General features: G+C 37.4%; 5 protein-coding genes, 1 long non-coding RNA gene and 5 pseudogenes across 10 annotated transcripts; 3 read left to right on the forward strand and 8 right to left on the reverse strand.

Moving 5' to 3' along the window:
- Positions 1–31,713: 31,713 nt before the first annotated feature.
- LOC110046530 (melatonin receptor type 1B-B-like) lies at positions 31,714–34,897 on the reverse strand (annotated as a pseudogene).
- Positions 34,898–41,933: 7,036 nt separating this feature from the next.
- Positions 41,934–46,294, forward strand: LOC149116469 (uncharacterized). 2 transcript variants are annotated; one of them, XM_089283662.1, is made up of 11 exons: positions 41,934–42,713; positions 42,805–42,908; positions 43,146–43,255; positions 43,375–43,448; positions 43,536–43,645; positions 44,002–44,097; positions 44,232–44,324; positions 44,511–44,611; positions 44,884–45,036; positions 45,262–45,384; positions 46,058–46,294. In XM_089283662.1, the coding sequence occupies exons 1-11, from the start codon at positions 42,049–42,051 to the stop codon at positions 46,202–46,204; spliced, it is 1,776 nt and encodes a 591-aa protein (XP_089139788.1). In that variant the 5' UTR covers positions 41,934–42,048; the 3' UTR covers positions 46,205–46,294. The 2 variants fall into 2 exon arrangements, with proteins under 2 accessions (XP_089139788.1, XP_089139789.1); XM_089283663.1 differs by lacking the exon at positions 44,232–44,324 and having other exon boundaries at positions 41,935–42,713.
- Positions 46,295–46,359: 65 nt separating this feature from the next.
- LOC149116470 (uncharacterized) lies at positions 46,360–47,786 on the reverse strand. The gene is made up of 3 exons (XM_089279814.1): positions 47,742–47,786; positions 47,529–47,640; positions 46,360–46,902 (listed from the first exon to the last, which is right to left on the reverse strand). Exons 1-3 carry the CDS (start codon positions 47,784–47,786, stop codon positions 46,460–46,462), a joined length of 600 nt encoding a protein of 199 aa, XP_089135940.1. The 3' UTR covers positions 46,360–46,459.
- A 7,928-nt stretch (positions 47,787–55,714) lies between these two features.
- Positions 55,715–57,818, reverse strand: LOC110046506 (brevican core protein-like). The gene is made up of 4 exons (XM_089279818.1): positions 57,800–57,818; positions 57,425–57,687; positions 56,323–56,410; positions 55,715–56,139 (listed from the first exon to the last, which is right to left on the reverse strand). The coding sequence occupies exons 1-4, from the start codon at positions 57,816–57,818 to the stop codon at positions 55,715–55,717; spliced, it is 795 nt and encodes a 264-aa protein (XP_089135944.1).
- A 4,633-nt stretch (positions 57,819–62,451) lies between these two features.
- LOC149116471 (uncharacterized) lies at positions 62,452–65,546 on the reverse strand (annotated as a pseudogene). The gene is made up of 2 exons (XR_016205732.1): positions 65,489–65,546; positions 62,452–63,779 (listed from the first exon to the last, which is right to left on the reverse strand). The product of XR_016205732.1 is annotated as an uncharacterized LOC149116471 (transcript).
- A 211-nt stretch (positions 65,547–65,757) lies between these two features.
- LOC149116472 (uncharacterized) lies at positions 65,758–66,544 on the reverse strand. The gene has a single exon (XM_089283726.1). It carries the CDS (start codon positions 66,469–66,471, stop codon positions 65,812–65,814), a length of 660 nt encoding a protein of 219 aa, XP_089139852.1. The 5' UTR covers positions 66,472–66,544; the 3' UTR covers positions 65,758–65,811.
- Positions 66,545–68,436: 1,892 nt separating this feature from the next.
- Positions 68,437–83,382, reverse strand: LOC149116473 (uncharacterized; annotated as a pseudogene).
- LOC149116474 (uncharacterized) lies at positions 73,328–75,594 on the reverse strand. 2 transcript variants are annotated; one of them, XR_016205762.1, is made up of 3 exons: positions 75,162–75,594; positions 74,518–74,721; positions 73,328–74,193 (listed from the first exon to the last, which is right to left on the reverse strand). It is a non-coding gene; the product is annotated as an uncharacterized LOC149116474 (long non-coding RNA). The 2 variants fall into 2 exon arrangements; XR_016205761.1 differs by having other exon boundaries at positions 74,518–75,594.
- A 2,001-nt stretch (positions 83,383–85,383) lies between the features above and the next one.
- Positions 85,384–92,873, forward strand: LOC110046536 (uncharacterized; annotated as a pseudogene). The gene is made up of 6 exons (XR_016204241.1): positions 85,384–85,438; positions 87,452–87,720; positions 89,428–89,542; positions 89,786–89,893; positions 90,323–90,501; positions 90,969–92,873. The product of XR_016204241.1 is annotated as an uncharacterized LOC110046536 (transcript).
- A 985-nt stretch (positions 92,874–93,858) lies between these two features.
- Positions 93,859–98,150, reverse strand: LOC110046504 (uncharacterized). Its single transcript, XM_089279828.1, has 7 exons — positions 98,135–98,150; positions 97,594–97,844; positions 97,360–97,474; positions 96,946–97,053; positions 96,275–96,453; positions 95,117–95,441; positions 93,859–94,165 (listed from the first exon to the last, which is right to left on the reverse strand). Exons 1-7 carry the CDS (start codon positions 98,148–98,150, stop codon positions 94,122–94,124), a joined length of 1,038 nt encoding a protein of 345 aa, XP_089135954.1. The 3' UTR covers positions 93,859–94,121.
- Positions 98,151–105,014: 6,864 nt separating this feature from the next.
- LOC149116475 (uncharacterized) lies at positions 105,015–107,563 on the forward strand (annotated as a pseudogene).
- The last annotated feature ends 7,312 nt before the right edge of the window (positions 107,564–114,875 follow it).

Raw genomic sequence — 114,875 nt, forward strand, 5'->3', positions numbered from 1 at the left:
AATGAAAAAGAAATCAGCTCTGGCAAAGTAGTTGTCATATTTCAGGGTGAAACGCAATGATTATTTGCAAGGGGTTGTTCTTTGAATCAGAGAGTCGGCAGCTGCGGTGTATTTATTCTCAATTGAACCGACATACTCCCTTTAAAAATGCTAAACCAAGTAGATAGAAAAGATGAGTGAATCTTCAATTTTTCCTTGCGGAACATCCTTAGTTATTTCCCAAAATGCCTTTTCCGGGAAGATACAGTAAAAAACCCGCAAAAAAAAAAAAAAAAAAAAAAAAAACACGTGTTTTAGGGGTTGAGGCTGAATTTGTTCTTATATATCGGGTGTTTTCTGCAAAATCAGCCTGAAGATGTTCTTACGGTGTTCTTAAAATTGTTTCTGAACCTTAAAAACTGCATAGACTACCAACAGGTGAAATCAATGTGCAAGCACAACATTTTAATTAATTAATGAATTTCATGTCAGCATGTTATGTCTGCAGCAAATAAAGAATGTGATTGACAGAAGGTAACAGTCATTTAGTTACATAAATTAGCCAAGTCTAAAAGCAATTGCTAGAAATTCCCATACCTGCTGTGAAACTCTATGTGTGTAATGGTCTAGCACAGATATTGATCTACTTAGCACTGTACCCTAGTAGGTTATTCTAATCTAACTGGAAACAAATTCTTTATATAAGGACAATTCTCATCTCTCAGGCTGAATGTGTTCTTATGTATATGGTACTTTTTGACCAAATTTCAGCCTGAGTGTCCTTAATCCGCTTGCTCTTTTATGAGGGTTTTTACTGTATCGCGGTTAACAATGGTGATCTGAATATCACCTTCCACGGTTTTGCACTTCTTCTTTTTCCCTTCTTCTGGAAGTTGAAATACCAAGGATAACCCACTCACTCTTATTTATATTTACATTTGAGTCAAGCTGGCTCGTTTATGGAATTCGTTAGACCTGAAGAGGTCTAAGATGTTATTGAGAGTTTATCTGGCAGTTTATGTGGTAAAACCACGCCAAAGAAGCCTTTAACACGGTGCGTAGACATGATACACATAAGATTTTAACCTGTGAGGCCTGCTCACATAATTACATGTCGTTAAAGCTGATATCGATCTTTAAACTGTCTGTCTAACATATATGACAAAAACCTTTGAACAATTAGCAAAGGGAAGATGGCTTCACATGTCGAGAAAAGAGTATTTGCAAACATACTTTCTGTTTACATCGCACGATCTGTCGCGGAAGCCATGGTTCTGTACGTATTCTGCACAATTGCGCTCTGTACCGCCAGTCGGAAAATTACCGTGCCACAGGGGATCCAGTGTAACAGTACTGCCATCCATCCAAACCCATTGACCCTCTTCTGCGATGTCAGTCATACCCACGAACACTTTTTCATCAGCTGCAAGAATGGTATCAAGAAAATCTAGTTCGTCGAAGTCTTCAATAAAAATTAATACAGCTCCCTCGTTGATACAGCTCGAGTTGGCCTGGTTAAAGCTCGTAAGTTCATCGGAAATCTTATAGCAAAAACTGTTGTATGTGTACCAGCCAGGCTTGCAGCTACGGGCTGAAAATAGTACGAGACAAAATTAGTCAAGAAATGTTAAACATACCGACACATTTACACTTCTTTGAATTCCAGAACACGTGAAAAATGAATCCAGAAGCTCATACAACCGTTGTGGACAAGCCGACAAAAGGAAAGAAATAAATTTGCATCCATGGGCCCAAAAGTTACGTCCGAGATGATTGGTGGATCAGTTTGGTCTGTAACCAGAGAAATCGCAATTTTGCCCTGTAATATAATGTCTAATCAAAGACCTCTGGACACTCGAATTTAATGGCTGAAAATGTATACGGTATCTTAGCTAATCAGATTGCAGCAGTTACATTTGTATCAGCGTAGAATTCTACTAATTAATGACAGTTTCTCAAAGTCACATTAATCAATTTTTACGAATGTCTAATGAAACTCCTTGTATACGTTCCAGTAGAATACAAAAAAAAAACGCAAAATAAAGAAGAACAGAAAGACACAGACAGCAAAGCAAAGGAATTAAGCCAGTGTAAAACGTAGTAATTCAGTTCCTTACGCAGCTGTTATGCATACCTTAGGATGACGCTGGATAATTCACAGAAATAAACGTAACTATGGAAAAAGCACAATCAAAAACAAAATTTACCAGAAGCCGAAGAGGAACTTGCAAAATAGTTTGAGCTTGATGTCACTGAAACTGCAAGATAGTCAAAAAAAGAATAAAGGAAGGAACAAACGAAAATAAAAAGGAAAGGAAAGGAAGAAAAGAAGAACGAAAGAGAGAGAGAGAAAAAACAAAATCAATTCATCAAGCAATCGTCAGGTAAATAAGAAACTAGAAAGGGGCAACGTTTAAAGTTTAGCTTTCTGCGTAGTTGCCTTAGGCTGCTTGGTGATTAAATGAATTGCTCGACGGCATTGGCCGTACACTAACCTGTAGGCAAAAAATAGAAAAAAAAAAAAAAAACTTAAGCCTGCATTATATGATGAAAGAAAGTCAAATTTACCAGAAGCTGTTGAATAACTTGCAGAGGAGCTTGAGCTTGAAATTGCTGACACTAGAAATGACAAACACAGGGGAAAAAGAACAGAAACAAAGAAAAGAGAATAGGAAAAATTATAAAATTAGCAACAGCACACTAGAAATACGAACCACAGGAAACGAACAAAAACCAAATAACAAAGAATAGGAAAAATTAACGAACGCATGCATGAAAAAAAAAAAGAAACCAAGCTGAAAAACGAGCAATAAAGAAAGCTAGAGATAAAAACAAAAGCAAGACCATAAACAACAAAAACAGCAACATCAAGAACGCTATTATTTAATCAACTTACAAAAGCTAAGCATTTATTTCAATAAATATCTCACGTAAAATAGACATAATTTGGCGTTATCATATATTGTATGACGAAAAAAAAAGCTTACCCGAATCTGTTGCGAAACCTGCAGAGGAACTTGTGCTCGATATTGCTGACAATGCATGTAGCAAACACAGGAAACAAACAAAATTAAACAACAAAGATTAGGAAAAATTACTGAACGATTGAATGGAAAAAGAGAATAAAAAAACGAGTAATAGAGAAAGGTAGAAATAACATCAATGGCATAAGACATAATCATGGACAAAATAATTTTTTAAACCTCGGACGTATAAGCTAACTCATACCCCAACCGTGGTACATGGGATGGGGAGGGGTGGATGAAAGGCCCCTCGGGTTTTCGTTCTGTAAATGCAGAACGAAATAACTTTACATCGATTAGAAAACGATACCATTTTGGATTCGCCATGTTGAATTTTGATATTTTCTTAAAAGGTCAAAAAATAACGGACATTAACAAAAAAAATCGACCCAGAACGCTTATGAAATGTACACATTTGTGAATTTCAAAAATTTAAAGAAGAAAGTTGAAATAAAAAATACTTATTTGTCTAAAAAAATGTCGATTTTTGGCCAGACCTACATGAAATTTGATGGTTGCCATGGCAACGTCAAAAATGATGGACACACAATTGACAGATCAACTTTTGCAGAGAATAAATGAACCGCTACTGAAAGTTTCAGCCCCGTAGAGTAAATCTTCTTTTGAGACATTGAAAACAAACGCCTACGAAAATGGCGTACTTTTTGTTTGTTTTGGCCTTTTTCTGGGCAGAAAAGTTCCTTGTTTAAAATCTAAGAAGATAGTTATGGTCTGCTCCAAGTTTTGTTATTGTTTTCGTTGTTGTTGTTGTTGTTTTAATGTAAGTGAAAATAGCAAGAAATTGTCTCAGGCAGAACGCATTTGTCATTAGAATTTCCTCGACTCCGTAGATATTCTTTCACGCCTCAAAAAATTTCTTCAGTGTAATATTTCTTCGCGGTTCCTCAGACTACCTCATACCTTCATAGACACGAGCCTACACCGTACATACTAGTACACCAAAAACAAAAGTGATCTTTTATACCATAAGGCGTAGCAGCAGACCCAGTGGTTTCAACTAAGCTCAATGTCGGCGTCGGTGACACTAAAAAACATAACAGAAAAGAAATAACGACACATTAAATTGAAGATAAACAAATTAACAAGTACATTTTCAGCAAAATCGTAGAGAAGCAACGTTGCCTTCATGTGAAGGAGACCTCTTAGGTCTGTTTGAAATCGAAGTCGAAAAGTATGGGAAAAAACAAACAAACAAACAAAAAAAACACCAGGTTGAATTAAGTTAGTCCAGATAAATGTGTGAACTACTAGCAATATGACCCACTGTATTTTCGTTTAGGAGGGGATGGGCGGGAAAGGGATCGTGTGGATTTTGTAATTACTTGTATTCTACGATACCGTATACATACCGTATACATGCTAAAGCGTTATACGAAACCAGAGCTGCAAAAGTCTCACTAGGAAAAATATTTTCAGATAGTTATAGACACGTTTATTCACTCTTCCAGTAATATCTACATTTAAAGGACTTTTGCTCTTCTCGGACAACGCTTTTTCAACAGGGTGTATATCGCCTAATTAGACCTGTCAGATTGCTTCATTAATTGTTTTCGTTTTGTTGTCGCCGTCGGCGTTGTTGTTTTTTAATCCAACGAGTTAACAGTGGGAAAAAACAGAACATGTAAAATTATCTCCAATTATGCACAGTTGAGTGTAATTGCGTTAGTGGAAAGAACTTTTAAGTTAACTTTTAGACTTAAGTGCCAAAAAGTATTTATTATTAAAAAAACAATTTGTAAAGTCATAAGGCATAACATAATATCGATGAAATTTCAAAGGAGAATATATATACTTTTTTGTTTGTCTAGAGGTAGTTTTGGGCGATGTAATATGCATGGAAAGAGAAGAGATAGCTAGCAAAAAAGAATAAGAAGTTTATCATCAGCCGTGGCAGCACTTCCAAGATAATTTAAACTTGTTTTTGGTGACACTGAAAGAATACCGAAATACGTGTAGTGATTTCCAAGAAGTAAGTTCCAATTTGGTGGATACCCGACACCATCAGATGTCAAATCTGATGTCATAACCACCAAAACTTTCAACGGTTATCTATCCATGCAACTTTGACACCGCTGTATCTCCAATTCAAACGAGTCGAAGACCCCCCTTCCCCCCTTCCCCAATTCTAACGTCAATAGTTGAGCTCGCTGAGAAAAATTAAAATCGTACACAAGACAGAACATAATTCTAAACTTGATTAAACATTTGATACAAAAGAAATAAAAATAATGGCTGGTCGTAGCAGAATTTTTAAGGAAACCAACTACAACCTTTCCCGTGCTTTCCCAATTTCCCATAGGTGATTTTTTTTTTTTTTTTGGCACCTTAAGGCTAACTGGCACAAATTTTATTTGGACTTGAACGTATTGCTGTTGACTTGTAAAAATAAGAGAAAAATATCGCTACTGGTGTGCACAGTCTTTTTAAAAGCTAAAGGAAAAAAAGGAAAAAGGTGTACAGCATCGTAACGTACTTTTTGGCGGAGTGGATCTCTTTGATTCGCTTGAAATTATACTTATAGGTTTAAAAATTGCTCATGTTTTCAATGGAGAAGCACTATGGCATCTATTGAAAGGATAAAGTGAAATTAAAGACCAAAGTATTGGAAAAATTCTAAACTCAGTGAGGGGCTGGCAAAGCATCATCATCATCATCATGTTATATGATGTTAGCTTGGTATATAAGTATAATTATAGTGGAATTTACCATTGGCCCTGGAAAAAGGTGGAAGATAACTTAAGTAGTGTGGCGATTATGCAACAGCAAAAGAAAAACAACAACAACAACAACAACAAAAAACAAACAAACAAAAAACAATTACAACAAAAAACAAACAAAAAAACAAAACAAAACAAAACAAAAACAAAAACAAAAGAGAACAAGAAAATGTTAAAGACAAATTGCCCTCACACAGTAACGCTACTGTTAATGCCGAAACTAAACATATAAAACATGAATTTTATACCGAGGAATTAATTCAAAGTTTCCATTTGATGCGACGGAGAAGTAGGCAAATGTAAATTAAAGTTATAAATAGTTTCAGAAAAATACTAATAGTACTGTTATATAAAAAAAAATAATAATAATTTCGTTCACTTCTTAGCTATATAAGATATTCTACAAATACCAAAACAGGAAATCTGCAAAAACAGAAATGTGCTAATCGTGGGGAAGCCGAATCTCTCCGTCTATAACTTGATAAACGGACAGCTCAAGAGCGCCTGTCTGTAAACATCGTCATTCCAGTTACTAAACCGCTACGATTCCCTCCCGTTTCCCTCCCCAACTCGTTAGACGTACAAAAGCATGTAATTCTTGATAATTTGAGCAAAAGTGACACTTCGTACCATAAGGTGTGGTAGAAGTTGCATTTGAACTTGAACGTGATGTTTTTGGGTCTGGAAGAAAAATAAACAGTACAGGTATTACGTAGAGAGTGTATGAAACGCCTTAACCTAACTTTAATGACATTGCAACAAGATGTCTTAATAACATTACCACTTCGTGTAGTGGCTCTCTCTGGTTGGCCTGAGGTTTTTGGTTTACTTGAAATTAAACCTGTGGCTGTCTCTGGCTGGCTTGAGGTTTTCGGTTCACTTGAAATTAAACCTGAAAATCCTAAAGATAAAGAGGTTCAATAATGCACTTTCATGCTTTCAATTAAAAAAATCGTTGACAATCGCGTTATGGTTCGCCTAAGGATACAACGAGATATAAGAGCAAAGTATTGATCAAAATTGTACACTCAGTGAGGAGCACGCAATATTTTTTAAGGTGAGAGCGTAGCTGTGATGTAGCATCATCACTGTCATCGTCATTATCGTTATCGTTATAGTCATTGTCATTCTCAACACGATATCGCTATCGTCATTTTCATCGTACATAAGTGAAAGAAACATTTTTTGGGGGTTCAGATTGCATTTGAACTTGAACGTGATGTTTTTGAATCTTGAAAAAAAAAAATGTACATGTACTTGTATTAGGTAACACCAAATTAAACCGGCCTCAACTTCAAGGAACCTGCAGAAATATGTCATAGTAATTTTACCACTTGGTGTAGTGGCCCTCTCTGACTTGCCTGAGGTTGCTGGCTCACTTGAAATTGAACTTGGAAAGTCTGGAAGTGAAAAAGTTCAAGAATAAACTTTCATGCTTTGAATTATATTACAAAAAAATCGGTAGAAATTACATAATGACATTTATTTACCCACCCAATATTCTGCACTGAGTGAGGGGAACGCAATGCATTTAAGGCGTAACTGTAATGTATGAGCACACGTAATGTACATCGTAATCGTCATTATTGTCATCCTCATCATCGTCATCATCACCATGATTAACCATAGCAATATAAATAGATTTTGCAATCGAGAATAAAAGAAAAAAAAATGTTGTGACCGTTAAATTATGTCAACCCGGTATGTAACTGGATTAGTTTAGAAGAGAAATCGTGAGTGGCTTGGAAAGGGGATGGCGATGATACCCGGGGAACAAAAATTAAATAAATAAATAAATAAATAGGTCAACGAAGTGTGTCGTTCTTGCATAAAAGTATACCGACGCTGGAATATTTAGACCATATTTTTAAAAAAATGCCCTAGGGAACTAGTTTTGAACTTCACCAGTAGTGTACTTCTTTGTTTGGCCTGCAGTTCAACTTGGGTCTTCTGTCGCGGCAGCTCAGATGAGTAAAAAAAAAGTCAATTGTTTACTTGTCAATTGTTTGTTCGCGAACGTATAAATGAACACAAGAACTCGGCGATTGGTAAACACTTCATGGAAGTGCAGGGCGAAAAAAGTCTTGTCAAAGAAAACCAGTTGCGCTGGCAAACTCTTGATTGCTTCGTATTTGAGATGTTTTTCAGAAAAAAAAAAACATGCATAACTTTAAATACACATGCTGACTCCATTCATGCTAAACTCTTTGTCTGAAAGAACATTTTTACCACTTTAATCTTTCTGTGAATAACTCTTGTTTTATTTAGTATTTTTAAAACTGTCTCTTTGACTTGATAATGACGTTCGTTAAACGTTGGGACGTCTTTTTTAACATAAGTTTCTTAATATTTTTTCAAAAAAATCTTTAAGGTCAGTTTTGATAATTAATTGTTTAGTTAAAAGGAATTATCTCATTCCTTTTACTGTTTATTTTTGTTGTACTAGATATTGAGAAGTGTGAAGCAAAGACAAATGATTTAGACCGAAACATAAAGAAAGGTGCAACATGTCTGCAAAAGAAAAGGCAGTATTACCTTGGTTGCTATTAATTTTATATTCATATTTCATGCATTTATTGAAGCTCCTCCATAGGGCTTTGTGGCCAAAATGTAAAAAAAAAAGTCTACTTTGCGCAACATATTGCCTCAACTTGCAACACTGTATTTTGCTGCGAGACAAGTTGGTCACAAACGCGGTAATACGCGCAACAATGTGTTTCAACTTGCAATGCAACAATGTTGCGAGACAAGTTGAAGAAAAATGTTGCCCGCAAAACCGGACCTTAAAAATAGAACAAAATATTGTCGTTTGTATTCTTTCGGATCTTTATTAACAGACAAAATCAAAATTGAAGAATGAATTGGAACAACTTCTATCATTAGCAGATTCGGCCAGTACTTCATATTACCTTGAGATTTTTGAGTCTTGCTTACGCACCGGTATCCTTTCTCGGTGAATCCATTCTGACAGATTAAATTTGGAGAACAGGGATTTTTCACACAGGCGTTCTAAAAGAATAATAATATAAAAAGGAAATGAGACGGCAATTACTTAAACAAATAAGATACGCCTCTCGATATCATACGGGGAATATCGTCTGGCCTCCTTCTTGTATATACGGAAACTGAAGCTTTCCCTCGGTAAACGAGTGATTCCACAGTTTTTATGACGATATCCGGTAGGATACAAATAGTACAAATACAAAAATACAAATAGTTGCCTGAGAACTCGAGAATAAAGATTCTAAGTTTATTTTGTGTTACGATTCGACCTCCGTAGTAAGGTCTTGAGAGACAACAGAGAACTTCACCTCCCTAGAACTAAAACTGCTATGGGCCAGTCCACATTCATGTACGCTGCTGCCAAGGAATGGATGACCTCCCAAACGACCATCGAAACTGCAGTAGTCTGAAAATTTTTAAAACTAAACTTTTTCTTTTTTTTTAGTGATTTAAACAAGACTGATCATAAATGTAGTGTTAAGATTATCATTTTATTTTTTTAGTATTGTTTGATTGATTATTGTTTTTTTACGATGTAATATATAGATACTGATCATTGGTTTATACCAGCGTCTTCCTCCCAGACTTCGCTGATCGGTCTTTCAGTTTTAAATAAAGCTTATCATTATTACTATTATTATTATTATTATTATTATTATTATTACTATTATTATTATTATTGTTAAGTTTAGAGAAATTGTGCAAACACGGGTAAAATTTTATCCCAAGTTTCATTTCACCAGTACTATCAAGTGTTTCACAAGTGTTTCACAAAAATTGTTTTCGACGTTTGGTGTAGTTAGAAATGATTTCTTTTGAGGAGACAATATTACAGAAGTTTGCTAACGATGTAAATAATCTCGGAACAAAGTTTTTGCCCGTTTGTTACTCCAACGTCTGGTGGTTGCTTCTTAAATTCTTAAGCTGTGAAGTGTTTTTACATCTGAGGAAGAAAAAGCACTTATTTGTTGTGATTCTATACAGGATGTATTTTTTTGTTTTTTTTTGTCTGGTCGATTAAATATAAAACTCTCGCCAGTTTTGTTCAAGTGGCGTAGATCTTTCAAAATTCCTGCCTTTTATACGTGTATTTTAATAAAAACTACCTCAGTCGCTCGATAAGTAAATCCATTTCGACGTGCTAGTGCTTCTGGGTGCATTTTATGATCAGAATGACTCAATTCACAAATGTAGATGCCGTCCTCGTGTGAAGGTCCAACATTATAAGACACGCAGCCATGTTCCACAAAGCACCTTATTTCACACGTGCTTTCAGTCTCTACCATAAAAGTCTTTAACACGTGACCTTGTAGAAAATATCCCTCCATAGCAGGCTTGAATCTCAAAACCCGGCAGCCATCTGTGAAAGAACGAAAGTTATGTTTGCTGTCATTCTGTATATGCTGTGCTATTATCTAATACTATGTTTTTGTTGTGAAGGTGAATTAATCAACATGACACGAGCGTGGGACAAAGAAACGTGTTGAGTCCCCGACAGGAATCGAACCCATGACCTCCCGAACACCGGGCGGGTGCTCTATCCACTGAGCTAGAGAACTCATGGAGAGCAAGGTCATTTAACTGAGTTCATATATGACAGGTGTCCTGCATACTGCTAGGATCACTACTCACGATGAATTCGATAGCGTTGATCCTAGCAGTATGCAGGACACCTGTCATATATGAACTCAGTTAAATGACCTTGCTCTCCATGAGTTCTCGTAGCTCATTGGATAGAGCGCCCGCCCGGTGTTCGGTGTCGGGGACTCAAAATGTTTCTTTGTCCCACGCTCGTGTCATGTTGATAAATTCACCTTCACATTTCATTACCGAACTTAAAATTCACCATCTTTATTAACTTATGTTTTTGTTCTTTGTCAAAATCAATTGTTCTATACTTGATATTAAAAAAACCCTGCGTTTTTTTTTCCACATTTGATTGTGGCATTTAACAACAAAAAGGAAAAGATAGGGGAATATTGGCCCGAAGTCATGGCCGCACAAAAACTATCAAGGGCCAATATTCCCTATTACGGCCCGAGCAAGCTAGGTTAGGAGCTAATTTATTGTGTGGAATTAGCAACATACAAAAACAAAATACATCATTAATGACCGAGTTGTTTGGCAAAATCCCTTCCAAGAAAGAATCAACCATAACGCTCAGATCTACCTTAAGCCTACCTTACAATATAATAAAATAAGATAAAAAACGCTTTTTTTCTCGGTGCGCCTTTTTTTTTAACAGACAGTGGTATCCGGGTGCATTCCGTTGTGAAAGCACGAAGCCTTTAATATTCTACAAGAACAGGTTTCTCATCGAAAAATCCAATTAACACGCATGCTTAGAAAAACATGCGGCAATATACCACACTATACAAATAGAAGCCTCGTTTACGAAGAAATTAAAGAACGTGTGTTTAATTAAGAAGGCCTCACGATGCTTGGAGATATTGTAATTAAGGTTGAGACAGCTGTCCATGAGGGTTTGTTTTTATGCCTAGTTATTTTCCCCGAAAGTTATAATTAAAAAAAAAAAAAATTATACAGATCCACTGCCTTTTCATATGCTGCAAAGAAATCGAAGACAAATTTAAACGTACTTCAAAGTTTTTATTGATTTTTCTTTTTCGAATAGTGCACTGCAAGATGAAAGCTTCAATAGTCTAAATAACTGTACCGTTACATATTTTTTTTCTATCGATTCTCAGAGATTCCTTCTGTGTCAAAATTATCAGAAAACAACAAATATCTTTCGTAACAGGTTATTTCGCGCATCAATAAATAGGGCGCGATCAAACAAAAATTCGTTGAAACAGAGTAAATTTTCGGAAACTGAAGTTGTACTTTTTGCGTTAGCTTTCTAGCATATGTCATCCTTTAAACACGATGCCATCGGATGCCCCTTCAATATTTAAGGTTAGATTATGGCACGTAAAGTTGCACAGAAAGTTATCAACATTTTTTTTTTTTTTTTAACTATTAAGCTGAATTGAGGAACAGCTAGGAGGTATAGGACGCGGTTTTAAATGTTAGACTTGATGACAATGCTATCTCACGATGCAACTATTTTAATTTTTGCCTTGCATTATATTTTCCTTACACAAAACCTCGAAACTAACTCTTAACTTTTCAATAATTTCTTTTGAAATAACGCTCACTTTACTTCCAGGTGAAGTAACTAAAACTATATTTAAAAACTTATGATGCTTACCTTCTTGAGCCATTGCAAATCCTTTGGCTGAGAAAGTCCAGGGAAAAAGCAACTTTAAAATCAATAATAAGCCAGTCATACTTAGTCAACTGATAAACCGACGAGACATAGATATGAAAGACAAAGATAACTTTTGTCATCACTCAAAGGCTTTCTTGAAGCCACCCTCTTTGAAATTACTTTTTAATGTTTAATCGTGTTTCCTTTGTTATCAATAACTGCTGCTACCCAACGGAATCAACAAAATAAACTCCTAAATTGGAAAATGTTTTTTTTTTTTAATTTTAAAATACTGATATAAGATGTCTGCCTGAGGTTTTAAACATTGCTTTTAAAATTCGAAATGTTTGAAAACTTCGGAGCATAATTTTTTATTCGTATGTTTATCTGCGGTGAAAGGCGGTTTTTGCATGAAAGTAACGATTTATTATTCATATCAACAACTTATCCTTAAGGCATCGTAAGGCCTGTTGAGACTTTTTAATTTACAATCCCTATAAATGAGAGAACGGATTTCTGTTACTAGTAATAATTCACTAGTATATGGGGCTTTTGATGTTTAAGCAAATGCTGTTTCAGTATTTTTCTTTGAGTTATCCTGATTTATCATTGCTTGCCTATTCTGTTCTGAATTACGCTTTGAAACAGGGAAGACATCTGCCAGAGTTTTACTTTTTAGTCCGGCTTTCATTCTTCTTTGATTATTTTTGCCTTTCAGTTTGTATATCACTTGGCTGCACTGTTCAGTATAGAAACAAAAGGCACCCCTATAGGCACTCCCTGCATACGGAGTGTAGCTGTAGATTAATTGTACTGCACTAGGCACCTATGGGGATGTTTTGTTTTTTGTGTGTGTGCAAAACGGCTTTTCGCTAATCTTAACACTTTTAAATACACAGATAAAGTGACTTTAATTTTTATTATGGGCAATTTCAATGAAAATTGCTACCTCTTCTTCCCTTTTTTTTTTTTTTTTTTTTTTTTTTTCTTTTTAGATATGTCGTACTGCTTACCAGCTTACCAGCTTTATAAAGTTGGTTAAATATTGCTTTGAACGTATATGTACAGTGGTTGGAGAAACCACTTATCTTTAAGACTGGGCATAGGAATATTGTTGTGTTGCTCTCTCTCTCTATTTATTTTGACAACGGGTTTTCCCGCTATGAACTCTAAAAAGGGGAAACGGGCGTTGAGGGGCCTAACTGGCTGGAAACCTGTGCGCTTCACTATATGAAATTCGGGAATTAGCTCGAAGCAACTCGCTTGCTTTGAGAGAGGAACTTGACCCGGGTTCAAAGTGCTGTCGGGTCTGCTACAACTGGAAATAAGGACACGCGTGGATCGTAGATGTAAATCGTCCAGATATAAATCGAATTACAATGATAGCAGCACTCTATTTACACTAACGAAAACCATGATTGCATCATCTTAGGTACAATTGCCAAAAGGCTGAATAAACTCGGCTTGAAACCTAAAAGTAGCGTGAATACTCAGTTGCATAATGAGTAAAGTTAGCTTGAGGTCTAGATCAATTCAGCTGAGGAATGGCGATCTCAACAAAGCTAGTTTCTCATATACACCTGCCATTTGTAGTCTCAGCCTATAAAGCCGTGTTGGGGCAGCTTAAATTTGTATATTAGCCTTGAAAGCTGTGTACAGTTAGCTGCGTTTTCTTTTGCTGTATCAGCGACAACAAACTAATTCTATTTAACCCACCTACAAATTGTTTTTTACTAAAGTCTACTGAGAGTACATTACTTAGTACACTATTTGTACAAGTTTCCAGGAAAAAGGTAACTTCTAAAAAAAACAAAACAAAAATGCTACTTTTGTATTATTGCAATCCATGTGAGCATTGACCTTATTGACCCTATAAATTTCTAATAACATCATCTCTACTTCGTTTATATAATAAGGTAAATGTCTCTTTTCAAAAGTTAGGCCCTTTATATGATCTGTCCTTAAATACATTTACACCTGTACAGTTTTAATGCAGTTAAAAATGTTCGGTGTGTAGCCAGGCATGTTAAAAATTGGTAAAAAAGGAAAGGAATTAAATGGTTGTCACTGGCTAAAAATATGGTTATCGGACGTTTCGGCCACTACTGTTGCCTTCTTCAGCAAAAGGTGGAAAATGCAAATGTTAAACGGCGTCCTGCTAGAATATGTAATAGATGTGTGATAAAACTAAATGAGCAATAGTCTCTAGAGTATTCTTAATGAGTGTAAAAATTCTTAATGCCATTGTCCACGTTCGGTAGCGCTATGTGTTCGTTTATAGCGTTCCTGTCTCGCACGGAATGCCAAGCTTCAAGAATTAGTCTTTGTTTCCATACTGATGATCTGTCGATAATTTCAACGTTCTCCAAATCTATTTGGTGACCGTTGAGCATATGGTGTTTGGCCAATAAAGAGTTTTTGTCCAATGTTGCTATAGCCTTTGCGTGTTCTTTCATACGTGTTTTTAACGCGCGTGATGACTGACCAACATAAACACAGTCACAATCTTTACATTTGATCTTGTAAACAATGCCTCTGGAAGCCTCTTTCGCCGAATTTTTTTTTTTAATGCTATTTAACATGTATGTGCCATACCGAAAGAAAGGAAGCTTTAGTATAACTAGCAAAATGATTTCCATATACACTGTAAATAGAGTATCATACTATTCCGTTTAAATGGATATTGCTAAACCTAAAACGTTCTCTCTTAGAAAAAAACAAATAACAAAACAAAAAATTAAAAGCAATAACAATAACTGAATTGCATTTGTGAACCGAGGTCACTGTTTTATTTTCTATATATGTCTATATCTAGACCTCCTTCAGTGCTTAGCTCTGAATCACCTACTGAAATGCAAGGGCCAGTAGGAAGGGTGTACTGAAAAAAAAAAAAGAAAAAAAATTACAACGATAAACTACACGACGACGCTTTGCGTTTCTTACAACAAAAATAAAAGCATTAATTTTTTGCTGTTGACCTATTTCATACAAATAAACTTAAGAACACTGTCGCATGCCACATCATTCCATTCGCCATCATATTGGTAAAGAAGTAAATATCCCACTAGCATAGCGGTACAATGTTGATTGAAGCCGAAGTTATTTGGTTGGTCTGCTCCCCAATTTTGGTAACCAGTTAAAAGACTCCGTCGGACCGCCTCCAGGTTCCGAAATTAACTTGGTCAGACAGTCCTATCCAAACGTCGTCATAGTTACCAGATGTGTCAAGGAATGTTGTTTTGATGAAGCCGTTGACCACTGATGACTCAATTTTTACCAACTGGGCTCCCAGTTTCACGCATGTTGCCTGAGCGTTGAACCAGTTCTGTGAATCGCCGATGAGTTGGTAACGGCTGCCGTATGGGCCTGTGGTCCAGGCTGAAAAAATAAATAAATATATATATATATAGGCAATTGTGGAAAACGAGGACGGACAACTTCGAGCGAAAAAAAATATATATATACAGTAAAAAATCTAAGAAATCTAAAAAAAGTTTAAAAATTTAATAAAAATAAACGTTTCGGTCAAAGACCTTCATCAGTTGCAGTGCAAGTGAATAATAAATTACAATAACCTTAAATAAGTTTACAGTATAAAAAATGACATAATATTACAAAGATGATTACATAACAGGGCGTGGTAACACATGAAAACGAAAAAATTAACCAATGATAAACAATCGGTGATTACTAAGCGAGATACTATGACAATGCGGTACAAAACTCAAAAGGCACAAACCAAATAAGAATAAATAATCGAATATAATACAAATAAGATTAATTAATTAATCTTATTTGTATTATATTCGATTATTTATTCTTATTTGGTTTGTGCCTTTTGAGTTTTGTACCGCATTGTCATAGTATCTCGCTTAATTAATTAATTAATCTTATTTGTATTATATTCGATTATTTATTCTTATTTGGTTTGTGCCTTTTGAGTTTTGTACCGCATTGTCATAGTATCTCGCTTAGTAATCACCGATTGTTTATCATTGGTTAATTTTTTCGTTTTCATGTGTTACCACGCCCTGTTATGTAATCATCTTTGTAATATTATGTCATTTTTTATACTGTAAACTTATTTAAGGTTATTGTAATTTATTATTCACTTGCACTGCAACTGATGAAGGTCTTTGACCGAAACGTTTATTTTTATTAAATTTTTAAACTTTTTTTTAGATTTCTTAGATTTTTTACTGTATATATATTTTTTTTTTCGCTCGAAGTTGTCCGTCCTCGTTTTCCACAATTGCCTACAAATTTCATTACTCGAGGTTTGGACTACGAATCCTTTTGGATCCTTCTGGCGCGTGGCATCCCTGTTGGCTCGAAGCATCTTAACTTTATATATATATATATATATATATATATATATATATATATATATATATATATATATATATATATATATGGGCGTTATAAATTGGAGTAGTCCAGGTAAGACTCCTTATATAGCAACTGGCTGTTTAAATTTACCTATTTTGTTATACTGAAAAGTGTGATTAACTGCGAATTTCATCATGAGCTAAATGTTGCGTTCTTTTTTTATAACATTTAGTTCTAACAAATAGGAGGTACTTTGTTCTTATTTTATGTATTACCCCTCTAGGTGTGCAGAAGAATGAATGAGTTGCCAGTAATCGGATACCCGTGTTATGAGCAAAGAACTCTGAGTTCGTCGGGGGGCGGGGGGGAGGGCGAGGGGGGCAAACATATTGCAAGTCGCAAGAAGGAAATGTATGGCAAAAAAGTTATTTCGACGTACGAAAAACGATTTTGGAAAGAGATCAACGCTTTTCCCCCGTTGTTTTATTAGAAATAGATTTGGGCAATGTCGATACGTGGAAAATGTAAGTTTTGTTTAAATAACCGTGAAATATGGGATGAAATCTATCGATAAACTCCTTGCTTGCGTGAGGTTGATTGTAAAGTTTACATTGAAGAGAATATCAACAATTTCAAAACACCCCTTATCTCAAGAGGCCACCCGGAGCAAATTGTAGAAAAGACCCTCTGAGAAGTTAAATATAAAGACAGAAGAGAAGCTCTAAAACAGAAAACGAGAACGCACAAGAAACTTCTACCCTTTGTCACGCAGTTTGAACCGTCATTACCAAAATTTGAAAAGCACAATCACGGACAAATGACATATTTAAATACAAATACTCAGAGAGTATTCACGGAGCGACCCTTGATCAGTTATAGAAAAGGAAAATTGCTTAAAGACGTGCTTTTAAAGCAAAACAGAAGGCTTTGAACAACACAATGACCACACTGCAGTCGCGCGATTAGTCTACACTTATTTTAATCTACCCCACACAGCGCAGTGATCGCCACCGGGCATATTTCCAATATTATTTGTGTAACTGATCTTCAAAGTAGCCAAAAGCAGCCTGTCCATATCTTAAAAGGCTTTACTGGGTTATTTCTGCTCGATTTATACCTACTGCTGTACTATTTTAAGACCATTTCGCGATGCAAATTTCCTATAATAAACCTGATGAAGCAAGCATTTGAGTTTATCGGTAAATGTTATCATACAAATCACGGTTATTCAAACAAAACCTTAATTACATTTTCCACGTACCAACATTGCCCAAAACCATTTGCGATAAAACAACGGCCAAAAAGCGTTGATCTCTCTCCAAAATCGTTTTTTTGTGTGTGTGTGCATCGAAAAATCATTTCCTTCAGGCGACTCGCAATGTCTGCCCCCTGAATATCCCGGAGTTCTTTGCGTAAACATGGATATCCGATTACTGGCAGCTCATTCAGTCAGTCATTTAACAGTGGAGTTCATCCATGACTTACACAGTCATTCAAATAATTCCGTGTAGACAGGGCACGTGGACCTCGACTATTAGTAAGTGTCATTTTTCTGTGGAATTTACATGAAAAAAATGGCGCCGAAAAGCTAAAGGATTTGGAACTCGAAATAAGCTGCCTTGTGTAAGGTTTTGTTATAATTAGCTAAATGGGGCAGGAATCTACCCCATCCCCCGCCTCCCCCTCAGTCCTAGACCGATAGCGTATTTGCAAGCATTGTATTTCTCGCTAGTGAAATCATATGTACAGACAATTTTGACGTTCGTTGTGTTGAGTTTCACGTTTCAGTTACAATTAAGACTACTACAACAATTGTGGATCTCACAGCTTTAGCTAGATGCCACTGATGAGGACAAAGATGCTGCTGATGTTGTTGGTGATGTTATTGATGATGTTAATGTACTTGTTGAATCTACTGTTAATGGTGACTGTTTTGGAGACGTTGACGCAGCTGGGTCGAAATTGATGATAGTAAAAGTTAGTTTTTTTGTTACATACATAATTCCAGTTACACACATTAACCCTAACTTGGAAATGGGGTGGGGGATTAAAGTATATTTTCTTTGATCTCAAGCGTTTTTAGCTCGAGCAGCGTTACTTATTCTCAGTTTTTGCATATACATATTTTTTGATGTTTTCTTTCTCGAATAAATTTCAAGCTGTGCTCGTGTTTCTCTGCTCGTATTTCTGATCCATTTTTCTGTGGAATTTGCATGAAACGGTTACCTATTCTTTCAAACTGGCGCGGAAATGCTAAAGGGTTTGGAACTGGAAAGAAGCTGTCTCGTATAAGGTTTTGTTATAATTAGCTATATGGGGCAGGACTTTCCAACCCTCCCCCCCCCCCCTTTCCCCAACCCCCTCTTCCCCTTCAGTCCTGCACCGATAGCGTAATTGTAAGCATCGTATTTTACGCCAGTGAAATCATATGGACAGACAGTTTAGACGTTCGTTGTGCTGAGTTTCACGTTTTAGTATACAATTGAGACTAGTACAACAATTGCGGTACTCACAGCTTTGGCTGGATGCCACTGATGAGGACGAAGATGCTGCTGATGTTGTTGGTGATACTATTGATAATGTTGATGTAGTTGTTGAATCTACTGTTAATGATGACTGTTTTGGAGACGTTGACGCAGCTGGGTCGAAATTGATGATAGTAGAAGTTAGTTTTTTGTTACATACATTATTCTAGTTACACACATTAACCCTAACTTGGAGAGGGGGTGAAGGATTAAAGTATATTTTCTTTGATGTCAAGCGTATTTAGCTCGAGCAGCATTACTTTATCTGAGCTTTTGCATATACATAATTTTTTGATGTTATCTTTTTCAAATAAATTTAAAGCTGTGCTAGTATTTCTGATTTATTATTATTATTATTATTATTATTATTATTATTATTATTATTATTATTATTATCGTCCTCGCGTAATGCTTGCTTAGAGTCCTTAGGGCCGAGACCATACCATGGTCCTGGTGCACTAAGGGATAGCCAGTTTTTAGCTTTTATTATTATTATTATTATTATTATTATTATTATTATTATTGTTGTTGTTGTTGTTGTTGTTATTATTATTATTTTTACAGGAATGGTGGATCCAAGATAAAATATTGTGATAATGCTATATGAGATGATGACCGACCACGGACTATCGTTGGAGAAAGCAAATTTCGATATCTTGCACGCGATAATAAGCAACACGAATATTGTGCAGGCATTACACTGAGGCTAAATATTTTAATGTGAATTTCGATAAAATTCCCGGGGTGGAGGGGGGGGGGGAGCAGGTTATTTGGCGTCATGATTTTGATGGAGAATGGCTTTGTGGTTTGCTTGGAGTTGAATTTGAGCCACGTTACATATGATAGAAAAGGAAGATAACTACGACATCGAAATGTGGAGTTTACTATCAGCCATCAGCGAGCTCAAATTGTGGCTACCTACGAGCCCGTTTGTCTAGGGTTTACTTGCGAACAGTGGAACAATTCCCTAGTGCTTTCAAACCTTCCCATAAGTGAAGTGATATTACTATAAGAGCTGGTAAAAATTGCATTTGGACTACAACGTGATGCTGTTGACCCCTAAAAAGATACTACCTGGTGAAGTGAATCTCTTAAGCCCACTTGAAGTTGAACTTGAAAATTCTGGACATGTAAAATTAATATTGAAAAAATACATTTTTGTGATTTTAATTAAGCCATGAAAGAATCGTGAAGCACTATGGCGTATATGCATTTATCCAAGAAGGTATCAACATATCTGAACAGAGTGTTAGACATTATTGTTAACTCGGTGAGGGGAGCGGCCAATGCATTTGGGTTCATCCCGGGATTTAGTGAATAAGTACGCACAAGTTACATAATCATCATGATCATAAGCAACAGCAATAATAAAAACAACAACAAAAAATAAAAATAGTGTTTGTAACGGAATAAAAGAAAGGAATGAAGTTGCTGACAGAGCTTTTACTTCCGCTGCACCATCACTCTGGAATAAACTGCCGAGGGCAACAAGGGACACCGATAATTTTGCACACTTTAAGTCCAAATTGAAGACATTTTTGTTTAGAGTTGCTTACGATGAAGAGCTATTGATATTTTTTCAAATTTTTTTTTTTTGTATTTTTTAGACTTGAATTGTAAATAATTGTTTTGAATTAATCATGTTATTTACATAATCTGTAAGACGCATTTGATCATATTCATATGCTAAATTTGCGCCATAGAAATATTAATTATTATTATCATTATCATTATTATTATTACTGATTGATTGCAGATTGCAGCCTCAGATACCCTAATCCAGTAGAATTTCAAGATTGCCCTACGTATAATCGCTTTGAAATATGACTGCAGGTAAGCGGTATGTAACTATAATTATAATGGTATATACCAGTGCCTGTTGAGGAGGTTGGAAGAGAACTTGAGAAGGATGGCATTGATACTAAAAGCCAAAAAAGGAGAAAAATATGAGGAGAAAAAGTATTCAAAACCTACGACACTTTTATTAATACTGAAGCTAAACATTTAACCATAAATTTAAAAAAAAAAATTCTAGAGTGGAATTATTAAAGTTACATATTTGTGTAGACAATACCGTGTACATGTACTAAAGCGTTAAAAGTGATTTGAGTTGTAGACCATGAAGTGGGACTTAATGAATATCGGCTTAATAACACGTGCAAACCTGACACATTACTGCATTGATCGTAAACAACAACTGCAGCAACAGGTAATACATCTTGCTTATTTGCCAGAGAAGAGCGTTTAACCACATTGGTATACAGAACGTAACTATAAAATTATTTTAATATTTGACACAAAAGAAAACAATCTAACGACTGGCCCTCGCAGAAGTTTTAACTTAAGCTGCATGGTGTTACTTAAATAGATCATTAAGCAATATAGCCATAATGTAGACAATACACTGTGGCTAAATGATTTAGTATAGAGGACCCTTTGGTGGGTTATTTTGTAGGGAATTTTGGGGATGTGACACACAAAAAAATACAACATAACTAAAAAATAAGAGTTCAAAATTTACCACCAGCCTTGGCTACACTTCCAGAGTATTTCAAGGTTGTTGTTACCAAAACTGAAAGAAACCAAAATTCATGTATTGATTTCCAAGCCGGCACTTAGCATATTGTAGATAGAAGACGCCATCAGACGTCAAATGGGATGTCCTGACCACCCACATATCGAAAGAAATGAAAAAACAACTTCAATACAACTGTATAACCTATTACAACGAATCGAAGACCTAGGGCACGGTTTTCACTAGTCCCTCCCCCTCTATTTTTAGCGTGAAAAGTTGAGCTCGCTGAAACTTTAAACAATATTCTGAAAGTAGTTCACCAAGAGAGTACTTTCGACGAATTTCGAATTTTTGGTCCTGTAGGTGTTATTTCTTTTTTTTGTTCGTTTTACTTTATTTTATTTAGTTATTATTTTTATTTTTATCTTATTTTATTTTATGTATTTATTTAATTTAATTATGTTAAAGGGGGGTTATCAAGTTACGGATGCAGTTGACAATTTGAGATACCTTTTAGACAACTCCTATAGCTCTTCCGCGCTTTTCTAACTCCTTATAAGTAAAGTCATCTTATTTATTTATTTATTTATTTATTTATATATTTATTTATTTGTTATCATTATTGTTCTTACCATATGGCCTTGTAGAGATCGTTTTGGAACTAGAATGTGATGCTGTAGGCTCTGAAAATATAACAAAAAGGAAAATAGCCATTGTGTAAACATTCTTTTTAAACTAGAGAAAAATATGCAGAGGGGCGTCATGTACCTTTTGGTGGAGTGGATCTCTTTGGTTGGGTTGAAGTTAAACTTGAAAATTCTGAAAGTGGAAAGGTTTAAAAATATTTTTTTCATATTTTCAATCGTGCAACACTATGGCACATACATCAAGATATTTGCACAATGTATTAGACAAAATTCTAAATTCGGTGAGATGAGAGAGTAATGCGTCATCATTATCATCATCGTTATCGTCGACAATCATCATCATCATCATCATCATCATCATCATCATATTATATTATGTTAACTAGTTATCTAACTATAATTGTAGTGGAAATTACCATTGCCCGTGGAGGAAGATGGAAGATAGCTTGAGTAGAATGACGATGATACTAAAGCAAAACAGAAAATAAAATTATTGAAGACAGATTGGCCAACAACAGTAACACTACTGAAGAAAACTAGTTAAAATCGGGTATCGTACAAAGAAATTAATTTAACGTCACCATTCGGTAGGATAGGGCACTTTGGTTGGCCTGAATTTGAAAAGAAGTAGGTACGGGTGAAAGTGATCAATAGTTACAGTAAAAGTGCTAACCGTGGTGCTATTAACGAACTAAAAAGAAATTACTTCGTTCACTGCTTTGTATACAAGATATTGTGCAAGTGCTAAAACCGGAAATCTACAAAGTGATAAAGTACTGATCGAATGATAGCCGAATCTCTCATTGGCATCCATTACTCGATAGACACACAGCTCAAGAACGCCTGCCTTTCTAAATATCGAGAATCCCGCTTCAAAAGTCCTACCATTCCCTCCGCTTTAACTCCCTCGCACATCGATACCTCGTTAGGTCGACGTAAGCTAAGCATATGAACTGATTCTTAGTAATATAATTGAAAGTGACACTTCGTACCATGAGGTATGGTAGACATTGCATTTGAACTTGATGCTGCGGACTCTGAAAAAATATAAGAAAATAAAAAATAAAATAAAATAAAAAAAAAACTGTACAGGTATTAAGTAAACATTGTATTAAATCTAAACTTCAATAAAATTGTAGAAAGATGTCATAGTAATTTTACTACTTGGTGAGGTGGTTCTCTCTGGTTCGCTTGAGGTTGTTGGTTCACTTGAAATTAAACCTGATAATTTGATGAAGGAGTTCAACAATGTACTTTCACTATTTCAAATATCTTATGAAAGAATGTTGGAAATGACATAATTACATTTATTGATTCACCTATGTATACAACAAGTAAAGTGTTGGCCAGTGGGAGGCATGTAATGATGATAAGGTGAAAGGTTAGCTGTACTGTATAAGCAAAGGTAACATCATTATTATTATTATTATTATTATTATTATTATTGTCGTCGTCAACGACTTCATCATCATCGCCGCCGTCGTTGTCATCATCATCATCATTGTCACCATCGTCATCATCAACATCATTATATATCATTATCATCATCATCAACAACAACAACAATAACGAGCATAGTAACGTAATTAATTTTTGTAATCGAGAGTAAAAAACACAAAAATAGACTAACAAACTCTAGAAATTTAAACAACGATTTAAAACAAACAAACAAACAAAAAACAAGGGAGCTAACTTGACCTTTACCGTTTGGTGGTGTAGTGGACGTCCTTGGTTGGTACGTAGTTGGTGTTGGTTGGTGTTCTGGCACGGAATCTCATGTGTAAAAAAAAAATCCAATTAGTTTCTTGTCAGTTGTTTCTTCACTAGCGTATTATTGAATACAAGAACTCGGTTATTGGTAAACATTTCTTGGAAATCCGTTGGAGATATAAGTCTTCAAAAAAAGGCAAGAAAGTAAGAGATCATGCTTTTTATAAAAGAACGTGATCCAGGCTCAAACACACGGGCAGCCTCCATTCTTGCTAAACTCTTTATCTGAAAAGACACTTCTCTCTGTGATTAGCTATTGTTTTATTTAGTATTTAGAGAACTATCTTTTTGAGTTAATAATGACGTTAGCTAAACGTGGAAACGTCGTCGTTTCTTGTTTGCTGCATGGAAATACAAGTCTTCAAAAGCAACGGAAGTATCGCCACTGGTTCTCACTAATTTATAGTCGGTTACGTTGTTACGGATCTCTAACAATATACAAAACCAAACTAGAAGATTGAATGGGGCAATTTCTGTAATAAGCAAATTAGCCAGTGCTTCTGATTATCTTGAGGTTTTTGAATCGTGTTTATACACCGGTATCCTTTCTCGGTGAATCCATTCTGACACAATAGATTTGGCGAACAGGGATTCGTTACACAGGCGTTCTAAAAGAAAAATAATATCAAAAAATAAAGAAAGAAAGAAAGAATAATGATAATAATAATAATAATAATAATAATAATAATAATAATAATAGTCATGATGATGATGATGATGATGATGATGATGATGATAACATGATAATTTATGAAACCAGAAAACATATAGGACTCCTGAGCTAGCGCTTGTCCGATATTATCGAGAAAAATATCATTAGGATATCGTTTGAGCGTCCTTCTCTAAATTACCTCCAGCTACCAAAATTGTTTCAACATCTCGGGAAGGAAAAGGATTTGTTTGTTGTGATTCTCTAATCAGAATGTAAATTTCCTTTGTTTGGGCGATTATTTATAAAAACTTTCTTCTGCCTTTTTGTCCACTGGTTACTCGAACTTCTGGTGGACTCCTCCTTACTTTCTTAAGCTGCCAAGTGTTTCGACAACCGAGGAAAAAAAACACTCATTTTTATTTCTCGTGATTCTCATCAGAATGCAATGTTGCTTTTCGTCTGGTCGATTAATTATTAACACTCGCCCGTTCTGTGCGACTGATGTAAAGCTTTCAAAATTACTGCGTTCAATACCTGTAATTCAATAAAAAATTACCTCAGTCGCTCGATGGGTGAATCCGTTTCGACGTGCAAGTACCTCAGGGTGTATTTTATGATCAGAGTCACTCAATTCACAGACATAACTGCTGTCCTCGTGCGAAGGTCCAATATTATAAGACACGCATCCATGTTCCGCAAAGCACCTAATTTCACAAGTGCTTTTTCTCTGCACCGTAAAAGTCTTAAACACGTGACCCTGGTGAAAATATCCCTCAATAGCGGGATGGAATCTCAAAATCTGACAGTCATCTGTGAAAGAACAAAATTTATGTTTTCTGTTAATCTATATGCGCTATGAAATGTTTTCACCATCTCACAGACGTATTTGACGCTGTCGTTCCGCCTAATGTAACGCTATCTTTTAGCGTTAAAAACAATTACTTGATATATAAAAGACCGGTTTTTAAAGTTGCGTTTTGTCACATTTGAGTGTGACATAACAAAATAATAGTAACTGATAGTAGCTTCCAATTGAATTGAACAGGATGTCAAAATAATAACCTCTTACCAACCGAGCGCTTACTATTCTACAGCGAGGCTTGAGCAAGCTAGGTTAGTAAGTAGTTTAGTATACGACACACGAAAACAAAAACAAAATACGGTCCCTGTGGCAAAGTTCCGACCAAGAAAGAACCTATCAGAACGATTGTATTTTTAAAACAAAATAAACACTGTTTTCTCTCGCTGTGTGCATCTTTTAACAGTCAGTGGCGACCGGGTGCAGTCTGTTGTGAAAACACAAATCCTTTGATACTCTACAAAAACAGGTTACTTAACGAAACATCCAATTATCAGACATACTTTAAGAAAAACTTGCGACAATATATAACACTTTGTGAGTAAATTAAACAATACAAGGTTAATCAAGAAAACCTCACGCTGCTTGGATTTATTGTAATTTAGGTTAAGACAGCGGTCCGTCAGATTTTTTCGTAGTTGCTTTGTCTGGAGGCTATACTGAAAAAATATACATATATATATGACATGCTAATGGATAAATAGTGAATGAATTGTTTCTCTTATCCTAAGAGTTCTCTATACAAAAATATGCAGAGCGAAATAGAAAATATAAAGATACAAGATTTCTGTCTTTATAGAGCTTTATGTCTTCTTATATGCATGTATATATTTCCTTTTCATATGCTACAATGGAATTGAAGACAAATTTGAAAGTAGTTAGATATTTGTAAATTTCCTTTTCGAATACTACACTGCAGTTGATAAAAACCTCTATGGTCTTAATAACTCTACAATTGCACTTTTTCCAATCGATTCCCAAATATTCCTTTGGTTTCAAAAGTATCGGAAAACAACAAATATCTTTCATAACAAGTTATTTCACGTATCAATAAGGCGCGACAGTACAAAAATTCGTCGAAACAGAGTTTTGCCCCTACGTTTCAGAAGCTGAACTGTTTTTTTTCTTAGCGATAGTTTTCTAGCTGCAGAAGCCATCCTTTAAACACCATATCATCGAATGTCCCTTCAATATTTAAGGTTAGCTTACGGCGCGTGAATTTGCATAAAAAGTTATTATATTATTTTTATGACGCTGAATTGAGTAACAGGTAGGAAGTATAGCTTCAAATCAAATGTGAGACCTGATAACAATTTTATTTCATGATGTAACTAGTTCAATTAAATCCCCGTATAAGTATTGCTTTCCTCGCCTAAAACCTTGACTAACTTTTAACTTCTCATTAATTTCTTTTGAAATCTCGCTCATATTACTAGCGGATGTAATAACCAAAACAATTTTAGAAACGTATTAACCTTACCATCTTGAGCCTTTGCAAATCCTTTGACTGAGAAAGTCCAGGGAAAAAGCAACCTTAAAATCAATGATAAGCTAACCATATTTAGTGAACTGATGAAACTAACCGACGAAACATAGATATACGAGATGAAGTAAATTTTTGCCATCACACAAAGTCTCTCATGAAGCTTGCTACTTTAAACTGACTTTTTAATGTTTAATCGTGTTTCTTTTTGAAAAAAATAATTGCTGCTATTGCAAACTCACAAATTGAAAAATGATTTTGAATAAACATGCGTGGTTATTTTGATTTAAAAATATTAAATAAGATGTCTTTCCCAGGGTTTTGTTAAATACATGAACCTTTGTTATGCCATGCCATATTAAAGACTAAGTCAATTAAGGAGACATCAGTTAAATTCGAATTTTGAAGCCATGTTTGAAAACCTCGGAGGATGATCTTTTGACATGTAACGCGTAATCTTGATTCTTGATGTTTTTTTGTGGGTTAAAGGCGACATTTATAAAGGTACAATTTATTCTTTATATCAACAATTAATTTTTCCCAAGAGGGCATGGTAACCGATCCTGCAGTCTGATTCGTTCTTAGCGAGGTCAGGATTTTCTTATCTCTGACAGGGTCACGGTATCGGTGGGAAACAGCGCGGATGAAATTGTCCTGTTGGTCAATTTTCGTGAGTGAACTAGCAGTAATGGCCAGCCTTTGCCCTTTTTTACACTTCAATCGACGATTAATCAACCCAAGTTTATCACAATTCACTTTTCAATGGCAACGAAAGTCACTGTAAGTAAAATTGATTTAGTATTTTGAAGTTGTGAGAGTTTGTTTGGTTGTTTGTAGCTCGCCGCTTTAGTTGCGCGTAATCCTAGGTTTCTCTCGCCGCACAATTTTACCTCTCTGATCGTTACTGTATTTAAGAGAATTTTTTGTGGAATAGATGGATTTCCTCGCATTTTGCTACTCAATTTACGGTAGAAAAGTCTGATTTCGAGTGATTCGCAGTGACTGGTAGTAATTGTTTTCGTAGTACAACTTCAAACTTTGCACGAAATTGAACATCGGAAAAACAGTTTTGGAGATTGAACTTAACTGATGAAATAGATGCAACTAACATATAGAAGTTCGAAATAAGTCTGTTCTTTAATACATCTTTTTAGAATCTGAGTTACTCGCTCGTTCGCTCATTAGATTTTTTACGATGGTTTGTAGAGGGCACGTAAGCCAATTCAATAACAAAACTGCGTAAACAAACCCACTTGTATAAAACCAATTAACCGCTGGAAAAAAATGCTTGAAAATGCATTTTCGAGACCTCGGTCACAGTTTTTCACTCCGGCCTCGGGTAGCATTTTCAAGACTTCGGTGCTAGTGTTTCACTGTACAGACCTCCCACCCGGCAAATAACATATCTTTAATTTATTTCTGTTTTGTTTTGTTTTATTTTTTTCATTACTTTTTTGCGTTTAAGTTTACATCACTTGGCTGCAAGCTATTACGGATACAGTGAATAGGTCTTTGCTATATGTATACGGAGTGCAGTTGTTTATTAACTGCACTCTCTTGAACATCCACAATGAAGTCAATTTTATGGGTATTATATAAATGATGTCATTTTAAACATCTCACGCTACAGACATGTACTAAAACAAACAAACAAACAAAAAAAAAAACGGCCATTAAGGTGCCAGACAGTCAGCTTGTCAGCAAATGGGGGAAAACGCGTTTGACGGCTGCGATTCACTTTGGGTGTGGAAATCAAACACTACTACTGAAATGTAAAAGATAAGATAAGATAAGATAAGATAAGAACTTTATTAACGACTCGAAGTCGCTAGCATACAATGTATACTAATTGGGGACACCTAACTACGCTTACTTATCTAATAATAAAATATGAAATACATGTACGTATGTAAGTGTTTTAAAATATAAATATAAAACAAACAATGAGTCATGCAGTAAGACCAAGTGTTAGTTGTTACATAAAGAACAGTCTCTACAAGTACCGTCCAGCAGGCTTGTGAAATCAACCAATTTGATGCACTTTTTAAAAGTGTGCAATGATTCAGAAGATCGAATAGATTTGTTGAGTTTGGACCAAATGACAGGGCCTAAATAAGTCAGGCTATGTTTGCCATGAGCAACAGTCCGAAATCTGGGAATGGTGAAATCAGAATTCTAAGGTGATACTGAGAATTGGTAACAACAAATAATTCCGCAATGTAAGGAGGTGCCAGACCATTTTTGACTTTATACATTATGGTTGCAATGGCTTGTAATCGTCGCGTATGAAGTGTTGGTAGTTTCGCTCTTTGCAAGAGTTAATTCATCATACGTCGATTTATTGTCACAATAAACAATTTGTAGTGCTCGTTCCTGAATTCGTTCTAGTTTTCTGGCATCAGAAGAACGACAAAAATGTCAGACAGTCTGACAGTATGTGAGATGAGGTAGTATAACAAATTTGACAATGTGTAATTTAGCTGATGTCGGAATGAGGTTACGTAATCTCAGGAGAACACCAGTTTGACAGGAGGCTTTTCTTCAAACATTCCTTGCATGACTCGAAAATGATAGTTGATCGTCTAAGGTAACCCCTAAGAGCGTTATCTCTGGTTTCTGATCAATTACAGTGTCATTAATAACAATGTGTAAATCCTTATGACAGTTCCTCGGGTCCAGACGCATTATCTTTGAAAAATTTCCTTCTAAAAAGTTCTTGTTGTACCACTCAGAGATGTTGTTTCCTTCCTCAGTTAAAATGCTTTCCGCTTCGTTAGTTGTCTTCGCCACTGAAAACAGCTGGTGGGCATCCGCATACATAAATAACCTGTTTTCATCAGTGGAGAGGTGTAGATCGTTTTGGAAAACATTCCAAAGAAGAGGCCCGAAGGCCGATCACCGGGGACATCCTCTCGCGGTAGCGTACCAATCACTTGTTGTTTCTTGACTGATCCTAACCCTGTTTTTCCTATTTGTAAAATATGATCGCATCAGGGCTAGTGAGTTGTTAGAGAAACCGTATGCTCTAGTTTGTTGATCAATAGGGGAGCGTGTAGCGAATCAAATGCCTTTGACATATCGGTGGACAAGACTCGACTTGCGACGTCATTCGACGTCAAATGACGTCGTTTAACCCACCATCTTGGATCCGCCATCTTGGTTTTCACAATTTTCTTAAAAATTCAGGAAATAACGGAAATTAATGCAAAATCAAGCGAAGATGGTGTTCGCTCGATCAAATTGCGCTCGCTCGCCAAAATAGGCCTGCATTGCAGGATAGAGGAAAAGTGTAACAATTCTACAATCCTCCCAGTGTTTCTTTCATCACACTGAACCGCACCAGATGTAAACAGGGAAAGTTCAGTTAATTCTTGGCAGCAGTAAAAACCTCGCATGAAGAATAACAAAAACTTTGGCTCTTATATTCGTGCAATTCAACTCGTGTGGTATTTTTGAGAATATAACGTCATTTACTCCAACTCTCAGCCAAGACTTGGAACAAGAAAAATTAATGGCGGTCGTAAATTCTCGGAAATGATAAAGGTCCAAAGGAAAAACGTTGGGAACGTTTCTAGAGAAATTTTGAGGGAAAGCAACTAAGCAACACGAGCCACCTGTAATTGGTTTGGAATGTGCTTATGTCCACAACATATACACGGCGGAACCCTTGCCTTGAGCTCACCTCGTTAATATGGTTATCTCGTAAATTACGGCGACTTAATTTTGTCCAAGTGAAACGCCCATAAATTTTCTAGTAAGAAAAACCCTTTAATCCAACCACCCCGTTAATACGGCCAACGACCACAATCTGTATAATTCTTTTTCTATAAATTACAGAATGATGTAACAAGTTTGTTCAACTTAATAACAAATCTTCTCTTGGAACAAAAAAAAGGAAGTCAACGTAGCGTTCGCCGAAAACCTGGAAACGGAGCGTTCTCCACATGAAACTGTGTCTTTCTGAATTTCTCCGTTTTCACTGCAAAAAAGAAGATGTGGTCCGAAATCAAAACAATCCGTGACCCGAAATCAAAATTATCTGTGAAATACTCATTGAACCTCATTAGCTCAAAGAAACCGAGAACGAAAGATATGATGATCAGGAAATTCGCACCCTTTAACAGAAGAACCAAGATCTACAGAACTAAAGACCAGCACAGAGAGCAAAACAACGTGCTTAAAAAAAATCTCCGAAGAGAGAGACTCTTAAAGAACCGCTCTTCAAATCATGACGAAAGGAAGAAATGCTAATAAGGTCCTCTCTCTTTGCTGAGCCTGACGCAGAACAAGGCGATTGCTCAATTCAACAAAATACACGGCTTAACAGAGGAAGCTCGAAGAACACCAACCAGTCTACAAAGTCGTCATCAAAGACAGAAGATTCACATGCTGGTGCTAATACCAACAACAACGAGCAAGTAAGAAAATCAGTAACCGTTACTGCAGGTGACTGGATCTTCCAAAATATTCGTGGTTGGAGCATTTCTAAAAGCAACAAGGTAGTCGTCAACTCTTTTCCAGGTGTAAGCACTGAGGATATGGAAGACTTCGTTAAAATTATTCTTCTCAACTCGCTTAGCTGCGATAACTTATCAGTTAGAAGGGCGAAGCTTAGCTAAAGGCAAATGGCAAATGTACAAATGCGTTAATAAGCTCGCCCCAGTTTATCTTTGTAACATGTTCAATCCCAAAACTTAGTCCTCTGATCTTCGCGAGGCCACACAAAAAATGTTTCTACCAAAACCAAGAACTGACTAGCTGAAGCGTAGCTTCAGTTTCAGGCGAGTTTCTCCACGGAATGATCTCACCAAGGAGCGTCGTTCTACAGAATCTTTAGACCTCTTCAAGAGAAGCCTTAATAAAAGGTTCTCTGCATCGGACTTCCACACGGCAAATATTTAAACCAGTAAATAGAAGGAAAGGAGGATGTAAGGAGTGTCAATGCAGAGCAGGGTTGTTCCCATACAGATTTCCTGATCGTCGGTAACAATAACAAACTGGTTTATTTAACTTCTCGGATTACAGCACCCAGCAGCACTAAGATTCATTGCATTTTTCATTGCTCTCTTATGGACAAAACTCACGCTTTCATACAAGAACACCCGAATTTTTTTAGAAACTTCTCTCTAGAATTAAATAGCATTGTTGCAGCTGAATCCAACAGTTTTTTTGGTTACGATGTACAGCTAAAAAAAATTATAATTTATTTCACCTTAGGATATGTGATATCAAGCCTATTTTTACCGAGGCTTGATTTTGGCAATCGATAAGTGGCTTTGTTTTTTAGAACTATGTGGAGCTGCTACCAGCAAGGCAGCTAAACATCATACAGTCTGCAATAGTAGCTAACGGTAAACGCCAGATTGGTGTTGATTCTGGATTATTTTTCTGACTCATTTTATAACAAGAACCACCAGAATGAAATTATAACATCGTCACGCGATACTATGGCCTTATTCTGTAGCCAGCAATGATCGCAGTTTTCTTCGGCTTTGATTTCCCACGAAACCACTTCAAAATGATATCGATTTCAAAACCCATTTAAAGAGGAAGACATTACTGAAGGTAAAGAGTGTTACCTAATTGAAAACAACCAAACACATTAAAAACTCTATAAATTTTACAAGACGCCGTGAAATCTGTAGACTTTGGGAAATTTCCACTCCTTGTTCATTCTGACCGTGTGAACAAGAGTCACTGATTCGTCAGTTTTATTTGAAACTACTCGTGCGTGAAAAAACAAAAGTGCCAAGTTACCATTTGAAACTAACAATTAAAAATATCTCGTTGCATTTACTTGCGACAAAAACAAATTTCAAAACTCCAGCAGTGTTCTCATTCATAACCAGCCATCATTCATAACTAGCTGTCGATAATTCCTTTGGTTTTGACAGAGAAAACCACTTCAAATGAGTATCTCAGTATTCATTCCAAGAAACGTTTTAACGAGAAGACAGTATTACTCCGTAAACAGCGCCACTTAATTGAGACTTGCATTGACAAACTGAAAAATTCTATGCAAACATAAATGGTTTCAACTTAATTCCCTTTTCGTGAACTACACGTAATGCAAATGATGTCGATGGGAACTGACCTGGCGAATACCACCACGGCCGAAAGCTTCCTCACCATCGCAAACGTGTAAAAAAAAAATGTTCCTGTCCTAGAAATCCCCAAGTTGTAGAACGGCTTAGACTCATTTCATTCGAAATTTCAAGTAATGCGAAAAGCAAAGCCTTGATGACATGTAAGTGTATACCAAAGACTATGATTCCTCGGCCGATAATCGAATTTTAAAATCTGCGGAAGCCCCTCTACAAAGTCCTGGGCTTAACCACGGTAAACGCAGCATCGAAAATGTCGGAATAAGGCCAATACAAGAGTTCCTGTTTCTGTTTACAGAGAAACAAAGACGGCCGTTCTGAAATCGAGATAAAATCTTCACAAATATGATTCACCTTCACAAGCGGTTATTTGATTGGTTGTTTATGGTAGCCCCAATCTGATTGGTGTGGCATACATACATCTCTCATGCACTCACTCTCTCTCTCTCACTCATCCATTGACCCGCTTATAACAAACCCCAGACCCGTTGACTAAAAGGTATTTTTTTACACACACACACACACATACAAAAAAAAAAAAAACCTCAAAAATGCTCCTACACCAAAGTCTGTTTTGGTTTTGTTTATACAAACAAACCAATTTTGTCCAGAAACTACTTATACAATTAAAATTTACAGATCTAATTTTCCAATGTAGGGAAATACTTTCTCAGTTAGACATGAGTTCAGCTGTTCTTCTTTACAGCTTAAAATAAATCTTGTCACCAACGTGTAGATTGGCTGTCTTCTTAGCTGTAATGGGATTACTCAGTATCCACATCCTTATAGCCTGTTTTCAGACCTTTGTTCAGTTTTTCGTCAGTTCTCGTCGTCGTTCATTCGACGACACTCAAAATCGCCTGACTTAACGGGCTGCTGGTTGATTACCACATTGTCTGATCTTAGCGAAAGCGTATTTGATCTTTGTTTTGCATCTGTAGTGGATGCTTGTTGTGTGTCCTCAACTTTCTCTCCTGGATTGCCACAGATGATTCGCCGAAATTCTCTTCTGAACATGGGATTCATTCCTGCGTAGATGAAGGGATTAATGGTGCTGGACAAATTCAGGAGGAAAGCGCACAGGAGTTGAACATTTCGTGGCATCGTTTCAATAATGTTGAAACGCGTCAGGATGATGATGATCCACAAGGGTACCCAGCACAACATGAAGGCAAAAACCACAGCAAACAAAGATCTGCTTAAACGAATCTCGTGCCTGGAGAATGTCGTCTCTCCGTCTTGGCGTTGAAGAGCACGCACCGACACCGCGTTGTGTTGCTGAATCTTTTTGAAGACTTTCCTGTAGCTGAATATCGTTATCGCAAGTGGAAGAGCAAAGAAGAGTCCAACCACGACAAAGTAATGGATAATCTTCGCAGAGTCGTTTAAATGCTCGTTTAAACAGGCTGCATATCCAGGGTTAAAGTAAAATCCCTGTAAACCTGCAAGACGCGTGATCCAAATGTAGCTGGTTACAAAAGCCCACGCAGAAGCAAGCGCTATGCGTGATCTCCATTTCGAGAAGAATCTTTTATACTGTTGCTCTGACTTGCAAATTCTCACATATCTGTTCGCGGCTGTAAAACCCATGGTTACTGGCGAAATGTACACAACAAACAGGCTGAAGAAAGCGTGCATTTGGCAAAGGGCTTCGCCAAAGGGCCATCTGCCTGAGATGAGCACTCCGGCGGCCAGGGGCATCACAAAGATGGCGCACAGCAAATCACTGATTGCCAATGCCACAATGTAAACGTTTGTCGTCGTACGGAGCCCGGTGTTTCTGTAAACAGAGAGGCAGACTAACGTGTTTCCCAGTAGAGAAACAAAATTTAACACAATCATGAAGCTCACTTCTAAGACTGTCACAAACAGGCTCCTTGAACTAAGCTCGTCCTCCATCAGCTCTTCTCAAGCCGTTAAAACAAATTTCAAGAGAATGAATACGATATTTTCACTTCTTCTCAGTAGGTGCTTCAATGATTTCGGAAACTTGAAACAAGCGATTCAGGGTGAGGAATGCATTTCCATCAAAATATAGGAGAGATTGGCTGGAAACTAAAAAAAATAGGCGTTAGAAACAGTAATTATTGGTTTTCATGTGACGCAGTCATATTCCAAAATTAAACATTACCTTTCCTTCTGAGGTTTGGTTTCATCAGGCAAAAGACCCTATAGGAACTGGACGTTTGACAACGTTTTGGCTCGACAGGGGTTCTTCTTCTTGTAATAGAGCACGTTTGAATTTCCAAGCTTTTGCGTTGCGTGACATGAAAATGGCGATCCGAAAAGGCTGTCGCGTAGGTGAAAAGATGAGTTATCGCTTTAGTTTTTTGCTAACTAAACGGTGCTTTCACTACAAGAAGCATTTATTTCAATGCTTCGGAGCTCTAGAGTAAACATTTTTCGTTTCAATAGCAAAGCTCAATTACAAATGTTTCTGTTACTTTAGGGTAGCCATGTTTGTGCCCCTCCGAAGGGCACAGACATTGCGTCTCCACATAAAGTTCTATAAATTTGGGTGACACACCTCTGCGAATAACGTGCGAATGAAAAACAGCAGAAAACTGATTCTTGGCGAAGTTGTTTATATAGCAATCATCTATCATATCCCAGATTCTTGAATTTATTTATTGAATGGTTACGATTTTTAGTTTTGATCACATAACTGGTGAAAACCAAGAATTGGACAGTAATCGCGATCCTCTGACGTCGATGTTTACAAATTTGTGACAGTGACAATTAATTTGAGGAAAAATACAAATGAAACGTAATAAGACAACAAATCGTCCATTACTCGTGTAGGGCAACAGCTACTACATAACTCGGACCGAAAGCATACAAATCAAAGACAAAATTATATGCCTAACAAGGTGTATTCAATCAACAAGAGCGTAAAAGCCTCTATTGCCACTCGTCCACAGTCAATTAGATAAGACCACCCGCGCCGCCTTTTTTTTTTTTTTTTTTTGTATTTTCCTGTAAAAGCTGAAGGCTGTTTGTAAATTCAGCCAAAGCTTATGCCTTAAAAATCTCTGCGCTTCTTCAGAAATAGATTAGCTTTCTTTCAAGATCTTTAATTTGTTTAAATTTATAATTAAAAACACATGCCAATTGACATTGCCAAGCAACTGCATTTTTTTGGCATGCTAAAGTTTTATCCGCAATTTCTTCTTTTCGAATGCTCGGGTTTTTTTTTTTTTTTTTTTACAATTCTCTATACCATCAGCATTGAATAATGATACCTATTTACATTTCATACAAACCATCCACGGAGTATATTGGGTTTCTATTTTAATCCCATTCTCATCTCAATTGAGTTCTGGCTCTGTGCCGATGCATCAACAATATAATGACCAAACTGAGGTGTTTTTCAAACATTAACTGCCACTTTCTTCAAAGAACTAACATCAGAAACGTTAATATCGCAGTTACGTCTCCAAATTTAAAACAATTTCTTTTTCGAAATTCAGGATTGTCCACAGTATTTTGTTCAAGAATCACCGAGTTTTACATAAGCGCTTGTCGAGCGGCTGCAGTTTCAATGTCAACGAACGTTTGCTAAGGCAGTGTTTGGAAATTTGGAAACCATGATGTCCTTAGGCAATGACTTTCTTCTGCGCGGTTTCCTCGGTTGCGGGCACAAGGTTGTACACAAGCGGGGAGGGGGGCACTCCCAGAAAAATTGGGTGGGGGTGTGCGGCCTGCTTCCCAAAACCCTTACCCTATTTATGACCAAAATCTACGATATTCCCTACCCTATTTATGACCTGACCAAAAATTCGAAACCCCATTTATGACCTGACCCTTAAATCAAAACCCTGTTTCAGACCTGCGTTATAATTAGTTTCCTCGTTCAGACCAATGTCAAGTTACCGTAAACATAATTTGTGAAAGGCTTTTGTTGATTTTCTTTCGATAATAATAAAAAAGTGGCTTCTTTTTAAAAAAAAAAAAAAAAACATGTCAAGGCTAGAGTACAAAAACCATACCTTATTTATGACCAAAACGGCTGAAAAACCATACCGTTTGGGGCCGCACATACCTATATAGCTCATATAAGGGAGTACCCCCCCCCCGGCTCAAATGGAACTATGGTTTCAAATTCCGAGTCGGCTGTTTCATTGGTCTTAGGATATATTTATACTGTTAGGGTTATTCACCTCAGTTTCAATGATAAAAAGTGGATACATACCTCTATGCTACGCGGCTTGGTGAATATGCACCACTATTTACCTCCAGAGCAGTGGTGAACAGAACAGTTTATTACAATTTGAAAGAAAAAAAAAAAACTTTACAAACTAAAACTGTCCGAATTCAAGCTCACTATGACAAGCATCCATGCTATTTTACAATTATTATGTATTTTTTATGTACCAATTAAAGTAAACATAAACATATTTAAAATAGTTTTTTTTTTTTTTTTTCATTTTTTGATTGATTGAGTCTCTTTCCTACATTTATGTAACGCCAGTATAAAGAAACACTCGCTCTGCAGCTCGTGTTTCGAAATTTCTCCCGCGGTCTCATATTCCTGTTGTGTTTTAAAGTGCCACTAACGCCCTTTTTTTTTTTTTTTTTTTTTTTTTTTTCGCTAGTATAGATTTCCTTTTTCTCATGATCACCACTGCGAAATATTATCGTTGTAGCTATTTTCGTTAATTTCCTGTGAATTTTTAAAGTTTGTAAATTTGCGCTTTTCCATGTTCGCGACTGAGGAATAGCGGAGAATGGGACGAGTTCGCTTTTGACGTCACTTCGGGAATAAAAGTATTTTGTTTCTGAGAAGAATGTATGCGAACATGCGATGGTGTGTGTCAAAATCGTTGCAGAATGCAAGGGAGACATGTTGTTGGAGGCTGTACCAATACAGGATGCGTAGAATAGAGTATTCCTCTTCATTCAATACCTCTATCTCGATGAAACTCTACCAGAAACGAGAAAAAGACCAAAGAAGTGGGCTGATCTGTGCGAAGCTAAAGCCGGGGAGCCATTGATCTGAGGATTTCTTCGATCTCGGGTTCACCGCTACAGTAAAAGCCTAGAAATTTTCATGGCCTGTATATTCTTCCCTATCTCATAGTGGAAAGCTTGAAATTGTCAGGGTACTGTATAAGACACGAACTTGGGATAAGCTGGAAGCCATCTGACTATTTCGAGCGCAAACGATCCTCCGAGTCCCAGACGAAACTATAGGTGACGAAATTACACGGTAAATCAAACGCATCGCGTTTTGAAATAGAGACTTGTCTAAACGAATAGTAAACTAAACCTACGTTCTACAACGACGCGAAGAAGATTGTTGAGGCATCGAACTGGTGAACTAGCTATGTATTTGTGGATTTTAATAAAAACACACGCACGCCGGAGGTCGCCTGTAATCTGGCCGTGTTTCTCAATGGCCATTCCGAATACAGAATTGTTTTGCTCTTTGAGCTTCGTGTTTGAGGAACAAAATACGTCTAAATTACAAACTTAGAATGGATCAAGCAGTTATAAATATATGAGGAAAGTGAAACAAACGATTGAGATTCGACCCAATGGCCACCGACGGAGATTGATGTGCTGAAAGAGGAATGCGGTCAGTCAACCGAAACGCAAACTAATAAGTCGAGGACCTCCAGGTTATTAGCGTGCGTAAAATGGACATTTCGATATCAGTACTAACGCAACTGATTCAGTAAAGAAAAGAAAACTAGGAAGTAAATTGATTAAGGCCCCATCCACACTATGCCGGAGACTTTTAGGCCTAACGTTCACATTAATCCGTCAAGAAAACGGAGCTTCTCGAAAACGCTCTTCAAACCGAAGAAATTTGAAAACGCTGGCTTTTTGTTTTCCTGTGGACGGAAAAAATTTGAAAACGAAGATTTTCGAGAACGTTCCCTGTCCGAGTTTTCTCAAAACACAAATCCAAAATAGCCGGTGATTGTTGCGTTTTTAAATTTCTCCGGCATAGTGTGGATGGGGCCTTAATCAATTTACTTCTTAGATTTCTTTTCTTTACTGAATCAGTTGTGTTAGTACTGATATCTTTCCTCAACCAGACGTCAAGGCCTCTATCACTTTTATTTTATCATTTTTCCTTTTTTTATCGCTCAACGATAAATGCGATGAATTGTAACAGGGTCTAAGTGCATGTGAAGACAATTTATTTATATTCTTGTATTATGTTATATCGACATAATGATTTTTTCCTCACTTTTGCCTCAAAGCTGAGAACATCACTAGAGTACCTGACCTGAGAAGAACATACGACATCTTGCAAATTAATCTACAGAGCACAACACAGGTGATAGTATAGCTAGATAAGAAAGAAACCAAGTCCTACCTTAATTTAGCTTATCATAGTTTAATTCCTAATTACTTTTCGACATGCGATCAATTCTTTCTTGATGGTCAGCTTTGTTGTAACTTCAATATGGCGGCTGCAGCAAATCTCGAAAATAAACCAACTTCAAATAAGGGTTACCGCAAAACTAAACGATATCCCACAAATTGCAAGTATATCTGTGAACGTCTATCCTTAAAGTTTATCTGCAATATAGTTATTGGGTTTTTCGTCGCGTGCCGACGAGCGTTTTTGGCAATTGTTTTAGGGCACCACAGATCTATTAAAATAACATCCGCAAGGTGTCTTCGAGAAAAAATTCATAAATATTTATAATTTGAGAATATCTGCTTTTCATGTCGTCAATGATTTGGTCTAGGCCCTAACTATGTTCTCGCAAAGGAAAATCCACAGATAATTTTCGACTTACGCTGAGAAGCCATGGACATGAAAGAATTTCGATAGTTCGAATATCGAAATTTAGCTGGATTCGGACTTAACGGTGTTTATTTAATTACTGCCCAAAAAATGAATATTAGAACAAACTAACCTTGTTTTGTTTGCTTTGGTATCAGGGTCTATCAATATAGAAAGTATGAGCGAAATCGATTTTTTTGGCCGTGTCCGCGATTTTGATGATCATATCTGATTTTTACTGACACTGACTCTTAAAATACTTTTGAAACTGGACTTAGGACTATTGTTGTTATGCTCTCTCTAGTTTGTAAGGTGATTATTAGTTTGTTTGTTTGTTTGTTTGTTTGTTTTTTCAAAAGGTCAACGTACAATGTACATGAACTGTTCTTATATTCATCTCTTGCGGACCTCTCATCGATACGCTTATCATGTTGTTTTAGTGCATTACTGTAGGAAGGAATGCTTGAGTAGTGGGAGAGAATTACAACTATTATAGTATTCCGTTTGAATGAAGTACATCCTGTATTGCTAAATCGAAAACTTTGTCTTTTTTTTGAACAAATTACGCTAGAAATAGACATGAAAAGAGCAACGGTAACCGCATTTCTCAAGGTCACTGTTTCCATTTAGAATCTCCAAAAAAGAAGAATGTTTCGCCACAAAACGCGAAAACTCGTCTATTTTACAACAGCTCCAAATTACATCTTAATACTAAGCTATAATACGTATACTATATAACTTGTTTAACAGAAATAATTCTTGCAAATATCATTTGTTTAAAAACAGACACTATACAGTGCGATAGCCCATTTTACGGTTAGTTTTTCTCCCTTGTATCACAATGTAATGCAAAGTGAATGCGAGGAAATTTTGCGGTCAGAAACTAGAAAATTTCCCGAAATTACATCGTATACATGCTGGATTAAGTTTTATTATATGGCTAGCTCCGTGAGCGGGCAAGATGAAGTAAATCATGAGCTGCAGTTGGCTACCCGAGCGGGCAATAGAGCGCTACTTGGCCGCTCGGGATTACTCGCTGTGTCCTGAAAGAAACTTGGCATGAAACTTGGCCAACGTCTAGTCATATTGACTTCTCGCTTGGTCAATAACCTATAGGTACATGTAATGCAGTAAATATAGGTAGTTCAAATGCATCTGAGGCTGCGTGGCGCAGTGTAAATAGTAATAAATAGTAATTATAACAGTGCTAAAAAATCAAGTATTTATTAAGCTCTTCGGCCCTCAGTGCCGAGTTTTGTATCCTATGTTGTACTGCAACGAGAAACAGGTGCACAGAAAAATAAAGATAAAACAATGACGATACACTACACTTAAATGCTTCGCGCTAATTACAATTTGAATAAAAGGAATAGCTCTGTCTGTTGACCTATTTCATGCAAATAAACTTTAGAGCATTGTGGCATTCCCTATCATTCCACTGGCCATCATATTGGAAGTTATAAAAAAATCCCATCAGCATAGCGGCACAATGCTGATTGCCAAACATGTTATTTGGGTTGTCTCCTCCCCAATTTTGGTAACCAGTTGAAAGACTTCCATCTGTCCACTTCCAGGTTCCAAAATTCATTTGGTCAGAGAGTCCTATCCAAGCATCGGCATAGCTACCTGATGTATCAAGGAATGTTGTTTTGATGAAACCGTTGACCGTTACTGACTCAATTTTCACCAACTGGGCTCCAAGATTCGTGCATCTTGCCTTAGCATTGAACCAGGTGTCTAGGTCGTTGATGAGTTGGTAACTGACACCAGATGGGCCTGTGGTCCAATTAAGCTGAGGCAATAGAAAAAACAGCGCGGTGAAATGGAATGGTTCATATTAGATTTCTTGTATATCAGCTGGCTATTTAAATTTATAGTTAAATTGACATTTTTTTTAAACAAGGACCCGCGCTATAAAAGGCATAGCTCCTCCCCCTCTTTGTCACGCAATCTTTGTTCGTAGTCCTAATCAAAGATGGCGGACTCAGTGAGGAAGATGCGGTAAACCCACTCTGCAATGGAACAAATAAAAACCTACACATTAAGAACTTAATGCGAGTGTAGAACCACCCAAATTGTGAATTTAAGTCAGAAATGTACTAAAATCCTGATCCTTCTAACGCTAATTGAAGAATTTAGCGAAGGAAATTTGAATTTCCCGCCTGTAACCGTCCCTGTCAATTCCTGAACATACGCACCCGCTCACAGACTCCTCGCAGACGATTCGTTGCTTTGTTGAGCCTTCAATATGCCTATGTCATCTTCTATGCAATATTTGGCATGCTCAAAAAAAGGGCATGATGTAATATATGCGTTTTTGGGAATGACGGTTCGGTTCATGGCGGAAGCTGTCGTGCTGTGGTGCTACAACTTCCACTTTGAATCGAGCTAGTTTGCACGCATTGTCTTTGCTTCTTAGGCGCTATTTTATCTTATCAACTATTTTTCGGTGCTTTGGATTTTTCATGGCGGAATCTTTCTCCAAGAAGCCCAAACTAATGCCTCCTCGTGCACAACGGATTAGGTACAGCATACAGTTTGAAGTTGAAGCGGGTATGGAGGAGCGTTTGGAGGGATTGAAAGCTAAAATTCAACGTGTTAAAAGTGCCTTACGTATAACCAGTCGTACACCAATGGGTAACCTTTTGATGATGGAACGATTGCTGAGCTCATTCGAAGAGTTCGAACGAAGTCAGATGGTAATCACAGCCAGTCAATCTTTGTTTTTGTCTACGATACAACAGCCTTCGGCACAACCTTCGCCACAACCTTCGCCACAACCTTTTCTTTCGTGTTCGAAAAAAATAGATGCACAAACGCAAACGGATATCTCTGATCCGTATATTTTGGGTTACGGTGAAAATACAACCGGAAAGTTCGATATCCACACCCAAAGTACGGAGAACGAAGACTATTTTCTTTCATCCAACGATGCGGTGCGAAACCTCATATCTACAATGGCACAATATGGCGGAAGGTGTCCCTTATGTGGCTATCCTGTAGAGTTGCCATCGTTCGATGCGATAAAGCATGGACATGTGGCGCTCGTCAGCGTGGGCTGCGTGGCCGGTCATTCCCTTCGATGGAATTCCAGCAGTATCATCGGCGGAAAGTACACAGCCAATTTGAGGTAAAAGTATAAGTAATTTTTTATATTTGAATTTCCGAAAATTTTGAACTTGACATTTGTGTAAGCTAACACTGCTGTCATTTTTGTTTAGGGTTTTACATGGATTTATCAGTTCTGGCCTTACCGAGACCCAGTATGTCAGTGCTTGTAAGGCAGCTCACATCGGAAATGTGGACGAGAGATACATTACTACCGGTATTACAATTTCTCTGAAATACAATAATCCTCTCTGACAATAGCAGTATTGTTATACTTTAGTTGGTGTACTACACAAAAATTCCCTATACTCATCAGTGATCATGCAATTTCTAGAAAAAGTGTCATAGAGTTTATTTCTTTTCATTGCCTTCTTCCTTGCCATGAGGGAACCAGTTATGCAGCTTATTTTTCTCTTGTGAACATACTTCAGTTGTTCTTTTTCCCTCTTTCCAGTATACACTTCTTTAGGATACAAGAATGCTGTGAAAGCCTGGTATGAGATAAAATTACAGGAAGCTAGGTCGGAAGCACAGCAGGATGCTCAATATCTTCTCCAAGGAGATGTATGTTTCCAAGGCATGATGCAGCCTTTCCGGGAATTTCTGCACTTTTTTTGTTTTGTTTGTGAACTATTGATTCAATTAAATTTCATGGAATTTTGTTTCCTTCTTCATAAATTTAGATCATCATAACAGATGCTAGACATGATTCCAGCCGAGCTGCGCAGCACACCACAGTTTCTGCTTTATCTTATCGGTGGGGACTTTGAACTATAACCATCTCTGCTTGAATACAACCTAACATGTGGCATTGTTGATAATTCTCTTAATTTTTTTTTTTCAGAAACAAGAAAGTTATTTATTGCCTAAATTGGGATAAAGAAGATATGCCGTCTGCAGCATCTCGAGAAGTACCCATGACTAAAGCAGTGATAGATTCTCTAACAGCTCTTGGTAAGTTGTAATGTTGATTTGATAGTGCACTCTTCTCATAAATGATAACCACTTCATAATTAGATGCAGGATATGTCTGGCTTTTCGTAAATGATCACAGTACCTATATTTCTTGCCAGGATTTATCCCAAAAATATTGTGTGACTCCAAGATGTTGGAAGACTATGTTTATTTTGAACAGGTGTTTGTCACACATAGAAAGGAGGGTTTCTCGCACTGGTTTCTTACGAATAATGTTTCATGAATATTATGCAAATACTACTTGTTTCACACATGTATAATCTGTGTGTTTTATGAAGTCTAAAAGCCTATGTTTCTTTGCTAAACTCTTGTATTGACCCTTGCAACACCTGTAGGTCATCGTGTTGGTGAAGTTGCACATGACTATGTGCCGGCATTGAGGCAGTGGCTTGCAACGAAAGGGATTAGGAACTCATATGACAGTTGGCATGGTAGGTCACCAACCAAATTACTAGGTTTCGCTAGTAAGGATTAGCTTGTAATCAGCATCAAGCTAGTAGCTATGGTCTGTTTTAGTCTCTGTGATAAGGAATGGTAGTTCTTGTTTTCCTTTTCCTTAATAAAGGTGGGAAGGGTGTCAAGAAGGCCATCAAAAAGGTTGCCAGTGGGCTTGTTAGGGACTCGGAGAGATCATGGTTTGCAGAGTTGTCTGACAAAGGTAATTCTCCATTGTAGGATACAAACTGAAACTAACATAAGCTCTGCAAAGGCCCTCTTTGCATTCGAAGTGGCTTGTTTGTATGTCATATTCATCTTTGCTTAAATTGTGTGGTGCAAATCCTATGAATTACAGTACCGTTACTTGAAGTTAAAAAACCTTCTAAAAATGCCATTGTTTTGACAGTGAAGTGCACGAAGACGCATATCTATTATGCAATGAAGAATTGCAATGGTGATGCTGATGAGCTGAGGCGATACATAGTAAACATTGTAGACCATTACCAGGTAAAAGGGTTCACTAGGAACTTGTACATTTGAATTGCTATCTTAATTTTCTGACAACGAGAGATTATTTCCAAGGACACAAGTAGATATGAGTGGTTAGTGGCTGTTGTGACAATGTAAGTTTCTATTACCCTCACCCCACAGGTGAGCCCTTTACACCTTGTTATTAGCAAGGTTGTACAAGTTACTGATTCAGAATCCATGACTCTACATACTAAAAATTGTATAGATGATTGAATGGTTCTTCTATTCATTTTATCTGTGTGGTATAGGGGGATCATTCAAATTGCCATCAGGAGTCTCGGTGTCATCAAGAAGGCTATGTATGCAGCAAAAAACCTCTTGTTACTGAGCAGGCTATTGCAGCATACCGGAAGGCTATAGTGGGTACCAACATCTACAAATTTGCTGAAGATTATGCCTTGGTAATAATAATTCATACATCAATATCTATGGTATGGAATTGTATTTTTACTTCACAGATCTACAAATAACCACTACATTTCATACTGAATGTGGAAAGTCCACGAGTAGGCAGCAACATTACTCCCACCTAAGAAAGAGAGATTGGCTCTATACATGTTTTATTTACAATACAAAAGCTTTCTTCAATGGCATAACTTTGAACTTATTACCTCTATTTACTGTAGTGCCGAGATACTTTCTGGATAGAATCACTGCATATGGTGATGCTTATTTATGCACAGAAGCGCATCCATTTCAGTCGTAAAGACACCTATGAAATGAGAATGCAGCTTGCAGTTCTTGACTGGGTATGTACCACAACACTTTTATTTGTATTCATGTATCTTCACAAAAAGTGGAAAAACATAGACAGAGGATAACGAACGTCCACACAAGGACACTTATTCTTTTCACTGTTATAGAAATTGCACTATAGACCAGTTATTGTTAATTATAACTATTATTCAAATTATTATCATTATCTTTACCATCAACTTTCTGGTGTGGGGGGGGGGGGGGGGGGGGGATTCCCACATGAAAAGGTCAGGAGTGCTAGCCGAAAATTTTGCATGAAAAGAAACCCTAACAGTTACCAAGACCCTATGTCGTGGGCGTGGCTTGCAATTCTTTTCACCCTCAAGATGTACCAATTGTACGAAACACATTGTGTCCTGTCAAATTTTTTTTGGCTCATTAACCTAAAAGGTAGTGCAAAAGTTCCCGATGTGGACCTTTTGAGGCTGAACACCCTAAGATGAACCGAAACTACTATTTTAACCCCAAAAAGGTATGATGAGCACCCCCATCCTTTTTACATGGGAGTTCCCCCCCCCCCCCCACCCCAGGTTAGCTCCCTTTATTGAAAAATAGAAATTAAAGTTAACTGAAGAAAGCAGCAATGGACAGTTGCATATGAAGTACATGACCTGTCCTTGGTTGCTGTGGTATGTATTATTTTCCTGTTCTATTTCAATTTTTTAGAATGAGAATGTGCTGCGTGAAGCCACATCTGAACAGTACTATCAGACCAGTCGCCAACCGGACAGAATTGCCCCACACAGGGTACTGTCAGATAAAACCTACGAGTTCAAGGATGGCATATGGACAACTTTTTATAATTCATTGTAACTCAGTCCGTTGCTTGAAGGCTGACGAGTGTAAAATTAGAATGCTGTAGTTTTAGATGCCGTGCAAAACTGTGTATCAAGAAAAAAAGAAGTACTCTTCCAGAAGTTGTTGACACTGTACTGAAAAACAAAAAAGGTTCACCATGTCAACTAACTGTTAAACTGCGTTGATTTATTGGGCTGGAAGCGAAAAGTGAGGTCTATCCATGATGAAACTGACGCTCACAAGAAAGAGCTTGCTTGCTAATGTCGCTTCTCACGAGCGACGATGCCCTTGATAGGGGACGTTAGGGGGGTTAGGCCACCTATCACGAACGTCCTTTATCACGCAATGTGGCATAACCTCTCTAACGTCGTCAATAAGGCAACCCAGTTGTTGTTTTTTTTCCAGATACGTTGGGTTGTCCCAAAGCCCATTGTCCTTGAGGGTCTTCCAATACCACTTATAGTCTTTTCGCCTTTTTGTGTGGTTGGTTATGCGTGCATCACATCTTCCGTTTGGTTTGAATTCAGAAGATGTGATGCACGGAGCTCGGAGACAGAAGTCACAGGTTGACTCTGGAACTTGGGGCGGCGCAGCTACGCTGGACTCATTGTTGGCGAAAATAGCAACGGCCTCGTCGTTTTTTCGAGGAAAGAGACGAACAGGTGATGGCCGTAGTGGTTCTTCATCGATTGGTACGGCAAAGCGCTTCCTCGCTGTAGAAAAAAAAAAAGTTTAGAATAAAAATTCGGATGGAAGTGAACAGGGGCAACTCAAGGGTAAGTACAATGAGTCATACACACAACCTCTTATGATAATCCCAAATTGTTACAGGGAAATCAACTTACATGAAGGGAATTGTTCAAGATTGCATATCAGTCCTGGAAATATCCACTTGATCATATGTAGTTTATGTGATACATATCAATGGTACAACTCTATGACAACTGGAGACCATGTCATAATCTTCGGGAAACTAAACCAAAAATTTGGAAGCTGTTCCCTTGCTATAAACAATTCCGCCCGAGCAGAGATTCCCACTACTCTAATAAAAATACATGAACGGATACAAATCCACATTGAATGTTTTAGGTGTCGCCGGAAGCAGGATGATGTAACCTTCGACACCGAGGAATCAAGTTCCATTTGTTATCACTGAGAAAAGGCGCGCAATTCGAAAACTGTTGCTCCATCAAAACGGTCAAATTATTATCAAACAGTTTTTCTGCTTTTTGTCGCTGGCTGAAGTCTTTCCTGCAATCTTCGAGAAGCCGAGTTTGTGAAGGTTGTAAATAATAAGTTATAAGTTGTAAATGGTGCGTTAGAACTGTAGTCTACTAACCGTTTCCACTTTGGATGCTTCGTACGGACACAACTTCGCAGGCCACCTCTGGAATTTCTTGAAGGAGACGAAAAAACTGGTCCTTTTTACTTTCATCAATCTCAAGAGTTACCTACGTATGAAGGTAACAAAGACATTCGTGAAATACAGCTCTAGAGGCTAACAAACGATACAGAGAGAATCGATGTAACAGAAAAAAAAATATTTACTTACCTGCACCCGTTTTCCATTGGCATTATTTTCAGCTGCACGCAACATTGTACAGACTCGTTCCACGCGTCAGATATTTCGATTTAAAAAAAAAAGTTACGGAATGACAGCCTTTATTAGTCTTGTAAGCACTGTGCGCAGTACTAGTAGCAGATATGAGACCTCCGTGCGTATCGCGCGACCCGGAGATGTTGACAGCTCCGTGTCTAGAGTGAAATGACTGACTGCTCGCCCAGTCCAAGGCTCCTTATATAGCGCGGGTCCTTGTTTAACCCTTGTTACTCTAAATGTTTAAGGGTGATCACTTGTGAATTTAAGAGAAACTGAAAAGTTAATTCCTTGATAAAATTGCAAATATTGTTATTACCCCGGAAGGTGTGAGTGTATAGTTTGAAGGTAAATAAATAAATAAAAATAAATTAATAAAAATAAATAAATAAATAACTGAATAATAGTAACAGAAGCAATAATAATAATAATAATAATAATAATAATAAAACTTTCATTCCATTTAGTTATTTCAAATTCCTATTAGAATATCTCTAAGAAAAAAACAAAGCAAAACAAGACAAAACAAAACGAAACGCTGACTCATCTATCAATTTTATGAGTTACTCAATCCAAGGAATTTTAAGGGGCATGTAGTGCCTCCCTTATCAGTATGTGGTGGGAGTTATATTTTCTGTGAAAGGTGAATGAAAGAGTCAAATATTATTTCAAAAAGGCTTTGAAAAGGGTTCGAAACTAAGAAGAAGCTATCCCGTATAAGTTTCCGGACTCTTTCTCTACCCCCCATCCCTCCCCCCAGCCTCATTCGTAAGCATCATATTTCTTGTCAGTGAAATATCGACAAGCCATTTGGGCGTTATTTGCACTACGTGTCACCTGATGATTTACAAGTTAGAGTAATATTACATTTGCAAAACTCACTGCTTTGGCTAGGCGCCGCTGTTGAGAATGATGATGAGGATGTTGGTGGCAGTAGTGCTGGTGACTGTATTGCACAAGTGGACTCCGCTACGATATTAAAAAAATGTTGGTTACCCACATTGCACTTTAAGAGGGGGGAGCGGGTGGGGGGAGTTAAAGTGCATTGATCTTACACTATTCTTATTCTAACATCATTGGAACTAATTCACTTGTGGCTTATCGTAAAGATTTCTCGTTTCATTAGTTTATTTAAAGCTATGTTAAAATGAGATTTTAGTCGTTTCAGTTCTTGCATCGTGATATTTCTTTCTTTCTTTTCTTTTTTTTTTTTTTTTGTTTCTTTCTTTTTCTTTCTTCGAATTAATTTTGGAGCTGTTCTGATTTTTTTTTTTTTTAAATCAGGAATTGGATTCAAGAAGATACGAAGTAAACAAAATCGATGACTTTCACGACGTATTAATTTGGACTGCCAAGGAATATTAGTACTACTAGTAAAATAGACAAGCATAAGAATGTGCACATACCTGATTCACACTGGGCTCCATCATATCCTTCTGGGCAAATACACCGGTAGCCTATAGTAGTAAACCCAACTTGACAGGTGGAGCCACTTTGGCAAGGACTGCTTTGACAAGGATTCTGGTCAAAAGAGAACGCGAATTCATGTATATAATTAGGTAATGCTTTTCCAAACAAAAACCAGAAAAGGGCAAATAATACGGCCAACATAAAGCAAATGAAGTGAGCAAACGCTGAACTATAATCGCAGGGATATCCGACGATAAAGAGCAAACAGCACACTACAAGGTCTGTTCTATGTCAAAAGCGCTGAATTATATTGAAATCTGTTTCAATCTGAAATTATGATCAGTCAAACTAAGAATTAAAACTAAACCTGGACTTGATTTCTGTGGATTGCACTCAAGTAAAGTTTCAAAAGGGAAATTGAGCAGTCGTATATAGCAGTATTTAACCCTAAAGAATTGCGAAGAACAATCAACTTATTTCTCTTTGTTTGATCCTTTGAATCAGGATTTAAGTTATGGAATAATGTAGGCACAAAATGATACATGTAGATGATATAATTACAAAATTTAATCATAAATACGAATTTCTGCTCCTCACCAAAATGCCTCGGTGTATGTAATGATCTTTCACTACAAAATCATTAACAGAGGCTTGCAAATGAGTACCATTGTTTAAATCACATGATGGCGTATCACTGTTTGTTGGACCGTAGTTCTAGGACACGCAGCTGGGTTCTTGGAAGCACTGTGATTCGCGCATTGATTTTCTCTCAACGTTCATACTTCTGATCATGTGATTTTTAAGAACCCTGTTCTCAATTTCCGGTTGAAACTGAATGATTCAGCATTCATCTGAAATATCTAGGAAATGGACCTGGCATTTGGTTAGTTCATAACTAGTTTTGTTCACCAAGGATATTGACAATCCCACTATGAGAAGTATCAACAACTAAATCAAAAGAGTGACAATTAACCAACAAAAACTCACCTGAATACACCTGCACCTCACCCCACCCCCCACCCACATCTCACCCCGCATACCCAGGCACACTTTCACCCCACTTCGCCAGTTAACAAAGTCATTGCACAGCACCAGAGGCTGTACTAAAACACAGTGCTCGACGGTCACAGAAATAAAACTGCAGTGATCCAAAACACTAATTTACCAAACTCGCGCTAAAACAAAGTAAACTATTTCTACAAAATACGTGTCTGGTACATGGTTAGTGACTACATAAAATAATTAACATAATATAGTTCTTTGTAATTTCAGTCAATTCGTGAAAAGCGTGTAAAATAATGAATTGTACAAGACGTCAATATAACGGCGGAATGAACTTAGTGGGCAAGCTATTTTTTTTCAGTTTGTTTATATTTCTGCGTTTTGTAGAACACTATATACACCAAGTTAAAGAGAAAGATCTGGAAGAAAACTCCGTGTTGGTTATAGTTATTTATAATTTTTTTTTCAAAATGTCCTGCTTGTGACCTACGTAAATTTATTAAGCCTCCAAAACATCCTTAGTTGTTTTTCTTTTTCTTTTTTTTTTTTTTAAGGTAACATTTCATGACTAGTGACAAAAAAGCTTATCATTCTACGCTTCTACACTTAGGTTGTCTGCTTGTTAGCGGAGATTACAAAATCCCTGCTTGTAAGTGTAGATAGCAAAACAGAAAAAAAAAAGGTTCCAGAAAGATATTGGCACAGTATCTCCTACCTGCATCCACTACAGAGATCAAAAGAAAACAGATGTACGTTTTTAGCTTTGGCAGTTTTCCTAAAGTCTCCATAGCTATTTCTGGACCTGTTCTAAGAGCGAATTAAGTTATATACGAATGACTGAAAAAAAAAAATACAATTGATTTTGTCTCTGGTAATTGATAGCTTGATAACTTTTCCGGCCCCTTGATGCTATCACCTGTGAGATGTTTTTAAGAGAAAATTAGGATTCTTTACACAATTAAGACAACCGAACTAATTTCACAGGTTGGCTAAGACCCAAACTGGAGACCTGCTTAATCCGTCACTTATTTTAATCAATTAAAAAAAAAAAAAAAAAAACATTCAATGTGTCATAGAACTAATATTCTGCGTAGCCAGTACCTCCCGAAACAAGAAACTGAACAAAAAGAAAGAAGCAGAAATGATATTATTTTGTTACGACCGTTATGAAAGAAGAAATAACTTTCAAAACAAAACTAAAAAAGTTCAAATCCTGCTGTTTAACCAAATATTTAAAACTAATGAACAGAATAAAACTGTTTCTCTTTCTTTGTTTAGAGAACGATGGCATTAATTAACTCTAAGACAACATACAAATGGCTGGGGTTGCTTCGCCAAAATCAAATTATAATACCTGAGTTAGGAAAAAAAAAAAAACTTTGACTTAGTTTGCATGTCAAAATGCTGTTGCTTAGTAAAGTGCCTTGGAAAGACAGCTGGCATTCCCCAATCCCTCGTGTACGCCTGAGGATTTAAAATTCGCATTATGATTATAGCGTTCAATTTTCCAAACTTAATAACCAGCCTCGACTTATAGCGAAATGAGTTCAACATATGAAAATAAAGTGAAAAATAAAAAAAAGATGAAAATGAAACGAAATAAAAGTTATATTGCATTTTCACAATACAAGTATTAGAAACAAACATTTTCTGCTTAATTAAAGTCTTCTGTTAAAGTTTGTTGGATTGGGATATAATTAATTTTGAGTACTGCAGTGAGCAATGAACTCATTTTGATATTTAAATTCTCTATATTTTTTTGCTTATTTCTGCACTGTGTCATTTTTCGTTGCAATTTATGTCGATCTATATACTTGAGAACTTAAAAAGAAAGAAAAACGTATAGCTGTCTTACTTTGTCTTTCACTGCTTAACTTGGTTGACCTCCCTGATCCTCCAGCAATACAAGATCGAGTTTAGAGATGAGTTCAAGTAGACTAACGTTGATGCAGATATCCAAGCCACGCTATTTTCTATCTCATTTACAGATGACACAGCCAGAATGCCCCACGGAACTTAGCAAGCAACTAATGCCAGCTTCACCCAGAAACTGCTGGAAACCGTCTGTTTGTATCTTGCTATGCTGAGTGGAATCGTCCCCCCGTTTGCTTGTCCTTGGGAGACTTGGTTTTGTATGTGAGCTTGCTGATGTCTCAGTTTGAGGTAGATCCTTGTGTAGGAGACAATGGGAATTACCAGAGAAAGAGCCAAGAGAAAAGCGACGACGTTGATGGCGATATCGCTTTTCCAAATCCGGATTGATCCAACCGAAATATCAATAATCCAAAACCAAATTAATACTACAGGAACGTGTCTTAGTGTTACGACATGTCTGTATCACAGTCCCAACAAGAGGGCGAGAAGTCTGTCAACACTTATTGCGGTCGATGTCATAACAAAAATTACACAAAAATTCAACCTTAAAACCAAGCACGCAAGTAAAACATAATTAAAATGATGCAAATCCATATATATTAGAGAAGACGCCAGTAATCACGGTTGCATAGAGTGGCTGTGCTAAGAAGGCCCGCAACAAAATCACTGACCGCCAAACATCGTAGGAAAAGTTCCGTTGGAGGATAAATAGACGAGACTTTAGAAGAGCAACGAAGACCAGAGCATTCCCCAAAAACGCGGTGATGGATAGGAACATGTTAAAAGCTGAAAAAAATTCAAGTATGCCCGCTGTTGGTGTACCGAGTACTTGGTTCAGTTTGGCTGTGAAGTTTCTATCCCCAATGATGTTCGCCATTGTTCTCCGTTGTCAGAACAATGCAAATTGCTGTTAAGAGTGCTTTTCGTCGATAAACGAAACCTCGGTTGGCTTGCAGATAATATCGGGCGGAGAATTTGGTATGTCGCTGTTAACACATTCGTTTCGCAATTAATTTTTAAAGACCCCAGCGTTTATTAATTGAGACTTGTAAAGTTTATCCGTTTGTCTAGTTAGTTATAACGTAATGAGTCTGAAGCTAGATAGAAATGACAGTTGCTGGAGATTATAAATCAATGTTGTCTAGTTTATATATTAAATTAAAGCTAAAAAGAGCTGTCAGATTATGAATGTAGTGAAGTTTAAAATGCAAGTAAATGGAAAAACCGAATTGCATCGGTAACACAAAGATAAGGGAAAATAGCGGGCGCATTTTAAAAGTTCTGTTTTGCGTAATAATATTTACATTTTAAATCTTCATTATTTTTGAAACGTTTTAGAGTAAGTATTTTTAATGAATATATTTTGTACCATTTCATTTTATAGAGGACCTCCGAAAAAAACCACACGGAGGGTAAAGTTTAGTGAACAATTATTCCAGAACTGCAAAAATGTCTAGCTATAAGAGGGAAATGAACGTAGTTTCACAGTTTACAAAGGAAAACACACAGACAATTTGCCCAACTAAAGAAACGGTCAAGCTAGGGAAATCGGCTAACTACAAAAAACCAAAATGATTTTAGCAATCGCTTAGCATTTGTAAATAAACATAAAATATTATCAATGGGTTTGAATAACTCTCTCTATCGAGAATCTTTAAAAAAAATTAGACTGCCAGTCATTTAGTTTAGTCAATTTCAGACTGTTTTCGACTGCCAGGCTTGTAATCAATTTGAATTAAAGAAGTGTATTTTCCTAATATCCTCCATATAGATACTTATATAACTTAATTATTTCAAAAAATCTAAATTCTTGAGTATAATGAATTTTTATCGTCATTTATTTACTTCTTTTATTTCCATTTATTTATTTATTTTTTTATTACTACTTTTTTTTCCAAATTCAATTACGGGTATTTAGAAATGCTGGTTTTGCAAGAAGGAGTAAAACAAGAGAGCCTGGAGAAAAACCCTCGGAGCAAGGCGAGAACCAACAACAACCTCACCCGGCCGTAATCAAATTCGGGCTCTATTGGTGGTAGGCGAGCACTTTCACCACTGCGCCAACCCCGCTCTCCACTATAACTCAATGGTAACTCAGTTAGTAGAGCACTGATTCCTAATGCCACTCAAACAGAAATGTTCTTCTGACAAGAAGACACTTTTCATTTGCGTATATAATGGTATTTCATGTATTGAAGTATACTTTTTAAAGTTTCCACCATTTCTCCCTAAGGGTGTTATTAGATACAGGCGGTTAAATGCAGCTGGGGACAGCCAATCCGGGGGGAGTACAAAAACTGCTGGTTGTTTAATGTTACGGAAAATGGCGATGAGCGCCAGCTCGATGGGTCACTATAGTGTTTTCTCGCAATTGTAGCCAAGAGAGCAGCTAGCATAATCCCATATCGCTAATGAATCTTCTCCCTTTCTAAACTGTACAGAAACGTACCATGAGACACACACCTTGAACTGAAAGTCCTTTGAAAATGTAGATGTGTCACTTTCTTGGAAAATTATGCCTTGAGCTGTGGGCTTGTTCAGGTTGTGCATCTATTACTACGGCAAACTGTAAATAAAATTCTTAATCACTTTTTTTCTTTTTTAACTCCGGGATTTATTAAACAACACCATAAGACAAAAACACCTTCAGGGTGCTTACCATTTAGCAAAAAAATCCGGAAATTTCGGTTGAAAGTCAAATGGAACTGTAATTTTCCGGAAAATCCGTTCGGAAATTGTAGACTACCTCCAGAGGTAGTCCTCTTTCTCCGTTCGGAATGGAACGGCGGAAATTTCCTTACCATTTGGTAAATTTTTCAGTTTCCAGTCTCTCATCAGCTAGCCGAAAACAATTAAGAGAAATCGAATTGCAAATGGTAAGCGCCATCTCGTTCGGTTAGTTTGCTAATTTTGGAAAAACCCTTACCATTCTACAATGGTCATCCCAACCGGTTTATTCTGACAAATGGTAAGCACCCACAGACTCCATCTGAGTGACATTTTCGCGTAGTAAGGCTGCGTTTAATTAGTGAATGTAGTTGTCCAAGAATGTAGTCTAAGCAATCAGATCTCGTGTCTCCAGAGTCATTTTTCCTCGTGCCAAGTTTCCTCTGGCTAAGAGTGACAGACGGCTCTGGGGGCGGTTATACAACATTCATCTCGCCTCGATTGATTTCTGCCTTCGCCAAGTCCAGGAACGTTATCGTTCCTTCTAAAAGGATAGGTACATGTAATGTTACAACTTGGGAATGTTAGAGGCGATAAATAACTATAAAATATATAAGAACTAAGTGCATTGTAAGCGTAACGAAATGAAAGTGACAATAACTCTAATATATTACTTCAAAAACAAACTTACTTAAGACAGTAATACTATGTTTTGAAACTACAAAAGAAAACTGATTTAAATGATAATCTCACAAAATAGACGCAAAACTGAGGCCTGTGCCCTTATCGCCTCTTGTGGAATAATGCAAACGATCTCATTTGATTCGCTATAACCTTCGATTGAGCTATGTAACAAGTACTAGATAATGAACTCATAACTAAAGCATGTGTCACCACATAAAAATCAGCAACGTCCAAATAAATGCAGACCATTAGAAAAGCTACAGCGTCATAAATGGTTGAACGGAGCACCCTTAGGGGGAAAATGCTTCGCAAATGTATCCCAGCGTAACATCACACTCCAAATCATTCCACCCTAAGTCATAATCTTGAAAATGATATTCACCAATAGAAAAGGGTCCCCTGAGTATATGGACACAATGCTGATTATCACCCAAGTTGTTGGGGTCTTGAAACCAGTTCACGTAATCTCCCAGCGAGCTACCATCTGCCCATATCCATTCTCCTTCTTGCATCTGATCATTTAGTCCAATCCAAAAGGTCACTCCAGATGCGTTGAGGTACGTGCTTTTAAGGAAGTCGTTCTCTTCTGCTGACTCGATCTTTACCAGTTGTGCTCCAAGATCTTCACACTTTGCACGTGCGTTGTCCCATCTCTCGGGCACCGTGAATAGCTTGTAACATGAGCCAAGAAGTGAACCCGACCCGGAAATAAAGTCTGAAGAACATATCAAAAGTAATTTCTTGATGAAGTCATCTCAGTTAAATACTCAAATCATTAAACTAAGCATATGGTTCAAAATCAGCGTCCAAAGGGCAAACAAGAATATTGTGACATTTTGTCAATGCACTGTGTCTATTGGTTCCATGTACTTTCTCTTAGGATGAATAAAGCACATACCTGATTCACAGAGACATCGGTAACCTTTAGTTGTAAACCCAGCTTGGCAGATAAAATTTACCGAGCAGGGGCTGCTTTGGCAGGAATTCTAAACAAGATTGATAGAAACAGCGCACTCTTCAGTGTCTAAAACAATATATAATAAAATTTTATCGGAGTAATATCAGAAGCAAAATGAGAGCTCAGTACACGAAAACAGCGAAAATTTGATTTTTATATTTGTTTTTCGGTGTCTCATTTCCTTTGGACTTTTGAGTCCGAGTTATCCACAAAACCTACGTCACCGTACTAGCAGTTAGGAATTTTTCTGGATATATAGATAGATAAATCAAGTGCGGTCCTCTATCCAGGTCGAATAGGAACTATTACATAATTACAGCTAAGACACTCACTCCACGCATTAAGATTGAATCCACATTGTCAACATTTCATTTGCGTCATTTGACATTACCGTAGCAATCGTTTGTTGCCATGTAGGCTATAGCCATTTTTAACGGAATTCTTTGATTTGTTTCAAGGTTTCTTTGCGATGAAATTCCATAATCAGCACCCTTTTACATTTATCTTCTATTAACGTTGTTTTGTTTTCTTTTTCTTCTTAATTAACCTTATTATTATTATTTTTTTTTTTTTTCATCAAAATTCCAACCAAATACATGCAACACGCGCAAAGTGCGGGGAAACATTGAGTTATTAACAATTGGTTTTCATTGAACATTATTATATGGCTTGTGTCTGTAGCCGATATAACGCGCGCTCTGATTGGCTTGGTCTAGAGCATTATTCTCCCGTAGTGCCGGCAGCCTGATTACGGCCCTGCAAAACCAAAGCAAAATGCCATATGATAAACTTATTAGCCTCGTACGTTTTTCATGGGATAATCTCAAACCTCGGCCTTGCCGCATTGACTTCGCTATAGTTCAGTCAATACGGCATGGTCTCGGTTTGAGGTACGTTTTTCCGTAAAGACCTCATTCTCAGTTAATACTTAATTAGGAAAGTGGCGCGTCGCATAGCGTAGTAATGCAAAACCAAAGGAAATGCATTACACTTTTTTCATTCAAGTTAAAACATAAGCTTTAACTTTTTTATCGTTTCTTACCAAAATATGTCGGTAGATGTAATCCTCTTTGGTCACGAAGTCGCTGCTCGAGACTTGCAAATGTGTACTATTGTTCAAGTCGCATGATGGCGTATCACTTTGGGTTGGACCAAAGTTGTAGGACACACAATCGGCCGCTTGATAGCAGCGTAACTCGCACTTTGATCTGCTTTGAACTTTCCTACTTCTTAACAGTTGATTTTCGAGAAACCTGTCCTTTATTTGAGGTTGGAATTGTACAGTTCTGCAGTCTTCTGAAAGAACTTATTTTGAAAAACAAATAGTGCATTGCTTTAGATCTGAACAACCTTAACTATTGGGAAACATTAAGGTGGCCCTGATTTTCTCCCTTAGTTCATTTTATTTTATTTTTACCATTGGCAAAGCAGTACATGTCTACGTGCTAATCAAATTTCGGCAATAAAAAAATGGGGGTCACCGGCGAACTTCCGTTTCAGTTGTGAGCCCATAAAATTAAGGGTGTTTGAAACGAGTCATAATGTTGCTATGGCAACATTTTTTTCGTTACCCAAAAGGCCATAATTTGTTTACAATAATTGAACTTCATTGATAACGTTATTGTAGCATCAACTAGAAACGGGAGGCTAGCGATGCTCCATGGAAACCGGTATGGGACACCTTAAACTTTTGATGTTATTAAACTTGTGTCAATATTCGAAAAGCTCGAGGTGTAATTCGTTAAAAAGAGCTGAACCCCCTAAAACTACTGTCGACGGTACCATTGCTAGAGATAAAAAGTAAACATTCATTCTCAAAACATAGGAAATTTTGCTTTCTAACGTTGCAGAATTTTTTAATACAAGCGAATAGATTTTGCAACATTTGACTCTAATTTATGAATAATTAATGTGAAAAGACGAACGCTCTCAATGTTTCCAAATATTTCGAAAACTATAACAATACATCGATATTTTCCAGGTTCGTTCTTCAAATAGCAAGGTACCAGGGCAGTTTTATTCTTTTAGCCTGATCACTTTTTTTCCACTTTCTCAATTTAAGGCTTCCGAAGTTTGTAACTTAACTTTTCGAAAACAGAATTGAGAGAAAGTTAAAAGAAAATAACTATAATAAATAAAGGAAGTTTAACGTACCTACGTTCACTGTAGTACTAAACAGATACCAAAAGAGTGGTTTTCTTGTTGTCATCATCCCAGAACAACCTTTAACATCAAAGATGTTTGTGGACCAAATTACCAGAGAAGATCGGGCAATTTATGGCATTCTTGTAAAGGGGAGATCAATATGTTTTGCCACCCACAGCTGCTAACAAGGGAAAAACATTAAGAGCCTCACACGACCAATCCAAAAAATATGTTTACTGATTATAAAAACACGCCTAAAGTTTGAGGCCTATATAAAGCACACCTTTTTGTGTCAAGAAAAGGCATTGCGAGTGCAAAAACATACTTCACTTGGGAATTTCTGCGAAACATGGGCTGTATCAGAGATTTGATTGTTTCTCTTTAAGAATGGACTTTCAAAACTACATATTGCGAATTCCCGCCGTTAGGTTGATTTTTTAATGACTATAAGGAGGGTAAAAATATAACCACACATTTGACAGCTCCAAGGAAGCGAACTGAAAAAAAAAAAAAAAAACATGTGGCGTCACTGGCCAAAGCATATTTATTTTCGCTTGAGGTCATTGTAAGGAGTTTTTTTTCGGCGTCCTTGAAGCGGCCCAAAATTACGATTATCAATGCCGATTTTCAATGCAGAAGTTATTTGCATCCAAGTCTATTCCGCTAATGAGTATTCACTTACAGTGAAGCACCTGACCAAACTCCCGTGAAGTCATTCACAAAATAACAGAAAAATTTGCGACTTCTTATTCAATGGCATAGGCTAGGCCTAGAAACGAAAGGTCCAGGAAAACAACTAAAATTTGCACAGTCATTGTGGTTATTGAGGCTGTGATTGGATTCCTCAACTGAGAGAGTGTACGATATCAAAAAACAAAAATATAACTGTCCTGGTTTAAGCATGTCAGCTGCTGAGCTATTTTCGTCTTTTACTGATTATGTTGCGTATTCTGTTGTAAACAAAAACAATACTATCAACAGCAAAACAAAACAACAAACAAAAACGTGCTCGAGCACCTGTCGCACAGGTCACGCTTCACGCGAAAGAAAGCTGCAAGAAACGATCATGCAATCCAGATCGTTTGTTAACACTGAAATACAACAATTCCGTTTTAACTGTTCGAAATTCCCCATGATCAATATTTAAGAGCGATAAGGCTTTTATGATTTGATTATACTGAACATAGACAATTCAACCGGTAGAAATCTACACAAGACTAAGCCAACAATTACTTGTACAGAATCTCTTATGCTGTGCTTTGTTCTTAAAATGAACATAACTGCTTTCTTGATTATCGTTTTAAGCCATATTGGGCTACCCAAATTAAAAGAACAATACATCACAAAATGCATATGACCCTCTTAATAAAGTACTGGAACCTCAATTCAAGTTTCGGCTCACTTTTCAGCTGATGGCAAATTTGGCGAATCTTAATTCGCACCTATCAGTAAGACATGCACAGTCCATCATGTTTACTTGCGAAAGAGTAGACTTCTAATGGTAATTCACTAACTTCAACTTTGTACGTTACATTTCACTTTTTATTCCACCGGATTTGCCGATTTTTTATGGATATATACAGCAATGGAAAAACTTCCAGCCGAGCGCAGATTAACAGTTTTGTCGGTTAGAGCTTACAACTCTGGCCATCTGGCAGTGGTAGTTTATTATTGTTATTTTTTTTTATTTTTTTATTTTTATTTTTTTATATATATATATATTTTTTCTGTTTTCTGTTATTATTTCCCGAAAGTCCAAAGGTCTTTTGGATGATATATTATTTGACCATATGAACTGCAACTCTTCAAACTCGACCCGCGGGCGATCAGGTAACCACCTACAGCTATCCCTCAGAAGGAACTCTGTTTGTGGCCGCAAATTTGTTTATTTTGAGACTTCCTCAAAAAAATATGAACAAAAGTGTTCTCCCTGACTTGCAGAAAACAATTCGAGGTCACTAAATCAAGACGTTTAAAATAGCCGAACGTTGGCCGATCAACTAGATATCCTCTCAAAATAAAGTCGATCGTTAAGACGAAATTACAAAACTAACCTGAGAGAGGTTGAAATTGAGGTCCTTTATTCATTCAAAATACAAGTAGATGGAAACATTGAGTTTGACTTTCAGAATTTAATGCTTGTAATTTCCTTCAACGTCATCGTCAAGAACAGTTCGGACCTTTCTAATAGCTGGCAGTCAAACTAAATAAATAGAATGAATGGACGACAAATAATGTAAATTATGTCTTTATTTTTCTCGCTGAACCGGGCAATGCTTATGTTTTTATTATTTATTTATTTTTTAACAGGTAGATTTGCTATATTAAATAATTGTTGTTCTCTCTAATGACAAGAATTCTACAATTAGTTTCATTAAATTGTTATAGATGTTTATTTTTTTTTTAATGAAGGCATTTTGATGCTGAATTACAATGGAATGAATAGAAAATAGAGCCTTCACATACTGCAAAAAGAAAGACTAACAGCAGCAAATAGGTTTTATTTTAAGAAGCATCGGTGATAGATTCTTGAAAACGGAGATTTCATTATTCTATACCCTTCTATATAATGAATATATTCTATTTTTGTTTTTCTCTTCCTTTTTACAATAAAAGGTAAAGTCTGCATACGAGCCAAGTGGCCCATCAGGCCGGAGTTTATCCCGGTTTCCTTTTTACAATAGAAGGACTAAAATTCGAGAAAATCGAAAAAAACGAATTTGATTTGGCCCGAAGATCGCCAAACTGGTCGAACGCAAAGGCTGAATAATATATAGATGAGGATAGATTTAGCCAAGCCTGAAAACGGAACTCCTAGGCCGTTGTTCAAAGCCCGACAAAGGCCCCATTTATATGGTCTCGGGTACCCGAGACAACCCTCCTTGGTCAGCGGTCAACTTAAAAAAAAAATACATGACCTTGAGGAGCTCTAAACTTGAGCCCACGATTTGGTCAAGCGATATCTCGTAACATGGATGTCCAATATCAAAGAAGGACGCTATAAACCAAGGGTGCATGTCTCTGTCAACCTATCAGCTGGAGTATGGCTGCCATCTTACGCAACTCCGTCGCCGTCGTGCGTACGCGCCCACGAGCAATACCTCTAGTCATGAGGACCATGAGAAAATCAATTCATGGGCTTCCTTTTGTTTCCTATATGGGTATGGGGTTCCGCTTGGAGGTCCTTCTGGTCGCTGGAGTTCCGCCATTAAAAATCTAAAACTAAACTTGCTAAAGACAATTCCTTGTTGGAAGGATGTCATCCGGTCATCTTGACCTCACGCATTGTCAATAACCCATAATTATGTGCATCGCTACTCACGCAGCGTCCTTAACTTTAATATTGATTAACCATTACAGCATACTAAAATGTATGATCAGACAAGTAGGTTTGCATCGTCCAAGGAACGACTGTAAAACGAAGTACAACTCGGTGTTATATTCCGGCTTACGTACAGGGGCAGCGTAACAATGGAAGCATGGACACAAGAAGAAATGAGTCGTTTTCTATTCTTCCTTTCATATTTATGCCTCTGCTCTTGTTTGTTACCTGCGTGTGTTTTTGTTTGCACGTGTGTATAGGTAAGTCTACTCTGGCGTTATCCATTACATTTAGGTAGTTTCGAGAGATCACATGAGATAGCACGGCGCTTGCGCAAGTCATAATTAAAAGCCACGTACTGGGTGCATCAAAAGACAGTATGCAGGCTGGAAAAAGTCAAACTAGAAGAAGACAGGCAACCAAGTTGCCTAAGAGAGGGTGGGTGTGATAGTGGCGGGCATGTGATCTCTCGCCTTCTGATGTCATGTGATAGAATCTCAATCAAACTTCAACTTACAGGTAAGTCTCGTTTAATTTCCCAATTCTATCACATGACCAGAAGGCAGAGATCCCATGAGACTTTAAAGCGTTGATGCACCCATACGACATGCACTCAAAGAGGAGACATGAAATCCACACAAAAGCAAGAGATCGAGCATAAGCAATGATAAATATGTTTGTAATTTATGGTCTAACAGTAACAAAATAAGCGAAAATAGTACATGTGATATTCAAGGAACATTGCGACGTTTTCACCGGTCAAGGATAGCGGAAGCTAGTCTGTTTCCTTGAACAACAGGTTTATTATAATATTTGCGGAAGGTCTCGGCAGACTTCCAGCCTGCCTTAGCCATGATCTCATGGACAGGGACATCCTTTTCGTTTACTTTAGAAATGGATGCTGACTTAGTGCTATGTGCTGTGAACACCTTGGTGTCAATCCCACAAAGTCTAAGAGTTTCCTTAGTCCACCTTGAAATTGTGTCCCTAGATACAGGCCTATGGGGTCTAACATAACTAATAAACAATTTTGTTTCGTTTTTACGCAAGTCCTTGGTCTTGTTGATATATGCTTTGAGACAAGCCAAAGGACAAATTGAGTTGTCTGGCTCATAGGCAGCAATGTCAATCCTCGTATATGGGCTTCTGGGAGTACTGGTCTTGATATGCTCAGCGACGTCAAAGGAATAATTTTCCTCTTCCATGGTAAGATGCTTTAGATCTAAGTAGTGTATCGATTGCCCTCGTTGACTCGAAACTAATAAAATCAGCATAAGTACCTTGTGCGTTAATTCCTTTAAAGACAATTTTTCATTAGGGTATAAGGAAGATAAATGTTTCAAAACCACTGAAACATCCCAAATTTTGTCATATTTAGGTTTGGGTCTACGCGATTCAAATACCCCTTTCATAAAGCGTGTAACAAGATGATGGCTACCAAAGCTTGTCCCCCCGTCTATCATAATAATGGTAGATAATGCAGAGCGAGCAGTGTTAAGGGTAGAGTAGCTAAGCCCTTGATTAAAAAGCCCCGAGAGAAATTGAAGGGTGTCGCTCAGTGGTGGTGAATAACAATTAATTTGTCTTTCACCACAAAATGCCATCCATTTTTTAAGGTATGTGGCATACTGTTTTTGAGTGCCTTTCCTCCAAGCTGCCATGAGAATGTCGGTAACCTCCTCTGAAAGTTGTAACGGCTGAAGGATCCCCTGATACAGGACATACCATCAGATGAAGATTCCTGTGTAGGGGAAGTGGGCCGCTGCGTGAGAGGTGTTGCAGAAGATCTGGGCGTGGGCGTAGGATCCAGGGCTGGTCGCACAAATGTTGTAGGAGTACCGGAAACCACGTTTGGGTTGGCCAAAGCGGAGCAATTAGAACACCCTGTGCTCGGTCTAGACTGACCTTCTGAAGGCATCTTGGAAGGAGGCTAAAAGGTGGAAAAGCATAAAATTGATGCCCATTCCAATTCATGGTGAATGCGTCTACGTGTGCACTATTAGGATCCGCATGCCACGAGCAGTAACTACTGATCTGATAGTTTAAGCGACTTGCAAACAAGTCGAAATCGAGTCCGGGGTGGCGCATTAGTATCTCGTCAAAAGAGTGTTTGTTTAACATCCACTCGTGATTATCTGAAAACACGCGTGATTTCTCATCAGCCCTAGTGTTCAGCCTACCAGCTATGTGCACAGCTGAGAGCCAAATGTATCGTGATATACACCATTCCCAAATTTGAACAGCTAGCTGATTTAGGTCTTTGGATTTTGAGCCCCCCATGTTGTTTATGTAAGCTAGGGCTGTGGTATTGTCGATCTGAATTTGGATATGGCAGTTGTTCATATGGCTACAAAAACACTTTAACGCAAAAAAGGCTGCAAGTAATTCCAATATGTTTATATGATATCCAGCCTCCGAAGGGGTCCATCTCCCCCCCGTTTTCTGAGTGCCAAGAACCGCCCCCCAGCCCAGTGTTGATGCGTCTGACTGAATTGTGATGCTGGGGTGGTCGTGGTGGATATCTCGCTTGAGAGTTATGGCATTATCGCGCCACCACCGGATTTTTGTTAAAACGGGAGGAGATAATTGCATTTTCCCCGCGTAATCACCTTTGTTTGCCATGAGTGCGAGATATTTATCCCGCTCAAGGTGGCGGTAGTGTAGTGGTCAGTACTGAGCACCGGGCCGGAAAATTGGACACCAGAATACCGATAACCTCTGCAACTTGTCTAATTGTAAGCATTTCTGTTTGTAAGAGCGTAGCGCACACAGACAGAATCCGTTGAACTGTATCCTCCGTAAGCGTAACTGTCATAGCAATAGAATCCAGTACAAACCCTAAGAAAATTAATTTCTGGGAAGGTATGAAAACCGATTTCTCTGGATGGATATGAAACTCTAATTTGATAAATAACGTGATGGTGTCAATGACATTTTTATAACATTCCGCGGAGGTGTCGCCTTGTAGATAAGAAACGTCGATATACCCTGAATTGAGATGCTCCGAAGTGTGGCATACACAAGTTTCAATAGTTTGGTAAATATGCGCGGAGCACTAGCTAGGCCATTAGGCAAATAGGTATATTTGTAGAAAACACCGTCAAAACAGAACTTTAAGTATTTCTGGTAAGATGGGTGGATAGGGACGGTATAATACGCGTCCTTTAAGTCCACCGAAGCCATAAAACAACCTGGCCTCACCATGTTTACAGCGGCCTCTAGTGTATCCATTTTAAAATGATGGTAAGCTATAAATTCGTTAAACGCTTTGAGATTTAGAATGGTACGGTGTGTGCCATCTTTCTTCGGTCGTAAAAATATTGTGGAGATAAATTCCTCTGTTTCCTGTGCCGCCGGGATAATGACCCCTTTAGCAAGAAGTTTGGCAATTTCAGCTTTGACAATGGAATGCTGATGAGCGTTAAATACACTAGGTCTGCCATAAAATTGCGTGGGTGCAACATTGTTTTTAAATTCAATTTTAACTCCAGTAACAATCTGAAGAATAGAAGGGTCAGTCGTTATCGCTTCCCACTGCGGCCAAAAAATTTTGAGCTCTCCGGCGTGGAAACTTGTTTGTGAATTTATCAAGTTATGTACAATGTCAATAGACAAAGATGTGAGTTCTGCGTTACATACCTCAGGCACCTTCATTGGCGCTGGCTCGTTTCGCCGTCCTTTTTCTTTCTCGGCGGCTTTGAGAAGCGGTTTTTGCCTAAAAAATCAGAGGGTTTTCCTCTAGGGTAGGGCTGAAATCTTCGCTGGCTCGAGCCATATGCTGAGCGCCCAACGTATTTATCACCTCGGGAAGTCCCGGAATGTTGGGGGCGAACCTTTTTCGTCAACTTATTGGCCTCTGTGATATCTTTCGCGAGCTTTGACAAATTTCCAAACAGGTACCCTGAGGTGCCCTCCACAGTGGACAGGTTGCAGAGGGCTGCATAGTCTTTATGCATCTCTTTCTACATGGCCAGGCGTCGGGAGTGATTCACCTCATGGTTGTATTGAAGTGCCACTGCAACAGCATCGGTCAACAAAGTGATCAGTTCTTTGTCTTGGCTGTATTTTCCTAGCGCCAAATCGGCGGTCTTTGTCATGGCTGTAATAGCGCCGATAAGAGTGTTTTGGCCTTTTTGTGATCTTACATCTTGAGCTTTCATAGTAGTCGAAAGCTGACTCCAGATTGAGGGGTTCACTTTCGGTGTTCGCAAGGCCTTGACATTCTCAGGACGAGGATATTTTTCAAGTTTGGCCTTGAGCTTCTCGTCCCCCATCTTTTCCGACAAAAGATTATTGAAAATAACCGCCAGACCTTCGCGAAGGGGCGGAGAAGTCTTCTCGCTTACTGTTAAGTCCTGCGCGAGTTCCTTCAAGAGGTCGTCGTCCGGCATAGCCTCTTTACTATCATCTTTGCCCGCAGAGGCGAGGAGCGCAGATAAATCTGCATCCATGTCCGCAGTTTTGGCGGGCCCGTCACCAGAGGCGGTTTCACCGTCCTCATCGGGTTCGTCCTGCCCGTCCAGGAGCACTGAGCTCACATTCTCGTTTAAGTTGGTCAGCTGGCTCAGAACCGGAACCAAGGCAGCTTTGAACATATCCGCGAAAGCGGTAGCTGAAGGCATATTCTGAGCGCCAATGTCCGTTCGCGTTGACGTTTCAGGGCCGCGCTCGTCAGTTATGTTGTCTTCTGAGTTGGGACCGGGTATAATCCCACTGAATTATTGGCACCCAACTACGTTAGGGCCTTAGCTGGACTAAGATTTGAAGCTAACTATGTTAACCTCGCCAGCAATTCGTGTCAATAGGTTTTTAGCTTAGAAAAACCAAGCTCCAAGAAATGGCGTGACTTACCGCGATAAGCGCAAATTGTGCAATGACTTGCGCAAGCGCCGTGCTATCTCATGGGATCTCTGCCTTCTGGTCATGTGATAGAATCAGTAACTCACGTGTAATAACAGAGGATGAAATAAACTTCATAGCTAACTTGATTACATTGTATAATTTGTGAAGTTCATGGCGAGAGGTTATAGCTTGTGATGTGAATTTTTGATAAATGTATCGTATTATCTAATGGATTTGGTAATAAAATCGTGTCTTCCGGCTGCATGGGGTGTGCCACATTGAGACAAGATAAGGGTATAAAATTTCTGACGTAACTTGACTCGTACACTTGGCATATTATAGTTTCTCAAAGTCCATGGCTGGACTGTTAGTGACCTAGTTCGATCTTAAGTTTGTGCTTACTTAAAACTTTAACCCCTTGACGCCCAAGTAGCCATATACGGCCACTCAATGGTCGTGCTCTTTGTACCACTTGTGACGTCATCAATTTAAATGTCACCAGATATTATTGATAAGCAGATGGTAGAGCTAGGATAGGCCTTTCCGTACAATGGTCAGGTTTAGATATCGACGACATTCCGACGTCGCAAATCGAAAAACAAAGTCATCCGTTTTGGTGCAAAAACGGTGGTAAAATGGTCCACTATGCCTATGATTGATCAAGGTCCATTTCTAGGCTTCGCCCGTAAGTAACATCCAACTTTCCACGGCAGCCAGAAAGAACATGCAACCCACAAGGTAGTCAGAGTATAAGGGCCGAGGGGAAAAGGAAAGGAAAGGGGCAACAAACAAATTGAGAACGGACAATGACAAAAAAAAGTCCAAATTTTGGCTTACGCGCATGCATAATCTTAGCAAAACTTAGGCTTGTCTAGCGTCGTGGCAGCCAAAAAAGCCTAACAAAGCGGTAAAAAACGGTATTTTTTTGGTGAAGGTTGAGTATTCAAAGGGTTAAAGATAAAGCACAAATTTCTGCAAAACTTTCTTTTTCTCCATAATTCTGTCCAATTGACCATTCTTAGCCCCTAACGAGCAAAATTTGGCTCGATGAAGGAATTCATACATTTTTGGTTAATAAATATTGGCCTTTCAGTAAAATTTCCTGACTGCATGAAATAAGCAAATGCAAAACAATCTCTTAACACATTTTAGAAATCTAAGTTATTTTAATGTTTAAGGCTCTGTCGCCAGAAAGATATTGCATACTCCAGCGCGTGCTTGTATAGGATTTGTATGGACTATAACGAGAGTGAAAATGGTCTCGAAAACAAGAGAGTGAGACGCAGTGGCAAAGATGAATATGACGTACGCTGTATCATTTAGCAGAAAGCTCAGCTCGTCGACTAGTCATTTACTTGGAGAGATAAATTGTTTCAGCACGTGACAACCGTTAGCCAGAATAACTGGATGGTCCTATTTCCGTATTATTTAGCATCAAACTACTGGTAATCAATATTTTTGCCACCGCATGGGAAACTTGTTCATTGCAGGACCTATCCCTGATCATTTAATCCGCTAAAGAAGCCTTTTGAAAGAGGACTTAAAGAATCTGTTTTAAGATACAAAACCATAACCCTGGCCTGCCCTGCTGAAATCTGACCACTCAATCTACAAAGCTCCATGCACCAACCGCGGCTTCTCCAATATGTTATATTGTTATTGATTACATTAAGTGATCCCTGTCAGTCGAAATTGTTTATTCGTAGCTAATCTTGTATTGTAACTAACATTAATAAGATACACCTGTCGATATATAAAGTGGGCTGAGTGTCAGTGATTGAATATAATAGGTCTTATATATGATAACTTCACACGACTAAAACTCACCATCAAGCCTCGTTTGCGAGAATATTTCTAAAACCTCCGGCACCTTCGTGTTGTCTTGACGAGGGTGTTATTCTTATCTCTGCTTCTTTGGGAATTTGTCCATGATAAATTTTCAAAACGAGGGCTGGTGGTGAAATTTGCTTGCCTGATTTCATCATGCATAAAGGCTATTGACAACCTATTAATCGTAATGTTATTCAGGTGTTGGTCTGACCAAAATAAGAGAACTCTGTATCTGCACCCAAATGACTGATATACTGCTACAAAAGATGTAATGGTCAATGATGTGTCTTCTTGGTGCATTCATCTGACAAACACGACTAGCACGTCAGCGACGCCAACATTTCCTGCAAAATAAAATTGACACAAAACAATAAATGTACGTTTCGCCCTTGACTACATAAACTGGAGTTCTGAGCGGTATAAAACGGCTACTCCTAGGCCTCGTTTGGGATCATTTAAACCTAACTTTAAACTAGGACAATTGTAATCTAAAACAATTAAAACATTTAAGTTGTGCAGATTAATGAACGACGCCTGGTATTCCAGTCTTTTATTCCATTTACCGGGGTGCTACATGAACGAAACTTGCATTTGAGAAATATATTCACTGTCAAACTTTATCACAGTAATTAAAAAAAAAAAAAAAAAAAAAAACGATCTGGTATTTTCATCTCCTCCCATCATGACCAGTCTCGCAAATACAGTTGAACCGTTTCAAACGGCCACCCCCCCTCCTCCTCCCCCCCCCCAAAAAAAAAGAAAAATCGGACACCTTTCTGCAATAAGCCACTCATTTTCGTCCCAGTGGAGATATTTGTTATTAGTATAACTTCCAAAGGTGAATATAAGAATCGGACATTCTGATTGGTCGAAAAGCTTATCATGTGACGTTATATTCACTCCCGCTGGAGCTTGGTTACTAAGTTCCCCATCTTTGCCATCTCGGGAAGTAAACATTGCGGACAGTTGCTGAAAGACATCAAAGCGAGTACAGGATAATCAAAAGGATGGAGAATTTTGAAAATGACTGCTGTCGCTCTTGGACCAAAAATCTTTTCAAGAACTCGTATTCAAGGCTTTTAAGAATCGTAAACGCAGTGGTTGCGTCGATCGCCAGCAGGTCAGATCGATTGACCGAAATTTATTTTTCTTCAAACTAAAGCTACTCATCTTTAGGAGATGATGACAACTGTGAATGAAGCTAACAACGATAAAACAAAGGTACCAGATAAATTTATTTTTCGCAGTGTTTTGCTCTTTTGTTTTACTACCGAACTCGATGAGTAAAACGATTGGCAATCGGGGTACATGTAAGCTTATTATTAAAACTACGGCTGTATTATATGCACACGAACACTGGCATCTGTGTTTTTATGTTTTAGTCCATTATTTTGTAGTCCTTGATATTCACCTCTGAAAATTTTACTAAAATTCGAATAACTGTTGAATATTATAACCTCCTAACGTGGTCAATTTCCTCTTTGGGACAAGCCCGCAGGGAATCATGGTAGTTGTATCTATCATCTTGGACTGAATCTGTGTTTTGATGAATACAACTACCATGATTCCTGGCAGGCAGATAATTGACCATAAATGGCCACCTCTCCACAGTCGCCAGTAAACTGCGACCTTCAGGCGGCCGTCGCAGCGAGAGTCGACTTTACTTTCCTTTTTCACCCTATTCTAGATCTGCTGACATTTTCCCACTTACAGTATATGCGCCTTACATTGTAAAAAGCTTCTGTTAACTTTCAACTCGTGGGGCGATAAACTTCTGGAGGAACCAATCTCGACAAATTCAAAAAGTTGAACTGTTAAAAATAATCCTCCCTTCCCTTTCCTCGAAAAAGGCTTTCTAAATCGAGAATTGCGCTGTTCTATCTTTATGCTGAAGCTTGCGCTCACGCGAGTGTGCAGTGTACAATACAGGACTCCTACGACGTAGAAGGATTAATCTGGTCAGAGTCGCATGCATCACTTAAAATAGTGTACTACAAGACACTGCATTTACCATAATCCTCCCAGACAACAGCGTTCCCCAGCTTGCTGTATTGAATACTTGGCATAGCGAAACGCGTTTCCCAAGCGCAATCAGGTCCAGTAATAACTAATCACCCAACGTCACTACCACAACCTCCGTAGGACTTGCTAATATCGAAGTATCGCTTCGGTCCGCCGATCAAGTTGAAAAATTGTAAGCTTGCATCAGTTGTGAGGTCATTCCATGGAGACGAAATAAGGTTTGTCTGTGAAAACCAGTCTAACCTGTTTGTGCCAGAACCATTGAGCTTAAGAGAGACCACTTCATTTCCTCTCTCGTACAACACTACACGGACCTAAAATCACAATGCAATGACATCATTTGCAAAACAAAGGGGTGAGTGGAACCCCTTCCCTGGGTTTTCGTTGTAAAAAGATATTCCACGGCGTCATTTACAAGGTGATATATTTTAGCTGGTAATGACTTTGGCCATCGTCACATAATGTCAGTAAGCCCGCCATCTTGGATCGGCCTTGGATTTCACTATTTTCTCAAATAATACAATGACATTATTTGCAAAACAGAGGGGTAAGTGGAACCCCTCCCCTTGGTTGTCGTTGTAAACCGATATCGTCGTCCTTTAGGCCAAGTAAAAATAGAAACAACAAAAAAAGTAGCAAATGTTTCTCGTCCCTGCCCGCTTCTTTTTTTGGGGCCGTCTCTCTCTTTTTTTATTATTTGTCATTAGTAACGTTTGTACGAACAAACACCAACTGGCGTTACTATTACTTTTTACCCAGTTCTCCTCAATTGAGTACAAAGAAAAGAAATGGCTTTTGTCTGCGTCTTTATTCGAAAACTCAGGCTAAAATTTTAAAGCTTTGGTACGCTAGGTCCGTAGTGGATACGTCATTACCTTTCAGGATTTATTTTGCAAGTTCGCTTCTGGAGAATTTGACGATGGAGGAAAAAACATCGACATTCGAAAAACACAGGTAAGGAATGCAAACAGCTTTGCATTAGAAAAATATTGTGTCATGAAATATTTTTATAAGATCCACTTGAAATGCATATTATGCTCTAGATTTTAAATAGCAGTTCGATTCGACCTCCAACTTTTGCAATAGGTTTGCATCTCGATTTAAACTTGACATACACAATAGTTGCGAGTTCAAAGAGCAGTTCACAAACCACTTGCAAGTTCGACTGTTAAAATGTCCAAAGGTTTTCCTCATATCGTATGATGCATCACGACCTTGTTGTTTAAAACATGGATCAAGATAAAACAAACTCGAGTTTAATCATATCTGACGTTTCATTTCAAGTTATTAATATTTGATCTTGAAATTTGTAATAATGTGTAAAGAAAGCATTCAGTTGGAAATAATACAAAAGATTCCCTATTTTCTCAAAAAGTCAGAAAATACCCGAAATGACGCAAAAGAAACCGAAAGTGATAACAGAATGAAAAACGATAGTCTACAATGTTGCCCAAGGAGAATTCGGTCCAAAATGAGAGAATTCTGGGTTAAACTGTATGTCAAAATAATTGTATGTGGTTGGTATGGCAATGTCAAATAAAGTAAAGAGACAGTTGACAAGTCGAAATCTCTGTCAGGGATGAACGAACAGTCGCTGAACATCACCCTACCACCCGCCAATCACCATCCCCTTGCACCTATCTTGTATGTCTTAGAGTAATTGTTTTTGGTGTAATTTCAGGCAAACAGTTATATCTTTAGCTTTTAGAAAATGCAAAAAGGACTTTAATATGCTTGAAATTATTCTGGTACAAGATTTTTGCCCACTAAAAGATGAAATTGGTCGTTTCCTGTAGGATTACGTCTTAATTCAGTTAGTAACTAATACAGACTAGCAATGTGATCTGTTTTCGATAGTGTAATCGATAGTTGTTTTACGATTTTCCCCAGCTCCGTTTGATAACCTAGCATAACGTTTACCTCCTGAGGATCAAAAGTAGTTCAGTTCACAACAATTCGGTTCTTGTAGTGTCTCAGATATGTTGTAGTTACATCAAGGGCAGCATTAACATTCTCTGACAGTGTCAAGGGGGAATTCCACTAGTGACCCACTTCTGTTGAAGAAACGCCGCCAACTGCCTTGAATATCATTGTCCAACCTTGTTAACAAACACAATTAAAAGGTTTACGTGTGCACATTGCTGACATTTTCATAATATATAGATTTAGGCCAGCCTAAAAGCGGAGCTCCTCAGTTATTTTTCGGAATGTTGTTACTAATGAAAATAATCCAACATGTATGAGGTAAATTGCGAATGATTTAATAGTTTCAGCCGGAACTAGTATTACATCAGCAGATCGAGGTGTAAGATGGTGTAATTATGAAATATAGAGCCATGATTTCAAGGATTTCTTGGAAGCCACCAAAAATCTTGATCACAGAACAGAACTGTCTTCTGTGCTTTTTGGTGGCATTTCTTGTTCTTTCCTACCTTATTCAAGGCATTGTTATTAATCATTATATTCTTCCTTAGTTAACATGGGGACTCCCACACAAAAGAAGTTTACACATTTTTTTGTTGTGGGGACTGATTGAAATGCAGTGGTTACAATATACTCAGTCCTTGAATCTCTACCAAATGAAATCTCACAAAAATACCAAAACAGTATACATATGTGAAATGTTGGAAAGTTTTGTTTTCTAGCTTGTCCCCAAAGATACATTTAGCCATCTTCACTATTGTATGGAGTCTCCTCCTGCTGGAAGGGTTTGCAATAAGCAAAATCACCCTCGCATGAATGGTACTTACGATATATTTTTTTTGCTGATCATGAATACTTGCATAGGCTTCTAATAATAATTTTATTATTCAATTTCAATGTGATTTGTTCTTTTTCTCGACTGGCATTGTGGACTACAAGAGCTGTTATTGGGTTCCATTAATTAATTTTGCTATGATTAAATTATACCAAGAATTATCAGTAAGCTAAGAGGAAGTTATATTATGTACATGTATTTGTCTGCACTACACAACCAAATGCACTCCAAGGTTATCAGGCATAGGTACATTTGTCAGAAGAGCCCAGCATATCCAAGATATGTTTTGACTGACACATCAATTAAGATAATTTACAGCAAAATGGCTAAAAAATACATCAATATCCTACATGCACCAAAGCCAGGCATGGGGTTATAAGGCAATCATTTAAACAACAGATTGAAATAATTTATAAATAAGAGAACACTATTTCTACAACAGAATGGAACAAATTAGCCTTATCAAACATTGCGAATGGCAAGGCTGTCTGTAGAATGTCACAAATTTCTCAACCCTTTCTTTCTACAAAAATGATAATCCTGCAACTTTGCTTAAGACCCAGTTCTCCATTTTGTGTTGGCAAAATATCAATTTATGCCATGCCCAATGCAGATTATCACAAAATTGATTTAAAAGCTCAATAAATATCATTTTAAAGCCAAAAAGCCAATTATTTAAACCATGAGTAAATTATCTCTAAGAAAAACTGATTAATTTAAAAGGCACTTAAAGATAATTAGTTAATATGTGTTTCTTAATAATGCAATGCAGTGTATCTGTCACAATGTTGCAGCTATGATATTACTACAAACAGGATGGGTTGCAGAACTGAACCTCCAAGTCAGTTTATTCAATGAACTTGGTGCAGAATCTATAATCCCATCAAGTTGTCTGTAAATGCAGAGAAACCAAACAAAGCATTACAATCATAAGTAATGAATTACTGAACTCTTTTACATGTCTGAACAGTGTATGTTCCATTAATATTGGGGATCTCTCAGAAGCTGCATCCATGATAAATTAATTTGTTCCCAGATGCATTTGTTTATAGAACTTTTCACAAATTAATATCTCTGTCGTAACAGTGATGTCTGTGTTCTACAACAATTAGTACACAAGAAAAATACACTCAGGAAGATATTGTTTACAATAAAAATCAATGCCTATAAGCAATCACAAGGACCTTAAATTTATATTTCCTCAGAAATATCTCACCAGGCCATGGTTGCTTTGAAAATCTTTGATGTTTTAATACAGGCTCCCCATCTGTAAACTGTTCATATATTGACTGACAGGAACAGTCTTGTAATTCCTTTCTTTGATATACAGTGTACTTCATTGTTAGTTGTTTACTGAGTGTTATTAGTGAATCAAATGCTAGGGGTTGGTACTCCAACTTTCACTGTGGCAGGCTCTGCCCTGAAATACAAAGCAAACTTACATAACTGTTATGAACTTCGCCACTTGCTTTCAAGAGCAAATGCAATTTGCTTCAAACAAGAAACTGGAACATTGAGGGTTACAACAATGTGCACAGTCCCAATCACAGGGTCATCCAGGCTGTTTGGTTGTACATGTAACTGCACAACTGTATATGAGTTCAGCTTCCAGAAGAAAATCAGAGTTTGTCAGGATAAATACTGATGTTCTTGCTTACTCAATGAATGAATGTGCAGTTCCAGAAGATATTCACACCCAACACCCATTCATGGCCAGTCTTTAGAAATTCCAAATTAAAGTATCAGGAATCAAGAGCTCTAATAGAGAAAAAACCTCCATGTGGGGTATGAATCTTTTCTTGAAGAAAACAATGTCTGAGAAATCATTAATTACAAAATAATGTTTAAGAAACATCTTACCTTTCAGAGAATTTTTAATCTACACTGTCTGGCCAGTTCATATACTTGACAAGTTGACACTCAGGGCGTGTTTTTAAATTTGTGCACTTCAACATCACATTACTATGTAGTAGCACTGGTCAAGTAAAAACAGCGTAATTTGGTTAATTAATATACACTGTACATTATTAGGTTGAAATATTGGTGTAGATTGTTGCACATCAACAGATACAGAAACTATTTGCACCTGAATCATAACGAGTGAAAAATCTTGCATGAGACATTTACATGTACATGTAACAGCCCTCCACCTCAGAACCATCACAGGTATGATATGATATTTTTAAACTCTCTGAAATTTCAGATTATTCAAGATTAACATATGCACATACATCATCTGGGGCAACCCTAAAACACTGAATTTGGAAACCGAAATCCGGAATCCAGAATCTGGAATCCACAATCCGGAACCAAAAACCAGAATCTGGAATCCAGATATTATGAATGATGATAGAAATAATTCACTTCAGCAATGTCTAATAAATAAATATGAGCAAAAATTATTTTGTTGTTATTTATTTTCTTGGCTTTACTTCAGCCACAGACTGTAATTGCTAAAAAATTATTGACTAGTTCTGAACAACCCTTAGCTATATATCTGGCCCAGTTGGTCAAAAGCTGCATAAAGCTATCCATTGGGTACATCACTATCCAGTCAGGGATACTGATTTTTTAGGTGGATAGAGTTACTCATAGCCTGCGAGCAGGCTCTAGTATCTGTCTCTAGTGTCTGAGCAGGCTAAATAGTGTTTTTCTGCATTGGCATGTCACCAAGAGCCTTCATGCGGCTTTGCCACTCACGCCCCCAGCCCAAACACGACAGCCTTCTCATGGGCTAAGTTACCAATCTTTTGTTCAAGCTGGCCCTGGTGAGAGCCCGGTTCTTGTCTAGATCAAATTGCTCTGAGATGACTGGTGAGCAGCACATTAACAACAAGCTATTATAGGCTATTGCGGTGAGTTTCGGGCAGTCTTTTAGCATCTTTTAACAACACATGGTCTGATTTGTTAGCAAGTGAGAAGCAGACGGAAGTAAGTATACAACATTTCTACAAATTGTTTTAATATGATGGTCGCCAAGAATATGAAATGCTGATTTGTCACAGTATCAGTGTGGAAATTGTGTTAATCTGGAATTGGTCTCGTATCTATTGGAAAAATCAAATTTCATATTTAGACCAGACGGGTTAGCCTTTGGACTTTGAAAGTAGGGGGCGTGACCGTCAATGTACAGGGGGCTGCCACTGACAGATATCCTGTTCTCTATGACATTTTCTATCTTGTTCAGTATCTACTAGACATAAAGGATAAACTTATACTTCCGGTAAATTGAAGATCACTTATTAAACAAAATGGCAATTACTAGCAAGCTTATTTTAGACGCTCTCGAGGTGCCTGGAATAAAATTAAGACGCACTTTACTGAGATTCTCATAATCATAGCCCTCACTAGAAATAACGGTTGCATGATTTCAACAGACGGGGAATTTTTGTTTCAAAAAAGGTTAAGTTTGAGGTCCTTTTCACTTGGCAGCTTACTTTTTACAGTCGAAAAGCTAAGCAAAACAATTTTCGTGTATTTGAAGAACTTATTTTCTTTGATTTGCAGATTCCGGTTTCCAGTTTCTGGATTCCGGTTTTTGGTTCCAGATTCTGGATTCCAGTTTCCGACTTTTAGGGTTGCCCCATCTTTAACAGAGTGTTTGCTTCACATTCAGTTTACACATGGCTGTTATCCAGCATAGGCAGACTTATAAGTTTTCCTTCAAAAATATATTGCAACTATTGCATCTTTCATTACCTATTCTTGTGATGAAATGACACAAAATCCAAGAACAAGAAGTCATAAGCATAGAGCTAACTTACGTAGTAGCGTTTACAGTTCCTCTTACTGTCTGCATTAATGCCATCCATAAACTGGTGTTGCCTGGACAATGTACTCATTATTTCTCTGATCACACCTTTTAAAACATCACTGTTATATAATTTGTCTTGAAAAAGCAATACATGAAATGTTATGCCTTTGGCACTCACCAAATACCTTTACATGATGTATAATGTACACCATATCAACATTCACAATTCTTTTTACTCTCATTGTAACTCTTTTGTGTCATTTTCCCTCACTTGAAGACAGGACTTCCACATTAGGTGATAATTTGCCTCTGGAATCTCTATGAATTCCCAGGGAGTGATAACAATTAAATCGTGACTAATTTTAGCAAAGGAGGCGTTCAAATGTCAGATTTTAATGCTAAGTTTATACAGTAACTTTACATTACTCTTCGTATATATATATATAACCTCTCAATTATTGCACCTATAGACAGAAGGTGTGCTGGGGGAAGAAATGTTCTAAACTCTCTGAACTTTTCTCCCTTACCTGTAATAGGATGACCATTATGAACTACGGTTTGTAACCAACACCAACATCAGGTTATGTATACACATGTATATTTTGTTGTCGTCTGTAATCATAAAAAAATAAAAATTTAAAATCCTCCATAAAGTTCATACTCAATAACACTGCTACATGTAGTGCTGTTACTGGAATTCAGTTTAAGTGAAACTTTTGCAACAGCTCTGTCAAAATTGTTTCTAGCAGTTAAGGCGGGATACCAGAATATACATGTAGCACACAGCAAAGGCTAGAGATACACACATGTTAGTTATCAGTTAGGATTTGGTGAGCTTCTGTGCTGTAGGTATGGTGGAAAATAATAGATTATCAGTAATGAAGGTTCCTGAGACATTTTGACAGCACTGAGAGGAATTAATATATAAATTCACAAAAGAAGTTCTTGCCCTGTCCAGTTCTCTGTAATAAAAATATCATTCACATACAAGTCATTTATTATATATGGTTTGTGTTTAAAGCCGATATAATGCACTCTGATTGGCCAATTCCAGTGCATTATTTACATTTACATGGTATACCTCAGTAAAATCATAAAACATTGCGTGCGACTAAAATGAAAAATATAAAAAATAAAAAATAAAAATAAATGCCTGATTCATAACAATTTAAAATACTCAACACTAAAACGAATGTAATTCTTTACTTGAAAATTATTCTCCCGTAATGCCCATGGGCCAATAACAGGCATGCTAAAAAGTCCTAACACAAAGTAAAAGGAAATTAAGAAAACTATTGCTTTTTTCCGGAAAATTGTGGCGACTGAAGACAATGATGGAACACTCTGAGAGTGCATTCTATCAACCTGATGAGATAAAATTTAAGGAGAATAGAGAATTCACAAAGTTATATCACAATCGAATTGGTACAGGACAGGAGAAAGGAAACTGTACAGCCAGGAAGAAACTGAAACTTTCTTCAACAAGCAAAAAAGTATGCATGCACAACAAAGGAAACAGTCAGTGACATTCATTTAACAAGTTAGTTAATAAAAAATTAGTGTGAAGAAGAGAGCAGAGAGAGAGAGAGAGTGGAGATAGGAGAATGCTCTCTCCAACTAAATTGTGTATATATGTATGTAAAAGTTATTCTTATTACCGAGAAATGGTCAGGGCAAGAACTTCTATTACACTGTTCAATTTACAGAGTTAATTAGTACCATGTCACTTTTTAGGAACATTTCCATATTAAGTGTAAATACCGCATTGGGGAATAACCTCTTATTAAGAAAATAGGGTCCATGTACGCCCAACCAAAAGCAATGGCACAAATAAAATGAAATAGCCAGTCAAAATCAAAGCAGAGCTTTATTTGCAGACAGGATTGCCATGCATAATCGTCTACTCGACATTTTGGACTATATGAGCATTTCACCAAACCGAACTAATTGGACAGACAACAAAATAAAACGAGGAAATCTACATTATAAACACAAGATGCATATCACTACATCTGAGCTCGAGTATCAACAGCAAATCCCTTCTCAATGAAAGGTGACCAAATAAAAGAGAGGATAAAGAAAATTCGTTTAAGCTTGCGGTGTTAAAGTTTAAAAATTATTCACGCTTTTGAATATTTTAATTTGAATATTACTGAGAGTCTGTATTTTTGCCGACGGCTTAATTTAGCTTTGCAGTCATTTTATTGGCAGTAGCTAATTACCAGTCTTCAACCAAATTAACCTCGGAATTCACAAAAGCACTTCGCCAAACCGAATAAATTGAACTAACAAAACGAGGAACTCTCCACACTTTGTAATCCAAATATGCAAATATTCACATAGAAACAAAATTAAATTTAGCAAATCCTGTTCGCTTCGAATTAAAATGGTTTGTAGACCTTCCTTGGTTTTCAACAACAGAGGAAGAAATTTTAGCAGTCTACGAAGCGGCAGTGCTAACTAACTCAGAGAAAACTTCAAAACTCGCCCGGCCGTGTTTACAAGTACGGTTTTGGTTAAGCTTATTTTCAGACGTGAGGTTATAAGCTTAAGTTGACGACGAAAATCGACAGAAAACTTAATTTGTTTACAACTTACAGCAACCTCCAAAGCGACCCACGTGTTATTGTTTAGAGACGAGCGAAATTAAAACGATGCAATTTTTAAAATCTCTTACAGCATGGCTTCCAATAAGGAAGACTTTTAATGGATTCCAATTGAAAATAAGCTTATATCGCCGAGGCAACTTGTTAATTTTCATAGCAAACGCAACAACAAAAGTCACTTGACCTGACCAAATCAGGTGACTTTTGAATTTTCTTGCACGGCTGCACAGCATCACGTTCGCGCGAATTTTGAACTTGGTCATGGGGAGTTCGGCAGTCTTCTGAATCAATTTGTCGGGTACTTTCGCCTCCTTTCTATAGCCCTCGTTACCTTTGGTTCACGGCATTGTTCGGTATTATTTCACCTCCTTTCTCTAGCCCTTTACTAGCTATAATTCACGGCATTGTTCAGTACTGTCTCGCCTCCTTCTCCAGCGCTGACCCGCTCAGTCTTTTTCGCGATCTTCTTCGCTACTTCTTTTCCTGTTAATTCTTGCTTTCTGTTTTTTGCTTCAGTGCAACCCTGTCTTAAAAATATTAGATCAACCTCTGCTATCGTTTTTCTTTAAAAATCCCGCTAAGAAAAATGGTATTCTCCCGCTACAAACCGAAGGGTGCATGTCTCTGTCAACCTATTAGCTGGAGTATGGCGCCATCTTGCGCGACTCCGTCGTCGTCGCCGTCGTGCGTACGCGCCCACGAGCAATACCGCTAGCCATGATAACCATGAGAAAATCAATTCATGGGTTTCCTTTTGTTCCCTATATGGGTATGGGGCTCCGCTTGGCGGCCCTTCGGGCCGCCGGAGCTGCGCTATAAATGATTATAAGTCTACCACAAAATAGAAAGGACATATCGTCTACGGGTTATAAACAGCGATTACAAAAACCAATAATCATATATGATTATCTTTAACACTCCTCTTGTTTCGTCGTTGTAGTTAGAATGTTTCAACTGAGCTAGGTTTAACAACACAACGAAACAGAGCACATCAGTCGTCAAAACAAAGTTAGGAATGCAATATAACATAACGCGTATCGTAACTACTAACACATCGTAACCGGACGAAACATAAGTTAAATGAATAAATTAAAACAAACTGAGAACTGGAGTCTGTCTAAGTAAGTTTAAATCGCATCAATCTAGGATAGAAAGAAACTTGAGGCCCTCGCCATTTTTTTCAACTTGGACTAAACTGAAGACAACAACAATAAAGCAAGAAACATCCACGATTAACAAGTTATAACAATAGTCACCTCCTTCGTCGTTTGTCTGATAGCAATAAACAGGAAATGGATCCAGGCCGTGGTTAAGAATCTTGACAATTCCAGATGTTGGGAAAGCGTCCATGCAATTATCAGAAACTAAAAATAGATTTATGCCAAAAAAAAAAAAAAAAGATTTTCTCGCAATACAAATCGCAAATTCCTTTAATCTAACCTTCCGCTACTTGGCAAGCATACGCAAATTGAAGCCCATAGATATAGATATATTAATATTTTTTTACCATTAAATAAATATAGTTATGCCACGCTTTCGCGAGGTATACCATGGAATATCCCAATTTGATATCACGGCAAAGAAAATACAGTGGCCAGAAAAAGAAACAATGCGACATACGCGCGGTGCTTGAGCGTAAGAAGGCTGGTTGTAATACCCTTGAAGATACAACGGCTTTCTTGTATTCTGATTGGCTGTCCTTTCTATGGCATGGTATAAAAGCTCCTGAGTAACAGCTTTGTATTTAACTAGGTAGAACAGCACCTTAAAAAATTGATAGTATTTATGCTACACAGTTCTGTCTCTTCCCTGTACCTTTTTCGCAGTTTCCTCCGGCAAAACCAACGTTACACTCACATAGATATCCCTAGTTTGTAAAACCATTTAAGCATGTCCCATTATGCGAGCAAGGGTCACTGGAGCAAGGGTTCTGATGAGGTAAACAAGCAGCCCATTACAAACTCGTATTGACACATTTTTTGTTGTTGTTGCTGTTAAATGAAAACCATGCGCTAGGTTTAAACTCCTCACCTGAGTAGCCCTGTAAATAAATCCCTCCTTTTCCTTTTATGGTCAGAATTGCTTAGCTCACAAACCATTTTACCGTTGATTGGTGGGCCAATGTTAATCGAGACACACTGGCTTTCCATTGTGCATAGGTTTTTACTGGAGACGTGTACTCCAATAGAACGGTTTTTTATCACGTGACCAACGAGGGCATAGCCATCCACTGGTGTTGTAAACTTTAGAGATCGAAATATACCTGAAAAAAATATTTACAATTACGGTAAATAGTTTATAGTGCCAAACCTAGTAATAGTCTTTAACATACAATGTAACCTACGAGCTTTTCATACTTATTATGCTGGCAACATACCATGCAAAGCTATAATAATTAGAATATTTCAACATGCACTTTTGAGAACGATTATACACCTTCTTCTTATTTAGGCCTAACAAAATAGCTAAGCGAAATAAAGGACTAGTAAAGTTTAGGATGGACAATCACAAACTAAGGATTGAAACTGAAAGCGGATATGATCAAATCCTAAGGATTAACAGACTCTGACTATAGTATTTCTGAATTATCTAGTCAAATTGAAAATGAATCTTATTTTTCTTAAATACTCTATTCTAAGAGATGAATTTTACAGAAAAATAGGAAATATCGTTCCGATTTTTTTACAATTATCTCCGTTTCAAGCCATCGGCAAACTTAAGACCTCTGCATATCATTATTTTAATATTCAATTTGCAAAATTCATTTCATCTTGCTTTGATCTACGCAATATTCGTCAAATCAAACCAATGTAACGTGATCGCTATAGCACAACTTAATTATATGTTCACAATAATCATTACCCTTAAAGTTTTAGTTTACAAAATTTTTTGCAATACTGTATGTATTCATGGTCATGCAATAAAACCTGGTTGGTGTTGTTGTTGTTGTTGTTGTTGTTGTTGTTGTTTCATAGAAGTCATTCCGGGCAGAGATGGGAATTGATGGATCAAAACAGCAATGTTCAAACACATTTTTAGCTGTACTGTATACTGTATGCTTATTTCAACAGTGGTTATAATAATTGGTGAGTTTGACAGCCTAGAAAAAATGGGTGCTCAATTGTCACTCAAGATCATCAAAACGAAAATACAACAGTTTTCTAATCCTCACCCAAGTTTGCATGGACAGAATAAGTTCCCGCTAAGTACATTACTACGAAAAATTAAACATTCAAGATGGATGATATGCTCCCGCACCCTTCCATTCATAAAGCATAGTTTAAACTTGGTAAAAATTTACTACTCATGCAGGTATTGAACAAACAATTTTACGAAAACAATGTTCACTTTTTTTTATGATCAGCGCAAAAGCAAAGTAATACTGTGAACAAAATAAGCAATTATTATCGATAATAACACTCGCATACAGTGTATATACAGTTTGCATTTTTGATAGGGAAGATATTTTCCACCTGGCACGTAGAAAGAGTTTAAAAACCTTGTTTAGCATCTAGGGCGCAACTCAACCAGGCGCCGTAAAGAATAATCGTGAATAGCAGAAGGAAAGAACAGCCTATCATAATGACATAAAACTTGTATATATCTGCAAATCACCATACCATAACAAGAGACTGGTTAGGCCTTTCGCTATACCTGACTCCATAACATCAATAGGTGTTTCTTGTTAAATATTAATATCATTTTTAACTGACTTTTTTCTTAATGGAAGACTTGGCGAAGGAAGATATCTTTAATGACAGCCTGAGCAAGGGGTGTCTTTCTCTCACTTTGTTATGGACAAGAAAAAAGTCAAAATACCGATGTTGAAGTATCACAAGAAACAGAATTAATGCCTGAAATAAGAGTTAGCGAATTAGCATTAAGCTATTAATTTGTGGGTTTAACATTGAGTTGTTAAAACAGCGGCTCAGCAAGATATTGAAAAGTGTTGATTTTGAGACTTCAATAAGGTAAAATATGTAGAAATGAAAACTTAGGTTATTGGTCGGGTACCAGTTCCTTTGTACATAAAAGACAGGTTGTTAAATTGATGTATGAGAAATTTCCGTTGATACGTATAATGTTGACTTTTTTTAATAAAATATTTAAGCATGGAACCATGTTAAATGTAATGCCTTCCATTATCTCATCTATTGGTTTACATGAAAGAACATAACCACTGACAGAATAAAAAATCGAATTCGAGATGGAAATAGTATTCTGCTCTAAGTGATCGAGCTACAGAGAAAACAGGGAGAAAACAGGAAAAAAAAAAAACATCTGCAATGGAATCACGTGGCCTCTGTGATATTTCTTCGCTGTCCCCCATTGAGCTATAATTAAAGTTTTAAGCTAATTCATTAGAACTGTACATGCGTTTTATCACCCACCAGGTTTGACTTCTAGAGCAAATCAAGAAAAAACTGCACCACTTTTTACTTGAACGCCGTTTAACATGTAATGGAACTTATAGCTGGGCCAAATATTGTTCCTTAATTTGGCGATATTCTAGTCGCAAGTTTTAACACTTCAAAAACCCGGCCATTTGAGAACTGGTTCCAAATATCACCCTGTAAGAATGTTGCTTAGAACTGAACGATCAGAGGTTTTCTTTGGACTCCTATTCAATCGTCTGAGAATGATTACTAATTTTCTTTTTCCTTTTTTCTTTTTTCTTTTTTTTTTTTTCTTTTTTTTTTTTTTTTTTTTCATGAACTTGAATCGTGGGGCCAAAAGTTGGCATGCATACCCCAATTACGACTCTTTTTTTCATATCCACGTATGGGCATGTGAGGACGTAAATACAGCAAGGAAACTTCTGTGCCTGAACTTCTCAACAGTATGAGTGATTCTCAATTTTATAAGGAGGGCAGCCGTGAAGAAAATGTCATTATCAAAATGACACAGCCACACGTAAGTACAAACAATATATTACGAGATAAAAAAGCCAGAATTATGCTAGCTAAAAAGTCTCAAAATTTAACGCTCTAAACAAACGCATCTGTTGGTCCAATGAATAAAACAAAGTCAGACAATCTCAAAGCTAGTCAGAAACTAAAACAATTTCCTCAGAGGATAAGATAGGCTGTGGTTGGTTATGCTCTCAGTCTGATTATAGCTTAGCAGCAGGGCTTTGAAAAGCGCTGTTTCAGTATAGATACATTAGTTTTGTTACTAATTATAAAATGCCCCCTACAACGGCAATATTAACGAGTCGGCAATCAGCCTCTTTTCAAAATTGAGATTTTTCGAAGCTCACTTCTGTTTGTCAAGAAGCTTCAGTGTCAACTTGTTACCTGATTGATCTAAATTGTGTTAGATACTTTTTTGGCAGGCTTATCATGTGTCTTCTAGCATTTTCTTTTGATTAATCACACAATTAGTCAGTTGAAAGTTTAGGAGCTAGCTGTTTTGGTATGAAGAGTGATGATTAACTCAAAAGCATAATTATTTCAAATATCAGATGCCCACCAATTGATCTGCTAATAAAATCGATTTTTGCATGTCTTACTCACTCTAATACAAAATAATAGTAGAAAAAAAAAAGATAGAAATGAATTATTTTTAACGAAGGCTCTTGGCATTCATAGCGCTGAAAGTACGTGTTATTGTATACGAGAACACGCAGCGTAATTTGAACTAGCATTTAACTCTCGCTGAGTCATTTCAGAACATCTGCATGCATGGTTATTTCGTGTACGAGTCGATTACTTTGAGGAGAATGACCAAGCCAATCTTATGCGCCTTGTTCCTGATAATCGCTGCGGCTAATGAAGGTGAGTGGCAACAAAGTTTTCCTCTCTGTCCTACATCTTCATCCATTTGGTATTTAGAAGAAAACTGATATCAGATTTGCCACCAAAGAACTAATATTCCTTGATGTCCGAAGTACAGATAGATCTACCGTCTTTTTATAGTATTTTGCTAACGACTTGCAAACATTCTTTGTCAATTTTGGTAGGGTCATCATTTTTGCATCTTTTTCTCCCACTGATTGTTCTGTCCTTCAATGTGTGCATAGGCAAAACGTGTCCATGTAAATATTTACTATTTATTTTTTCATCGGCTATAAATACAGGAATTTTTATCGTCATTTCGTCTTGCCTAATCGTACAACTTTACTGGCTTACAACTCCTAAAACAAAAACTTCAACCATATTTGTCTGAATTTATGAAAACAGTGTTAAAGACTTTGCACCAAGATAGCGGGCATGTTTTTGGAAAATCGGTTAGAAAATGTACATAAATATGGCCATGTCGTACCGAGAGTGCTATCTACCTCGTGTACTCTTAATAGAGTCCATACCATGTCTATACAAGCCTTTGAAGTCGCTGCAAATGAGTCGAACGAGCCAAACAAAGCTAAATTAGAGATTACATTGATCATTTGGTTCGCCGCGGCACTAATTTAGACTGGCTTAACCTCTGCGATTTCACCTAAATGACCTCACTATGTCTTTACCGTGGGTTAAATTAGCCAGTCACGCTAACAAGAGCATGGTAAGCAGTGGAATCGGTTATTTACCTCTATATTTCAGCCAAAAAGTAGCCGTTACGTGACATTTCATCTCAATATCTGACCGGATTCGCAAAAACATAGCCATAGAATTTGACTTGTCACTGATAATCTTGCTACAATTCTGTCCTAGAGCTAGCTTTCCACGAGGCTTATCGTAGCTCAAATAGCAGCAAATTACTCTCCTGTATGCCTTTTGAGGCCAGGAAGACTAAATTCACCGTCTTTTCGTTGAATCATGAATTGTACAATTTAATTAAGAGTGCTTTTAACATGAAATTGGAGTCTAAATCAACACGAACGTACAGATATCAAAAGCGCGGCGGAGAGCCAATCTATTGCTTTCTAAAGGCCTGCATCGTCCTAAATGGACTGAGCAAGAGCTTCCTACATCGAGAATCGATTGAAATTCAAACAAACTAGGCCATAGTTAGCAGTAAGCGAACATTCAACATGTTGTCGTTACGTCAATTATCGCCCGGAAACCACGCAAATAAATTTCTTCCGCGCTAGCGAATCACAGACAGTTCTGATACTTAGCTAAGCCGAGAACGCCTAAAATTGATAAAACAAGGAAATTCTACTCACGATCAGCGCTTGAACTCATGTTATTCTCTCTCCTCGTGGCCATGTTTTGCTCGCAAATAGCAATGTCCTGGATGTACTTCAATTTTGTAGAGCGCGGAATGGCACATCCAGATTTCAACAAATTTTTTTCTAAGTCTTTAGCTACATCAAAGTTCAGGACAAATGATGACACCAGCAGCTAGAGATGTCTAGTCCATTGCACGTCTAAGCCCTAGATTGATGTGGCTAAAGAGTTTTGCCGTCTAAAGCAAGTACAACATTATCGCCACAGGGCAAACGGCCTACTGTTAGGGGACTAAATGTGACCCGCACAGTTTACACATCTCCTTAGGCCCGCCTCACGTACGATAATGGACGACGCTTACTAGCAAATCGTTAGACTTAGCCCTTCATTGGACTTAATAATGTCCTCGGGCAGACTTCCTTTAGACAGCAAATACAGATCGCTAATCGTTGTAAATCTAGAGGAGTTTAATTTAAGAATGCGCCAGTTTCTAGAACTGCCTTACTGTTTACAACTTTAAATATTGAGGAGAACATTGTGCCTCCAAGAACAATCATAGCTATGTTTACTGCTTTAGTAGTTTACGTTAATGAGATTCGTGTCGTCACAGTGACTCACCAATGCTATTTTACTGTCTTATTGTTGTTGTTGTTGTTGCTGTTGTTTTTAAATTCAACATAGTCCATTCCGATGATCAGGACTGCAGGAAAATTAAATTCAACGCGCAAACCACGGATAAGGTTCTTATACATCACATGATCAGGAGTGTGAAACTTCCCAGCCAAGACTTGTGTGAAATAAGCTGCTACAAAGAACCAGACTGTGTGTCTTACAACTACGGCCCAAAGCAAAGTGAGAAACCATGGTGCGATTTGAACAACCGCACTTATTTGCAAGTCTCAACTGACGATTTTGTAACGAAAGAGGGTTATACTTACCGAGACGTGTTGGTAAGAGTGAGAACTTTAAATCAATATCAATCAATCCGTCGAACGATCGTTAGATCAATTACTCAAACCAACTTTAGTTTAAGACGGTGACATATAATAGCGTAAAAGATTCTGGGCCTTGCATAGCTATGTTCAATAACATCTTCAAAATAATTATTTATAATGTTTAATTTATTAAGGTAGCTCGATAGGCTGAAAAATGACAACGTTCAGAAAAAAAGATCTTTTTACCCAGGCAGTGAGGCCTGGGTTTAAATTTCGGCTCCGTTTTTTTGTTTTTTTCGTTTTTTTTGGTTTCCTAGTTCAGTCACAAATCGCTGTTTGGTCTCTAAAGCGCATGCGTCAACTTTGCATGTGTACAACACATGGAATTTACAGAACGAGTAATAAGCTATTAATCGATTCCAAGAAATGAAATCAAAAGCAGAAGAGCTTAAGCACATCGATTCGATTGAATTTCGTACAACTTCAAATGCATAACATTTAGCTCACTTGCAATATAGCTAGTGCTTCTCAGGATAACGACTGCCTGGATACACGCAGTTTAGAAAAAAAAAAAAAGGTATGTAAGAATTAAAGCCCTTGAACACTTGCAAAAAGTTTTTCGAAACGATCTTGCTGAATTTGCCTCTAGATGAGTGTAAAATTTAAGGAAATTAAGTTAATGATGGTATTATTTTTTTTTCTCGCGTACCAACGGCCATAGCGACGGTTTTTTACAGTCAGAAAGTGACCACAAATATAGATCAGTTTGAACAAATAAGAACGAAAGTTTGTATAAAAGCTATTAAGACATGCACAACAACTTGTGACAAGCGTTGCCTGAATCACCATCACAGGGTCATTCATTTCCCTTACAAAATGTAATATTTCCTACAACTGCGGGAACCTTTTTACAAAACACAACAACCATTACCCTCCCCCGATAAGCAACCTGCAAACGCCACCCCTTCCCCCATCCCTCCCTCTCCACCCCTACTTACTGGCTTGTTAAATACTTAATACATCGTTTAACTTTAAGTGCACTTTTCAGAAACGTCTACATTTGTACCAACTGATATCACGGCAAAATTTCCACTATGGAAAGCATTTAAGATAAATTCCTGAAATTTGGAGCACTCAAAGACTAATAGTATCGTGATGCAATCAACCAAGAAAAATCGTAACATTTTAAGATCTGTCACGTACACTAGATAATTTGTCCACTGGGTTTGGCGCAAATAAGGTTTTTACAGACGAAGCCTATAACAAGCACTGAAAACAAGAGTTAGCTGTCACAACTTTGGTTAATTGCACAGAACGAAAAAAAAACTTACAAGATAAGCTTGCTGGAAAGTTAAATCTTGTTTTGTAAAAGAGCAGGACCTGTTGGCGTCAATACTATAAATTAAAACCATAAAAGGGTGTGGCTGGTTGCCATAGCAACCATTTTAAGTAAAACCTTAAAAAATTATTTTCTCCTCATGAGTACAATCACACGCAATTAATATTCCTTCACCATATTTAAACAAACCTTTGAGCCTATCGAGCCACTTTAGACCAAGAGAGACAGTAGACACTGATGAACGGTGGCCCTCTAAGATCAAGATCACGATTTACAGAAGCAGAGAAAACCTGTATACAAACTTAGTCGATCTAAACATGATCGTTTAGGAATTAACCTCTCAGTAATCGCGGTTACACCTTATTAATTAAAATCTATTTCAGAATTCCTGTCTAAGCAGCCCTTGCCCAAGTCACTCGGAATGTCAAACAGGGTTTGGTGAACGAGGATACCGATGTGTTTGTTTTCAAGGTTACTATGGAAATAAATGTCAATTAGGTAAGGGAAATGACATTAACTCAAGCATCTCTTTTTATGAACAGAACCTTCCTAGCCTGAAAGAATAGGTCGGCATAAAAAAGAAAACAAAATTATATTGGGCTTAATGCGATTGGCCAACATTCCATCCAGCCATGGTAGCTACATAAACACTACCCTTAACAATAGCGAGGAGGTTAAGCTTTTCTAACATATAAACGTTTACGTTTGTCAATGTAATTTTGCTAAAATTTATTTTTTCAGGTATTAATGACTGTTCTGAGGCTCCTAAGACAACTGGAATTTACACAGTTTTTAATCACGGTTTTCAGCCATTTCCTGTCTACTGTGATCAGTTAACTGACGGGGGAGGTATCTTATATGTTTTATTGTTAACTCCTAATAATTGCGCTTTCAGTTCCCTGATTAGCCTCATTAATCGCAATCATTAAAAGCATTTGACAAGGTAGTATTCGATCAGAAGAAGAAAGTTAAACCACAATCGATTTCGGTATCATCGGAATTCACTTTTCAGCACTACATGTACATCATATATTTACATCAATCTTAACAGCAATTTAATCCAGAAAATTTTATTTTATACTTCATGCTACTTGAGTAGGTCATACGAAATCCATCCGATTCCCATGATTGTCATAAGGGGGGTCTCACGTTACGAGTGGATGTGGTTTCGTCATCGATGCATCCAACATCCTTGTGTAATACGGGCTATACACAGCCAATTTCCTCTTCTTTAAGGTAAATATTTATTTGCGTATGCTATTTTTTCCTGTTGTTAAGGTTGGACAATGATATTCAAAGTTGTTGGAGGAGTAACTTCACACCTTATTGACCAGTTGTGGTCTTCATCCGACACTCTGACTGAAGACATTGACGCAGCACTAGACACAACTTCAGCCCAGCAAGGACACTACAAAAACCGCTTTGTACAAAACTGGCAAACTTTTAACCCTCAAGAAGTAAGTAGAAATGAATAGGGTAATCAAAACATTTCTATTTCTGATGCAAAGTATTTGATTAGCAAGACAGTGCACTTTTGAATCAAACTAATGATCAAGTAATACAAAGGGCACGATGAAAAGTAAGGCGTTTGAAGTCAAAATAGAAAAGAAATTCCCCTAGTCGCATCATGCCACTGAAACCCGGAAAAGCCTCGGCCTGATGAGCCACTTGGCTCATATGCAGACTTTACCTTACATGAAATCGACTAAACTGAGGGTTTTTCTGGTGTCGTCGTGACTTCGACTGTGATTGGCTTCATGTTTTTTTTTTTTTTGGTTTTTGTTTTTTTTCACACCTGCCGGGTTTAAGGTACCTTACACTCGCAAAGTCTTACGAGAGGCGGACATATTTAGTCTGGTTAATACATGTTGTGTAACTGATAATTAAATTACACAAATTGTTATAAGTGATTATATATTTGTAGGCCAAGGTTGTGCTGTACAGTGGTGGAACGGAAGTCGCCTCTCTCAAGTTCAACGCTGTAGGGACAGACAAATTGAGCTGGTTTTCACAAGAAAAGCTTGTTCAATCACCATGGACGGATTTAAAAACTGCAACAAACTTACAGGCCTTTAGCATCAATGGTGCTGACCGTATCTTTGAGATCAGCGGCCGTTACACAGGGTGTTCGACAGACTATGGTTGGTTTTTGATCCCGAAAGGCAACTGCCCTTGGGAAACTCGTCTTCCTCAAGCTAGTATTTTATCAGTACAGCAAACTGGATACCTTTGTCAACTGGAATCAATATGGTATGAAAAAGGTTCGCAACGTTGAATACAAAAGGAAAGATACAATCGACTGAAAAAGTTCTAGATAATTATTTCCGAGCATCAGTACGTGCTTTGTCGAAGTACGTACAAGATGCCAACCATGCGAAACATGATGAGATTCCATGCTGCTATAAAAGAAGTACTGATCAGACTTTTAACTCATTGGACCGGTCTTTTTATCTTCCATGACTCCTTCCGTTAATTCAAAATATTTTTGTTCAACGTTAAAGAAACTTGAAGGGTATGGGTATTGGTCAAATTATAGTAAGTCCAGAACTTAAATTTCTTTTGAGGTGAGCAATATACGACTATGGCGTTCTATCACTCGATAATTACGTCACGAATAAAAACAACAGCCATGCTGGATCCGTCATCTTGGATTTCTTGATCTTTTCCAAACGTCAGAAAGGAAAAATGAAGAAAAAAAATTAGGCAAAATCAATAATACAATACTTTAATGTCCTAAAAATGTAAAAATTACTTCGTGAACGTTATTTTCTAAAAGCCAAAAATTCAAGACCTAAGGAAACATTTCTCAGGTCATGCATCAATTTCACTCTGTAAGTCTAGCATCAACTTCCGAGTACAATGAAATATAACGTCAAATTGGTCTTCGTCTATGGTAATATTTTGATATAATGTCGCAAAGTCTAGCAGCTTTCTCTTGAATACTGTAAAAAGTTGTCAGCGGTTAAAGTTGACCCAGGTACCTGACTTCTGTCAGTGAAAAGAGCTAATATGAAAAATAGCTAAGATAATTTTACTTTTTCTTCCTTTTCTAGCTGATGTTGGAGTTGCAGAAGTAATGGTAGTATACATTCGCTGATGGTTTGTTTACACGTAAACATTCTAGCAATAATGGCAAAATTAAAGTTACCAAAAAAACCTCATAGCATGGTAATGTTTTGAATAAAAGTAAGAAAAACGCATCGAGAATTAAGCTCTCAAGCTGACCCTGCGAGAGAAAACTGAACGTGAGGTTTTCCATATTTCAATTAGAATAGAAGTTTTGCGTTAGTTGAAAACACAACAAAACACGCATTAAGCACACTTACAAGGTTTGACATTAACCTTCTGGAGGATGCTTGGGAATTTAATCCCGAGAAATTAATTAAAGTGAGATTTCTAAATAGTATTCAAAAAGCTACCGTGCTGTAAGTAGATTTTTAGTATTTTTATATTTTTGCACTTATTGCTCATTTGGCCGCGCGTATTGATAATAATGTTGCATAATGATAAATAGGTGAACGACACGAAGATCGTGCTCATGCAAAATAGTGACTTAGATGTAAGCGTTCTCCAATAATATATTTGTGCTATCCAATTAATTGTTATTGTCAATCCGTTGAGAACGCAAAAGTCAGCTGAAACGTTTATAAATAACACCAAAAAAAAATTCCTCTAGAAGAGAACGCTAATTTTATAAGCGATACATTTGGTTGAACTAGTCCATTTTAAACTTGTCCACAGTGTTCTGTAGCGCGGTTTTGGTTCATATGTATTTAGGAAGACCCTTGATTCAGACCTCCTTGCAACCCAAAGGAAAAAAAATAAAGAAGCAGTCTTTCACTTTCGACCTCAACGTAAACTATCAACCGTTAATTACACAATGCCAAAATGGTAAAATTAATAACGGCTGCAAAGCTTTCAATAACAGACACTTATATTTGCACTTAGCAATGCAGCGTTTGAACTGTAGATATCGATATTAAAGCTTCTAAAGCAGCTATCACAGGATACCAACAATTTTGAAATAAAATGAATAGTCGAATTTTTCACGACCTCTAAACATGATAGTTCCAATCATCTTTTGGGTCCCTTTTTGAAAGCTCCGAGCAAAAGGTAATTTGTTCGTTTGCCCTCAAATTTTGACGGGAGCTATTTTGACACATAAGCAACAAAAATCTCTCTGCGAATTGTTTATTTCCAAGTATTTAATCTCCGATAGCGATTTTTTTACGGTCATTCCCTATTTTTTGAATCCAATGTCAAAACTTTTTTTGTAACTTTTCACTGAAAATTAATATAGCAAGTCTCAGACACGCTTTTTTTAGAGGTCGTTAACAATATGATAATTCCTTTCATTTCAAAATACTTTGTATAGATTGATAGCCAGCTCTATAAGCTTTAATTTGATACGGGTTGTAGGTATCTACAGTTTAAACCGGATGCGCTGCATCGCTTGTACGTAAGACACCTCGAAAGGTAAAGAGTAACCATAGCTGCTCTCATAATGAATGTAACATATACCTTTTAGTATAGATGTTTTAGACTCTGTTTATTTAGTAAAAGTATTCAATTGTTTTATTTTTGTTTGTTTGTTTGTCTGTTTGTTTATTTGTTTGTTTGTTTTTTTCAGCCCAGGCTGAATATTCCTTTTCTTCTGCCGATTTTAGGCTGAAATTCTTCTTGTGAAAGTTCTTAGATAAGTTAAAGAAAGGGACACAAAGCGATGAAACGTCAGATTATCTGTCCTTTCATGACATTGATGGCGTTAAGACTACATGCAATAAGGTCTTTCTAAAAAAAAAATCATTGTATACTTTTCAAAATCCCAGCTGAGTTTATTCTTAAAATGGTTTTAACATTTCGCAGATTTCAGCCTTATAATATATTTTATTATAATATATAGAAAAAGAGTATATTAATTGACTAAAGGTTTAATTAAATTAACTTGGCAATGGGCAATTGTCATGTTATCCGTCTGTTGGTCTGACCAATATAAGAGAACTCCTCATCAGCACACAAATAACTGATACAGTGCTTGATAAGATATAATGACCGATGATGTGCCTTCTTGGTGCCTTCATCTGGCAAAAACGGCTAGTACGTCAGCGATACCAACATCGCCTGGAAAATTAAAATATCAAACAAAAATAAATGCATCACTGGCTCTTGACTTCTTAAACTGGAGTTCGGTACGGTATAAAATGGTTACTTTATGGATCGTTAGTCAGAACAACCTAACTTTGAACTACCTCAATCATGATCTAAAACAAATTATTTAATTTTTGCAGATTAATGAACAATGCCTGGTATTCTGGTATCTCGTTCTATTTACAGGGGGCGCGCGAAATGAACGAAATTTGCATTTGATAAGTTCACTCTCGGACTTTATCACAGTAATATTAATAAATCTATTTGAAAATTTTATATCCTCCCACGAGCCAGTCTCACAAAAACGTACAGTCATACCTCTTTGCAATCTATTTAAAAATTTCCTCTTATTTTAACCTCATAACAATTAATGGCCACCTCTTCACAGCGACCGTGTGGGTTCGGCGTGATTTTGTAATCGGAGGTTTTTGTTGACCCCGAAAGAAAAAATATCCGGAAAAGGTCATTTCAGAACAACTGTCCCCAAGGCAGTCGTTGGAAAGAGGTTCCACTTTATTTTGCTGTGTGGCCCTATCCTAGATCTGCTGACATTTGGCCAGTTATGTGCCTTCCAATGTAAAATGCTCCTCCTAGCCGCATCGTTCTTGTGTTAACTTTCAACAGAGGGTTGTTACCTCGTGAGGCGATTAGCCTCTGGAGAGGACGTTATAACTCCCTGCATCAATAGTGCTTAGTTTAAGAAACTAAATAAGTTAAAAAATATGAACTGTTACAAAATAATCAGTTCTTCTTCAACGCTTCCTCGGCCCGAAACTGTGCTTTTCCTTCATTCTGCTGTGATACTTTGTACTCGCACGCGTGTGCAATGTAGAATGTAGGACTAAATTGTAAGTAAATTGTAATGAATCTACTGAGAGTCACATGCATTACTAGAAATAGTTAACTACGAGACCTTGCACTTACCATAATTCTCCCAAAATACAGCATTTCCCAGCTTGCTGTATTGAATACTTGGTATGGCGACACGAGTTTCCCAAGGGCAAGAAGCAGCGGTAATAACTAACCAACCAACATCAGCATTACAACCTCCATAGGACTTGGTAATCTCGAAGGAGCGATTCCACCCTCCATTCATGTCAAAAAACAGTAAGTTTGCGGCGGTAGTGAGGTCATTCCATGGAGACGAAATAAGGTTTGCCTGCGAAAACCAGTCTAACCTGTTTGTGCCAGTAGCATTGAGCTTAAGAGAGACAACTTCATTTCCTTTCTCGTACAACACTAAACGAACCTAAAATCACAATGTAATGACATCATTCGCGAAACAAAGGGGTGATTGGAACCACCTCTCTGGGTTTTCGTGGTAAACAGATATCCTTCGGCGTCATCTACAATTAAGGGGATATATGTTTTGCTGGTAATGACTTTGTCTATCGTCACATAATGTCAGTAAGTCCGCCATCTTGGATCGGTCGTCTTGGATTTCACTAATTTCTCAAAAACCTTGGAAATACGTGAATTGGAATTAACCAAAACTGATAACAGAATGTAAAAGGTTACTCCGCAATGTTGCTCAAGAACACTGAAAGAAAGAAGAATTATATTCTATCCAAAAAGGCAGAATTTCGGCTTAAACTATACAATGTATACCAGAAAAATTGTATGCGGTTGGTATGGCAATGTCAAAAAATAACGTTGACACAGCAAACGCGTCAAAGTCTTGGTATAGGATGAATGAGCAACTTCCTCCCCCCCCCCCTTCCCCCTATCTTGCAAGTCTTAGGGGCAACAGAACAGCAGTCGGGGGGGGGGGGGAACGACCCTGGAAAGTTCGGAATATGTTAAGAAAATATCGAACTTAAGTTACCTTTGGTCACGTTCATTGTTTTTTAAAGACCAAATTTAATTCTGTAACTTAACTCTCGAGTGTTCCTCGTTTCGTCAACCTTGCTTATTATCGAAAGAAGACTCGAGGACCAGGATCATTAAGTTACTCACAGAAACTAGTAATGTCAGTTGCTATCGACCGATATAACAGGAACATAATTATGTAAAGCTCAAGAGACATTCAAGTTGTTCTACGATTTATCACAGCTCCGTTTGATAAGCTAGCCTTACGTTTACCTCCTGAGGATTAAATGTTGTCCAGTTCAGAACAATTCGGTTCTTGTAGTGTCCCAGATGCGTTGTAGTTATATCAAGGGCACTACTAACATTCTCTGACAGTGTCAAGGGTGAATTCCACAAATGACCCACTTCTGGTGAAGAAACGCCGCTCACTGCCTTGAATATCATTGTCCAACCTTCACAAACACAATAAAATTGTTCACATGTACAAATTCCTCTCATTTAATTATAAAGTTTTATAAGAATGCCACCAAATGGAAAGGGTACATCGCATACGGGTTATAATTGGTGTTTAAAGAACCAATAATTGTAACCTATTATCTTTAACCCAAAGAAGTGGAAAGCTTTTCTCATTCCACATCTTTTTCTGTCTATGTACTCAGACTGTTTTAACCGAACTTGTTAAGCATAGAACAGCACAACACAACAGAGCACATCACTCGTCAAAACACCGCATAGCAATTAATTATAACATAACACACATCGTAAATAGTAACACAGCGTAGCGGGACGAAAGGTAAGTTAAATATTATTAATCATACATAGACGGAAACGTTTGCCACTTGCCGTTTCTCTTCCATGTCCTTAATTTGGACTGAATAAACAACAACAACAACAATAAAGTAAGAAACACTGACCCACGATTAAAAAGGGATAAACTTAATCACCTCCTTCGTCGTTTGTTTGATCGCAGTAAACAGGAAATGGATCCAGGCCGCGGTTAAGAATCTCGACAATTCCAGCTCTTGGAAACGCATCCACGCAATTATTAACAGCTAAAAATAGATTTGTAGTCAAAAAATTATTTTAGTATAAAATAAACCGTAAACACCTGTAATCTGACTTTCAGCTACTTCAGAAAAAGAGAAGCACCACCAGATGAAAACAACATGCATAACGCAAATATTTCAAACCCAGAACTATCGCCGATATGTCAATGTTTTGCCATTGAATTGAAGCTTAAGAATGGGATTGTTGTGAGTAGGCTTCTGACCATTATGGCTGTTTGTTTGGGCTGCTATTACAACAACTTAAAGAAGATCTTGGAATCTATGCTACACATTGCTGCTTCTTTCCTTTACCTTTCTCGCAGTTTTCTCCGGCATAACCAACGTTACATTCGCATAGATATCCCTTGTTTGTAAAACCATTCAAACATATGCCATTATGCGTGCAAGGGTCACTGTAACAAGGGTTCTGGCGAGGTAAACAAACAGCCGATCACAAACACATATTGACACATTTGGTGTTGTTGGTGGTGGTGGTGGTGGTGATGCTGTTAAAAGAAAGCCAAGTACCAGGTTTGAATTTCTCACCTGTGTAGCCCTGTACATAAATCCCTCTTTTGTTTTAAGATCTTCAGAATGCCTTTTATCATCAGAGTTGCTGAGCTCACAAAGCATTTTGTCGTTAATCGGTGGGCCAATGTTAATCGAGACGCACTGGCTTTCCATTGTGCATAGGTTCTCACAGGAGGCGTGCATTCCAATAGAGAGGTTTTTTATCACATGACCAACAAGGGTATAGCCTTCCACTGGTGTTGTAAACTTTAGAGATCGACACAGACCTGAAAAATATTTGCACTGGTCAATAGGTTTGTGTGCCAATCCTGACAGACTTTTTATAGAAAATTCGGGGAAGAGAATGGGGGATGATGGATCAAAACAGGTATGGTCTGGGTAATAAACACACTTTTTTTCGAAAACTATAGTCTTTAATATTAACATAATGCAAAAATGTATTGCAATGTGATGTGAACAAGACTCTCTTAGTTTATTACTTATTTTTTTGTATTTTATTTTATTTTATTTTTTTACAATACGGGATAATTATCAAGGAGCTAAAATCTTCACTCACTTGTTGTTCCATACATACTAGAGTGAATTCGTATAACCCGTTCCTTATATGTTAATGAGGCGCATAATATTCTAATGACCAGGTTGGGTACGCAAGGGATCGTTTTGCCGTTGGAATATACTGGACTGTTTAAAATCTGAACCAGAATATTCTTCGCAAGGGAAAAAATAGTGAAGGTGCGCGAAATACGCGTAGTACTTTTGAACATTCTTGCCATTTTTTGATGTTACGTTACATTATATGGCGGGCTTTCTGACGCCTGTGGCTGAGAAACACTCGCGCCGGTACTTGCACGCCGACATGCAAGTATCGGAAACTTGTTATTTTGAGTTAATGTTCACAATTAGGAATTTGAAGCGCTAGGAGAGTTTCCTTTTCTATTCAACCTTAAATTCCCAAAATTTGGAAATGGGGACGAATGGTACGGAAATTTCCCGGGAAATTAAATTTTCCAGAAAAAGCGGAAATTATTGAATTTCAGCAGAGCGAACCATTCAACCGAAAATACCGGAAAATTTGGGTACACCTCGCGAGGTTGTTAGTCTTGTGTTCCTAAATTCCAGAAAATTCTCTTCCATTCGTCAAGGGAAATTTCCAGAAATTCAAATCGGAATTTTTCACCGAATGGAAAGTACCATTGGTTTTAAGTTTGGTGCGTGCCTTTTTAATTGTTTTTCTCATTATCATTTAGTGATTCTTATTAGCATATAAAAAACGGGTTACACGAATTCATTCTACCGTGTGTTAATATTCAAAGTTTTAAAAATGATCGAATTTATTGATGATTTTGGCAGTTTTGGGAAAATTGGATGTTGCTTGTCACTCAAGGTCTTCGAAAGGAAAATACAACAGTTTTCTTGCCGTCGACCAAGTTTGTATCAAATAAGCTCCTTCTAAGTACGATACTACGAAATGATAACTAAACATTAAAGATGTACGTTCCCACACTCCACCATTCTGTTTAAATCATACTCTAACCGCGAAATTGGTTGTTTCTTTCAATCTGGATTAAGGAGAGAATCAACTTTCAATTTCATGGTTAACTCCACAAAGAAAATTAAGTGATCACTAGATGTAATGAATTGCAAAGGTAATGTAGCATCCGTTCTCAGGTAATGATGTAATTACAATTTCAAAAATGGATCATATTTCCTTTTTTCAGGCTATTGACCAAACGATTTTACGAAGCCAGAGTTCACTTTTTGTTATAAGGGGAAAAGCAAAGTAATAATGCAAAGAAAATCAGCAATTGTTATCAATATTGACACCGGCTTGCAGTTTTACAGGGAATATACATTTTACCCGGCACATGGAATGAATTTACTAACCTTGTTTGGCATCTGTGATACAACTTAACAAAGCGTCGCAAAGGATAATCGTAAACAGACGGAAGGAATAGTCTTTCGTAAAAAACATCACGGAAAACTGTAGATCACTCTGTCACGTTTTATGTATTTGCAAATCACCGGACAATAACAAGAGAGTTGCTATGCCGTTCGCTATGACTGACTATAGTACATCAAAGGGAGCTTGTTGTTAATTATTTACATCATTTGTTAATTGGATCTATGGTTAATGGAAAACATGGCGCAGAGAAGGTATATGTCCATTTCAAACGATAATAGACGGAGCAAGGAGTGTACTTCTCTCACTTTGCTATGGATAAGAAACAAATTAAAAGTACTGAAGTTGTTGTTGTTCAAGAAACAGATTTAATTCCTGTAATAAGAACTAGCAAATTAGCATTAGCCTATTAATCTTCAGGCATGACGTGGAGTTGTTCAAACAGCGGCTCAGCAAGATATTGCAAAGTGTTGATTTTGAGACTTTTATAAGAGAAAATTGCAGAAATGAAACTTTAGGCTATTGATCAGGCACGTATGAAGGACAGGTTGTTGAATTGATCTATGATAGATTTTCGTTGATGTGAAAAATGTCAAAGTTAATGTAAATATTCCATATTGCATGCTTAAATATGATGCCTTTAATTATCTCATCTATTGGTTTATATGAGGGGAAACATCTGACAGAATGAAAATATAAATCGTAACAGAGCTGGAAATAGTATTTGCCATAACTGAACCAGAGAGAAAACAAGATTAAAAGCGATCTGCAGTGGGATTCCGTGAGCTCAGTAACAGCCCTTTGTTGTACCCCATAGAACTCAGATGAAACGTTTAAGCTAATTCATAAGAACCATGTTTTATCGCACTGCAGGATTTTTATTTGGAAACCGCTAAGCAGTATAGCTAATAGCTAAATCAAATTTTGTTCCTTGATTCTAGTTGGAATTTCAAATACTTGAATAGCTCTATCACTGGAAATCTGGCTGCAAGAGTCGCCCTGTCAGAAAGGTGCCTAAAACTGAACAATCACATAGTTTCTTCATAATCTTGTTCAATCATCTTAGAGTGATTGCTTCTTTTAACATAAACTTGAAACGTAAGGCCAAATGTCTACATAACCGCAGAATTACTGTCTTTAAATCTCACCAAACGCCCACGGGTTGGAGTGTGAAGACTTAAATGCAGTAAAAAAAAAAAAAAAAAAAAAAAAAAAAGACTCGTGTGCCTGATTTTTGCAACAGGGTGATTCATCTTATTTATAAGGAGAGCAACCCTGCATGGCGAAAATGCCATTATCAAAGTGACACAGTCACCCGAAACTTTGTGGAGATGAAAAAAGAAAACACTCAAATGAAAACCAGTCTGCAATTTTATGCTCTAAACAACCGAATTGCGTTAGCCCGATGACTAAAGCAATGTCAGATTGACGTCAAAACAATTTCCCCAGACGTTGAGATAAGCGATGGTTGTTTATGAACTCAGTGTCAATAGATTTAGAAAGAGAGCTTTGAAAAGCGAGGTTTCTAGTATAGATATATTTGTTTTGTTTTTAATTATAGCTGCCCCCAAGAATTGCAATAGTCACGAGGCGCCAAATAGCCTCTTTTCAAAATTGTCATTCCTCGATGCTCGCGTCTAGTTCTCAAGAAGGTTCGTTGCCAACTTGTTACCTGATTGATCAAAATTGTGATAGTATTTTTTGGCTGGCTTATCTTGTGTCTTCCAACATTCTCTTTGATTAATCATGCAATTAGTCAGTTGAAAGTTTTGAAGCTGTTTTGAAATTATAAGTACAATGATTAACTCCCAAACATAATTATTCCAAATATCGTGTGCCCACCGATTGAACTGCAAATAAAGTCGATTTTTTTCTTGTCTTCCTCACTCTCACACAAAACAATGGTAGAGAAAAAGTAATAGAAATGAATTGTTTTTAGCGAAGGCTCTTGGTATTCATAGCACTAGACTGACATTACGTAGTATTGTATACCAGTCGTGCTTTAAAATTAAAACAACCAGAACAACATGCTTTGTGAGATTATGTATGACAAGTGTTTAAATTTACAATCTGAAACTTCAACTGAATTTCAAAATTTTTCAGGAGACGCAACGGAATTTGAGTTAACAGTTTTTGCCTCGTAAAACAAAAATTGTATATAATTTAGCTCCTGATATGTCATTTTCAAAACAACTGCATGGTTATTTCGTGCACGAGTCTACTCAAAGGAGAATGACAAGGCTAACTTCGTATGTCTTATTCCTGATGATCGCTGCGGCCAAAGAAGGAGACTGACCACAAATTTTTGCTATCTGTCTTATATCTCAATCCATTTGGTAGCTAGAAGACAACTTTGCAGCCAGTAGAAAATTTACTGAATGCCCAGAGTACAGATGTATCACTCCCTTATAGTGTTTTACTGCAGACTTGCAAATGTACATAGTCAATTACGGTAGCGTCATCTTCCTGCATCTTTCTCACCATGTAATTGTTCTGTGCATTAATGTGTACATAAACGGGACGTAAAGTTTACAGTGTCCATGTAAATATTAAATACTTATTTTCCATCAGCTATAAAACAGGCACTCATCATTGTAATTTCGTCTTGTCTCATCGTACAACGTTACTGGCCTACAGGTCTTAAGTAAAGCTTCAACCACGCAAAAGTTAACCAAGAAGAGCCCTTTGTATCTCCCGGGCGGGAATGTCCTTGTTAAAGGGCGGAAAATCTGAGCAAAAGTCCTAAAGTAGACCACTGTTGCCGTGTGAACATGTACCAGTATTTCAATGGCAACGTTTTACGTTCTTGTTGTTTTGTTTTTGTCACTGTTTTCTTGTTGTCTACCAAATACGGAATACAGGTTTCAATGCAAACAAATAGAAGGTGTCAAATTGATATTTACAAAAGTTCTTTCTTATCCGTCTACCACTCATGCATAGCTGCTTTTACCATCGACGTTGATTGTCTATAGGGCTCTGCAAAAGAATATATCGTTCTTAATCTAGAGAGTTAAAGAATGTGCAGGTTTTCAGCGCTGCTCTGCGGTGTACGAATTTAAAAATCCAGGACATCATTAAAACGTGGTCATTAATAGTTTAGAAGTTTTCATCAAAGAGCTTCACTTTGGCGTTGACGACATGCCAATGCCATGTATTTTATTTTCCTTTTTCTTAATTCCTCCATTTTCCTTTTTCCTTTTCAGCCCTTGTCCAAGTCACAAGGCATCTCAGACAGGGTTTGGTGACCAAGGATACCGATTTGTTTGTTCTCAAGGTTGCCAAGGGAATAACTATCAATTAGGTGAGGGAAATTTATACAGGAATTTCTTGTTATTTGTGTGGAAATGATATCTGTGATGAGAAATAGAAATACAAGTACAAACCTTTTCATGGAGATATTGTACCTTCCGAATGCTTTGAGCCAAAACATGTCAGTGTTTCTAACGAGGCTATGTTTTGTTTTTCCTCTAAATCCTAATAGTCATTTCTATGTGCGCAGTGTTGGCATTCAGTATTTAGTGAATCACCCTGAACAATTTTATAGAGAGTAAAACTAAGCATTCTTGGAAAGGTTATTTAGAAAGAATGTCATGTCAAGGAACATGGGCTGATGCTATCATAATTCAAGCTGTTGCCAATTGTCTTAATTTATCAATTCATATTGCTGAATCAAATGCAACTTTTTCTCCAGTTACTGTTGTTGAACCAGTGAATGTTACAAATGCCCTAAACATTTACATTGGACACCTAGATGAATTTCATTATGTTTCCATAGTAGAAAACAGAACAATGGAGATAAGAGACAACAGCAAACAAACAAAGAAATGCAAATGAAAACAAACCAGTTGATAACAGTGAAAAACGTAAAGCTTACAGAAGAAAATACATGAGAGAATACATGAAAGACATAAGAGCTGATGATAACTTTAGAATAAATGAGAATCAAAAAGGAGTACAAGGCTGCAACATTAATAGCAAAACATCTAGGAACAAGAAACACCAGGCTGCTAAAAGGACAAAATTGAACCAGAACATGTCAGAGAAATTGAGCAGCGCTCCTTCAGAAAACGAAAATCAGACAACCCGCAGCACATAAGGCAAATAACCAAACAGTCGGTAATAAAAATAAAAAAGGCTGAGGTCCTGGCAGGTGTGTCGCTACTAACACGTAGCAGTCATGAGTTGCAGCCACAAGAAAACAAGTGCGATGCAATTTCTATGATAAATTTGTTTTGCAAAAACATTGCATGTGGCCCAGAATATATATGCACTTGTTGTGACCAATTGTGGTTCAAGTGCTCTGTAGTGAAATGTGATCCAAACAAATATAGGGCATGTTCACTAGACATTGTTGAGTCCTGTCTTACTGGTTTTAAGTGTCAATGGCACTAACTGGATCTGCATGATTTGCAATAAAAAAAAGTCTAAAAAAAGTCTGAAAAAGCAATTGTCTAACTTGCAATAAAAAAAGGTCTAAAACAAGGCAGGTTACCCATCTGTTCCAAAGCCAATAAGATGGGTTTTCCTTATAATCCTAATGTATTGAATTTCACATCACTAGAAGAGCGACTAATATCATCTCGTATACCTTTTATGCAGATCCGTGAACTATCTTGGGGTGGTCAATTGTCTATTCATGGAAACATTGTCAATGTGCCAAGTGATGTAAATTCGACTGTTCATTGTCTCCCAAGGCCAAGAAGCAAATCACAGACCATTCCAATAAAACTTAAAAGGCGACTTGGTTACAAACATCACTATCAGTTTCAGATTAATTGTCAGACCTAAGAAAGTATTGGATGCAGCCAAATATCTTGGCACTGGTGAATTATTTAAAACTGAAGGCATAAAAGTGCAAAATGCATGGGTAGATGGCATAACTTCGCAACCCGTGAAGAATGGGGTGAGTTTGTTCAAAACCCTACCACATCCAGTGATGATGTGCAAAATTATGAAATGTTCACAAATTGTCAAAACAATATTTGCACTGCTGATGTTCATAATCCAGACAGAGAAAAAGACACCAAAAGGATTACCAGTGTTTCCTGTCAAAATGTTACATATATTAGATGAAGACCTTATTTTTATAAACATGCTCAACTAATGGCTGCTTATTAACATGATGCACTTTTCAACTTAACACCTTACAAATGCAACACTTCTTAGTTCCAAAAGAGGTAAAAGACAGCACTTCATAGAATAATTACCACATACCATGAGGTGGCTCGAAGGAGCCTTTGATTTGTTACGTGAATTTCTGCAATTTGATGAAGAAATCTGGGAAATCTGTGAGTCTTGGTTTTGCCAGATCTACATGAAATTTGCTTTTGCTATGGCAACGTAAAAAAATATGGGTACACAATCGACATATCAAAATCCCCGCGAAGGATGAATGATTATACGATATCTATCCGATTCCCATGACTGTCGTAAGGGAGGTCCTAGGGTACACGTAAGGGTAGATATGCTTTCAACGTCCATTCAAAATCTTTGTCTACACCATTAATTGTAACTTCCTTGTTGTTAAGGCTAGACAATGTTATTTAAAGTCGTTGGAGGGGCTGCTCCACCCAGTATTGACGAGCTGTGGTCTTCATCTGACACACTTTCTGAAGATATTGATGCCGCAGTAGACACAACTTCAACGCACCAAGGACACTACAAAAACCGCATTGTACAATACTGACAAACCTTTAACCCTAAAGAAGTAAGTAGACGTGAATACGGTAATCAAACATTTCTATTACCGATGCAAAGTATCTGACAAGCAAAACAGTACACTTTTGTATCAAATTATTGACCGCTGGCTCCCATTTCTACACCTGGGTGGAGAGAGGCACTGTGAGAGTAAATTGTCTTGCCCAAGAACACATCACAATGTCCCCGGCTTGGGCTCGAATCCGGACCGCTTGAAACGGAGACGAGCGTACTAAGCATGAACCCACTGCTCCTCCACAAGTCTTAGGAGAGGCGGACAAACTTATTCTGTTTGCTACATGTTAAAAAAACTGTTATAAGCAATTTTACTTTCTATTGTAGGCCAAGGTAGTGCCCTACATGGGTGGAATGGAAGTCGCTTCTCGCAAGTTCAACGCTATAAGGACAGACAAATTCAGCTAGTTTTCACAAGAAAATCTTATTCGATCATCATGGACGGATTTAAAAACTGCAAAAAACTTACAGGCCTTTAACATCAATTGCGCTATCCGCATCTTTGAGATCAGCGGTCATTACTCAGAGTGTTCGACAGACTATGGTTGGTTTTTGATAACGGAAAGCCACTGCCCTTGGGAAACTCGTTTTCCTTAAACTATTATTTTATACAGCAAACTGGATACCTTTGTCAACTGGAATCAATAAGGTATGAAAAAGGTTCGCAACGTCGAATACAAAAGGATTTGAGGGGCACAAATATGTTCTATTTACCAAGGCTGTGCAGCACCAGGGATGGTCTGAGGTAATTCCGCTTCTTTGCGGCAAAAACATGGTTTGCTCTATCAGAAATAATACGCGCCATAGCCGATACAAACGATTTTTCGAAATTCGTCGTGTAAGATTTTAAATTTTAATTTTTTCTACGACATAATTTTAATTAATAATACCAATTATTAAATTCTTAATTTACAGTGAAGTTACTTATATTATTGACAATGTTATATTATTTTCATATCTTTTATTGTAAAGTACAGGTTTACGCGACGTATCCATAAAGCCGTATGAAAGGATGCCTTTACAGTGCTTTAAAAAAACTTTACGGACATAGTAAAGTACAGCTTCACGCAACTTCATGATGCGATAAAGTTCCTCAAATGTATCCCCTTATGCGTCTTTACAGAACCCCGTAACGACGCTTAAAGTTCAACTTTACGATTTCGTAAAGATCCGTGAAAAGTTCCGTAAATACGAGCTTTACGGCAGCTTTACGGCAGCTTTACGGAACAGTAAAGTTGCTATTTCGTGCTGTGAATTATTGTAATTTTATTTAGTTACATTTTAACTAGTTTGTATTTTCATTTGTTAATTAGTTTAGTACTTAATGTACATTTATGTTATTTTAATGGGCTTCCCACGAAGTAGCTTTTTAGCTAAGCGGAATGATCACGATAAATGAAGAATTACTTAATTTCTTTACTTATGATCGGTTTAAAGAACTATAGATATTTCCGAGCATTATACTACGTGCTTTGCCGAAGTACGTACAAGGTGCCAACCACGTGAAATTTAGATTAGTTAGATTCCATGCCGATGTAGAAAAATTTACTAATCAAACTTTTAACTTACTTATTCAGACCACCCATTTTTATCTTCTATGACCCCGTCCGTTAATTTAATATTTGTCCAACATTAAAGAATCTTAAAGGGTATAGGGCAGTGGTAAACTACTTTTTTCTCTTTTGAGTCATGCATCATGCGATTATCACGTCATAACACGTGATAATTACGACATCTAATTCAAATCTTGGATTTCCTGATTTTTTCCAAGCGTCAGAAGTACAAAATGCCTCAAAATTAAAGCAATACCTAAATGTCTTAAATACGTAGAAAATAACTTCATGAACGTTATTTTCTAAAACCATAATATTCCAAACCCAGATAAACATTTCTGTCATGCTTCAATTTAACCCATTAAGTCAAACATCAATTTCCGAGTACAATAAAAGATCATATGAGACCGGTCTCATATGATATTTGTTCGGCAGCTTTTTCTTGAATATTGAAAAAAACTATGAACGGTTAAAGCTGGCGTAGGTCACTCATACCCACCTTGACTTCCATCAGAGGGTTAGTATGAGAAATAGTTTAATGTTTTACTTTTTCTTCCTTTTCTAGTTGATGTTGGAGTTGCAGAGGTAAAGATAGTGTACATTCGCTGATGGTTTGTGTACACGTACAACGCAATTAAGAGAAAACGTAAGTGCAGGCAAGAGCATGAGGCTGTTATAATTGCTTTATGCACAAAGCACAAGACGACCTATGTAGGAACTTTAAAATTTGACAAGACAGTACGATTCTTCCACTGATTGTTTGGGGTGTATGTGGAAACCATCTCTTGGTAGTCGCTATGAGTCGTGATACGGTTAATGGCTTGAGTGTTAACGTTTTGAGGTTACGATTACGAGTTAGAGATGAACAAGTTGGTGATTGCTGTCGACAAGAGCATCGACCGTGCTACGCGCGGGGCTAACGCAAGATAACCTGTGACGGCAATGTTTTGTTTGACGGAGTCAGCGCATATTGGGAGAACTACGAAGAGATTAATGGTCTTTTAAAAACTGTCAATAAAACGAACAGAACAGCAAAAATAGGTCCGCAAAGCGTACTTGTGTGGGCTTAGATTTACTTTTATTCCATTCAGTTGGAATGCTAGTTTTAAACGTCAGTATTCGGGAGTTAAAGTACTACAAGTGAATAGGCCATCACTAGAACGATAAAGGTATAAATTTAAATAAATAAGGTAATATTGACTATTAGGTATCAACATAGGTGAGTTGTTATTAATTTTATTGAATACTGCTTACAGATATCAAATTAACTTGTACATGTACTGTCAAGAGGGTTTACTGCAATATCTAAGCCAGTTACATAATAAAGTCAGCAACTGAGAATTCAACAATTTGTCCCAAATCACCTTGTCAATGATGTCGATTCCACTGAAGTTCTGAATACGTTTTGTCATGACTGCAAAGAAATATTGTCACGTGGAATAAGAATAATCAATTTGCCTACAAGATATAGGTTCTTTTGTTGATTGCCAGCTTTAAGATGATGCAAAATGTAATAAAATGTCACTGTAAATGCAGTAAAAACAATATCAAAAAAAAAGATATTGTTCACATAGTTCGTATGCTTTTTTTAATACATGTAGATCCTTGTGATGTTAAAAGTATATGCTGATGATTGACTAGTAGTTTGCGTCATAATTTCTGGATAGAAGAGTGCATCAATGTTTGTTTCTGGATTCAATATTAATCTTCAAGTGGCTGTTAGCATACAGTTGTATAAAGAGTTGTGTAATAGAGCTTCCAACGACCCACGTGAAAAGTATACAGTGCAGCTTTATCAGCTGAAACTTGATAAAAAGTCAAATGCTACATGACGAACATCATAATTGTGTCTAAAGGAGTGTTCCACATTGCTCAGCGTGCTTCACTCTGGTTTACTAGGTTCTCATGCTCACATGACCTGGTACATTGTAGGTGTTAAAATTGTTTTGTCAAACCCAATACTACTTTGATCGGTTGGATCTGTTTTTAAATACAAAAAGATAATATTTTTTATCATCAGTGCTATTCACAATGGGAAGTTAATTAATTCAATGTTATTTGAAGAACACAATGCAACTGTTGTCAGCTTTTTTAGGAGATTTTCTTGTACACACATTAATTCACTGTGTTGAACTTGTTGCATATCAGCTTGACAACCACAAATCAAGACACGTGCAGTACACCTTTCATTTTGAAAGGACCAGTCCATGTTTGTGAGCAAGACAATTGCAAATATCATAGGCCTTTAAGTTATTCAATGCTGACCAAAGTGAAAGGGGTATCCCAGGCAAATCCTCGAAAATAAATTTAAAATATGTCAAAGCTGTGCTCTGACATCTTTAAAACTGTAACAAACAACAATTGTAGTAGCAATGATGTAACACATCAAGCATGATAGACCGTGCTTAACCACATTTAAAAGACGGAGAAGAGTGTATAAAATATAACGTACAGCTGAGAATTTTTGACAAAATTTGAGGTGTTGGAAATGTGATGGAATGTGGTCTTCGGTGTTTCACATACTACATACATAAGTACACCTACCTTCTCAATTGAAACTAAAACTAAGGAAACAAAGGCGACTTAAAATTACAACATCTATGCCAAATAAGATCAGATATCCAAACACCATCACAGTTATGATTTACATTGTTTAAACTTGATGAGGTATTGATGAGTTTGAGAAAATTATTTAAAAATGCTTCTGCAAGTGAATTTTTAAGAGACATATATTGGGCATTATTTTATGTCAAGAGTGAAAATAATGAACTATGTATTAAATCGCATTACGTTACATTGAATGTACGTTCTGGCAAAAACCAAAACTATTCCTGGAATATTAGTTAAACTCATTGTAAAAGTTAACGGTAAATGCACATTTTTGTATAGAATTAATATCTTGTAGAACTGTATAGGTTCGATCCAATGAGCATATTCTGGGTACAGTGTCTTCTATTTGATTGTAAATTTTAACAATAATCAAGTGAACATAATTTGCAAAACACTGCTTACCAACGTTCACCAAAGTGTGCTTCTGTCAGTTCCTTGACTTGTGGCCAGCAGACACAGTGCTTGTTAGATTAGTGTTATTAAATACTGCAGGGCCTGGATTGTTCTCCACATCATTCACTTCCCCTTACAAGCAATGGGAGGGAGGCAAAATGTACCCCGTCATTTCTGTACATGTCCAGAATTTGTTTCAATGTTGTCAAGTAAAACACATTTAGCTGAGACATGGTAAGAATCCATCCCCGTTGGACATGTGATAAGGCATCCTTCGCTTCCTCTACCGGTATCGTTCAGTTGATGTCCCCATAGTCGCAGTTAATATTGTCATGTAGTTAACAAACAGCTTCAGTACAAGTAAGTTCAGCAGTTAGACTGTATTCGCAGCTGCTCAAAATGACTGCAGAGTACAAGCACATACATACGATTTACGTGATAACAGTAAAGTCCAATAACTGACACTCGTTTGGGTAAAGACGGTGAGTGTTTGCGAAAGCGAAAACTTTTCCCGTGTAATCCACACTGACCACGAGCCAGCCCGGATAAGTTAATGGCTTGCGTGAGCAAAACAACTCTTGTATCGCCGAAGAAATTTTCTCACGAAGATCTAAGTGAAATAACAAAGAGTACACAGTTCTCGAGGGCAGTGCGGGAAGAAAGATAATATATAACAAAAACGTGGCAAAGCAATTTAGAAATGGGAGATAAATTACCTTGAAAACTGCAACCAACTCGCGACGCTAAGGCCCTTTCCAAACGCCGCTCCATTCATGCGCCGAACCTAACTGATGAGTTAAGTACGGCAGAAGAGCGGCGTTTGAATTAGTTTGATTCGGCAGGTTAGGTTTGGTGCGGCAAACAACATTAAATCCGGCAGGGTCTGTCACACTATGCGACGTTGGAGAGGCAGCTGATTCATACGGCGTTCTCCTCATATGTCGAACCCAATTCATAAATAAATTCAAAATAACGGGACTCATGATTGGCTCAAAATTGAGTGGCGTGACCAGTCATGCATGAAGCTTGAAGTCGTCGCTAAAAATAAAGACAACAAAATGTGCCTTCGAGTAATGAGAAACAGGACTGTATAGCGAGTTTCTTTAGCGCAAATTAATTTTTTTTTTTTTTTGGCTTTTTCTTCGTGATAATAGCCCAGCTTATGAGATTTCCTTTAAACAAGTCGAATTAAGCGGGAGAAAACCTGTCTAAATACAAACACTGAACCTTGAGTTTGAATTTGCTTCCCTAAATATTGCGAAATGTTAGTCACAGCTTTTCTATTTGGACAGAGTTCTTGAATTCAGAACGCATATTTTCTCGTCGAAAATTGCTACCACCGGATTCCCGAATTAAGTTCGACGCAAGTACGCCGTCTGAACCAGCCGTCACTCCAAAGTCGCTCTGAAGTTGAACCTAATCAAGTTTGGTTCGGCACATGAGTGGAGCGGCGTTTGGACCGGGCCTAAGCTGTGGATAAATATTACATGTACATGTACTCAAAACAGCAATGGCCGCCGTATCGAACGGTCACGTCATATAAGCCTACTTAATTCCTCCCAGAAGACCTCTCGATACGCGACGCGTAGACAAATAAATCCCGCCGACGGTAGCATAGTGGAGGCTGAAGCCCCCACAAAAATGCTACAATAATGGTGCTGGGAAAGGCATGGCGAATGGGGAGCAGGGAAGCTTGCAACTCTTCTTTTAGATCAATATGCCGTAAAGCGCAGGTTCCTGTCCCGGGGACTTCGTTACTTTTAGCTGTATGCTTGATTGAACTGTTCTTTCAGTCATCCCTATAGCTGAAGAAGGTTGCATCTGGTATGTAATAATTCTTCCAAGATTGCCATCTCTTAAAATCGATGTAAAATAGTAATCAATTGAAATGAGCTTGAAGATGACTCACATGAAGTAAAGAACATTGAAACACTGGCCAGTTGTTTAACTGGTTGCTAAGCTACGGAGATCGATAAAAGTCTGGACTACACTAGCGACAGAAATAAGACATATGGCAGTCTAGAAGGATTTAAAGCACCCTATTTGAGAGCATTTTTTTTCTAATTTTTTTTTTATTAATTATTCATAATGTTCTTTATTATTATTTTTTTTTTTTTTCCTTTGAGACACCGCACCCAGTAATCTATGTCTCTTACAAGTACTTTATTTTCTAAAATCGGTCGAGTCTGGTTAAACTACCGAAGCAATTTATATATAATTACTTATACATGTTTGCCTTTAGTATGCTTGGGGTAATACATACCAGATGCTCTGAAGCAACTGGCGATGAGCTATTTTTGGTGATTGAGCATGAATACATATACGTTATTGAACTAGCCTGAGGTTCCAAGGTATTTCTTTCTTGAAGGTTGGCCAAGCCACTGGCGAGTTTCATAAACGTCCTCCAAACATAAAAGTAGAACGATTTCTACGTAGCAAATGATGATTTCTGCAATAAATTGAAAAAGCAATTAATATTCGCCGAAATTAATAGGCCATTTCCTGGTTGCCTTTTGCCTCTGTGTCTAACTGATTCTTCATGCGAAACTATTCATAATACGCTGGTCAAAACTGTTCTGGATCGACGTTGTAAAAAAAAAAAATTAAAACAAACCAAGTGAGACGACTAATTTTGTGATTGTCTTAGACTCTACTGAATTCCACATACGGAAACTCATTTTTATATGGATCACGCAAGAAAGGCTTGCGTTACACCTTGTCCAAATTTGGTAACAGAGTCACAAAAGTATGTAAAATCACGTGATTTCTGAGAATTAAGAGTCACATTTAGAGTGTTATTTTGCGAAGAAACTCTTTACGTGCTGGTGGATTTTTGGGCACGATTTTGGCGAGAAAGCATAAGAAAGACTTACAACTTTATTTGGCCACTGAAATACGATACTGTCTTAAGAGATTGATCTTGCCACTAGTCTTTAAACTGATCTTGCCACTAGACCAGTCTTCCGCCTGTTTTGAATATGGCTGCCTGTAGCTCGCGCTTCGCGCAAGCCACAATTACACAAGATACTATTGTCTTAAAGCGTGATCGGCCGAGAACCTCAAACAGTGCTATTTTTGCTTTTAGGAACGTTTTCGGACCTTTCTCGGGGCTCGCCTACCAGGAGCTTGCCATTTTCTCTTGTCATAAAACGTTGATCCAGAACAGTTTTGCCCAGCGTACCATAAAAATGAGTTCCGCCTAAAGTTCATTTTCATAGGAAAGATTTTTTCACGGAGACTCGTTTTCAAACAGAGGCACAATGTACCTCAGAAATGGCCAATTTTTGAGCGGTCAATCTTAGCGCATCGTATTCCAGAATTCGGACAGCTTGGGAAACCAACCACAATCATGCTTTCCACCGCGGACCAGTTTAGCCATGATATAAATATAGCATAGTGACTGGATGCGCGGAAATATGACTTCCTCTTCGAGCGGTGAGGAACTTGAGACCTCACGGGTGAGCTGCACTCGAGTTCAACCAGAGAAGAAAGATTCCTACCCGGGGATTCATATCTCTCAAAAAACCATGTATTATTTTGTTAATGATATAAGCAATCAACGAATTACAAAAGTGTCGGTGGACAAGTTTCCGGAAATTTCCGAAAGCTGCTAAAAATCTTCCAGACATATTCGAAAATGTTTCTTTTAAGAAATATACCTGTTTTTTTTTTTTTTTTTTCCTTCTTTTAATTTGTGATCTGCTAGTTGAATTGTGAAGCTGCTTTTAAGACTTTTTTTGTTGTTTCTTTAAAAAAAAAAAACAATTATTGTAAGGTTAATTAACACTCCAATAATAAGCGCTAAAGAAGAGAAAATTCAACCTCCCGTTTATTTATGATTATGTTGTCTCTCAAAATTTTCCGCTCACAAAAACCACCAGGTTTTAATATATAGCTTATTGCAGCTGGTGCCAGTTGTTTATGCTCATTTAAGGCTGAGCGATTGGAGGCAATTCAATTCAAGACTATCACAGTATTTACAAGAACCGCTATCTTTCATGAAGGTACTAGCGAGTAATTCTGCCATTGATATATAGGGTGATGTATATCGTTAAATACATATTTCCTATTTTGTTACACCTACGATCCCTTTCTTTACTGGGGCCATTTAAATCGTGGAGAAGAGAGCCGAAAGTGAGAGAGCAGAAATGTTAGTGTAAGGGTTTGTTGACATGGCTCATTTACTAGGAAGATACGAGAATGTTTCGTTTGGTTTACATGCAAAACTTCGGTCGAGGTGGTTACCAAACTGAGAAGAAAAACAGGATGAAATTGTCGGTGTTAAGCAGTCGACCGCCTTGACATCGCCATGTTTGTTTGTTTTGTTTTGTTTTCGTGTTTTGTTCCGAGTGGTATTATATAGGTGCTCGGATCGTCCTAGCACAAGGATCTTCTTATCTCTCTGCTAGGAAGATCCTAGCGCTTGTGGGATCCTGGTGTCAGGTAGGGCCTAATGTAAACGGAGTATAGAAAAGTTATGGCGCTACTGAGGATGAAACTTCTTCCAAGATCTTCCTAAATGCTAAAATCTTCTCCGTGTAAACAGGACTAACATTAAGAACATTAGTTGGCCAACGCCAACTTTTAAAACAGTACGAAAAAAAACAAAAAAACAAAAACATAAACGCTAATCAGAAAAGTGAAGAATTCCACTCGATTGTTTGATTAGTTTACCAACCGTGAAACTGATATAAAACAAGAGAAATAATCTCATGAAGAATTTGATTTCAGTGACACTCGACCATACATGTGTACGTGTAAAATATGAATACTGACAATCTACATGACAGGGGAATAAATTAGACGAGATCTTCAACTTCCCATTTTGTGATCACACTCCATTAAGCTAGTTCAAAGTCTTAAATATTTTCCGATATGATTAGAAACCCTTACGCCAAAAGCTAAGCTCAAGAATGAGAAAACTAAAAAAAAAAACATATTCTTTTCAATTTCTTGCAACATGTGTACTTAAAAGAAGTGTATGATTGATCGATCAAAACTGATTGCCAAGGCTACTGGAGACCTTCAGCGGTGACTTTCACAGAATCTCTTCCACTCGCGTTGCTTTTAACTAAAAATGATAGTTATAACAATAATAATAACAATAAAAATAAGAATAAGAAGAAAAA

Source organism: Orbicella faveolata, unplaced genomic scaffold (assembly GCF_042242905.1).
Source record: "Orbicella faveolata isolate gen_17 unplaced genomic scaffold, um_ofav_v1 contig_12, whole genome shotgun sequence".
Classification (NCBI taxonomy): Eukaryota; Metazoa; Cnidaria; class Anthozoa; order Scleractinia; family Merulinidae; genus Orbicella; species Orbicella faveolata.

Coding starts and splice junctions, on each gene's coding strand:
- LOC149116469 (XM_089283662.1), top strand. CDS start 42,049: ATGGCGGAATCTTTCTCCAAGAAGCCCAAACTAATGCCTCCTCGTGCA. Junction 45,037..45,261: donor TTGCTGAAGATTATGCCTTG/GTAATAATAATT, acceptor TATTTACTGTAG/TGCCGAGATACTTTCTGGAT. Junction 45,385..46,057: donor AGCTTGCAGTTCTTGACTGG/GTATGTACCACA, acceptor TCAATTTTTTAG/AATGAGAATGTGCTGCGTGA.
- LOC149116470 (XM_089279814.1), bottom strand. CDS start 47,786: ATGTTGCGTGCAGCTGAAAATAATGCCAATGGAAAACGGGTGCAG. Junction 47,641..47,741: donor CCAATGGAAAACGGGTGCAG/GTAAGTAAATAT, acceptor CTTCATACGTAG/GTAACTCTTGAGATTGATGA. Junction 46,903..47,528: donor AAGCATCCAAAGTGGAAACG/GTTAGTAGACTA, acceptor TTTTTTCTACAG/CGAGGAAGCGCTTTGCCGTA.
- LOC110046506 (XM_089279818.1), bottom strand. Junction 56,411..57,424: donor ACATCTACCGACATATTTTG/GTAAGAAACGAT, acceptor AATCTTGTTTAG/AATTCCTGCCAAAGCAGCCC. Junction 56,140..56,322: donor CCGATGTCTCTGTGAATCAG/GTATGTGCTTTA, acceptor TATGTTCTTCAG/ACTTTATTTCCGGGTCGGGT.
- LOC149116472 (XM_089283726.1), bottom strand. CDS start 66,471: ATGCCTTCAGCTACCGCTTTCGCGGATATGTTCAAAGCTGCCTTGGTT.
- LOC110046504 (XM_089279828.1), bottom strand. Junction 97,054..97,359: donor CGGAGAAAACTGCGAGAAAG/GTAAAGGAAAGA, acceptor ATCTATTTTTAG/CTGTTAATAATTGCGTGGAT. Junction 95,442..96,274: donor CAACATTTAATCCTCAGGAG/GTAAACGTAAGG, acceptor TTGTGATTTTAG/GTTCGTTTAGTGTTGTACGA.